Raw genomic sequence first — 106,671 nt, forward strand, 5'->3', positions numbered from 1 at the left:
TTGATCTGCCTTGGACAGGACAGGTGCTGAGGTAATGAAGGGTGCATTTCTTACCACAGGTAAGCAGTCACTACAGACACATAGTAAAAGTTCTAAAGGGTGTACTTTTACATAAAATTCTAAATGTAAGCTTAGATGAGCTTCTCATGGTGGTAACAGCTCTGAATAAGGAAAAATCCACCTGTCTTTAATATAAAAGGAACTAAGAAGAAGAAGAAGCTCATCTTTGCTATTATCCTCCTCAACAAACAATTTTTTTGCTTTCTGAAACAATAATAGACTTCAAACTACATCCACTCTAGGTCATGGAGAAATAAATACTTTCCCTTTAGAACTTACCAAGTTTGCTGGTAGGCCTGACAAAGACTACACTCCTTGTAACAATATTCTCTATTTGGACATGTCCCTGAAGAGAAATTTCATTAACACTCATCTTTTTGAAGACATACACATTTTGCCACAGTACATTGGCTGATTCTAGGGCAGCCTTCAGAGCATTCACCATGCTTGCCACAGCAGTTTGTAAAATGCAGGAGTTGAAAGGATTGTTTCCATCCACTATGTATTAATCCTTCAGCCAGGGACAATTAACAGTTGTTCCCACAACTCAGCAGACTTTGATGCAACAGGTCCTTTCAGCTACACTTCTCATGCTTTGTGCAGCAGAAGACCCAAATAATTGGTTGACTTTTCTTTTTTGTGGTCATCCAGACTCTACACAGAAAATTACACTACACAGACTCCAGACAGAAATCAGTCAGTTCTCTTACCCTGGCTGTGGATAAGCTCCTCCCTCTGCAGAACCATTCAGCAAGACCTGTATCACCCCAGAGCTGTGCTTTGCATACTGCAATAGATAACAATGCTGGTCAGATCTCACAGATTTGTCACATAACTTGGTATTTTATTGCAAACAGTAACCAAGGAAAGAATTTTACCACCAAGACTATCAGAACTGCAAAAATAATACTAGACTAGCACCCTAGCAGGTCACTGAAGTAAAAAGAACAGGAACCAAACAGGCCATGGTTTAATTCAATGATTCTTCTCAAGCTATTTTCTCACATTTATAAGTACTCTTCAGCACAAAAAGAAAGCACTTTGGCATTCTCTGTTGAGTTTGATATGTAAGTAAAGGGTTTTCAGCAAGGCTGTCAAATTAGGACCTGCAATCAGTAGACAGTCAGTGTGCTTACTGTGCTTAGTATATGGTTTTTATTAACAAAGCTAACAGAATTTTAACACATTATCTAGCTAAGGTGGATGTTAAGTTCTCCTTGCTAAAACACTTGCAGCTAGTCTAAACCAGTGTACTTCTATCAGGGGAAATAATCCAGTAAAGGTAGAGGTTGAAATCTGTCGTAAACTAGCAATGTTTTCCTGAACCACCCTGGACACACTCACAGATGTAAGAAATCAGCACTAATAAAACATTTACAGTGGCTGAGGCAATCCTCCAGAAAGAATCCACCGCATTGTTTTCACATTCCGCCATGGTAGGGCAGGATTCATAGTCCAGGCCTGTAGGAAGATGTGATTTGTGCTATTAGAGAGATGATAATGACTATAAAATTGACTTTAGCAAGCAACCAAATGTATTTGTGCATTACTCACTGAACCCATGACCTATGTTTGGCATAGCACTGAAAGCTGTTGTATTTTTTCAATTTTCCATTCTTTGTAGTTTACACAAACAGTGACATTCTCAGGATTCAGTAATTTGGCTGAAATGGTTCTAACTCTGTTCCTGGGATGCAGGGAGCTCCAGGTTCAGAAGACTGAAGAAGAGGTTTATGGCCACTGCAGGACCATTTAGATTTCACTGTGTGCTCCCCTGACTGCTGTGTTAAGTATGCACATGATACAAGAGAGAACAAGACAGTGAAGCTATCCCTGATTTTTCATGGGGCAAGAGCAAATTTAGTTTCTCCAGGACACAGCAGTTGGTCTCCATTATGGTTTTACAGACAAATGTTTAACATAGCCCTCATTGTCTTACCAGGGCTGTCTGCCTGCCCACACCAGCTCAGAAAATCTCCAAGGAAGCCAAAGAGAGTATCAGCCACAGACATGTAGCGACGTCCTCTGGCAGCTAAGCTGTTGACTAGTAGCTGATTATTTTCCCAGAAAAGAGACTAGGAAAAAAAAAACATAGAGAAGAAATGTACCAACACTTGGGTGCAGACACAGTGAGATTATGGAGTATTGAAAACAGTTGAAAACATGTTTTGGTATTTCTTTGAAAATCAAGCTAATAACCAGAAATGTTAGCTATCTCTTTAAAGGAACAAAGTTTTTTAATTTTCCAGAGGTGTAAATTCTGATCCCAAGTGACTTGAGGAACAGTAGTAGTTCGATGAGAAGGGATATAGTCCTATTTTAAATATAGTTAGGCCTAGCTTTGCCTGCCTTAGCAGACAGATTTAGGGGAAGAAGAAAAAAGGAAGATATTTATAAACCAGATATATGTCACCAGAAATCTCTCAACGTTGCTATGTTGGCTTATGGTGTGAAAAAAATCCCATATGTCTAGATGTTATTTCTGTGTTTGCAGAACTCCTCATGAATTAAGCCATGTTGACAGTAGTATTTGTTGGTTTAGCTTGTAGCATTTAGAAATGAGGAATAATTGTGTTAGAGGCGCAACACATCTTTTGCACCTCCACGGTTCTTTGCAATTACTGGCACATCAAACCCTTACTGTTCCCTGGCACAGAACAATGACCTCTCTCATTTCTGCTTTTGCTTGTTCAGTGTGTCAATGTTTAACATGGCACTGTCATAATACAGCTGTAAGGAGTAAAAGCAAAAGGTGATAGCAGGCACAGCAATTGCAGCCAGAGCACCTAGCTTAAGGAAAAGCAGAGGTGGAAGTTCAGGGACTATGGCAGAGCTCCCAGCACAACAGGAAAAAGGGGGCATCTCTGTAGTATGAAAAGAGAGACATTGCTGAGAAGTTACTGCATAAAAGAAATGGAGCCAAACACATTGAAGCATGCTATCAAGTCTGAGTCTAGTTTATAAACTACAGAGTCTAGTTTATAAACTACAGACTGGTCAAAAAGAGTGACTCACAAATCAGTTACAGAATGACTCGTCAATCTTGAACTGTGTCACGTAAAATCTGTTGTATGTCACAGGGCAATTAACATAAAAAATTATTACCTTGTTAGGTGGAATTGTGTGAAATGTGAGGTTGATAAATAATTCATAATCCTTAGGATGAATGCTGCAAGGATCCTTGTTGATAAATGCATTTTTAAATGCTTCCCATATCTGTGAACAATTCTTCTCACTGTAATAATTAAAAAAAAAAAATACCAAAATTGTTTTTTTGAAGCTGAGCCAGAAAGATACATGTTCTCAACTCCTTCAAATACCCCAATTAAGGCAGAAAACTGAACTCAGGGTGGTAAAAAACTTGTAGCTCAGGAAGAGCATAGAGATCTTGTCTTCTGAGTCATAACTGCAGCAGATAAGGAAGAAGTAGCAAGGAAAATATTAGCATTTACAGTGTGGAATTAGAAACACATTATGTATGATTCAACAAAAACCTTAGTAGGTACAGTATACACAGTGAGTTTGCTATCCAATACTGTAGAAATACTGAAGAAATAGCTTTCTTTGAAATTTTCCAGATTCAAAAAGCCATTTCAAATAAACCATAGCTAAATATACAATGCTGCTGGAATGCAACACTACTCTTAAAATGTCAGATTCAAATGGAGGACAAGTTGCTAAAAAGCTTTGATAGTAGAGTAATGATGGTGACAGATGCCTTCAGCTTCTAGGTCCTGGGACTGTGCAGTTTTCTCTTGCTGGAATGAGTACAGTGACCAGGGACTGTGTGACAGGGACACACACTGTCACTATGCAGTAGCTACAAGAAGTATGTTGTTAGCATTCAACACTTCAAGTGCTGAAATAAGATGCTAGGCTGTGCACTCCAACATTTCCCTTCTGCCAGCTCTGTTTTGGGGACAAAAACCTCCATGGAGGGACAAGACAGGCTGTCTACAGATGGAAGTGTCCTATCTCTTTGGACTTTCAGGATCTCACCTGTCACAGCTCTGAGCCTGCCTGGAGTAATTAAGAAGGGAATTTCTGTTTTCACCACTTTTCCACAGTACCTTCCCCACATAATGCTGTGACAATGTCTATGCCAGGAACACTCTGCACAACAGAATATTTACATTATGTGCATTCAGCCTTCCTAACATGAATAGCTGTCACTGCAAAGCCCTAGCTTGAACAACAGTAGTCCTGAGAAGTAAACCAAACTTTGCCACTACAGTGTTTTTGCTCGTTTAGTATCATCCATAGACAGCAAGGTTTCTGCTGGTACAGGTTCTTTAGGGAGCTGCTTTGTGACACTGAATGTCACAGAAACTTTAATGGAGACTTTGTGATGAGCTATGCAGGAAACAGATCACAGATTTTCTTACAGAAATCTTTTGTCATGCTTCCAACAACTATATAAAAATTCCCTATATCTTGTAAGCAGATATGGATCTTGACCTGAAAATTTTCAGTGATGCAATATGATCCTTGATCACTAGTTTCAAGGTTTAAACAGATTTACTTGATAAAAGAATTTGCGCCCTATTTCTGATTTCAAGCTGTTGTACTTTGGCTTCTGACAGTTGTATACTCTTAGGTCTCATTTTGTTAAAGAGCTTTCTACTCAAAGCACTTACGTTAGTACTTGTGGGTTGCCATCAACTGATCTTTTAAGATCTTTCTTGACAGGTGCATCCATCAGTAATTTTCTGGTTAACTCACATACTGCTTTTTTTTTTTTCATGACTTCTCACCCAGTTTTGAACAGCTTGTAAATCAAAAGGATTATTCTGCTCTGATACTCAAAACTTCTTAGCTGTCAAAAACACTTTTTGAAACTACAGGGTGGGGAAGGACTGCAGTTCAGGAAAATGCCTTCTAATCTTAGTAGACACTAATAAGCCAGATTAATTTCACACTATTTAGTTAAAAAAAAAATTGTTTTCAAAGCTTTCATGATATACTCAAAGTAAACAAATATGGACGAAAAGCATTATAGGAACATTTGTGTTATTTAGTGTACTCCTGTTAGGAAATGTCAAATATGATCTTAATTCAAATTCAAAATCTCACTTCTGCATGGCCACAGCATTTTGTAAAATGCCTCTTTTGATTGCCATTTTGCACATTGTGTTTTAACATCTGGGGAAGCTTTTTTTATGTTCCTATAACCATCTTTATGTTTTAACTATCTTGCAGTGCAAAGACATGTTTTGCTAGCTTCCTTTCAGTTAGCAAAGTATTTTTAGAAAATTTGTGCATGAATTCAGAAGCAAAACCTGTTCAGGTGGTCACATCTGTAAAAGCTAGCTGGGGGCAACTAAGAAACAGACAATGAACAGAAAGGGCTATTAATAATTAGAATATCTATTTTGCACCTGTGCAATATGAAATTTCCATTTTGTTTGAATTACATTATTTGCTTGTAGACCTAAGGGAAATCAAAAATCCCCACATGGTAAGAAATTAGTTGCATAACTCTTCTTTTAATAATGCCATTTTCGGTCTAAATTCAGGAAAGTAGTCTTAATGTCCTGCCTGGCTTCATGCTATCCTGAGCAAGAACACTTTGATGAACATATTCAAACTTCTCAATTTTAAAATCATGTTGTGAAAATGTAACCAGAATTCAGTAAATCACAAAGCCATCATAAACATGAGACGTATAGAAATGTTTCCCAGAATACTGCATTTACATCTCTAAAAGTCCAAATCAGTTAACAATGTGGTTCAAATTTCTGCAGTAACTATCCTTTATGTTGCTCATTTTAGCATATTCTGTATTATTATTCATGTCCTGCTTCAGATATAAATGAAGTGGCATCTGTTAAGTCCTGCAGAAGCTCTACCTATCTAGAGCCTACTGCATGACCAGATTACCTACACAACTGTAAACTAAGTTCACATATTTTACATTATGTAATATATTGTAGGAATGTAGAAATCTACACTTAAAGTTTACTTCCACTTTCCATTGTGACATGTTTATAAATTTGGCAAGCTTGAACTGTTCCACTGAAATTCATGCACTGTGTTATTTGCATTAGGATGATCTTTTTTCCTTCATAAGACTTGAAAGAAGACACTTCTAATAGGTTAAGAGTATTATTGTGCAGAAGTATATTGTTTTACCTTTGTTAAAAGCGAAAAATTTGTTTTAAGTCCTTTATCTTCCTCTTTTGCAACAGGAACTGAAAATGGGAGGTTAGGGACTGGAGGTGATATTTGCAATATCATCTAACCCTGTTTAAAGAAAGCAATTCAATGCCACTGGAATCCAGATAGGGCCCCTCTGCAAATACCTCTTCACACTTTTAGGACAACTTTTTAGTGGCAGAATAAAGGGCTGAACTCCAGGAGATTGTCCTTCTTATTTTCTTCCTTTTTACAATGCAAGGAAGACAGAAAAGTGCTCTTAGCAAAGTGTGTGATTTACCTCCAGTTCTGTATAATTAGCACAACCAATAGAAGCTCCCACTGATAATCACAACCAATAGATAATCCCAATGGAGCAGTTGATTAGTACTTGATTTTTCAGGTGGATGGGCTAAACAGGTTCCTTCAGTACCACAAGACAGCTGTAAAGTGAAGTGTTCCCTTTTGTACATGACCGGACACACAGACATGCAAGGCAAATCTGGTCTTCCCAAGACTGCTGTCAGATTTGGTCCTTCCAAAACACCATCCCTGTCATTTCTGTGTGTTGCTCTCCTTACAGAAAGAAAGGTGGGGTGCAATGGGAAAAAAAAGTGAAATAAAGAATTGAAGGATTAAAAATCTTGCCTCAATTACAGTACTTTAGTTAAAATATGACATCAAAGTAATTTTGTTGTTTCCAGACAGCTACAAGCATGTTGGCTTCAAAAGGATCACTAGCATGGCTAGAAGCATAACATCAAGCTTCTGATTAACAACCATTTTGTACAGAATATAAAAAACTAATCCAGAAACAAGCAAAACTTACCCAACAGCAGGGTTCACAAGTGTAATATACTCATAGCATCTTCCAATGACAATACTTTCCAGGTTTTGAGTAGTACCTTCACCTTTCCATTTCTTTCCCTGCGCTCCTGAGAAGCTGTTCATACACAGAACAGAGACAAATAAAAGAGGGAAAAAAAGGTTCATCATAATGAATCCTTGACAATCCAAATTCTTGACAATCCAATACTTAACAGAAAAAAAAAAAAGAAATAAAAAAGTAGAGTTCAATGACACAATTTAAATGGAAACCTGCAGTCTGAACATTTAATATTTTCAGTACTAGCTACAGCTCAGTACAGAAGACAAAGGCGGGAAAAAAAACCTTGCTGGAAACTATAACCTAACTATTTCCTGGAACGATTGCAGCACAGGGATACATCACTTCCTCGTGTCTAAACTATTCCCCGCTTCAGAAAAACGAGAAACTTTGAAGGCCACCTGGTGATAACTGAAGAGAATTGCAGTATATCTCCATAAAGGGAGGAAAAAAACCCTTGCCGCTTGAATACTTAAGATGCCTTTGGTTCGCTTAATACTCGTTGCTGTGCTACACTTTCCTAAACCACTAAAGCAAAAAAAACAAAAAACCAAAAAAATCTAAAATATGCAGTTACAGCAACGACAGTGTAAATATCCAAGTCCTCGAGTTATCTTGTATCACACACAGGGGTAACATTAGTCAGCTCTTTTTCCATCTCTCCTCTGGGCAGTGACAGTGGCTTTTTGGTGTGATATGTGCATCATGTGTTCGTGAAGAAACCCTGCCTTGCAGTCATGAATCCATCCTGATGAGAAACAGAAGGGTTACAACATGTATCCTGTGCACTGAACAAATGAACAAATGTCTTCAACTTCTGCTGTCATTCTCCTCCAGGTTCTTTCCCATAAGTACTCTGTTAGAACATCAAAAGGCACCAATCAATCTAATCTTCAGAATATTCTCTGGTACACACTGCTGCAAATACAACCACTTTGGTTTTTTTCCTTAAAAAAAAAAAATCAACCTCCAAGTATTTTGTATTCAACCTCCAAGTATTTTTGCACTCACATTTCTGAGGACCATGCTGGTTCTTCTCTTTCTTTTCTCTCTTTCTTTTCTTTCTTCTCCCTTTCTTCTCTTCTCTCTTCTCTTCTCTTCTCTTCTCTTCTCTTCTCTTCTCTTCTCTTCTCTTCTCTTCTCTTCTCTTCTCTTCTCTTCTCTCTTCTCTCTTCTCATCTTCTCTTTTCTCTTTCCCTCAGTGACTATATGACTTTATTTTTTGTGTACTTATTTATGTAGTGTCATACTTCTGTTGATGCACTGGTACTCGGCCGGTGGATTTTGCTGAGGGAAAAATCTTGCTAATCATTGAGTAAATTCCTGATGATGGATTTCTGCTATAAATATGATAAAATATAGCCAATTGGTTGCCACCTGAAGCAAAGCCTTCAGGAAAGCCAAATTTACTCAGAAATGGATGTGCAATGTTGTGCTTGATATGGTGGAGACACAGGAAATTATGTACTTTACTCCTGTTGCTTCTCTAATGCTTTTTCTTCCTATTTCTTTTCCTAACCTCTCTATGTCCATGCTGACAGGGCACCAGAACAATAATGAAATGGTTTCAAGCCAGTACTTTAAATTCAGGATTAGAGAGTGCAATAGTCATGGAAGTCACTGAACATTTTCTTTTTTATTGACTTTGCTGCAACCAAATTTTGCTCAGTAATTTCAGAATCTAACAGAAACCAGAATGTGATGTGATCTTCTATACAGAAATGTGCAGAAATTGTCACTGATTTTTGCATCAAGGCTAGAACTTTTGCTTAAAATATGCAGTATAAATTAAGAAGTCATACAGACGGATACTGAATGTTTCTCCATGTGCACACTGGGTTAGGACACAGCACCTTGGGCAAGAAGATGTGGGTTCCTTAACAAATAGACAACCTGTCCAAACATCCCAGAGAAACTGGATCCAAGAGTTGTTGGGATCCCCATTTCAACTCCTGTCAAGCTTCCTTTCCTTGCTGGCAACCTCTAGAAACACAACATCAGGCCAGAAGGGCCTTTGATCTGACTCAGCACAGCCATTTTAAATTTGTGTTCCTAGTTTTGTTCTAAATATTTCACATGAGGGCTAAATTAACAATCTCCAGGGTTCCAGTGGTTTGATAGCCTTGAGAGTAAAACCTTAGCTCTGGCTTGAACTTGTCTACTTCTAGCTTCCAGTCACTGAATCTCATGATATCTTTTTCTATTACATTAATGGAGAATCCCTCCTCAGAATCATCTCTCCATGTAAATTCTTGTAAAAAATTACAAAGTGTACTCTTAAACTAGTCCATGAAAATTCAGTATTTTAATCACTTTATCAGGTAATTTTTCTTGTAGTATTGTAATTCACTGCCACAAACTGGCTGCCCATCTTGCCTCCTGAGGTCTGGCAATTCATGGTGGATGCAGATCACTGTTCCTCCCTCTCTCTCCCTTCTCCCCTAGATGATCTTATTGCTCATGAAGAAAAGTCAGAAAATTGGCAGCATATCTGCTCTGGAGATACTGTGGTTCACAAACTGAATATTAACCCAAACAACCATGAAATTCAGCATATGTTTACATTCTGAACCCCAGAAGATGAGGAACCAACATGTTCTCTCCTGTTATTTCTATCAGGTGTGAGTGGTAAGTTCCAGCAGTAGGAAGGTGCAACAGATGGCAACGTTAATCCTCTGCTACTACTCAAGCATGAATTTCTGAATAACCTCAATTCTGTATGACCACATGCTCTAGGCCTGGAAATAGGACCTCATATTCACAAGCTCCTCTGTAAGCAATGAACTTCAAACATTGTTTCTTAAGGGTTTGTGTCTTCAGTGCCTAGGTCTACCTACAGCAGTACCACAAGGTCTCACCTGCTCCCTTGTGTGCCAGGGCACACTCTCTGAGAAAGAAACGCTCAAGCTCAAACCCAGAGCTCTGCTCACTTGCCAAACAGTAAGCACAGCTGTGTGATGGCTAGCCAGCTGTGGAACACCTGTGCTTCGCCTTCCTTTCTTCCCTCCTGTGTAACTGCTTTTTTTCCCACCCCAAAGTTGAAAGAATTTAACCTCCTGAGGTTTGTACATATTTGCAAATATGGCTAAGTAGGTCAGTGTGTTCAAAAGTCCTTCAAGGAGGAAAGAATTCATGGAAAAGGAAACGCCTAGTACTACAGGTGCTTAAGACTAATTTCCTTAGATAAAGAGATAAAAAGATTATTGTGCAGTGTCAGCTAAGTAACACTCATGAGCTCTTCTGCTTAGTTCACTATTTACTGCTTGTACCAGCATTTTATTCCCAACATACTAATGTTGAGAAATACCAGACTAAAAACTCATGTGACTTTGCTGAAAATATTTCAACATATTTACAATGAATTGCTTACACCTATGACCTCTCTAGCTCTAATACATTTAATATCTGCAACATAGACCTTGCACAGTTTTCAGTCAGAAGGTCCTGCTGCATCTATTGTGTGTTTGACAAAGTATTTTGGTGACATTTACTGAACATTGCAATGCTGGTCAACAGTTTTACAACACTACATTGTTGTAAAACAGTTACAGCTTTTGTCAAACTGATGTGCAATCTCAGCTTGGCCCAGTGTTCCTGTTTACTTTGAAATGTTGCACAAGCAGATAAGTATGACAGGCAGGTGTTTCTGGTCCATTCACCTCGGATGTTAAACAAACACACTTAACTTTACTCGTTTGGCACACATGCTGCAAAGGGTTGGGTGCAGATTCCGTGCTGCAGCATATACAAATAGCTTTCCTAGGACCTTTCTTGGTGAGGTCACACTGCAAATCCTGTGTCCAGTTCTGTGCCCCTCAGTTCAGGAAGGACACTGAGGTGCTGGAACAGGGCAACAGAGCACAAGTGTTGTGGGGAGCAGCTGGGGGAGCTGGGGGTGTTTAGCCTGGAGGAGACCAAGGTGGAGCCCACTGCTCTCTAAAACACCTGGGAGGAGCTGTAGCAGGTGGGGGACAGTCGTTTCTCCCAAGCAAATAGCAATAGGACAGGACAGTCTTAAACTGCTCCAGGGAAGGCTCTAGGTTGGACATTAGGAAGAATTTCCTCAGAGGAAGGGTGGTTAGACATGGGAATGGGCTGACTGAGTCATCGTCCCCGGAGGTGTTTAAGGGAAGACGACGTGGCGTTCAGTGCCATGGTCTGGCAGACAAGGTGCTGGGTCACGGGCTGGCGTCCATGACCTCAGAGCTCTTTTCCAACCTAACTGATTCCGTACATGTTTTTTACATCCGCAAGCTGCTACCTTGGCCTTGCCAAGGCACGGGATCTCCAGTCGTGCAGCACTGCAGCTCACTAGGATGAACCCAGGGCTGCGCTGCCGAGCAGTGCGCATCCCACACCGACACCCGCCGGGCCGCAGCCGCCCGGGCCGAGGCAGGCCCGGCTCCGCCGCTCCCGGCGGGAAGGGGCGGGGCCAGCCGCGCACGCGCGGGGCGGTGGGCGCGGTCACGCGGGGCGGGCGCACGCGCGGTGCGGATGCTCGCGCCGCCGTTCGCGCCGCCGTTCGCGGCGCGGCTCCATGGGGAGAACATGGCTCCCTTCCCCGAGGAGGTGGACGTGTTCTCCGCCCCGCACTGGCGCATGAAGCAGCTCGTGGGGCTCTACTGCGACAAGGTAGCGGACCGGGGCGGTCCCCGCGCCGCTGCCCCGGGGCGGGAAGGAGGGTTTGGGGAGTGCGCAGCTGTCGGCGCCCCGGCCCCGCCGGTAACTTCTGCCCTGCGCTGCCGCGGGGCTCCTGAGCCCCTCACGGGCGGCCGGTGCCGCTCCCCGGCCGCACACGGCGGGGGCTGCCCTCGCTGCCCTGCCGGGAGCTGTGTCCCGCTCGGCCCGGCGCGGAGGGGCGGCGGTGCCGCGCAGGGAGCGCCACCCGCCCGGGCAGCCCGGCAGAGCCGCCGCGGGCCTGGCGCTCCCTGCGCGGGCAGCGCGGCCCGCCCGTGCTTGCCGTGCTTGCACTCCGGCGGCGCACGGGACCGTGCTTGCGGGTCTGTGCAGTGTTCTGCTGGTGAGTGGCGTAAAGGTACCCTAGGTATGTGCTTTTATTTTAAATATGAGTAATTTTGCTCGTGAACAAAGGTAATTTTTATTCTTGCATCAGGGTAGTTAAGTAATCAAGGCTGGTGTGTCACCTGAAAGGCAAACTTCCCTGCAGCAGCTTTGAGTGTTGTGGGAGGGTTTTGGGCCAATACTTCACAGCCAGCACTCCTACTGCAAGAAGTTTTGCCTCCCATCTCCGGGCATAAATGGCTGTTTGGGAGAACCAGATTGGCTAGAGAGATTTAAAAGAACGGTGAAGTTACACGAGAGGCAATTACAATAGCTTACTGCTGCCAGCAGCATGGGGGAGTTCATGCTTCCCGATTTCCTCATGGCACCTTGCACTGCTCTGGGATTCACCACATCCTTTCGTGTGCCTCTTCCATTTGCTACCAGGTTAAAGAAAACCTACAGCTGTTTTTGCAGCTGGCCAGGCTGACCACAGGGTCTGAGGGAGAGGAGAAGGGGAGACCTTGTGTAGTTTCTTTCACTTTTCCTTCTATTTGAGAGTACATTTGCAATTAACTTAATCTGTGGCGGCAGAAAAATTTGTGCTATTGTAACAGAGAGGATTTTATTGGAATGGAAACAAACACCCCCACTGACTCCTGGTAGCTGTTTCAGTGTGTTTTTGACAGCAGCTGAACAGGTTTTATTTAAACATCCAGATTTTGTAGTCGTTTGGGTTTTGTTCCTAGAGAGGCATTTTTGTCACTTTTATTGAGCCTCCCACAAAGTTTTGACCAAATTTGCCATGCCTGATAAAGCTTCCTGGGGAGCAATTACTGGTTTTCCTGAGTGTTGAAAAATTTTATTAAAACTATCCAGTTTGTATTGTTCATAACCTTTTATTTTCTAAGAGTTTTTATACAGGAATTTTCTTGCTCCCCTGTTCTTTTGAGTAAGGGCAAGCATGAAGGAATGGCACTTTTTAAAAAAAGTGTTCAATTTTATGTCCTTAAACCCTGTTGCAGAACTTGGGGTATGTGCCTTGCCTGTGACTTCTTATAATGTCAGCTTTGCACCAGAAAAGCTCCCAATATTTGAATTTCTTTCTTGTGTGATCGAGGTGCTGCAATTAGGTAAATCTGTAGTTCTGCTTACATGGCAAAGGTGTAATCTCCAAAGCCATGCTCTTGATAAGTTTAGTTTGACCTTGAGGGTTCTTTAATTTTGTGAATCATGTGTTACCTGTGTTCAATGGATTCCCTGTACACTGTAATATAGTTGCTGCTAGTGTCTGAATTTAGTAAATTCCACTGGATGTTAGTGAGGGTGAAATGTGCTTCTCCATCTTTGCTTCTCAGGAGAACAATTACATTGTTTCTGATGGATGAAGTACATAGGCACTTAAATGATCCTTTAGGACAGAGATACACAGTTTATTTTGTTCTCCCAGGACTTCATGTGAGACAGAACAGTAAATTGGACATTTAAGCTGTTTAGTGGTTTAGGAAAGTTATTCTACTTTTTTAGCTGTTGCTAGCGAAGATCTCCCTGTACCTTTGCTGCATTCCTAAATGACATTTTTACCTGTGTTGTATACACTGCCCTGGACTTGGATAATATGAGTAATTAGAATTATGTTTAATAAGGAGATCCACACTGTTGCCAAATCTGTCTCCTACTCTGATGATGAGAAAATTCGTTAAGTGCTCTGAGGATGTCCCCCCTGTAGGCAGTGGAGTGCTACAGCAGACAGTCTTTATAACAGAAATGCTTGTCCTGATGCCTGACGTCATCTTTGCTACAAATAGAGCAGATTCTGTTTTCCCATCTCTAGTGAACCGTTCTCAGAAAGATCTTGTGTTGATTTGCAGTTGTAGCCCTGTCCTCCATCTTAGCTATGAGTTCTCTGGCTTAAGCAAACGGATTCATTCTCCTCCATCACGTGGGTCACGCTTGCTGTACCTCAGTGTACTTGTTGCTTTTGTCAGAACTAAGCTGCCATTCTCTAACAGTTTAAGCTGACTGCTGCTGTTATGATTGCCTGCCTCTCTGGCTCCCATCAGTGCTTGAGGTGACTCAGGCTCCAGACTGGCAGAAAACATTTTTTTTTTGAAGCAGGGTGGGTTTTCTGTTGATGTAGTGCTGCCAGCAAGCCCTGGTCAGAGCGGTACTGAAGCCAGTGGGAGGCAGAGAGTGGGACTGTGACAGCCAGCAGCTAGATTGACTGAAGCTACTGTGAAACCTCAGCCTAATTATGTCTGTGTTTTCCTGAAATCTTGTGCAGAACAGGACAGCGCTGGTGTCGAGTAGAGCAGATTTGTTGTTCTGCAGTTCTTTTTTTAACAGCAGCGTACTTGCTTTGTGCTTCTCTAATCCCATGCTTCTCTGAGGACTGATGCTCAAATTCCCTCTCATTTTTGTCATTAGGCTCCTGTCCTGTATGGAGCACTATGCACTGGTCCGAGTCAGCGTGCTCATGTCCAGTGAGGCTGTCTCTGTTGTCGCATTATGGTCTTGTCTTTTCTGCACTTGAGAATGTGCCACTTGTGTAATACCAGCTTTCCTAGCTGTGTCTGAAAGTATTGTATCTGTCACAAATGAAACAACACAGATTTCAGCTGATAATGAAAATCCCATTTTGGTCTGGCTGGAGACTGGTAGCGTGAGAGCACTGTTTGCAAGTGTTTGAGCTACCCAGTGATTTCCTGCAGGCTCAGTTACTTTGCTCTAAGGTAAAACAATACCAAAAACCTTAGAGAGATCATGATCTGTAACATGTATCATTTCTGTTTTAAGTGGTTTGGTTATCTTATCAAAAGGAAGTCAGATTCTTTTTTCTAAACAAATCTGTGCTGGCCAATTGTTAATTTTTATAGCTTCAAGATTGGGACTACTAAAGTAGCAGACTCTGGTCTACGTACAGCCTGCAATTAAATTTTGGCTAGGCCTTCCTCAGAAGCAAGACACCATGTTCTCCAGTATGGGATTTCAAGCTTCCTGCTCGCTTGTAGAGTTACTGCAGCCATAGCATGTTTTCAAATCTTTGTGATACAGAATTGCCCAGCAAGTTTAGGGTGCTTTAGGAGTAGGAAAAATGGTTACACTCTTAAGTGCTGTAATGAAGATACCGGTGATTGCTTGTTCTCACGTCCTTGTGTCTGCCTCTCAAAACTGGTGTGGGACTTCATACTGTGACTGAGTGGCTGTGATAACTGGCTGCTGCTGGAAGGGTTAATTGCTGATGATATCCTTTATGCTTGTCTGGCTTCGTGATGAGCAGCTAGTTCATCTGGGGAACTGAAGCGAAAGGCGATTCAGTAAAACTGGCTCAGTAAGAGGTCAAACAAGCTCCAGAACCAGGTTGTCAGTATGGGAGGGAACAGGGTGAACCATGGCAGGAGGGAACAGCTGCTTTAATAGCTCAGCTTTATTGTGAAACCTTTGGGTGTTTGAGCAAAAGCATCTAAGGTCCTTCTTTTGTTTGCTTGACTTCAGTCTCCTGTGATCTCATCTTTCTACAAAAGACCTCTGCAGTTATTTCTCATGGTTCAGTAATTGCTTTGGCTAGTTCTTCCTGGAAATTTAGATCAATTTTGTCATATTCTGGTGACTTGAATGCATTGAACTTGCATAAATATTTAACTAGTGTTTTTCTTTTCTAGTCTACACTTCTGACTCTTAGCTAAAAATTATTTGCCATAAATATTTTCCTGGTTAATTTTTTCATGCAGATTTGAGCAAAGAAGACATTAATTTTTTTCTGTTGTCATCTGTCTTTCCTGTTAAATAGTCAACTTAAAGTATTGCTTTTCTTCTCTTATAATCTCTGTTCTCTGTCCTCTTAATTTGAAGTCTAAATGCTGTTCTGTTCAAGTTACCTGCACTTACCTTTGGCTTCTGCTGAAGAGAATGAAATGGTTTCATATGTTAAATTTGTGATTTTCTCGTGTCATCTGTAGTATGATGAACCATTTAGAAGTGGAAAAATCCTCTGAATTGAGTGGATTTGGCATTGTAAAGCATTGGACAGGGCATTTTATGACCACATCAAGATCATACTTTTTCTGGCAGCCAGGGGGACTGAAATCTGAAAAATTGGACCAATTAACTTAGGACTTACTGTTTCAAAGTGAAATGTTTTTCCCTTGATAGCCTTGAGAGCAGAAAATGCATGTTCCAAGAAGAAAAGCGTATCTGTGTTTCTAATAAAAAAAAAGTTAGTAAAGCTTTTTTTCTCCTTTTGAAATCCCTTTTCAATATTTCAGTACACTGCCATTAATTTTCCAGTGTTGCTTCAAATAAGTGTGTGTTGGTTTAGAAATTCATAGTTTTTGGTTATTCCCAGTTAATGTGCTGTAGCATTGAGCATCTGCCTTCACCTTTGTTTGGGATGAAAGAGCTGCTTGAGATGTTTAGCTGTAGTAAGTCTGCAAACTTAGGCAGGCTGTGCTTTCACTGCAGGCAAAAGATGGAAGGAAATTCCTTCATTGATGGAAGGAAATTAAATCTCCTCATTAGCATCCAGGGATAGAGGGGCGGTTTGTTGTCTATGTCTGTTTCATCAGGAGCTATACCAGTTATCTTTTTTGAGGTTTTTCAGAGCTGTATAGCAATTTCACTTTTTTCAGGACACTTCCAGCACTTGTTGCTACCTTCTCATACTTTCTTGAATTTTGTCTATCAAAGCACCTATTTTTTCTTACTTACCAGATGCTTTTATTTCTTTTTTTTGCCAGACATGATAGCAGTTTTTTCTCCCAAGTAATTGCTTATTAACTATTTTTCCCCAGCATTAAATGAGAAAAGTTTTCTGTTCACCTTTCACACACTGCTCTGATTTTTCATCCTCTGTCCCAGTCTGTTCTGGAGAGCAGTAACAACCCACCTTTGTCCTTTTTGCAACAATTTATTCTCTCATGTTCTGTGTTACAAAAAAAAAAAAAAAAAAAAACCAAAAAAAAACTGGTGCCTTTTAAGAATCCAGGAACTTTAATTAGTGTGTATCAGTACAGGTTTTGTGCAGCTATCATAGAATATGCTCTAGCTGACTAAATACTGCAAGTTGTAATTCTTGAGACTTACTTGGCTTTTTGCTTTTGCAGTTAGTGCCCAAGGTGGATTAAGCTGGAGTGGAGAATTTTTCCAGTGTCTTTTGTGTTAGGAACTTATAGTCAGACTGATGCAGAGGTGCAAAGACTTTTTTGCTCTGGTTCTGTGAGTTACTGCAGTGGGAGATTTCACTCCTGGGGCTTCAGGTATGACCTTACAGAGGGCCAGAAGACCAGGTCTTAGTAGGAACCTGTATCCTTGAGGATATAAACCAGGAAAGAAGTCTTCCATGGCATTTAGAATAGTGGGACACAGGTAGATAAATAACAGCATGGTTGCAAGTGTTCATCATGTTTTCATTCAAGGTCCTCATAGCTCATATATTTAGTAGCTTTTTAATTGGTTTTAAATTTTTTTATTCTTTTTAGTTCTTCTCTACAGACCTGGTGGTATCTTTTTTTCTTCCAGCCTTGGTAAGCTTCTGCCTGTGGAAATCACAGGGTGAAGGAGGCTTAGCTGATCTTATCAGTGCATCTTGAGCTGTGCTTTCTACTGTGAACCCCAAGAGGATCTGACATTTGTAGCAATTGCATCACTGAAAATCTTGGTTGAGTTAGTCCCATGTTGTTATTCATATCTCATTGTGAAATGCTCTCCATGGTTCAAAACCTGATCTATAGGTGTTCATTAGAGAAAATTGACTGTGGATGTAGTACAAGACTGATATGGAATACACCAATGAAAATGGAAATACAGGAGGTTTTTTCACTGTTCTCTTATGTTTGGCATTTATCAGCTTGATCTTAGCCTTTGAAAATAGAATGTGAGGTTTCACCTTCCCTGTTACCAGTGTTCTTCGAAAACAAAATAATTCTGTAATTTTGTGTGCCTGAATCTTCTGTGCTGTTTGTTGGTTGGTTTTGGTTTGTGGGGCTTTTTGTCTGTTTTGTTTGGTTTGGGTTTTTTTTTTTTGAGTAGTTGGGTTTTTTAAAAAGCAGTTTCAAGACTTTAGTGATGCTGCAAAACAACTAGGAGATTACACAGAGGATGGGGTTGCATTGAGAAGACAACATGGGAAAAAAGGGCATTTGAAAGCCTTGGATTTCTTGTTGGGTTCTGCCACATTCTGTCCTTCCTGCTTAAATAATTGGTATTATTTGGGTTGACCCATTGCCAAGAAAAGTGCCCAGGGTAGAAAACTGATTTCGCCCCTGATTTAAGGCTTCATACACATAACCAGGTGGGAGTGTGAAGCAGTTTAGCTAATTCTCTTACTGTTCACCTCCTATATTTTACATAAAGAGCAAGCCAAGGAGAGGTAACACTGAGGACAGTCATTCTCCTGGCTTGGCTACCTCAGCACCTGAGTTCTTCCTTGGGGACAGTATCAGCTGAACTTCTTGGGCATTCCTAAGTAGGACATGGCTTGTAACTGGGTGTTAGTGGTGCTCCAGCCAGGTGAAAAATGAACCCAGTAAAAGGCAGAGCTCCTTCCTGGATTAGTACACCAGAGGGATTCATCTTGCAGCTGCATGATTGCCAGCACATCTTGCAGGGAAGCAGCAGGAATGTGCAGTTAGAGGCAGGGCTGCTCCCTCGGTGTGTTTCCTCCTCCATGCCCACGCCCTCATTTCCAGCAGATTAAGTATAACATGAAACCACATGCTCTTGCTGTTGACACAGGCACACCTTGTTATGGATTTTGTTCCTCCATTTTCTTGTGCCTGAAATTGAGATAAATGCCTTTGCAGAGTCCAGGTTTGTCCTTTGAATTTTAGTGCTACTGCAAATGCTGAGTGCTAATACCTAAGAATGTAACAGTGAAAAGATACAGCTGACTAGTAATGCCTGCTCCTTTTTTCTTCTGGTACTATTCTATTATAAAAACCAGTTGGTTTTTTTTCATAGAATTGTAGAATAGGATAATAGAATATTCTGGGTTGGAAGGGACCCATCAGAATCATTGAGTCCAATTCCTGGCCTTGTGCAAGAATCCCAACCCCAAGAGTCACACCATGTGCCTGACAGTGTTGTCCAAAAGGTTCTTGAATTCTGTCAGGTTTGGTGTTGTGACCGCTTCCTTGTGGAGCCTGTTCCAGTTCCCAGCCACCTTGTGGGTGAAAAACTTCCCTGATATTTATCCTGATATCTTTTTTCTTTTAATCAGAATCGTCTACCAGCTCCATAATGAAAAATATTTTACTATTTCTTAAATTAGTTTTAAATCTAATAAGTTAACTAGTGGTAGGAGTCTAGTCTGCATTGATTATCAGGAATATTACATCTTTTATTTCATATCCTATGGCTATCAGCTGATTGTCTTGATGTGGTTATACATAGAATATAGAGGAATGACCTCTCAAAAATTTAACTTGGGATGACACATGAGAAAGAACAACAATTGATCAAGAAGACCAGGAAGAAAAAAATGTCTTCAATTTTTTTAGATTCCAGACTGAATTTTTAAGGTTAGTGCTTGTTCAGAATTCACATGCTTATAAGGGAAAACCTCCATTTGAAATAAAGCGGCTTGTGAATTTGTACCCACATGAAACTTCTTAACCTTGAGAAATTATTCCATTTTAAATTTGTGAAATCTATAGGGAGAGTGAAAAAATAATTTTTTCTGCTCCTATTCTCCTTCCTCAATTTTTTGTTGTTTTCCAGCTTGTAGTTGGGAATAGAGATAGTTGTAACTGGGAATGTTAGCATGCAGCATAGACTTTGCTTATGGCTGTGCTAGTCTGATAAGAGCAGTGTACTTTTTCTTTATTCCTCTTTGCTGCTTTCTCCTTGTTGGTTCATAGTATGGTTGGGAGGAAGAAGCAAACATTTTTCACTTCTTAAATGTATTTTTGGCATAGTTAGTAGGAAAAAACTGTTTCAGTTTACTCACTGTAAACTAACATTGCTGGAAAATTAATTTCCTTCTTCTGAGAAGACATTTTTCCATGTATAAAACACTTCCAGAAACCAAGTTAAATACTGTGTTTTGTTTGGTTATTTAATTAGCAGTTTTGAGCTTCCTTATTTATTCACAACATTTTGGATAGAAATGTCTATGTCTTCATCAGATAGAAAGTTTAATTTTTTTTTTATGAAAGCACTAAAGCCATGAGGGAGCTGCAAGAGTTGAGGGTAGAGTTATTTCAGTTGAGTGTTGTGAACATGAAGCACTGTCTAAAGAGCAATTGCTGTTAATATTGCCAGGATTGGTATCTTGTTCTTTAAGCACAAAAATTAAACAGTGTGTTTTAGTAAGGAAAGATGTATGTTTGCTACAAGTCTGTACATTCATCTTGACTGTGTTAATTGCTCTGTTATAGTCCAATAAGGTGAACACTCACCTAAAGCTGGCATATACTTGTCTGAGCTACAAAGATTTTTCAAGTATGGCTATGCTTTAATTGCATAATTTTTTTTCTTTTAATAAAAGTTTAAATAAAGTGAATTTAAAAGCTCCTGGCTACTTCTAGATGATGGCTGCATCCGCCATAAGTCTCCGACGTGTTTCAAACAGACATTACAATACAAAGGACTGACTGTTGTTTGGACAGTTGCTCAGGCTGTTTGGGTTATGAATAATTCTTAATTTCAGGAGCCACTGAAACTGTTGCTCTTGTGGTACTGCTCCTCAATTAGAGTTTGCATTCCAAACACAAAACCAGTTGTGCTGTAATGTACAGCTGTTGAAATGTAATGTCTTCAGAAGCCCAGGAAGCGCCCAAGTTTCTTGAACACTGGTGGCTGTGGTTTAGTGCTGTGGATTTTAAGCCAGTTCAGGGTTCTCTCAGGCTTTATATTTTTGATGAGTCAAAAAAAAATCCATTATCCAGTCCATTTCTTCTTCCTTGCCATTCTCTCTCTGAATTTGGGGGTGTGGGATTTTTCTTCTGGCCCTACTAAACTCTTGCACTAGTTTTCCTTGTTAGAGCTGGTGAAAAGTGGACCTTGGAATGGAGTAGCTGCTGTCTGTTAATAGTCTTGGTCCCCTATCATGAGACTTCATCAATCCTGGTAATGAAATTACAGGTCTGACCGGGTGACTTTGTTGCTAGGCTATCTGTTCTCTGAAAAGCCAGTTGTTCTCAGCTTTGGCTGACCTTTTTAATACAGTGATTTCTGATTCAAGTATAGTTACTGAATTTCAATATCTTCTCCATAGATCCTAATCTGCTGGATATCTCTGCTGGAAGCCTCAGTAGCAGAGGTGAATATACAAGTGCTTCATGTTACAGTGGCTTCTATAACAATCCATTTCTAATGGATGTTCTTGCATGCACATTGATTATTTATTTATTCTAGATTTGTGGATGACAATAGGTAGATTCAACAGAACATTTTGAGTCTTGAAAAGGCTTTGAGTCAAGATGATGAGCAGATGCCAATTTTTTATCAGAACCATTTTCATTATTTGTTTTTAAAGCCGACAGCAGAATACAGTAGATTTGTGGAACCTTCCTGTTACCCACTTCAGCAGTCTTGTTTATATTTTTTAAGTCAATCAAAATGCTAAGCATTTGGGAGCATGTGGGATTCTTGGAGGGTAAAGGGCCTTTGGAGACTGCCTTCAGTCACTTTGTGGATCCTTATGGGTAGAATGAGCTGTATCAACACTGTCCTTGATCAAAGGAAATGCCACTTGAGAAACCCCAGTTAGTTATTGAGACGTTACCCGCAGGTTCTGGGAGGCGAGGAGGCTGTCCTGAGGAGTTGCTTCTGTGCCCTTTGCCTGTGCTGGCTCAGGCTTCTTCTTTTCAGTGTGGAAAGTCAAGCCCTCAGTTTCATGTAGTGCCACTGCTTCTAATGCTGTGTTCTCTCGGTGTAGTGGGAGATTGAAATGGCCTTTGAAGCCAAGATCTTTCCCCATTAGGAATACAGAACAACATATGCTTCAAATCCTAACGGTGTGTTACAGGCATACATTTTTTCTGACTTCTGTCAGTAGTTGGTCTAAAGTGTATTGGAAAAAAAAGAGAAAAACCAAAAACCCCTCTTAAGCCTCACTGTATTTTCTCTCACTTCTGGGGCTAAGTAACTTTGTCTTTCCATAGTGAGAGTCATTTTGCTCATATGTACAGCATGTAATGTACAGTATGCACAGCTGACTTGGAGTTGCATAAGGATTTGGCAGGTGTCCAGCATGTTTCAGTTGCATTTTGCTGGTGCCTGCCAGGAAGTGGCAATGCAATGTCACAATGAGTAAGTACATTTGGGGGTTTTTAATGAAAAAAATTTGCATATCTCAATTTGTAGTTGATTTTGATGTAAGTAATATGTATGTCTCATATTCCCATTTCTTGTAAAACTCATAGATTCCAGAGTCTTTGTAGGTAAGCCACTTGTGAATATTATGGTAGCTTGTTTTCTGAATTGGAGTCTACTTTTAGTGCTTGGTCTTGTAGCCTGCTACTGCTGTAGGCTATGATTCTTGAAGCTGTGCTTGGAATAAAGCATAAGAATGGAAAAATCTCTGGTTTTCTATGTTCACTGAAGGAAAATGCAGTTTTTAAATGTATTGTTGTTGATGATGACTGTACACATGTAAAAATGGCACTACTGTATTACCTAGAATTTTGATCTGTCTTGTTTTGTTGGGTTTTGCTCCATTGGAAACCTTCTCCAACAGCTAATGTAGTTTGTATTCACTGGTAGGACTCAATATTCCTTATGGGTAATACATCTCTAAGGATGGGCTCAGGGGCCTATGTTAATGGCTTTTTGGTATGGACAGAAATGTGGATTGGGAAAGGTCCTGTCAGTAATCTGCTGGGCTGGGGAGATTGCATTGACTTCCGCCAGGAAATCTTTCTACATTTGTTTACCTCAGTATTTCACAAGATTTAGTTTATGGTGCTTAAATACAACTTTGATTTTAATGGCTTCGTTTTGTGTTTAAAACTGATGGTGTTTACCTTTTATAAGTAAGGGAAGTGATGAATTCCTTGGAGCTGATGCCTATTCTAAGGATTTAACTTGTGTTTGACATGATTTTCATTGTTTTTTCATGAACTTCTTTTTTCTAGCTTTCCAAGACCAACTTCTCCAACAACAATGATTTTCGGGCTCTGCTGCAATCTCTTTATGCTACATTCAAGGAATTTAAGATGCACGAGCAGATTGAAAATGAGTGTATCATTGGTTTGCTTCAGCAGCGCAGCCGGACTGTGTACAACGTGCACTCGGACAACAAACTCTCAGAGATGCTTAGCCTGTTTGAGAAAGGGCTAAAGAACGTCAAGGTAAGTAGGCTGTGAGAGATTTGTGACCTGAGGAAAACATTCTGTGATTAGTTTGCCTTGGCTCTTCATATTCTTTATGAATGAAACTAATGAGGAAGAAGAAATTTTTATTTCTAGTCCAAAACACAAATTCTTTTGCCATTTACCACAATTACTGAGTTTCTAGTAAAAAAATTTCAGAGATGTGTTTTGTGACAGACAGTCTTCACTGTATAATTTGAGGTGTTTTGGAGAGATAGCAGGGAAGTTTCAAATATAAAGACTGTTCGGCTAACTGCTCAGAAGTTCCTGGCTATAGAAAAAATGGGGTTTTATTAATTAGTTAGGAAACCTTAAGGATCTTTTTTTTGGTGATTGTTGTCACAAATGGAGATGATTCCCAGACTTACAAAAAAAGCAGCATTGTTTTATTCTGTGGCTCATGTACTCCTTCCATTAATCTGTGGCTCAGCAGTCCTGTTAGTAGTCCAGTCATCAAAGAACTCTGTTATTTCTGCATCTGGCTTTTTTGATAGCGACTTAACTCGAAGTTCTTCTCCAGTAGAATTCTTCTTGAATTTTTCCATGTCTTTCTCTAAGGGTACCCAACTCAACTCCTCCTTCCTGCTCCATAAGAACTATAGTGTCCAGTTTGACATCCCACATTACATTTCTAGTATGTGTGGTACAGATTTTCAGTAAGAAAAATACTAAATATGCAATTGATTGACTCTGTTTTACCATCTGAGCCTCATTTTGGCTTGGGAACCCTACAATGATTTTTTTTTTTTTCCCTATGCATACTAAACCTTAAATTTTGCTTTGTGTCCATTAACAAATCAGGAAATGGAGGAAAGAAGGAAATTTAACACTTGGCTATGTGTTAGACCTTCTCTGATAGGATGCTGGTGTTATTCTGTTACTTGATTTCTGAAGTGTGCAAAACCAGATTTCTTTAGTGGTTAGTTTAATTTAAACTGATGGCCTAATCTTGTCTCTGTAATAGTCAGGGTTTCTTGATGTTGTAGAAGCTTAAAAAGAAAAACAGCATTCGCAGTAAGAGTTAGGAGGAACTTCAGTATGTTGCAATTACTGGGCAGATTTCAGAATCAGCTTCTTACCAGTGACTCAGAGAGTAGTCTTAACAAATTTATACATGTGGTTGGATGAACTTGAATGTTTACAAGTCAGTTAGATCTTTATTTAAGAGTTCTTTCAATTTCCAAAGTAAAAATCTGTACAGGAAGCCTGACCATAAATTTTGCTTATAATTTGGAAGTTAGAATTTTAGAATAACTAAGGTAAAATGTATTCAGTTAAAAGATCAAGTAGAGCTGTTTTATCGTAGAACACTTTACATACAAACCATACAAATACTTAAATTAGTCTGCTACTACTTTGAACTTTGTGTGAGATTGCAGATTGGCAGATTTCAGTCCTTGCTCCTAAGTAAAAATGGGATTAGAGAAATGAATTCCTATATGCTAAGACAATAAATGGGACCTTTGCTCTGCCTGTTAAAGGCCAGTACTCAGTGTCAGCGTCATTAAGTAAACACATTCTCACCATGAAGTAGGGCAAACCTGCTGCATGCATGGGAAGGGCATAATGGGCTTTCCTTTGAACCACTGCTTTATTGGACAGTTCAATCCTTGGATGACTGGATGAGATTGGGTAACCATTAAGTCTTTGCTTTCTTCTCAGAATGAATATGAACAGCTAAACTATGCGAAACAGCTGAAGGAGAGATTGGAGGCCTTTACCAGGGATTTCCTTCCTCATATGAAAGAGGAAGAGGAGGTAGGTAAAGATTTTCTTCAAATGTGATGAAGACCTTCCTTGGGGCTTGGAATAACTGAATGGGGACAAATGGCTCAGAAGTTCGTTGTTTTTTCAGTTCTCTGTTTTTATTGCTATGCTAATTTACATTCAAGACTGTGGTGTCATTGTTCAGTACTCTGACTGAAAAGTGACATGTTCTGAAACTGAGAATATAGGAAGTTTATGCTGAAATTCTAATTCTTAAAAAAATTGATAACAGAAGTCCATTGGGGCTAGGATTGTTTGCAGCAAGTAGTTTAAATGGATATGTAGCAAAACTTAAATGAGAGAAGAGATGTCCTGTAAACCAGTGCGTCATGACTCAAACTGACACTCCCAAGCAGCTTCTGACCTATATTTGAAACACAGACTAGTACTGCCAGTCTGATGATTTATGGGTATCCAAAAACTGGGAAGCATCTTCTCAAGCCTGTCCATGGGAAGTCTTTTCTCATGTTTTTCTTCCTTTTTACTTTGCCTTCCATGTGAGTACCTTGATAAGTTATATAGGTTAAGCAACTTTAATCCCTTCCTTATTCTGGTGGGGAAAACAATTAAAACAGCTTGCCTGATACTGTGCTATGTTCTGTCAGAAGGTAGGGAGTTAGAATTTAAAACTTCCATGGTCCTGTCCTTAGGTTCACTTAATGAATAACATGTTTTACTTTGAGAGAATTTGAAACAGGAAATTCTGTGTAGGTAGATCTGTGTAGCATTATTGACTATTTCTGTCAGCACCAGATTTTTTTTACCCTTTTTCCTTTGTGTTAGGTTTTTCAGCCAATGTTGATGGAATACTTCACTTATGAAGAGCTGAAAGATATTAAGAAGAAAGTAATTGCACAGCACTGCTCACAGAAAGAGGCTGCAGAATTCAGAGGTCTCAGTAAGTGGAATCAAGTAGAAGAGCTTCAGAAGGTCTTTAAGTATTCTGTGGATGAGAAGGCAGATCAAGGTGAAGTATCTAATTAAAGTAACTTTTAAACTGCAGTTTTTATCTAAAAAACACACCTAGTGATGTACCTAGTTACATATGGGCCGAAAGAGTAGTTCTTATAAAATGGGCATATCTGCAAACCAGTTTTGAAACTTCAGAAACTTAATTGTTTGATATGGGCATCTTGGCAAGTTATAAGGTAGATAGTACTTCACTATTTACCTGTTCTCAACAGTCTTCTTCTCTCTTCCCTCCCATGTTAATATTTGATACAATAAACAGATAGAAAATGTAATTAACTTTTAATTTCATGCTTCTATTGAAATTATATTTTCTATTTCCAGAGTCTGCATTTCATTCTTGGTTTGTAAGCTTTGTAAGCTTTTTCTGTTGATGTTTTAATAACACAGAATAGTTATCCAAGTGACAATATTTCAGATTAAAAGCATTCACCTTCCCAGCTCCTCTACCTAACTTTCCTGGGCCTCTCAGGAATGAGAAAGGATCTGTGAGTAATGCAAGTGAATGAATCTGTGCAGCATGTGAATAAGTCAGAGGAAATGCGTGTTCTGAAAGTGGGTACTTACTTTGCATTTATCTCCAATTACCTTTTCTGGTGAAACTTAGAATAAATAACTACTAAAGTAGACTTCAGGCTCATTTTATGACTCCTGAATCAGCCTAAGTTGTCAGTATTTAGAGTTTTCTCTCTTAACAAAAAAGAATTGATGCTTCAAGGAAGGGGAGTTAATGTACCAAAAGTGTAAGGCTGGTGTGAGTCTTATACATGGAGTGAGCTCTCAAGGACTGAGTTTGTGATGTTGATAAAATGTGCTGCTCTCATTAGAGAAACTTGACTAATTACTCTGTATCAGATTTTCTTGATAAAACTTGACTTCTCTGAACTACTCAACTGGTCGTTTTCTGCCCTCCAGGTGAAGCCTTCAGAAAAGATCATGGTCCATTCTGTGAAATACTATTGAGTCTTAACAGATGAATGTGACAGACCTAGCTTTGTGGCATTACTTGCTTTAAATCTAGCTGGAATAGCCGTTTTTGGGACAATAGTAATTCTGCAATCATTGTGTTTCAGGCTTTGGGAGAGGAGAATATGTATTTTTCGTTATTTTTTAAGAAAGGGAAGAAAGTAAAATAGCTTGCAGTCCTGTGCAAGCTTAACTGCATTTTCCTGCAAAATTCTCTAATTCATGCAGCAACATGCTAGTTGTACAAATAAATACATTGATTCATAACTGAAACTGTATTTAATTATATTTTTTGAAGTAGCAATAGCTTATGACGTGATAAAGTTTACATTATGCTCACTTTTGAAGCTTCTTTGCAAAACAAAAATCTAATGCTTCTTTCTCTGTAAAAGTTCTAGGCACTTTAGAAGTAAAACCCCACTATTAGTAAAGCCTGCTGTTTCGAAGGACTCCTAAAAACTCCTTTAGGAGTTTTTCAAGCAAATTTTTCTGAAAATAGCCATTAAAAAACTCTTAAAACAGCCAAAGGCCTCACTAACCAAAGCTCTGAATTTGTTATTTTATATAGTGTGCAGCTTTCTTTGCAGTATGGTGATCAGGGAGAGCTGTTGGAAATAGTTCCTACTGCTGTCCATTGAAGTATTAATTACAGTGGTCAAATTTTCGTCTCTCACCTAATACTTAGCATTATCTCATCTTAGTACTTAGTATTTATTATTTTACAGCCTGAATGGCTCATCATCATTCAGAAGTTAAAATTGTCAATGCTAGCTGCTAAAGCTAGAAATAAAGTTCAAGACAGGTGCCAAGAGTTGAGCATGAACTTTTCTGTGTCCCAGTCAAGAGGCTGAGTGCTTCCAGCGAGAGTGGTCCCAGCTGGTAGGTTCTGCGTGCTAGTACTGTTTCCTGGGAATGTGGCAGACCAGGTACAGATACCACCTGCAACAGAAGGCATTTTTCTTAAAGCATTTCATTTATAGCAGGTATGGCTTTCATCTTTCTGTGGTTGAGTAGCATTAATTTACTTTTTTTTTTGAATGAGTGAGCCAGATGAGAAAGTGGCAAACAAAAAACTGAGCTGGTTTGTTGTTGTTCAAGGTGTTTCATTACAGTGAAAGCTTTTTAAAGCCAAACCAATACCTATCTTTAACAGTTGTTAAAAATTTTTCAGACATTTTTTGATTTTTCAAGTCAAAATGTGAGTTTCACTGCTGTTATTAAGGCTGTGAGACTGTGCTTCAATTAACACATGCTTTCTGTATTTCAGAAACCGAAGTAACAGGGCACACCACAAATATTACTAATCTCCCTCCTGAAGTAATGGTGACCATTTTCAGTTACCTTAACCCCCAAGAGTTATGTCAGTGTAGTCAAGTAAGCACTGAATGGTCACAGTTGGCTAAAACTGGATCTCTGTGGAAACATCTTTACCCTGTTCGCTGGGCCAGAGGTAAGTTCCATTTAACTCCTTTGAAAGCGCATCCGTTATCAGAATCTTTGGGCCTGTAAAAAAGAGCATTTTAGTACAGGCTGACAGCTGAGCATGTGAGGTGGTTCTTTCTGACAAGGATAGTGTCCTGAAACTTGATTGAATGTTAAAAATCCCCAAAACATACATCAATCTTGTAGAATTAAGAAACTAGAAGTTGTCTTGGTTAAAACTCCTGAGCACATTTCATATCTAGCTTACCTAGTTTTATTGAGGTAAAATCCCCCTTTTTTGCTTGTATGAGTGCTAATAATATGTTCACTAATACAACATCTGAATTATTAAATAATCAAAGGAGTTTTGAATTATAAATGCTGCTGTTACACTTATATCAGTAAAATTATTTTCTTAGGTTACTAGGTAGAAATGAAATGCATAACTGCTGAAAGGAAGTTCAAAATAAGTGGAGTTCTAATGTTTCCTCGCAATTTAGTTAAGCTTCAAAGAAAACTGCATGAATGTTTAATTTTAGTATTGATTCTTTAGGTGTATTATTTCAGTAATTTCTACTGCAGTAAGTGTTTTTTTTTAAATTTTCCCCTCAAACTCTTCTGTTAATTAGAATTTACTATTGAGAAGTGTGACCTTTGCAAAAGTACCTGTTCAAATAGACAAAATACTCTGTATTCCAGTGAGGCCAGTTACAAGTCATCAGAATGTCTTTGTAGCCTTATGTCCATATTTATGTGAGTATTAAAGAATCACTGGAGTATGGAACTGCAGGCTTCACAGTGCTGTCACGTCAGTGTAGTTCAGTAAAAGGAGAAAGTCTGTGCTGCTTAATAAGTCTTTTGTATGCCTTTGAGATTTTAAGAGAAAAAGTTATGTTTATATAACTTAGCTTTAGAGATACATAAAAAGTAAATTCTTTATGGCTTCTAAAATTTGTACAAGGCAGAGAGGAACTAAATAACTTCTTGGTCTGAATTTTTCTTTCTTTCTTTTTTTTTGGGGGGGGGGGCGGGTGGTAAATCTTCCTGAAAGCAATAGTTTGTTTCATGAGCTTCCAAGGACTGAGTAGAGAGGCTCCAAAATTCAAATTCTTAAGTTTGCTTTTGAAGTATAGTTGTCTTGATAATTCAGTGCTGCACACACACACAACAAAAAAAAGATAATAGGCAACTGGTAAAGTGAGCGCTTCTAAACCTGGCTTGGCGCAACAGGAAGCTGCTCTCGTGATGTACTGTTTGTACTACTACAGTTGTTTGTACACAAGTGCTCTAACTGGGTGGAAGCTTCTCAGATGGGATTTACTGCCACAGGGAAGGGAAAAGAATTGTATTTTTATGTAGGCTTAGTCAAATTTTTTACTTTTTTTCCCCTCCTAGTACACAGAAGGCCTCTGAGGCTTCTTATGCAATATGAAGATAGGTGGATTAAAGATGATGAGAAATGTTACCAAAACTTCATGGTTGACAGTCAATTAGGATTTCATTGTCATCGTGTTATTCATAGAAGAAACATTGTTCTTTTAGCTATGACTCAACAGGAGTTGCTCTTGCTTTAGGAAGAGTAGGGTTCCCCCCTGTGAGACAGTTCAATAAGGTGGTTTGTTTTTCAGTATGTGTACATTGAGGGAGGCAGCAGAGCTGCTTATCCTGAGCCCAGCGCTGCCATATGTCCAAACCTGAAGTAAATTAATGCCTGTGCAGTAACCTCAAGAGGGAAGGGGTGCTCCACCAGCTAAAACAGCAGAGCTGTTGCTGATCTTCATGTTCATCCAGATGTTCTAAAAATGACTGTGTATTGATTTGAGTCATATGAATGTTACAAATATTCTGTAGCTGTTTTAAGTAGGATACTTTCTGAATTTGTTTTTTTGTGATCTTGGAGTTCTCACGTGCGGGGACTAAAACCAGGCTGGTTAACTGTATATTTGTGATATTTCAGAGGAAAAGAGAGATCTCTTCAACCAAGTGTTAAACTAAAAGCTGATGAATAATTTATATACCAGAAGGAACTTGAGCACCTACACAGTCCAAATATTACATGATTGTTTCTCTTATTTTTGTGATCATATTTGTCCCTACTAAGCAAGTGAGGATAGCAGGCGTGTGTGTCTCAGACAGGCAGAATAAGCTGTGAGTTCCGGGATGGTACTGAAACTGTTCTAAGAATCTTTTGAAGATTGAACTGTTGAATCTTTTGAAGAATCTTTTGAAGCTTAAGGATAAAGATCAAACAAAGAATTATTTTAAGGTTTAGTCCAGTCTTAGTTGAGATGAATTCGAAATTCATTTATGTCTCTTAAATCAGGTCACAGTATACTGAAAAGCTTTCAGTGCCGATTTATGCTGCAGTGAGAAATTTTTACTAACTTTTTTTTCCTTCTTTTTGGGGGGTGGTGGTGAATAGGTGATTGGTACAGTGGTCCTGCAGCAGATACTGAGACTGAACCTGATGAGGAATGGGTGAAAAACAGAAAAGATGAAAGTCGTGCTTTCCAGGAATGGGATGAAGATGCTGACATAGATGAATCTGGTAGGTAAAATTGATTTTGGTGAAGATGACATAGCTGTAAGAAACAAGCTGAGTGGAAAAAAAGGGGAAATGGAGGTTGGTAGGAGAGAAGCAGGCATCTGATTTTAATGACTGGAATTAATTTGTCTAGGAAAGAACAAACATGAGAGGAGGTAGAAGAGTTATGGGGATGTGTCTGAAGGTACAGGCTAGGCTTCATCTCTTCAGAAAATTTGAATGAATCATCTTGCATCCTGATGCACTCTAGGCTTGATTTAAAATTTGTCCTAAGCTGTTAAATTACAGCTATAGATAAATCTATCTATCTAGATAGATGAAATGCCCTGTGAGATAGTATTTTGATATCTAAAGCAAGTTGTTGGAAATAGCTGCCCTGAGCAGTACATAACCTGTAGTAAATATTTCTCCAAGTCCTTTAATGATTTTAATTCTTTCTCTCTGGGTTTATTTTGCAGAAGAAGCAGCTGAAGATTCACTTGCCATTAATATAGCACAAATGGAAAAACGTTTACTTCATGGCCTAATTCATCATGTCCTCCCGCTTGTAGGCTCCTCAGTGAAGACACTGGTATTGGCCTACAGTTCTGCAGTGTCCAGCAAAATGGTGTGTGATTTGAAACTTTAAATTGTGCAACAATAATAATTGTGGCTATGCAGTCTTTAATTAATAACTGACGTGCTTGGGGAGTGTAAGTGGGTTGCAGTCCAAAACAATGCTGATTTGTAAGCTGTCTCCAGACACTGTGTGCAGCCTTAGTGGCTTGTATCTTTACTGATTATTTTCCTTTCTTTTTTCAGGTTAGACAGATCTTGGAGCTTTGCCCCAACTTGGAATATTTGGATCTCACTCAAACCGATATTTCTGACTCTGTATTCGAAAGGTTAGATAATTGTTTCCTTTAAAAAAAACTTATAATCCAGGTTTTTGAATGTGGGGCAGAAACATTCAAACATTTCTTAGTCCATTGCCAAGAATGAATTAAATAAAGAGAAATCAAATTAGTAACTCCCATGTGACTTGTGACTAAGAGCTAAAACAGGGTTAACAAATCACTAAAATACCAAGTAAAACATCTAACTTTGTAGTGGCCATTTAAAATTCTGTCTTCACTACTGGATGCTTTTTACCTGTGTACCTAGCCATAATAATAGTTGTGGTTTTGCTCTAGTATTTAGAACTTGTCCATAGATTTTTATGGAGTTGCTCAGTTAAGGAAGTTCTCTTGGCCTGCTACAGCTGCTAGGGTGTGGAATACTGCTATTTCAGACACTCCAGTCAAATGATAGGCAAAGCTCTAAGGCTTAGGTGTATTGTCTGTGGATTCCTGAGTGTTACTGAGGTTTGCAGAAATGTCATTGTCAGTGGGATGGCGTATGGATGCAGAACCTCCACCAGTGGTCTTACTGTGGTATTGACACTTATCAGGTATTTGTGTTCTGCATTTACATCATGTAATGCTCTCAGGTTGTGTGAACACCACACAAAATCTTACCAGCATGGGAACAACACCCTGCAGCTTGTATAAGAAGTTTTATTTGAAATAAAAGCTTCATAGAAGTTTCAGGGCTCATTTCCTGCCCTTGGTCACAACCACCCCAGGCAGTGCTACAGGCTGGAGCAGAGTGGCTGGAAAGCAGCCTGGTAGGAAAGGACCTGGGGTGCTGTTTGACTTCAGGGCTCAGAAGTCAATATTTAGTGAAATTTACCTTATTTGTCACTCATCATATATCTGTATTTACAACACTCCAGTTTGTAACTCAGAAAATGAGTTTGGCTTGCTCTAAATATAAATAATCACTTACAGAAATAAATTTAGAGTAAAATCAGATAAATTAAATTATTTATATAAATGAAAATTGAATATAAATTTACCTATACTTAAATGTATACTTATATATACTTAAAGAAGTAAATGATAGTAACATTAACTATAGATAGGTAAAGGTCAGTTAAATCACTTTCATACAATTATAGCTAATAATGTAAAATATTACTGTAGATAAAATTTCTATTCCACTTGAAAAAGGTAAGATTAAGGGAGTAAGCTTTTGTTAAAATGAAAAAGTCTGATTTTTAATTAATGATGGAATAATTAGAAGCACAGGTTCAGTTTCAGGAATCCATCTAGTATTCCTAGGAGAAATGGGAAAGGACAGGAGGACGTATGATCTGAGTACACTGGCATTTCAGCCAAGCTTGAGAAACTCAAAATTCTAGAAATTACAGCTGTTACAATACTGCAAACTGAGTATGGAATCTCAGATGTATTTTTGGGGGGTGAAATTTTGGGGATGAAATTTGCTAGCTCAGTATTTTCAGCCTTTTGAGAAGTTACTTTGACGTTTAGTAACTCAGATGTCTCTTGGTAGCTTCTGGTGAGTATAATGCCCTTGTTTTTCGAAATTGTTATTGTGTGTATTTGGTGCTTGCAGTCTGATCTATTATTCAAACATTCATTCAGTATATAGCAACTTTGGTCTTCTTTAAAGTCTCAGTACATGGAGAAATACAAGTTGTTACTGATTCATGAATGATTTCATGTTTCTCTAGACATAATTTTTCTAGGCATATACAGAGCACTTAGAGTATCAAATCTAATCTGTCTGGGGTAGCTTCTTTGTATATTATGATGTGAATATATATATATATAATCTGAATTAATAGAAGTACTTTACTTGTGAAGTGTTTTTTCATACTTTTAGCCTTAACAGCTATTTCTAAGCAAAACTTCAAAAAACTCAACCACCACTCAACCAAATCACTTCTTTTTTTCCCCCCTCGATTTCAGTTGGTCTTCAGTTGGGTATTGTCAAAACCTACGCCACCTTGATCTGTCTGGATGTGAAAAAATTACAGATGTGGCTGTAGAGAGGATTTCCAGAGCACTGGGTATCATATCAACTCATCATACCAGAGGTATTCTGAAAAGCTGCAGGAGCAGGAACGCTAAGGCTTTGTGGAAAAACCGAGAGATTACTTTGCAGTCCAACCAGAAGTATAATGGTTTGCATGAAATCAGCAATGAAAATCTCATTCAGGGAGGAAATGGTGAGCAGCACTGGACTAAACCTGACAGCTCAGAAAACTTCAGTTCTGCTTATGTGTGGATGCTAGATGCAGATGATTTAGCTGACATTGAAGATGCTGCAGAGTGGAGACACAGGAATGTTGAAGGATTTTGTCTTATGGAACCAACATCCCATATTAATTGTTCTGCATTGTGCTACAATAGAGACATTTATGGGTTAAGGACTAGAGGGTGGCAGCAGCACTGTGCTTCTACTGACTTGATTTACTGCGGTCACTCGTTTTGTTGTGCTGGGACAGCACTAAGAACTATTCGAGCACTTCCAGAGTCCTCTGCACTGTGTAGAAAACCAATAAGGACTAAGCAGTCAGAGAAAAAAGACTCTGCATACTCTGGGAGTGAAAAAGCAGAGGAAGAGACTGCACGAGTTCTTCAGTTTCTCAGTCTGTCAGGCTGTTACCAGATAACAGACCGTGCTCTCAGGTGAGGAGATGTTGTCAAACTATTTTGCTGCAGGATATTTTTTCTGATTTTATTTGTTGGGCTATTCTGGGATGAATCTGCATCATTTCAGTAGAAACATTTTTATTGAAGAAACTGGTAAGTTTTAAGTGGTCTTTCCCTCTTAAATAGTTACAGTACTGGGCTTGAAAACTTTTTCCAGCTTTTCTTTTGGAGATAACAGTAAAATCTTTTATATCTGTTTTCCGAAGTCAAGTATTTTTGTGAATTTGTTGTTCTAGACAGTATTAATGCTTTTAGATTTGTTAGTTGCTTTATTGTTTAGAAATTGTGTTGATTCACTAATTTTTTCATTATGCCTGCAGTATGCTTGAAATTCTGTAAAACTGGAGGAAGATGTCGGTTAACCTGTCTGGATAACAATATAGTTTAGGGACAGGCTGAATCAATGGGCTGAGGCCAGTTGTTTGTTAAATGAGATGAAGTACCAGGTCCTGCCCTTGGTCACAAGCACCCCAGGCAGTGCTACAGGCTGGAGCAGAGTGGCTGGAAAGCAGCCTGGTAGGAAAGGAGCTGGGGTGCTGTTTGACAGTGAGTGAACACCAGTTAGCTGTGCCCAGGTGGCACCTGGCCTGTATCAGCAATAGTGTGCCCAGGACCAGGGCAGTGACTCTTTGTTCTTGGCACTGGAGAGGCCACACCTCAGATCCTGTGCTCACTTTTGGGCCCCTCACTGCAAGGAAGGCATTGAGGGGCTGGACTATACCCAGAGAAGGGCAATGGAGCTGGGGAAGGGTCTGGAACATAGGTCTGCTAAGGAGTGGCTGGGGGGGCTCAGCCTGGAGGAAAAGAGACTCAGGGGTGATCTTCCTGTTCTTCACAACCACCTGAAAGGAGGCTGTAGCCAGGTGGGGTCTCTTCTCTCAAGTAGCAAGAGAAAATGGCCTCAAGTTGCACCAGAGGATGTTTAGATTGGCCATTAGGAAAAAAATTCTTCACTGAAAGGGTTTTCAGGCATTGGAAGAGGCTGCCATGGGAAGTGGCGTACCTGGAGGTATTCAAAGGCTGTGACACTTGGTGCTGTTAGTGGTGGATTTGGCAGTGCTGGGTTAACAGTTGGATGTGATTATCCCAAGAGTCTTTTCCAACCCAAATGATTCTATGATAATTCTGTATGTGCAGAACAACATGTTCAATACAGCCTCATATAACAGTTAAAGTAGGAGAAAAAATGTTTGACTTGAACATGGAGATGGCTTCATGAGTTACAGAATTTTCTCTTTGCTATTACCACTGATAGTTTGTATTGTCAGGAAAATGTAGTTACTGCTTTGTAGTGAAAATGGGATTAGGCTGGGGTACTTGCAGCCTCCTGCTCAGGTGTGCTGCAGCACTTAGGGCTAATTAAAGCTTCTTGAAGTGGGAAGAATTCATGTATTTCTGTGCTGTTTGCTCTAGTAAACTGAGGAGTAGTGTGAGGTGCTGCTGGCATCAATTTGTCTCTCCTGAGATTTTGTCCCCATTTGATGTTCACAAGTACCAGCTATTCAGATGTCTCCTGTGATTCTTCTAACACTCACTCAGCAGAGTTACCCTTCCTCAGGGTATGCTTCAGATATCTGGGCTTTGTGTTGGAGCTTGTTTCTCTTCAAGTGTTGCAGTGGACTTGTCCTGACAAATTTTGTTAGGTGCTGATTAGGTTGTGCTGCGTGTATTTTACAGATTACTGGTCTGGTTTTTCATGACTCAGTAGTGTGGGAGCAAAGGGAGATTTGGTCACTGAGTCACAACAAGGGTTTAATTGCTTTGCTGGTTTCCCATTGGTGCTTTTTGGGTAAAAGTATTTAGGAGCAGAGAGTGTGTTGCAACAAGTGCTTCTTGTAGTCACAAGAGTACTTGGAGTTCCTGGGGGAAGAGAGTGAAACCCCCTAATACAAACACATGCCAGTCTATTTACTTCATGTAAGTTGTTACCTGATAGCTGCTTTTGTGGCCTGCAGTTCTACTTCTCCCTGCTGACAGGAGAAGCTTGTACAGCAATGCTCTGAAGGCATCTTCAGTTTTAAATCCTGGCTTGAATCTGCAGTTTGGTGATTCAAGCCTGGTGGTTTTTTTTCCAGGTGAGTGAGCTTGTTTCTGCTTGAGCTTGGGCTGTCTGCTCTGTGGGCTCGCAGAGAGCAGGTTCACATGGAGTGATTGCTCAGGTGTGGTACATCTATGTGCCTGTTGAATCAGCAGCCAAATTCTCTTGCACTCAGAGAAAGCTAGAGAATTACGTTTGAACAATAAGATGGATGGTGTGTTGGCAGAGAGAGGCTCTGCTGTCAGTCTTAGGAAAACACAAATTGGGATTCCAAAATAAGTTTAACAAAAAAGAGGGTCAAACTTTGGGAAGCATAATGCACCAAACTTGGGAGTGTCATGTTTTAGTGTGAGATGAGGAGTATACATCACCTTGGAAGAGCTGACAAAATAATTGGTATTTTGAAGAAGAATGGCTTTGTAGTTCTTTGAAATAGTCGGTCATGTCTGGTGTCATCCATGAAAAAAGTGGTTTCCCACTAAACTCTTGCTTCTGTAGAAATCTGCTCAGGTCTGTTGTGTGGCTCAGGGGTGATCTCCCTTTAAAAAAGAGTACAGAAGTGCCAGGTTTGAAGCTCAGTGGTTCCTTAGGGGTGTGTCTGCTGCAGGAGGTGCAGCAGCTCTGTGATGGTGCAATGGGGCCTTGTCAGTGCTTTCGGGCGGGCTCCTAACGCTCTCTTGTGTGTGCCCGCAGGGCGCTGACTCTGGGAGGAGGACTGCCGCATCTGGAGCACCTGAACCTCTCGGGCTGTCTCACTGTAACGGGGGCAGGCCTGCAGGAGCTGGTTTCTGCATGCCCCTCTCTGAAAGATGAACACTTTTACTACTGTGACAACATTAACGGTAATGTCTTTCTAGGAAGATGTGATGCTTTTCTGGGGAGCGATGCTTGGTGTAGGGACTTTTAAAAAGAAAAAGAACCACCAAAACTGATCTGTTTTTAATGTCTGTGTAGCTCTGGGTTTTACAGATTAATTACAAAATTATGACTGTTAAATCAGTTTTGCCTTTTTGTTTGTTTGTTTGGTTTTTTTTGGTAACACTAGTACAGTTCTGTATTACATAGGAAAGCATTTTTAGTGCCTGTATCTCTTAACTTACTTTCTACCCCTATTAGTCATGTCTAAGTCTCTTTATAGCTGTATTACACACTTACCCTGTCCATATTTCCACTGTAAACCATGCAATTGTATGTTTTCTGTATGGTCATAACCTCAGACAGAAGCTTCATTAGGTTGGTACCAAAGCAGAGATTTTTAGGAAACCAATGATGTGTGTTTTGCCATGCAAACCTCTGCTATTGCCCTAGTTTTGGTATAGGATATTGCTGATTCTACCATCACATATCCTTATGGAAAAGGTAATTCAGTTTTTTCTCTGGTTTTGCTTGAGTCAGTAACTTAGGGATGGATCTAAACTGGAGAAGGATCTGTATAAATGCATAAAGTCTGTTCATGGTGCAAGTCTTTTCAGTGTTTACCACACTGGAATTCAGTCTATTAAGTCCAGTAACATTCCTAGCATTAGAGGTGGGAGCCATGGTGTGACTGGTATTCCGTGTGTGAATTTAAAACAGGTAAGTGCAACAGAAAGCAAGGGAAAAAGATGATAACCGGGTTCAAAGGCCTGTACATCTAATTGTGTGTAAACCAAAATTGTATTACCTGGTAGTTCATGGTGTCCAGCTCAATAATTTGCATCTGGATTGAGATGCAGTCCCAGCCTGGATATCAGATGTCAGAACTTTGGTATTGCAAGTAAATCTGTACTGATATTTAGGTATTCAATCCATTGAAATCAATACAAGATGATGCACTTGAATTGGATTGTAATATTAGAAGTGAAAGTATTAAACTTACCTTGTTTCCATAATTTTTGCCCATTATGCACTTTTTCAACACTGCTTTTTTTTTTTTTTTGAGACACTTGCTTTTTGTTACTTCCTTGCATTCTGTCTAGACTACAGCATTTAAAAATCTATTTTCTGTTGTCTTTCATTTCCACCTGAAAATTTCAAGGTTCTTTTTGTAAAAATCCTTCACTGACTCTCTTTCCTGCATTATGTTGAGTTTAAAGATGTCTTCAAAGACCAGTTAGAATCCTGTTCCCTTTACATCTGATTGCTTGCTACTTTTCCTCTCTTTATACTTCTGTCAGTAAGACCAGACATAATTTGTCCTCAGAAATTTGTGGTTTTCATCTTGTCCCTATAAAATACACCATAACATCTTTGTATTAGTTTACAATGCCCAAATCTGTGTGTGAGTCCACCACTTTATTAAAGCTTGGCTGTTTCATAGTATCCTCAAGAAATTATTTAAATTTAAACAATATTTTTGGATCATTCTGTAAAGTTGTCTGATCCTCTTCCTGTTTATTTCCTTCTTTTTATTGCCTGCTGGAATCTGTGAGCCTATAAGCTCTGCTTAGTTCTCTGAAGCATCATTGCATGCCTTTGGGTCAGCAGTTATTCCTGTAAAGAGGAGTGCACAGGGGCAGTGAGGCTGTGAGGGTCTGACTTCTTACATCTGAGATGACGTTATTTCTCAACAGAAGTTTATGGCTTTATGGAAAGTAGCCTTTATAAATGAATTCCCTGCAGTTTTGTCTGGGTTTTGTTCCTTGCATTTTCAATCAAACTTCATTGTGATAGGGCTGTTCAGTGTGAAACTGATGGGTTATTCCATTCTGTGGGCAGCAGGATTCCTACTGCAGCTGTTTCTGTATCATTTGGCATTTCTAAAGTAACTAGGGAAAGCAGTAGCTGTTGCATTTAAATCAATCCATACCTGAAGCTGTTTATCTGCACATTTACAGACTGTATTACTAACTGCTGCACAAAGTTTACTGATCTGTAAGCGTGTTCAGAATAATTTCATAATTTTCTTTGCCCACCAGCTTTTCAGTGATTGTTTTTGGGGAGGGCGTTGTACTCTGGGCTCAGAGATTGGAAAACCTGTCGGGGAAAAAAAAATGGAGCCAACAGCATGGAATTTAGCCATCTATGAATAATAAAGATACAACTTTGTCATCTGCTGATGAATAAGGGCTTTACTTTTACCTGCAGCTTATATTCAGATATTTTTTTTCCTATCAACACTAAGCCTAATGGGACCCCTTAGACACAACCCAGCTTCATTGGAATGTCTTTGTGGAGGGCTTGTTTGGTAGGCACATTGGTTGCAATTTTTGTATTTTCAGCAGGTGCTGTTCTATCTTTTTAGTAGAGCAAGACTAGAAAAGTAGAGCAGCTATGGTGAAGTAGTTGGGTAGTTGGGTTTAAGTCTGACTGCTGTTGCACACCAGTAACATGGTACAGTTTTTATGACCAGAAACCATGAATTTGCATATACTTCCAGATCTATTTTGTGTTTGTTTACTGTTAGCTTCACTTCAGTTTTTGGTTTGCATACTAATGTTTAGGATCTCTTATGTTTTTCACAGTGCTGGAAACCTCAGCTGCAGCTGAAAACAAATCTGTCAATGTACATCCCTTCTAATGGCTGATTTCATTTGTCTAAAACAAATTTGGTTGTGAATCACACTGAACTCAGCAAGAAGAGTTTAATGTTTGAGTTACATCTTGCCACTAAGTTCTTATTGTCCTAAGGCTGTTTTGTCCAGCTGTGTCCATTCTTCTGACTCGTTTCTCCATTTCAACGCCTGGAGTCCTGGAGTGCTTTCAGCTTTGGCATTAGAAAAATGGGGCTCCCTAATTTCTGCAGCAGTAGCTCTTTGCAGCATTTAAGTATGATTCAGTTTCTAGAGTTTTTTTTTTTAATTATGTAGTCCTCAGGTTCTGTAATTAAAGAAATAGGGCATTAATGAAATAAAGTTTGATTCTAATTAGTCACTCTTCCAGCATTTAAAAGTCACTGGTCATAGTTGTTCTGTCTTTCAGCAGTCAAGCCAAGACTTTGCAAGTTCTTTTAAGGTTCATGGACCACTGTGTGCAGACTTCTGTGGGAACTCAGTGTTCCAAGTGTAGGTCTCAGTCTAAATTCTACAGATTACCAGTGTACTCACAAATCTCTGGAAGGCTATTATATGCTGGTGGCAGCCAGTTGCCCTGGCAGGAGAAGTTCTTTTACTGTGGTCTTGGTCTGTGCTGTCATGTGTTCTTGGTGGAATGGTAAACTTCATTCTAGGGAATTCTGACTAATTTTTGTTCTACTAGTACATGTAACAAAATGGAGTAATCAAATAGCTCTGCTCATCTCCTACATTACCAAACCTCTTTATATGTTTATATGTTCACCACAAGTAAACAGCCCTCACCTCTATTCTGAGTCCCCTAAGCATCTGAGTAATCAGATGTGCTTGTAAAGAGCATTACAGTAATCCAGTTTAGAAGTAGCTAAACCAGTAACATAGACTGTGGCAGGTTAGATGAGAATCTGATTAACTTTGCTTTCCCAGGTGAACCCAAAACACATTTAATTTAGCACTTCTCTGCTAGCACTTGCTAAGCTTTCACAGAGGGACCCTTTACAGAGGGAAATACCCTTCTCCTTATGATCCACTGCATTACTGTTCCTTCTCCACACTTACATCACATGTTGTTTTATAAGACTGCATTTTGGGCTCCTTGTTAAGTCCAGCAGTGCATATGGTATCTGGCTCATCCCTGTCAAGATGTTTTATTACATGAGCCAGAACCTGACAGTGCAAACACCCAGTGGTTGCTTGCTATACCTGGCCATCAAAACTGTCAAAGTTCATTCAGATCATCAGCTGGTCCTCAAAGTGTGCAGTGTGTGAAATTGCTGTATGGAGCAGTGTTCTCCTAGATACTCAGTGCATTGCTAACTGGGCTGTACTGAAAGCAATAATGGGCAAATGAAGATGGGAGATAGTGGAACAGGTTGCCCAGAAAGGTGGTGCAAGACTCATCCCTGGACACATTTGGGGTTAGGCTGAAAGGGGTTTCTGAGCAACCTTATCTAGTTGAAGGTGTGCCTGATTATTGCAAGGTGGTTGGAACTAGATGACTTTTAAAGGTCCCTTCCAACCCACACTATCCTGTGATTCTGTAGAAGTGATTCATCTCCACTGTTAGGTTGAAATGACCATCACGCTGGACAATATGAAAGGAATATATGCAGGAATATATATTTTATATATATATATATATATAATATATAATATTACCATATTGCCTAACCTAATGCATCAGTGAGGTGAGAGGAGTTGGAGACCTCATATACAGAGTCCAGAGGAAACAGAAGAGACAGTGTTATTATGGCAAGATTAAAGAGACCATTTGAATTTAAACAGAGAGAATGCTGAAACAAAGTCTAGTCCAAATGAGGTCAGTAGCAAAGACTGGGGAAGTCAGAGGTTACAAAGCCAAAGAGATGTAGCCAAAGGTCAATGGTAGTAAATAAAGCCAGGGAAACAAACCCAGTGTCTGTGGCTATTAAAAGTAAAGGCATTTGAATTTTGCTCTCTGTACCAAATGTAAAAAGGAGCAAACTAAGCACTAGGGATTTTATAGAGGAGGTAAATGACTTATGATGATCAATTGACATGTCAAACCATAAATAACTCAAACCCAGATAGGCTTACTGTTAAAACAACCATTAAAGATACTTACTACCTTGTTATAACAAGAACATAGAATACCCTCCAAGTGATGGGAATTGCCCATGTATGATAAGAAAGAGTACAGGGAGGGCAGATTTCAGAAGATGTGGTTGGACCCTGAGTGTTTCATTTTATCTGAATTTTTTATTACAGGCTATAAAGGAAAGTTAGGGGTGGTATGAGGATTAGACATGGGGCAAGAAACGTAGTGTGGGGAGAAGGGTGAAATTTCACTGTGATATGCTTAATGTAATTTGTAAGTCATTGCCTAATAAATTGGGAAATGAACATAAAAGCATTTCAGATGGTCCAATGTACTTAGAAGTATCCAAGTTTTTCAGATCTTAAGTTGCTGCTAGAGTGGCTTAAATTTAAAAACTGAAAGCTAACTAAAGGATAGGAAGAAAGGGCTTAATGGTCACTGTTCAGGAGAGGAACCTGGGAGGTGACAACTTTCTCCCTGTTCCCCTCCCAAGAGTTCTGTGCTGAGATCAGTCTTACTCAGCATTTCCCTTGTGTTGTGGTGTAAGAAATGCACACAGCAATTTCCATGTTTTTGAGTGGTGCTCTGTGGTCTTCAAGTAATGATACTGATGACTTCTGGAAGGTTCACTGTAGGTGTATGTGTGGTTGAAGGTCTGGGTGGCTGGGAATAATCAAACTGTGATTGCATGAAAGAGAATTCAGAGCTGGCAGGTGCAGTGTGGAGATAATGATTTCAGAGAGCTGTTGGTGCTAATTCTGAGATCTTTCCTATTTGCAGCAGCAGCCAAAAAGCCACCAATGTTACCATCGTCAGGGTGGTGAGAACAAGATAGAGGGTGCTGTGCATGGTCCTGGAAGCCTTGGGGCACTCACATGTGGAGCACTGCATGATGGGCTTGGTCTCCCCATCCTGAGGAGAGGGAGTATACACTGGAGTTACAGAAGATACAGAAGAGGCCTTCTAAAAAGTTAGGGAACTGAACACTCAAAAAGCTGAATGTTTCAATCTGGGAATGAGGTGGCTGAAAAGGGAGCATGACTGTTACAGAACTGGGAAAGCAGTAGATGAGGTGAATGTGCAGTGGTAGTTCTCCAAATTTTGCAGTGTTAGAGCTCAGGGGCACTGGGTGAATTTTACACAGATGCACAATGTAGTGAACTTTGGAACTTGGTCCTGTGGAGAATTGTGGAAGGAGGTTTAAAAAGAGGTTAAAAACCTGCATGCACAACTGAGCCATAAACAAGTACTGAAGGAAATGGACTTCAGTGTCCCTGATGCAACAGTTAGGGTTGCTGGAAAAGCACAAAAGGTGTGCATGATAGGCTTATATCATGTCCCTAGACACCATTTGCTCTTGCCAGTGGTGGAGGTAGTGTTAGATGCAGCATGTTTCAATTAGGAGCATGAGGAATAACAAAACGAGCAGAAAAGGATGGAAAACAATATTAAATTATACTTAGAATTCCCTTCCTTGGGATGTTGTGGGTCTGTATGTTTTATCAACAAGCATTTTGCTAGAAATGTGACAGCTGCTTCAGAATCCCTGCTGTGCTGTGCAGCTGTGGCAGTGCTGGGGAAGGTCAGCCATGGCTTGGAAAATGCTGCTGCACAGAACATGCTCTGCCAAAGCGGCTGCTCAGGAGCACCGAGTCTTCTTTCTGAAGGACTTAAGAAGAAGCTTTCAAACTCTAGCTCGTAAGTGACATGGAGGATCAAAATTTAGTTCAGGTGAATAAAAAGATTTGAAAAGGAAAATGAGTTTATTGACCAGTGAAAAGTTCACTATACTGTAACTGTAGTTTTTCATTACAGTTTCAGGTTTTATTCAGTCCCATGTATCTTAACTTATTTACAGTATAGAGTATTGCTTATTGGTCTGTGGCATAAAGTAGGAAGATGGTTTCAAGATCCCAGATTCTTGGAAATTAATTGAATTACGGCTTTGCTGTTGAAGGAGGTAAAAAAAAGCCAGATATGGCATAGTGCCCTAGTTCATTAAAATATTTTATTAGAATTTCTAAATGCATTTAAAACACCTGAAATATTTGTTGATTTGTTTCTCATACAAATGGGGAAAATTTGTTTTGTCCTGGTCAGGTCTTCACCAGCTTGTTTGAGTTGGCTCAGCAACCCACTTCCAGTGTTTGTTGGTTGCCAGAGTTCAGGCAGCCTGAGTGTAAATGGGTCTCAAAGCAGGCATATGGCTGCAGGAAATAAAACCCTGTTTGAATAAATAGAGTAATTTCTTATCTCATGGTCACTTTAACATTTTACCTGAAAGGAGTAAGTGAAGGTAAGTGGAGGTGGGTAGAGTTACAATGTTGGTTTGTGCTTTCTGTGCTTGCAACTCATTCTTTTTTCTGAATGGGTCATTTTTAGCCTTATGGCTTCTGATGACTGCAGCAATGCTAAGGTGATTCTCTTTATAGTTTTTGAATTTCCAGTCAAGAGTATGTGAGAGTCTGGCCAACCATGAAGTGTTCATGGAGAAAAAAAAAATACTTCCAGGCTAAAAAACAGTTTCCATTACCACAGACATAGTTTTGGAGGTTATGGTTTCTTTGGTAATGATCATCTGAATTCGAAAAATGGGAATTAGAAATACGTTGTCAAAACCACTCAGTTCTGATGCTGTGGCAGCTTGCGTGAAGTTGCTCATTGAGTGTTGCTTATGGTACTTCTGTGTAATTTGGGATGTGTTATCTTCATCGGACTAAGCTATGGAGCAAAAATCTCTTGAAAAATACCTGTTCCAGGTGAGGTTTTTACACTGTGATTGTACCGGCAGTGTTCCAGACTTCACAGCACTGACTAAAGTGTAGTGCATTGTAAAAAATGAGATGTTTTCTGAATCACCAGTTCATGAGAGTAATGAATCTAAATGAGTGGCCTTTCCTTCTTTTCACGTTTCTGTTGTTTTTGTGCAGGTCCTCATGCTGAAACCGCCAGTGGATGCCAGAATTTGCAGTGTGGTTTTCGGGCCTGCTGCCGCTCTGGCGAGTGACCGCTGACGTCTGATCCTCTACTCCATTTAGCTGAGCAGGCTTCCTCTCATGCACTTTACTTACAGCTCGCATCTTGTGTTAACAATCCTTGGAGTGAGACTTGTTATACTAGCCTGACCCTGCCCACAACTTCAGAACCTTAATTATGAGTGTACTGTACAGTGTTGTAACAATCTCACAACCTCATTTGGCTTGAAGGGTGTTGGGTTTTATTTTACATAATTTGGGGAAGATGGGAAAATCTTCAGGTTTTTTTTTAATGCCACTTTATTCCAGTTTTGGCACTTAACTGTACTTTACTGAATTATTTTGTGTTAGGTGACTTTCTTTTTTTAATTTTGAATCCGTAAGTACAATATAAACCTCCGCAGAGAATTTGAATTTTACTGTTTGCATTTGGGTAACAATTATACATCTTTAGGAGCCTGGTTTCTTCCCCTTTCCTTTCATCCTGAAGTTGTTCTTTTTATTGCAAAATTAGGGAAATTGCCACCTTCCTTTTGCATTTGGTTTTGTATTTGGGCTTGAAAGACATAAATAAAACATTCCCACCAATAAAAAAGTGTGTGCAGCTGTTGAATATCTGTGCTTTTAGAGTGCCATGCCAGAAGGCTGCAGAGGTTGGGCAGGTGAGTGGATATTGTCACGGCTGTCAACTGTACAGTATGTATGGGGGTTTTTGGTTTGGTTTTATGGTTCCCATGACTCTGCTAAGTTGCATTTTTGAAACAGCTTCCAAGGAAGTAAATTTTCATTAATCTGAACTCTGTGAAAGACAGCAATGCATTTTCCCCCTTGCTTCAACAGTTAAAAAGATTCCTCTCTGGACAGTAGAGACTGTCAGGGAGCAGAAATTCTGCTGTGATTAGTGAAATGTGTGCTAGGAAGAGATGAGTAATAGATGAGTGTGTCCTGTGCTGGTATGAGGGAAAGCCCACTGTGTGAGGGATGAGTACTGTAGCCCATGGCAAGTTGTAAACTTCAATGGCCACCTGCTCATAGTTGACACAGTTGCAGGCTGGTTTTTTTCTACAGCAGAGGAGAGGCAGGTGTCTGCTTTGGTAGAAGGCAAACAGGTTGTTTTCTTTCTCCTATCCTGCCTAATTTTTAGGACTGAAAATACAAGCTAGTAATTTTTACCTGTTTTCCTAATTGGATAAATTCTTTTGAGTAGTATTTATTTAGAACACCAGTCATGGTGACATAGAAGCTTTCAAGATACCAGGGAAAAGTGTCTGGGAGGTTGGTGTGCAGGCAGAACCGGAGGTTACTGGAGGAAACTGCAAGTTTCCATCTTGGTCACACTAAAGAGTAAGGTAAGAAAAACACTAGTGAGTGTAAGCACAGCTGAGGACAGAATGAGCTGCAGATACACCGTGGAATAAAGCTGGGAGATGCCATCAGTGTTCAGCACAGCATCTTGTGATGACAGTGTACTTTCTAGAGGGGCCTGCAGAAGGGTGCCAACAGACTCTGAGCTGGTCCATGACTGTTGAGAGAGCTGGCAGACACTGAAGTGATGCCACTCATGATCATCTTTGAAAGGTCATGGAGATCAGGAGAGGTGGCTGAGGACTGCAGGAAAGCAAATGTCACCCTGGTCTTCAAAAAGGACAAGGAGGACCCAAGAACTACTGTCTAGTCAGCATGACCTCTGTTCCTGGAAAGGTAATGGAGTGTCTCATTCTGGAGGCCATCTCTTCTCATGAATGACTGGAAGGTGATTAGCAATAGTCAGCATGGATTCACTGTTTCACCAACCCACTTTCTCTCTATGATGAAACAACTCCCTGGCTGGCTGAAGGGAGAGCAGTGGACTGTGAACTCTGACTTCAGCAAGACTTTCAATGCTGTCTCCCACAACCTCCTCATAGGGTCAGGAACTGGACTGGATGAGTGGACAGTGAGCTGAATTGGGACCTGGCTGAAGAGAAGATCCCAGAGGTTTGTAATCAGTGGTACAGGATCTAGTTGGAGGCCTGCCACTGGTGGTGTCCCCCAAGGTTCAATACTGGGCTAACTTATTCATCAGTGACTAGAATGAAGGTCTAGATGCCTCCTTGGCAGGTTCACTGACAACACAAAGCTGGGAAGAGCTTTGGGCTGGTTCCCCTGAGTGCTCCACAGCCCTTCAGAAGGCCCTGGGCAGGTTGGAGAGATGGGCAGAAAGGAACCATCTGGAATTCAACAAAGGCAAGTTCAGGGTCCTGCTGAACTCTCTTCCTAAGCTCAGCCCACTGTCATTTTTACTTGAAGAGTTTGATTAGCAAGACAACAGCAGGAAAAGGATATGTATATCAGTATTAACAGCACAACTACTTACATACTAGTAAGTGAATTTGGTTTTTATTAACTAATCTTTTGATAATCTTCTACTTGCAAGTTTGCTAACTTGCAGACAAGGATTTCATACTCCTAAGTAATTTAATCAAATTCTTGTATAAAAGGAATGAGCTTCTGCTTAAGGTTTAGTAAAAATATTTATTAAATCCTTCAGATTTAAATTCTTAAGAAAATGTCTTCTACCTTCAAATGGTGCTGGCATTATACCGATATAAAATATGGAGCAGGATATGAAGCAGCCTCTCAAAAATTGAAGTATGGTCTCTTCACTAATGGCTCTTAGGTATATGAAATTTATTCATAGCTAAAAATTCAGGAACTGAGATACAGGAAATTTTTTTACTTACAAGTGTCTTTTGAAGAGGAACATAATCTGACTAGCTACAGGGATACCAAGGAAACATTTTACTCTGCACTCTCACTTATGTGGAGATGTGTAATGCTTAAAGAGTGTGAGGTTCCACAGGGAGCTATAAAAGACTATATAAAAATCACCTATTAGTACTGGAAATTTATGCTGTCAGTCTCTTCCTTAGCAGTAATTAGTGGTTTTAGGTCAAATAAAGCTACTAAAAATCATGTTGTCATTTGATTTTTAAAATACTTGAAATAATTCAGCAGTGACAGAAATCATATTTAGACCTTTATAAGCAAATTTCTTGCAGTATTCAGACTGGTCTATACTACCTATTTCGCACAAGTGAAGCAACATAAATCCATATAGAGAGAACATTTTGTGGATAAGCATGAATATACACAGCCAGAGCAAATTCAACATTGGCAACATCAATGGTGTGAACTCTTGTGCTGTGTACAGCTTCTATTAGAGGTCTCACTTCAGAATATGGCATATGAATAGGAAATCCAGAGACCTGGAAAAAGAAAGAAAAGAAAACATGTAAGAAGAAAAGATAAAGGCATCTGAATAAATTCATAGCTAAAAAATTTACATGCTGAATAAATCAAATTCTATTCTCTATTGCCAGGCTGAGGGGATGCACAGAAGAACCTTTGTAATTTGGTAACACCTCCCTTTTTCACTTACTCCAGGCAAGCTTCTGCCATTTTTCCTCTCTAATTTGGTTTAAGTTCAAAGTGAAGTTCATTAGAATCCACTAGAATGAAGTTATATTAATGAACACGTATAGTAGAGCTTCATTGCTTTTTAGCCTTGTGGCTGGCTTTAAATCACTCTGTTCTCCTGGCTTGGGATTTGAGTGCAAATGTCTCCTGCTCAACAGGAACTGAAGCCTCAACTCATTTTGGAGCTGGCCAGAGCTGCCAACTGTCACGGGTGTTCCATGTGGAAAGCAGAAGGCCCTTCCAACAGCCTGGAGGAATAATGCACAGGCACACCTGTAGCTGCAGTGAACACATCCATTTTCTTCTGTCTTTAGAGAGTGAAGCAAAGACTAGAAAACTGCAGAAGAGCATGTTGTGTGGGCTCCTGCACCTGTAAATACACTGTGTGTAGCACTACTCAGCAGCAGGTTCCTTCTGACCCTGAGAGCAGCTGCACCGAGCAGCTGGTGCTGGGAGGCTGCACTGGTGTTGATGTACTGGCTGTAGTTGCTGTTGTGCAGCAACACATGTTTCTGCTGAACATAAGAATATAAAGTTAATTGGGTGCATTGTTGTTTTATCTTCAACATTACAAATGAAATAAACCAGATCATCACTCCTTCCCTCTATGAAATGATGATCTCTTTGGTATAAAATCTCTTGTGAATTTTGGCAGTAGAAGAAATAACTAGCCTAGGACACTCTTCTATACCACAGAGTGGCAATACTAGGGATTTCTTGCTTCTATGCACAGGGCATTTATGTTCACAGTGTACCCTGTAATCTCCCAGCTGTTTTTGCAGCTCTGCCTGGTGGTCATCTTCTACATCTTTGCCTTGATTTTGTTCCAGCAGCGGCAAAAAGTTGCGCAGGGTGGAGGTGCAGTATCTGTTCCAACGTGTTGGGCGTGTTGGTCTCCATTCCATAATCTTATCCTTTAATATTTTTTCAATCCTGCAGTAAGATAGACTGATTATTACAGTTCTAGTATTGCACATTTGAACTGATCTCCCTTGGCAGACAGTACAGATTCTGAGAACCACACATGACCTCAGTTAAACTTACTGCTCACTACAAGAGCAGAAAAGCCAACACAGTTGTGTAGTAATGACTGTCAGTGTCTGCATGGAAAGCCATGGAATTACAACCCCTTTTAGTTTACACCCTCTCCTCTCATCCCCCCACAGCATTTTGTTCTTGGTGAAATGGTAGAGCAATGACTGATCAGTTCTTTCTACCTGGCAATCTCTATTGAAGAAGAGAATTTTAAAAAGCCCTGAAACAATAGCTTCTAATTTTTTAGGCCATTCTCCTGGCACTGAAAGCAGATTTTTAGGAGCTAGGCATGAATACCTAGGAATGTTCTGGTATTAGCACTGATGGCACTTGTTCTGGAGGAAGCATTACCTGCTCTGCAGTTCCAGTGCAGCAGCCTTATCTGAATGCTCATACGTTAGTTCTTCAGGCTAGTGATAAAAAAAATAAATATTAAAACGTGCAATCTCTTCTAAAACATCTAACATTGTAACTCCAGGAGTTTCTGCCTTGATAATGCTCAGAGAAATTTACAATTATGCAAAAAGAAACTATTCTTTAAGAGAGACATGATAAAAATTTAACTAGATATTTGTGTGTAATTCTGGGGTTTTTTTCCCCCAGTAAATTTCAACTGCTTACACCTTTCATAACTGTACAGAAATTTCTGGCTTTTTACTAGTGATGTTCATACAACTTGAAAAAATGCCTTAGCCATGAGACAAAAGTTGACTTTTTCTTTATAATACTGAACTACTACTTTAGATATATTTGTGTTAAAGATTTATTCCATTTACTTCACTGTTGCCCTGAGATCTTAGCTAGAGGGCAAAAACATTAAATCTGTACAAAGTCAACTTTTTTCAGTATTCCTGCTTTCATTTTTTTAAGGAGTAACTAGGAAATCTTTTTAAAAACCAATGCTATTACATAGATGTACTTAACCAAAGAAGTCCAAAGAACTTAATATGTGCTTCTTTATACCAAGTCTGTGATGTCTCAGTCCCTCTTTTGGAGCTGGCAATAGATCCATCAATACCTGAATGCTGCGGAGACCAGGGAATGGCAAACTTCTTGAAAAAAAAGGTTTCCAAAGTTTTGGTTTGCTGATATCAAAATACATCCTTCCTGGGGAATCATATTCTTGCATATTAAACCAAATCTGCAAGAAAGCAAATTTGGTTTAGCTTTTAGCATATAATCAACACCTGTGGAACACATTCCACTTACATAGCAGTAAAATACTATATAATGTTGACCTCCTGTAGCAATTTTTTCTGCTGTTCTGAGCTGCATTTCCACCCCTCTGGACTGCTGTACAATTCTTTCTGAATTCTGATTAAATTCCTCCAAGAGCCCACCCCAGTGCTGCTGGGGCTGTGATGCCTGGTAGCTGCTGCACCCAACAGTACTGCTTTTTTAAGTGTACCTTGCAGAATACAAGCAGAGACTGCAGACACACAAGTCACAGCTTCTGTGCACATTTTGTCAGCAAGTGGAACCCATGTCTTGCACTCCCTTTCTTTACAGACATTAATTCTGGCCTCTGTGCCTGGTCTGGAGCATGCAGGCACTGTAGGATTCTTGTTCTAACAACCTTTAAATAACTCTTTCATATATAGAAATGTGACTGGGCACACTTACATTATCACAGCTGATCAGACAGTACACATTTTGTAAGGGGCAGAAAGTATCATACTGCCCATAAAAACATCCAGTACTGGGGTTCCAAATTACATACTGACTTTGTTCCAAAGTTAATACATATGCAGTTGGTCCCTAGGAAGAAAAAAAAAAAAGGTATGAGAAAGATGTTTGAAAACTGGCTACAAGTAGGCTTTGTATTCCTAGTAATACTAATTTTTTACTATTGAGGTTGATAATGCTTTTTAGGGCAAACTGCTTGGAAGAATTGACAGGTTCATTACAGTTCTTATAATAACACTTATATAATAATGTGGGAGAGAAATGTCAGACATGCAGAGCTCCAAGCCACTTTTTACATATAGAATCTGAAAGCTCTTGTCTCAGGAACCAACAGATGTGAAATTCCACATACAGGAATGTTTACCAGATGCCACTTCAGTATCAAGACATCCTGCTTGGCTACTGCCCCAGCCCTCATCCATGGACAACCTCTGAGCTGAAGGACTCCCATCCAGGCAGCACACTCTGTGTCAGCCATCAGCCTCCTCTCAGGCATGTAAGGAATTTCCCAGCTCTCTTTATATTCTCTATCAGGAATACCTAAGCTGCTCTTCTATGTTCTTGTCATCCATTATATTTCCCAGGTATCTTGAAATACATGGAAAAAATTCCCTCCTTACAAAATGTTTTATTATTGACTAGCATTTCCATCAGATTTTGAGGGGAGGGAATGTATCTGAGTACCTATTCCTGTCACTGCAGTATCTCAGAATGTGCTTAAGAAACCAGCTTAGACAGAAATTTTTACCAAACCTTTCATATGTATGTAGAAATTTGCAATATAAACAGTTACCACCTTTTTGGAAAGAGCAGTATTGGTTAGTTGGAAATCTGAGTGCTTCCCTGAGAACAAAGGCATCTCCCAAGCAGCAAAACAAGCTCAGTGTCTCAGTTCTGGGCCAGTCTGAGCCCAGCTGCTGCCACAGTGGCTCCCAGCAGCCCAAGGCAGAGCAGACACCTCACCTGTCTGCATTACAGTGGGCAGAGGGAGAGGTCCTTGTCCAGCCTGAGCCAATCATCTTTGCTATTGCTGCAGCTCTGCCATCAGCCTGAGAGAGAATCAGCAGATGTGTGTGACCACTAAGAATCCCTGGCATGCCCCTAGCCCTCACCTATCACCTCTGAACTGTACCAAATCCCACACAAACTCAGACTCTGTGTATCCATGACTGAGATGCTGTCAAGGGACTGTGTCCATCAGATACACCATTTATACAAGCTAACGACAAATCAAGGGTTACAGATGCTTGGTACTGTATTGGGATGACAACTACTACCAGTTTAAGCATGGAAATTGAGGCCCAGGAAAAAAACTCCAGACATATATTAAGATGTACTTTCAATTTTTTTATTTACTTCTCTGAAAAGAATCGGTGCCCAGCACCAATCTTTAGATAATATCCTGGAAAAACATCCCATCAAGAAACAATTATCCATTGTTGGGGGCCAAAGACTCCACAAAATAAAAGTTAATACTTAGGCCAAATGAAAGAATCCTCTTACCTCAGGAATGGCATTTCCAATGATGAGCCAGGCTTTTTTCCCCATTCCAAGAAAATAATTACACAAGAGCACGGCGTGTTCTTCCTCATCTCCCGCCAGAAGATAAAGAAATTGCTAATTGAGATATTAAAAAAAAAAAAAAGAATGTTTTTCTAGGCAGTTATCAACTTAGAATATTTGATAATGTTTCTTAACACATCTGAAGCAAGGAGTCCTTTCAGATCTTTGCAACTGATCTTTACTGTTTACTGGTCACTGCTTTAACACACAGGATGAAGAGTGAATGGTGTGAGAATACATGAGGTCTGAGATCCTATCACAACAACCAGGGTGTTTTTTTTTTAGAAAGACCCTTTTTCAGAAAAGTTCTGAGATGATAAAAACTTCATCTATGATAAACAATGTCTGCTGTTATTCTCTAAATTACAGGATTTGTGTGACAGAATACTAAATATCTCATTATTGCTTACACTACATGCAATGTCTTTCCTGTAGTTCCTTGGAATGACAATGATCCATTTTAAGTCTAGTTGTAAAGTCTCCATCAGTAAGCATCCTTTCACTTGTGCATGTGTGTGACATTATGGACTGGTTTATAACTGAGAAAAAAAAGAGATGCTTTGAAGCCCTAACATATTCTTAGCTTACTGCAACCTATTAAAGATAAAACTTTTGGCTCAGATCAGAATAAGCAACTTCTTTCAAGCTTTGGTCCTTATCCTTTAAAATAAATGGCTTAAATAAAATTATTCCTCACAATAACAGAATCACAGAATAATTTAGGTTTGAAGGGACCTCAAGAGCTAATCTAGTACAACCTCCCTCCAAAACCATGGCCACTAGGATGTTCTTTCACATTCAAGAGGATGAAGAACTTCTTTTTAATGCATTGCTTACATCTGATGTACTCCATAAATCACAAATTCCAGCAAATGACACACTATCTGGCAAAAAAGGAATCAAAGCAACATATCGAGCCACCAGTTCCTGCAAGAAAACAAAGCAGAGCAGGTCACCCCTTTAATTCAAAATGCTCTAATGTTATCATACCAGATGCGAAGAACAATGCTGGTTCCACTCAATGACAAAACACTGAGTAACCTCAGCACAGTAGCAGCTAGCTCATCTTAGAATTTCTATCAAAGACTGATATGATTTACTGCCATTGAGGTTTGACATAATTCTTTGTCTTTTAAAGGACAATACTCATTAATACACTTATTTTTTTCCCCAGAAAAAACAAACATTATTTTACAGTATCATTATAGTTGGACTTACTGTGTATTACACATAGTCATTACTACTTTTATTTTGTATCTGTAGTTTTTCCTCTGCAAAAGGTGCAGCTGTACAGCAGAGACACAAAAGCTTATGTGCATCTGCATGTGCACATGCATCCTGACATCTGTATCAAATATCTTGCAATCTGTATTCCAGAGACTTCACCATCTTTTCTAAGTACTTACTGCTGCTGTTTGAGATCTATTTGGGACAGCATCAAGAAGCTCCTGTGGTGGATTCAGAGGTTTGATATATCTGGTAATAAAAACTGTTTTTCCATCAAGGTCAATTACAGTTGTTAGGCACTGGCGGCTTGGAAACTTTGATGTACATTCAGCTTCATATTTTTCTGCTGCCTGGAGCAGTTTCTCATCTTCTTGGGTATCAAACTTCAAAAGACAGTAGAATTTATACTAAATCAGTTTTATTTATAGTTTGGACTTAAGTCTTTACTATATTTGGCCATATTTCACCATTTGGAGGACAATTAAAAGATTGTTAAATTCTTTTCTAATAGCACTTTGAACTTGCTTTGTAGTACAAAGTTTTGCTTACAGACATAAAAGGAAGGTCAAGGCAATGGAAAATCAGGTAATTTGCACTTACTTATGAATGCCCATAATGATCTATACATATAAGCTGGCTTTATTGAAGCACTGAAGAATGTAGTGAAAGTTATGGCCAAGTAACACTGGGAGCATGAGGATGTAACACCACATATTAAGTAAAAAATAAGCAATTATAGTTAGGTACTAATCCTATGAGCTATTCCCACAGCACTCCATTAAAACCACAATTGACATTAAGCATAAAATCTCAGCGATTTTTATATAAAGAATACTGCAACAACACTGCTCAATGCCAAAATATTTGCAGAGAAAGTTCAAGTGATTTTTAGATGAATCCTTATAATTCAGAGGTGTTTAAAATTTCCACATTTTAAATGTGATTTTTCAGAAGAAAATGTAGGACTCAAAAGCACATATCAATTATATAACAATGACAATTATTTCATGATGCTACCAAAGATGTCATCTTTTAAAGGTATTAAGATTGGTCAAAATTATCTATTTAGAATTCCTTATATACTCCTAGTGGTGGTGAGAATTAAAGTTCATCCTTCATAGTATTTTTGTTTAAAATGAGCCACTTTTGTCATTTGTTAATCTTTAACCTGAGGTGGAACAGCTTGGGCTAGAGCTCCAAGTTAGAAGAGAAGGCACACAGTGGTGATTCTTCTCAACCTTATTTAAGAGCAGAAAAGTAGAGCCTCTGGCATGTTGTAAAAGTAAATGTAGCAATTTACTGCAAATATTACTGGCAAATAAACAATTACTATGTCACAATCGAGTAACACAAACTGCAAAGAGGTTGCTGAATGGCACAAACCCGAGCTAAGTCTTAAACTGGGAACAACAGGAGTATCTCAACTGATTTATTAATGTTGTACCTTCTTAAGCATTTCATTCATCTAATAGAGGTTCAGGAAGGACAGCAGGAAAGAGAGGAAAAATAAGTAAAGAAACAAAAAAGGTATCATAAAATTAAACTAAAATTATGCTTAGCATCCTAAAGCACTACACAAGCATTTCAAATTAAGTGCAGGTTAGGAAGAGGAAGAAAGTATGGCAAATTATTTTGGTTTTTTTTCCCATAATATGCCAAACTCTTTCTATAATAGGTGTATGTGTTGCAGCTGGAGAGTTGCAGCAAAGAATTGTAATGACTATTGTTGTTAGTCTAAGGCACTTCTGGTTTACTAATGAAACTGAAAAAAACAGCAGCTGCTGCTTAGGAATTATTATCTTCAAAAGCTCGAGGCATGCACGAAGCCATAAATAATAAATGCTCATTTGAACAGTATAAACACAGAAGCAAGAAAATACTCTTTGCACCTGCCACCACCTTTTTGTCCACTAAATCCTTTTGTTCACAAATACTCACACAACGCTTTATTGTTTACACAAGTACATGGAAAGACTACATGCTCACAGATAGGAATGCCAATTTACTTTCCCTGAGGACTAAAATTAGATACCTGGGCAAAGTTATTTCTCATGTATTAAATGCACACCTCACTTAATGGTGCATCTAATTAAACTGAACAGATAAAAAATTTGAAATAAAACACTCCAAATTTGTATGAATGTCCTTCTGTACTTGTTCATGTCCTTTGGTACACTAAGGAGAGCTATTAATATGCATCTCAAGAACTGCACCACTGGAAACAAAGAGCAAGAGAATGATGAATTAGTGATTAGTTACCTTCTCTCTGACAGACTCTCCAGGGATGAGCTGTGGTTCAATGGTAATGAACAGAGTTATATATGAGCCCTCACTCAGATTTCTCACAGAATCAAAACCTCTCTCCATGCCCACGCTCTTTTCTTTGCTGTAGCCAAGGAGGACTGGAGGAATATTGACCTTAAATGTACCATCAATCTACAACAGATACAGAGAAATACTTCTCATTAAAAGCAAAAAAGCAAAAGTTCCCTCTCACATAAATTTGCTACTTGAGTCTGCATATTTTTTTCTTTTGGTTATTAAAGTTACAAAACAACAAAATGAGAGAATATGACATTTATATTGATTAACTGTGGGGAAAACATGAGGTATCTCATTGTTAAATATATTAATCACAACTTGATTTCAACCTCTCTTGCATATTATGAACGCTAACATTTAATGAAATGGAAATCATATACACTAGTTCACAGAGAAAGAAAGAGTGCTGGCCTTTCACTACTTTTCCTTCAAACACCAAACTCTACATGGCTCTGCTTATCTGGAAAAAATAAAAAATGGCAAAATACAGGTTGCATGACTATGCTTCTCAAGGCAGCAGCAGACCAACAGGCCTTTGCCTATGAGTGCTGTGGGAAGGATGGTCCAGCATTCAGATGGACCCTCTTCCATGCACAACCTACTGATGCTTCTTGGGTGGAACTGGAACTGGGCCTTTTATCCAGCTTCTATATGGAAGTGCTCTGCCAGACCCACCAGCCCTGGCAGCTCCCCCTGCTAGCACAAACAGAGAACAAGGTCTTTCTGAAGGGCAGGCTGAGACAAGAGATGGCAGGCTCACTTGCTTGGGCAGGTTTCAATAGTGGAAGTAGCCAGCTTTAAAAGAAAAGCAAAAGCAGTAAACTCCAGATTTGGAGACAATTGAGGTGACTGCCACCAGAAAGGGTACCTTCAGTGGATGAGGGAAATGAACAGATGACTCACTGGCATGGCTCATCAAACATTTAAGAACAAAATTAAGTTTTGATGAGGAGAAAACTAAAGATATCACTCAAAATTTCTGCTCCAGTGTATTAGAACAGGATTATGAAATGCCTCATTTGCTAGTGAAATTTAGTTGCTAGATCCACCTTGATATAACCACTGTGCTGATCAGGCTTTTTCAAATTCCACACAAAATCCTACTCAAATGCAAAGAATATCTACTGCTGGGAAGATCTCTACAAGCACTCACACTCTGCTTAGGCAATCACAAACTCTAACACCTCCTCAAAGACAGTCAGCAGTGTATCTGACAGGAATTCTGGAGCTACTCTGGTTCTACAGCAGAAAGACCAAGAAGCTGAGGAACAGAGGTTCACAGTATGGGAAATCCTTAAAGATGGATTATGGATGGTGGCTGTATTGGTAAGCAGTCTGTTAAAATGTCAAGTCTGCCCATTAGGTCTCTCTGTGAGCAGACACACTTCTCAGGTGGATTTCATTCATTCAACATAGAACAATTCCCTAAAAATGAGCACTGAGTCATGTTGTTTCCTGTTTGCTGACCTACAGCAATGGTGATCACATTATGTGACATTTTCTGCACAGCATGGCCAAAGACTCATGAAAAGAAGGTCAGATCTTCTTACTACTTACATCTTCTTTAAAATCAGTGAAAACTTCATGGTACAGGGCACCACAGCTCTCAAAGAGAAAAATTAACTGATTAACCTCCCAAGTTGAAGAGCACATATTATTAATGATCTAGCAGAAACAAGTGGACTAAGCCTGGTTAGACATATGCTGTCCAAGATTTCTCAGCAATGAAAAGTGCTTTCATGCTTTCCTGAATCCCATGACAATCACATCCTGTTATGCTTTGCAGACAGCCCAGGAAAACAACTTTGATCATCAAGCACTGCACTCAAATCTAATGAGACTCCTACAGACTTTCCCTCCACCTAAAGGATCTGGGAGGCTCAGAGTATGGCTTGAAGTCCTTAAGGTTCTGAAAAGTGCCCCATAGGACCAGAGAATAGCAAATGAATGTGTCATTAGGAATGCAACTGATTTCTCAGTTTCTTGCTTCATGAAGATTCTGACTTTTGTGATCAGATATCTTGATCTACACCAAAAAGCAACTGCCATGCAGAAGAAGTCCTACAGCTGTGTTACAATATAATAGGACTATCAATGGAAAGAAGCAGTTTCCTTAAACTAAGTCCAGGATGAGTGGCTGGACAAAAAAAAAATATTTCCTCTGAAGAAGAGCATGTTTTACTATTACTCCCATGACTAACTGTGGCTATTTCTTGAAGAAAGCTTCTCTTGAAAAGTTCTAGAAATGGAAGAAAGAAGGGATTAGGAGAGGCAAAGATCAAAATCTTGTGATTCATGGAAAGTGTGAAAAAAAAGTTCAAATTTCCTCTTGTATCTGGGTGATTCTATTCCTAGTTCATCTATCCAGGCTGTGCAACACCACAGCCCTCAAAAGCCACTGAGAAAATCACCTAAAAAAATCTGTGCTTTTAATGTTGCTACTGAAGGAAGTCAGGCTGCATTGTCACTATTGAGTATATTTTATCTCTTCTCCCTTCAAAACCTTGAACTTACTGGGAAATACCAGATCTGTCAAAAAAATCCCAGTGGTTTCAAAGACATCTTCAAACAATTCCATAGAAATAAACTAACAATTACAAAGAATATAATTAAATCTGACATTCCATTTCCAGCCCTTTTCCATTCTCAGTTCTGTATTTTACTTCAAATAAAATCACTCACCCTTGCTTGAAAATATATGGTAGTAAATGGAATCTTAACACATCCCAGCCAGTGTCTCTCAATACGAGTGTGGATTCCACTTCCTCTCTCACGATCATCCTATTAAAAAGTTGCCCAACACAACACTTTGTAAGACAGCTTCATTTCCTTTAATTCAATCAACAACTGAATCAAGGCATTAATAAAAAATTCTGTATGAATTTTCTGTAAGTATCAGCTCCAATACTTGTGCAGCAGTAATTATTCTGCACAACTTTCAAGCACACCAGATGCTGAAAACATAGAAGAACATTGCAGTCCATGATACAATGTGCTTGCACTTTAGGGTTTAAGTCCTGTATAACCTGTAATGGAGAACTTAAAGCTTTGACAAGGTGTCCACAACACTCTTCTCAGTAATGAAGCAAATGAAAGCTCTAGTTTGAAAAGCTTTTTGAAGTAAAAAAAAATTGTAGGAAAATCTAAGTAAACCCTGTGAAATGCAAAAACTGTTTTCATGTGCACTGCCTATCAGATTTCCAAATCTTTCATGATCAGCCTAGAATTATTTTTAAAAAAACCTCTGCCATGACATCCAAGTTTCAAGTGTGTAGCTTTCTTCCTTATGCTTCATCAAGTATCATTTCAGTTTGAGGACAGAATTCTGTTCCCAGTGAAGTGTGTGCATTATTTATTTCTGGGCTATGTTTTCAAGAATGTTGAGTGCTGCTATTTTTGTGTCTGCTGAATTGACTAGGAAAGCTTTCACTGGATTCAACAGGGGAAGGACTTATGCCAACACTGAGAGCTTACAAAAATTTCTTGTTACTAGTACTTGCAATTCTTGTCTCATTCAAAAAAGTTAATGCAAACAACCAGTAGATGGTTTGGGCTTTTTTTTATTATTTCACCAAAGAGCTTGTAAAACAAGACGAGACAAAGCATAACAAGATAGTTAGCAAAAAATACAAGAACTGGGATCACTCATCTGGAATGAAATAAAAAGCTTTGATTAAGGTTAAGAACAGAAGTCAGATTCTGTTGTTGATGCCTCTCAATTTTAGGATCTTCAACTTCATTAAGTATCAGTAAAACACATTACACACATGTGATGTGTTCAACTCTAGCAGCATTTTACATGGCACAAGCTGAATCTGTACAAATGTTAACACTGTAAAGATTGCTCCCTCTGATAACCTTGCAGTATTGACCAGATAAAATCATAAGGAATGACAAAATAGAGAAAAGAGAGGCACAGGATGGGGGAAATTATTACATGGAAAAGTCTTGTTCTGACAACTTCAAAAAGCTCACTATGTTCTCTAGTGTACAATGTCCTTCAATTTTGAACTCACCTCTACAGCATCATGAAGTACTTCATCAAAAACATTAATGAAGACTTCATCTTTTACTGACTGCAAACTGTGGGTGCTGTAGTCACCATTAGGAGCTCTGAAGAGGTTAAATAAATCAAAAAAGTGATTTGAACAATACAGGAAAATGAGGATAAATTTGCATGCTCAAACTATTACTTTGCAGAAATAATTTGGTTTCATTTTGGCACACCTAAATGGAAGCTCAAGTTCCTCATTCCAGCAGGGGCTTGGACCTTCTGCTGTTGTTGTCCTGCAGACTGTTCGCTGAAAAGAAACTTCTACAAAAGGACGGACCAAAACCTATAAATAGATATCAAAACAAAGGAAACACACCTCTGTGGAAATTCACTAGAGCACATTAAATTACACATTTCAAGCATTTAGAAAAACATATGTTGTGGCAATCAGGCTGGTTCTGCCCAGATATAACTTTAATACACCTTAAATATTGCACTTCATGGCTTTCTAAGCATTTATGAAGAATTCATAAATTCAAGAATTCATATTCTTTTAAGAATATTTTATACACTAGCATTTCCAAAAATGTATGTGTATTCCAAATACTTGTTGTATTTATATACACTGGAAAAACCACATTTTCTCCTGAGAGTGGAAAAGGTACAGGCTACCTAATCAAGGAAAGTAACTGAAACAGAACATGTGATCCAGACACCAGGGAAAGAAGTGCACTTGTATCCTCTTATCTGTAATCCAAGAAGCCTACAGCTACAATCCCAGTTGTCCCTGAAACTGGCTCCTATGACAGATAAACAACTTCATCTAGACAAAACAACCCCCTAAATGTGATTAAAAATGCCTTATTTAACATTCAAATGCATATGGCAGAAGCTTTTCTACATTTCAAAAAGCTGTAATTTTCTAAGAAAATCACAAGGAAACCAGTAAAAACCCTGAAGGTCTTTCATCTTCATTCAGAAGGATGCTGAATTTAGTTTTAAATAGCAAGAAATTGAAATTTCAGTGTCAGCCATAAGAATGGCTGTGCTGGTTTAGACTAGGAGTGTACTGGACCCAAAGTGCAGCCTGTGAAAACAGCCAGCAGCCAACACACACAAAAAAGTAAGAACTGAGCAGGCATAGATGGTATTTTCTCCTATTACTCTTCCAGACTTCAAACATTTTCAGATGAAAGACTTTCCTAAGTCTGTAATGATTTTTCTATTAAGTAACTCCCAATGGATCACTCTTCACATACTTGTCCAATACCCACTTCAGCACAAACCAACCTCTTTCATCCACAATACATGCAAGCAACTTCTCTGGCCACTGGCCAACTGCTGAATGCAGAATCACAACTTTCTTTTGAACCTAACTCCTACCAGCTTCATTTGCCCATCACTCACATTTGTACTTCCAGTGCCAGGAAACAGTCAATCCTTATCCAGTGTCTATGATTCATGATTTTGTGCCTTTCTACCATATTCCTCCTCCTCAGCTTGCAGTTATGGGTGCTCTGGCTCAAAGTCCCACCATTTTTCACTGGGCAGGAGGCATTCTGTATATTCTTCTCTGAACCTTCTGCAGCTTTACTCTCCTTTTGGAGATCAAGGAGTGGGCAAGGAAACCTTGCCAATAAAGTATCTTTCTGAGGGTGAATGCTACTGTCTGTGCAAAATGCTCACAGCTTCCCAGAAGACGTCACTTTTGTACCATACCTGGTTGAATGCCCAGTCTGGGCTGTTGGGTGGGCTCTGAGCTGATGGAGAGGCTGCAAACATCTCGTTGAAGGACCTTGAAGATTTCGATGGCTGCTGAAGTTTGCTACAAGAGGAAACAGACAACAACAACCAGGGAAGACAGAGAATTCATTACAAAGTGTGAATCCCTCACATTGTCTATTAGCCATATAGAATTCTGGAAATAATGATGGTTTTGTTACATTATAACCTTGGGAAGATATTTATTAGATCAAATAACACAAATAAAATGCCAGAAAGGGGTATTGAGTGTATACTTCCTACAAGCCTCACTGCAAGAGAGCCTGGAGGCTCTCTTTTCTGAAGGGTTTATTAACTGCAGACTTTTTTGTTGCCTACTCCACACAATCTCTTTGAGCTACAAGCTTTTAAGTTCAAGTACTTGAATCCCTGCAGAATTCATGAGCAGTGTAGATCTCATGGCATTCAGGCAAGGCAAAAAATAATTCATATGAATATTACAGATTTGTCAACCCATGAGTGAAGTAAAAGACAATATATATATGTTAAACATTTATTTTTACAGCACTTCCACATAACTTTTTTTTGTGGTAAGACCACATTATAGACCATAAAAGAGTAACTATTCACATATAAACAGCTCAAAATAAGATATCATATAATGCACAAAGACTGGATAGGGTTTTAATTATTTCTGTAATTCTGGTAATGAATTTTCCATCTTCTTTTTCCTGTCAATGAATTGCTTTTCTCTGTATCTATTCACAGATTGCAGCAGAACTTCTAATACAGCAAGAGAAAGAACAGCTGAAAATGTTAAATTCTGTAACTGGCCAGCTTGGAAATACCTCTGAGTTAAATGCAAGGTGTATTAATTTTGTGTGGGGGAGAGAGAGAGAGAGTGAACACTACATTAATACATTGCTTCTGGAGCTGAAGCACACTGTTCAGTGTCTCTACATGACACACCATCATGCAGTGCAGGCATTGTGTTAATGTGCCTGAGTGTAAAGGTCACCTTTAGAATTAGAGCCACATTAGGCTCAGTCTATTAACTTAAATGGTTCATCAAGGAGAAGATCAACATGCTGCACTCAGGAGACAAATAGTATCCCACAGTGAAGAACTGGGTTTTTTAATATTTGGTTTTGGTATTTAATTAAGATATTATGAATTAAAATTTCCCTGAGAATTATCAAGAGGCTTCCTTAAGGGATAATTCATCTGGCATTACCAGAGTTATAATGCTGTCAAAGCTGTAACTGATCTTTCTGACAGTTTCTGGTAAAACGTGTCTTGAATTTCACAGCTACTAAAAATTATTTTATTAATCTACAAACTTACAAAATATCAGTCCTTTATCATCATTTGTAAAAAGAGAAATGTATATATGTATGTTTTTATCATGAGAATCAAAACAACACACATGGCTGAATTGTAACATCTGTTGCTTCATCTGTCCTCAAAACAGAAGAAGCCAGAAAATCAATCTGTACTGGAAACAAGCTTTTAAACATACCTCATCACTGGTTTTCTCACTGGAATATCATAGGCTCTGATGATGTTCACTAACAGTTTTATGTCTCCATCTGATAAATTCTGTGCTGTGACCTTCTTCCTTTCTTTTCTTCTTGGCCTTAATGGTCGTTTTGGCTCTGCCAGTTTAAAGAGGCCAAGTCCCAAAATGCTAATAATCATAAACCAGGTATTTAGTCAGTTTTGCACAGAATCCAACATTCCAGTGTTACCATGACACTCATGAAAATTATGCACTAACACAAAAAGGAAATATTTGCTCCTGCTAGTGCCAAACAAAACTCTCTGAATTGTCAAAATGTTGCAATTGTTAGTGCTGCACCAATCCGGTTCTGTCTTATATTTCAGGAATTACAACTTTAATGTGCAAAAAAGTTTCATTGCTTGGGGTTTTCATCCCAAAACTATGCTAGGTGCAAAAAAGACAATTACACATCTTCAAGACAGATCTAAACTACAGTGCTATAAACAAGGGATCTAGCAGATGATGAGAAGCACTGTACAGAAGAGACAAAGCATCTGTCTACACAGCTATGTACACTGAATAACAGGCTACAGGGAGGAAGCAGAATCAATACACCACAACATACCCTGGACCCTCAGAACTTATAACCCAAGGCAAAGCAGAAGCAAAGGAAAAAAAAAAACAGGAAAACAATAAAATGAAAATGTGTGTTTCATTTATGCAGATGTATGTAATCTTTACATCATTGCTATCTACTGCAGACATTCAAAAACACATTTAAAAACTGATAGCTAATGGCATTTCTTCCTTAAATAAATCCCCCACAGAAATTACTGCTAAAATAACACAAAATCATGAGTTACTGAAATATCTCACTAAGTGAATATTAAACAAGCCACGGTGTATTTTAAATTCAGTAACCATAAATCTTTGCAAATAGAATACAATATGAATAGGATGCATGATGGGAAAACATAAATGAAGCATTTGATTCTCAACAAAAAGCTAATTGTAGTCTTGTTCAGATGTTTCTCTACTGTGAAAGCATCACCTAATACCATACTTGAAGTCTTTTGTAAGAGAGCAAGTCTCTGTGTCTCCAGCAGATGGGACTGTTTAGATTTATACAGCTGGTTGAAAAACACTTAGACTGTATAAGGGTGCTGTGTTTAGAGTGAACAGAAGCAACTTCTATATGAAAGAAAAAGTAAGTTTTGCAACTTGTTTACTTACACAGATTTTAAGTGAACAACACTAAGAGCCATCTATGCTGGGATGGCTGATATATGTTAAAATTGATAGGTATGTGATTTGAAACAAAAATCTAAAGAAAGTGCTCAAGTAATAAAAGAAACAATTATCTTAGAAGAGAAAAGCAGTCATTTCCAAACTCAGTATATTTTTTGAACATAAACAGCATATGACAACATTCAGCATTAGAAATGCATGTGAAGTAAAACAAAGAAAATTACAGTTAAAAATCTACTGCACATTATTTACAGGGCATAGACACTGACTCTAAGGAAGTATCACCCAGAGAACCAGTCAGTAATAGAGTTACTAACGCTGATATTTGCCTGAAAATTGGAAATATTCAATCTGGCACCAGCTGGACTATGCTCAGCTCATCAGAAATGCATCATATCCTGTTATATCTTATTTATACACTGTCACTTTATTTCTGTCAAAACCAAACTTTTTCTTAAAAAAGTTTTTACTACACTTTGTTTAACAATACACTGTACTGGCAGAGGTGTACGCAGAGCTGTTTATCAATTAACTGTACTGGCAGAGGTATACACAGTGATTGCAAGTTAATCTATTATACTAAACACAAAGTCACATCAGTTAGCCACATCAACACACTTGTAAAATAGAAATAAAAAGAGCAGGTGGTTTTACCTTAAGTTTTTTATTTGGAACAAATAAAGATAGCTCTCTTACCCCAGGCCTGGAATCTCCTCTTCATTGACAAGGTCAGAGAGAATGAAATGGTGCTTTGCTATGAGGAATCGCTTGATTACTGATTCTCGAACCTGTGAACAGGGAGGGAGAAGGGACAGAAGTGCATTTCTAATCCAAACCCACTGCCAATATTTGCATTCTAATTATTAACATCCATAATTAAAACATCCACATACATATTCTTCATTTTTTCCAAATTTTATGAGGGTCAGAGTTGAAAGAAAAATTTCTTTCCTCCAGCTATTTCTTTAGAACGTAGGAGCAGCTCATTTTACCAATACAATGCTTCTCTAGAAACAGACTGGCTAGATTGATAGAAGAATATATGAAAACATACAATCAAAAATAATGTCTTTATCTGCTTACAGCTCACCATCAGAAACAATTAAAAAAAACAAATGACACCAACAGACATCTATTTTCCACATCTAAATGAAGTTGCAAAAAAAGGCTGTAGAGAAATCTTTATGGCACCACTTATGTGGATCAAAAGAAATACTTTGGGCTATAGAACTGGTGAAGCCTGTATTAAAATCCTGTGATTTCAAATAAATGTTTAAATTTCTTAGTTCCTTACATATCTTTGCTGAGGTCATAGAGTGAAGCACAGAGATAAAAGTCTTCCCTCATCTCCTAACAACTATGTGGAAGCAGTCTGAAAGGATATTGCCTTTGTCCTTTTTTCTTAGCACTAATGCTAGTCGTGGCTTTATACTCTGTGCTAGTACAACATCAGAAGTGATACACATATAAAGATCACATTTCAGAGTGAACTGAATTTCAGTTCTGATACAAGAAATCAAATTTTCTAGCCCATCTGACAATTTACAGAAGTGTAAAGAATCCAAGTACCATTTTAAAAAAGGCTACTTGTATTTAATCTGAGACAAACAAAGGTACAATAATGAATGCTGTTCTGTACTACTCCATTACTATTCAGTGTGCTGCAAAACCCATATGTTCAATGCCATGCAAAACATATGGGGCTGACACAGACATGACAGCTTTGTCAAAAATAATTTTTATACTCACGTTGAATCTGGACTTTGGCACTTGCCTGGAAGATTCAAACACTTTTTTCTCTATGCTTCTTTCATGAAGCATTCTTCCTAACCAATAATTTATTTTGTCCTACTTTAATTCAACCTTATCATCATATTTCATGTTTTGCTGGCAGGCTAGGATTTGATACACTTTTTGATATTTACACAACTGGTAAGAAACTGGTAGCCATGTTTCACACTTGCTTTTTTGCCAGTCTAAAATTGTAAACTTTTCTTGTGTTTACCTTCTTTTTCCCTAAGGATTAAAGAAAATGTCATCTTAATATAATGAAAACTAGAAAAATTAATTAAATCAATATAAGGGGAATATGTTACTGTAATACCACAATGAAGTAAATGTGACAGAAGATACGCCCTCTGCCTCAGGCTGCAGAACAAGACACTGTGTATTACATTAAATGATTATTAGAAGTGATTAGGGCCACTTTCATGGAGCTAATTAAGTTCTTAGCATCACAGCCTACAACAAGGAAAACAGGAAGGAGGAAATCACTGAATTCCTGTGACTCAACAGTACAAAACTCTGGGGAACTAGAGCAAAGAAGAATTTACAGAACTGACAGAAATATCCAGAATGGCCTGCCATTTTGTATATTGCATCATTCTCAATAGCATTAAATAACACAGACCTCCATTGGTTCAATTACACCAGTTTCAGGCCTAACGTGGAATTTTAAAGATGTCTGTAGGTCACATTTAGAGATGAACCAGGTTTTAGTATCCAAGGAAATAAAGCAACATACAGCCTACAAGAATATGGTGAAGCACATATTTAGCATCTTACCTTCTGCAGATAGTTGGCAACAACTGCTCTGTGTGCATCTAGGTAGTTTTTGCTGTCAATCACATCCCTCTCTTTCACTCTCTTCTCATAGTCCTAAAGATATTTATTACAGTTTGTGCTTCAATATATATTCAGTACTCTATCACATATAAGAAAAAATGCTAAGTATTTCATTAATAATGATGTACAGGCCACAGTAAACTCCAGCAGATGTGAGAAGTTTGTAAAGTTATTTTTAATGCTAGTATAGACAATATATTCTAAACTTTCATGAATAGAGACAAGAATACCATTCAGTTACAAGATTCATGTGGTTTAAATTACAATGAATAACTTGACAATTTCCCCTCTTCTTTGAAAGCTGAACTTTGACCTGCTGTTATAAACTGAAATTCCATTTGAACTGGAAGTGGCTTCACTTATTGCAGCTTTAACAGGAAGAGTTAGCAGAAATGATGTAGTCTTCTTGGAAAATGGTCAAAAATCTGAACTGTGCTTTAATACTAGTAAATACCTTTCTAAATAATTTGTAATTACTTTTCATAGGGTGTAAAACTCACTTGGTGAGTAGAACTGCACTTGGTTCTTCGGGAGAAGTATGTTGATGGGATATCTCTCAGGGCTGTGAGAGATAGATGGACTACAGTGAAAGCTCTACTGAGAGATGCAACTTCTATTCACAAGTTTAGGAAACTGTCTCATAAATTAAGAAAAGGCTAGAGCTAACACTCAGCCTTCAAGCAAAAGCCAGAGCTTACAAGTCAAGAGGCTGTGCCAGGATCTGAGAATCACACTGGCTTCAGAACCACAGCTAAAAGTACTCAGTAAAATTAAGCTTCAGGTCTGAGTTCTAACAGTAAGGACAAACAGCTCAACATCTGATTAGTGTCCTCTAAAAAGCAAAGGGAAGGGCCCCTGGGATTGATTATATTCAGTTTCTTCACAAGTGACCTGGATGAGGAAACTCAATGCACTGATAGCAATTTAGCTAAGGATACTTGATTATAGGAAGAGTGGTTAATATGAGTGACTGAACCATAGTTCAGAGGGCTCTTTATGACTTAAAACTTTGACAACTGAAGCCTCAATTATAAAAAGGGAAAATTCTGTATTGAGGGTCAAGAAATTTCATGCACTGGCACAGACTGGAAATCAACCAGAAGAATAACAGCCATATTGAAATAAGTGTGGGTTTAATGCCAACCAGTGACATGTTCTTTTGGCAAAAGGCAAACCACAGGATAGATAAGGACAAAGAGAAACTGCCACCCTCTCCAGCCTGACACTGCAGGGGGCATGCCTGAAATACTGCAGCCAGTTTGCAGCTGCCAATTCAAGAGGCATGTGGAGACAATGGATGGGATCCACTGAAGGGCTACTAACACAGCAAGAGGCCCACAGGACATGACCTACAAGAAGAGGTCAGAATCTTAGAAAAATGTAGATTTGAAGAGACTTCTGGTGGCCATCTGATCCAAACTCTCAGAAACAGAACAACTCCAATCACAATGCTCAGGGCCTTGGAAAGCTGAATTTTCAGTATCTCCAGAGATGGCAGTTTTACAAATTTGATGGACAATGCGTTCAAGAACTTGAACATGTTCTTTGTGAAAAATGTTTTCATTATGATTAACTGCAATGTCTCTAGGAGTAACTTGTGTCTATCATCATCTCACCTCCAAGATGAGTCTCTCTCTGTTTTCTCTGCACCACTGGGTACCTGAAGGATGCAGTAAGAAACCCTCTCAAGCCTTGCCTGCTTAGGCAAAAACAACCTTAGTCCTTTCTGCCTCTCCTTGGAGGTCATGGCTTCAGCACTGCACATACTCTGGTAGCTCTCTACTGGACTTACTCCAGTATTTCAGAGTCTTTCTTGCACTGGGCAAGGTGCTCAAATTCATCAGCCTGGTGAGGAAGAGATTAATGAGCAATGCAGTATCTGCTCACAACTCTTTGAGGGGCAAAAGGACAGGGTGCCAAAATCATCTCTCTAGCTCCAGACAGTACAACAAGGGAAAGCAGCCATTAAACACAACCTGGAAGGCTCAGGTTGGACGTGACTTTTTTCTTTCTTTGTTTTTGAACAATCTCTGGAAGGACAGTGAAGCACTGGAACAGGTTATCCTAAAAGGCAGTGGAGTCTCCCATTTAGAGGTTTTCAAGACTTGGCTAGACAAATAAACAGCTGACCTCATCTAGTGCTGGCAACAGTACCACCACTTCAGTGGAAAGCAGGACCAGATGATCTCCAGAGAATATTTTACAAATAGTATTTCCATGATTCTACGAACTTCCAGACCTTTTTGCCAAACAGCTAGTAAATCAACTGGGAACAAATCACTTGAAACTTAGTTTTGAAGTTCACAGCATATAAAATAAACTTGGAATGGGCAATCATGGGTTTATCCAATTTATCTTAATGGAAAAAACCAACAACCCTCCATCAAAATAATTCTTAAACTATGGTTTTCAAATTTTGAATGATTACATAAAATGAATGAAAATAGCCCATAAAATGAACTGGACCAAAAAGGTGCAGCAAACATGTGGTACATCTTTAAATAAAAGATACAGAACTAATCTAAACTTACAGAAGACAGTAATATTTATTGCAAAGAGATATGTCTGAATTAATAAATATCTTTTAAAAATATTATCATCCAATAGAAAGGAAAAAAAGAATTTTTCAAGTAAATCTATGTTAGAAGTAGGGATAAAACAGCATTTGCCAGAATCTGAGATGACTCTGACCCTCCTAAGCCAATGAACATACTAAAATGTTCCTTAGCTACATGAATTGCTAAGAACAAAAAAAAAAATGCATGACTTAACACTAATAACAGAGTTGAGATAAAAATAATTGAAGTATAACCCAAATGAAAAGAATTGCACACATTGCATTTCAATAAGGTAATTAACAGACAGGCAAGGGCAAGGTAATCTAATTGGAGCAATGTACTAAAACAGAAATATCTGTAACACAGGCTCTAATAAAACAAAAAAAGGTTTTAATTCTTGTAAGAGTGATTGCTTCTAACAGTCGTCCCCCCCCCCAAAAAAAAAAGGGCTCAAAAGCTAATAGGCCTAAACCTGAATTATCTCTGAATTACCTTTTTATATCTGAAATCACTTTTTAAAAAAGTATCTCAACTTTAACAAAAACTAATAACTTATAACATTTTTGCCTACAGCAGTTTTTCTGTTTTATTTAACTCTGACCAAAGTATGGCTGTGGAAATATTGCCTTGGAAGGAAGCTAGTTTAATTAGATGAAAATACCATTAGAAAAGACTGAAGGAATAAAATTCTTTTTTTTTTTCATGTCAGCATAGCTTTACATTCTTTAAAGAACCACTTGACTTGACTGCAAGTCAAACATTATAAGCATTTAAACTAGAAAAGAAGTATTTCAGAAAACATTCTACCTGGAAGATTTTCTCACTGATTTCTCGTTCATGTAAAGGGACCTGCTTGTAGTTTCTGAACTCTGCCACCTCCTCATTTCTGAGCTGCAACAGTCGGAATCTCTTTGATCTATTAAACTCCTCATCAGAAACAAAATTAAATTCTTGCTGCAACTGTTCCAATCTGAAGAAATCAGGAACGTGTGCCTCTCCGCTTGTAGTAGTCTAAATTAGTAACAAAAATATGAACTTTTTCATACAAAGTGACAAAAATCTATAAAATAGCTTTTATAAGTTTTACATGCATATTGCAAAGATGTTCATTTTAAGCAAAAGCAATAAAGATGGATCACACAGACCAAACACCAAGTATTTTATAGCAGTGTTTTGCTGAGCAAAGCATATGAGATTATAAGTAACAGAATATAATAAAATTCTATTTCCTTGTATCATAAACAAAAGATCAGAGAGTATGAAAACTACAACATGTCAGAGTAATCTAGGAAACTACAGTAAAGGAGAGCCATTTACAGAACTTCAGCTTTGTAAATAGCTATGTAAATAAACAGCCATGTAAATTAAATAGCTATGTAAACAGCTCCTCAATTTGTTGTTTAGAAAAGCTGAAGCCTCTACAACACCCGAGATCTCTGTGCAATCCTCATTAATGAGCAGCTTCTTATCTAGTACCATACAAGTACATTGGAAATTCCCTTGTACTTTAAGGAAACAACAAACTCAAAAGCCATATTTTGTTTTTGATTTATTAACTGATCTGTATGCACATTCCCTTCCACCGTTTTTTGCCACTACTGAATGGATTAATAAATCATATTCATTAATATGTAAACAAGCCACCACTAAATGCATTAATCATATTTTAGTAGATATAAATGCTGCTACCTCCCTGGCAAGCATGAAGATTGCCTGGGGAGGTTCTGGTGACCAGGCATCCCACCACTCCAGCAGCCCTTCAGCTCTGAAAGTACCACTTACCATGATCAGCTGCATCAGAGCTGCATTGTTTGGGTCATTTGGATCAAGTTTTGCTTCAGCTGCCCACTTAGCTAGTTTCTTCATATCAGTTAGGCCTGATGTCCCAATGGATGCAATAGCATCAATAGTTTTTAAAGCACTAAAAAGACAGAATTGATACAACTTACACCTAAAGCACATTTGATTTAGCAATATAAAAAAAACATTTAAAACGATCTTAGAAAAACCCAAAAAGCTCCCCACAACCAGAATAGTAAATTCCAGTTCACAGCTCTTAGTTGTAACTATGGAACTGAGGGAATGATCAATCACAAAGCAAAGTAAATGGGAAATATGAAGGAAAAGGTGGAAGACAACTTTTATACAGCTAATAAGGTGCTTTTTGATATATTCCTGATATACCTATGCTACTCCATGTTGCTACAAGTAAGAAGATAAATTGCCTCTCACTGTGAAAGGTAACATGTAAGTTTTGACAATGTCTCAGACATAGAGTCCTTGCTTGTGTTGTATCTTAGCTCCTGTCTCTGACCTCTCCTCCTGGATGGTGCTTTCAGCCCTGCATTGTAGCCCTCATCTCTGCCCCCTCCTTGCTGTTTCTGCATAGACCCTGGGGCCTGAATCATCCCCAAGTCTTTATCCTCTGGGTGCTCCTACTCATGTTCTTGTATTCAAGGAAGGATGGTGGGTAGTCTGGAGGCATTTGTACACTGCCCTGCTTGCCATCTGCATCTTCTCACAGGAGCCACCTCTGAAGGCCCACTGCTACTCAAACCTTGACACATAAGGCCAATACACCAGGACATGTGTGTTATTTATTAGCCAAATACCACTGGAGTGGATGCTGCCCCTTCTCATATTAGGGGTGCTAGTTTCAGGTTTTGATCTCTACTTAGTTGAGTATTTTCAGGAAAACTTTAAAACTTACAGGTCTGTCTTGTGCTTGGTTAGAATCAGCCAAATATCCAGCAATTACTGGAGCAGCAGATAAAGCAGGAACATCAAGTTTATCTTTAGGCATCAGTCTTGAACAAATGCCAACTGAATCACAATTGTGCTAAAAGGCTCATGGGCAGCAAAAGCTAACATTAGTCATGAAAATCCTGTCACTGACCTTCCCAACAGACAATGGAAAGTCACAGAGAGCTGTTCATTTCCACAAGGTGTTTCAAAGAAGAGTGTTTCACAGAAAACTTCCTTCTGAAATTCTTCAGTTTTCCATTTATTACAGTGATTAGTCTCCTGAGTTAAATTTAGCTGTTGGGAATCCATCTGTACATTTTAACCTCATCTATTCTGCCTTCACTGAAGGCAGCAGAGTACTGATACGTTGATCAGCAAGGTACTTGAATGGCTGCAGCTTGCTTAACAATAGTAACAGAATGATTTGTAATCCAATGTCTAGCTTCTAATTAAATAAAAACCTGACAAATGAATCAGCTGGAAAAAGTATTCATGCTTGCTCAGTATTAACAACTATGGGAAAACTTTTTAAGGGTTTATAGTGAAGGTGCCTAAAGAGGTTACAAAAGCAGCCTTTATGTATCATCTCTTCGACTTCATGGAATTAAATAAAAGCAACAGAATGGACAAATAATCTACAATAACCAACTTGCAGCCTGAGGGCAAATTAGACATAGCCTGTCCAAATGCACTTCAGACAAGAAAGAACTGGAGTTTCTGCTCTTAGCAAAATAATTACAGGAAGATTCCTTGACAATATATTCACTCTCTATTAGAAAATGATAAAATTGAATTAATTAGCTTGAATTTTCTAGAAATACTATGCTAAAAAGTATAATTTCTAAGTAAAATACATTTACCAAATACATGTACCCTAAGATATCTGCAGAGGGTTACAGCACAAAGTAAAATACCTAAATATGAGGAAAAAGATTATGAGAAGTCTTGATTATGAAATATTTTTTTTTAAATACTAGTACAATCAGTTTCCCATGAATCACTGAAAATTTTGTCTTATTACCTTGGAATGCCTGTGTTTTGCTGAGATACTGGAGGAATTAAGGGGATTCCTTTTTCTCCAACTGCCCAAGAGACACTACTGGATACTTTCCCAGAGGTCATGAAAGTCATTTTGTTGCTACCATCAGCTTCAAATGAAAAGGACACACCTATCGAAGGGGAAAAATCCAAAGCAGTGTATTTATGCATTTAAACACAATATCTTAACATTTTTAAAAAGACTTCCAGAAAATGAGTAGTCAAATAACCTGTGCCTTTATCTAAAAAGGTTAATGTGAAACCATGAGTCTGCTGTGTGCTGTGGGGAAGAACTCTGTTCTACAATAATGAGTGAAAGATTCCATTACAGCTACCGAGAAGGCCTTTCATTTGAGCTGGAAGGAAAGGCTATGCCAAAGGCTCATTTTTTTCCTCCACAGATGCACACCTTTTAATATTTCTGGTGCTTTTCAGATTCAGCATACTGATATTAACAAAACAGAAATTCAGAGTCAAAAGAATTATGTATGACTGAAAAGTTAGTCCTAAAGCTTTTGACACACAATTGTACATATGGTCATCATAGTCAGTGACATTTACTGTAATGATTTTTTTTACCCTATTTTTTCCTCCTCATTTTTTAATCTATTCTGCTCCAGCTTTACCTGTATTTATATATGGCAAATTTATGCAAGTCAGTCATCTCACAATGCTGTTCAAATTCTTTATACACACTTGCAAGTTCCATATGCTGCTACGTATTCTTTGTTTCCCCTTTTCCTATCTCTCCTTTGTTTTATCTTCAGCCTAAAGCCCCAAGGAAAAGGTGTGTGCAGGTTGCCAACAAAGTAAATAGGGGGACAAAAAATTACTCTGCATATACACTTCTACAAACAGTTTTTCAGTGGTTTAAAACATAAAAATCACTGGAGCTATAATGATTAGTATCTGCTTGCTCTGCAGTGTCAGAGGCCTGATTACTCAAATGCTCAAAAAATCCCAAACATCTTCTATAGCTTGTAAAGCTCCACTAATACAATACAACAAATAATAAACACACATTTTTATTATGCATAGCTTAAAATTAGTAAGAGAGAAAAATTCCACAGCAAACTTCAGTAATAAGAATCATGACAATTATGGAAGACTCAGTTACAGAAGCTGTGAAGGCTGTTAGCAGGGTTTATTCTGAAACCCACTCCAGCCTCTTACTGCTACATGGCTCCAGCAAAAAAAGTAACACTGAGCTAAGGAAAACAAGAGTCCTCACCACTCCCAACTCCTTCATGATCCAGCATCACACGCTGATCGCTGCTGAACTCTATTTCCTCCAGAGGAGCACTGCCTGTCAGAACTGCAGTCTCAGGAACAGGTAAGAACACTTCAGCTAACAAGGTGGTACTGCTGATACCTGTAGTTTCATAAATCTAGGAAAAATATATGATAGGGGACAGAAGAAAAAATTTACATGTGCATTCTTGAGAAGCTGAAAACATATTTCAACTTAGAGAAAAGGTTTCACCTTAGAGAAAAGGTTTTACTATGGCTTAAGCATGAAATAAATAATTTAAGGCAACTGTATTAATTCACTTTCTAAAATATCCAATTAGCAGACATTTCAGCAGCTATCAGTAGCTTAACTTGATGTGAATTCTTCCTACAAGTCCATCTTCTTCACTTTTCTAATGCACCTGAGACAAGTGTGACAAATCCAGACTTTTAAGAGCATCACTGTACAATATGCAACAATATGCTTGTGACATTCCCTTGGATCAGCTGAAGATTCTGGAGGGATTCTGCCTGACTAATTCTCCCTTGACATGAAAGGCAGGGCATGGCACACGGTCCCCATTCTGGCAGCACTGCAGGTGGCTCCTCTCTTTCCCAGCCAGCTGCAGGCTCAGAGTGATGTCAGTGCTTTCTCCATTCAATTGTTTTGAATCCAGGAAAATGGTCTTCCTTCTCTTTTTCAATTTATACATTAAATAAATAAGGAGACAAGGGTTTTTTACATCTTTCCCTGAACTACCTGTTTTACCTAACCAGAGGAGTCTTCTAAAGGGAGAAGTAGGATCCTGATCCTGTTTCATATTAACTCTGAAAAGTACTCATGCTAACCATTTATTAATTCATACTTGGAATTGGGGGTGGTAGTACCTTGATTTAACTGCACTGTTGATCAAGTCAAGTGCAATTATAGACATTACTAAAAATTATTTTTTTTCTTATTCCCCTGCAGTAAACATTATGAGGATTTTACTATGTGGAAAATAACGTTTTAAGATGACCATGTTAGCAATTTGATCTGCAACACAAGTAAGTTTTTCCAAAATCAAGAGGCCAATCCACTAACATATTTAATCACAAGTCCCAATTATTTAATTTCTCCCATCCAAACTATAGCTTTTTTCTATATATTTCTAGAAAGCATAAGCATCAAAAACATAGAAGTAAAGTTAAAAGTTAAAGACTGGAGAAGCAAGGAAGGAGGGTAAGATTGATGATTTACAAAAGGTCTTTCATAGGTTTTTCAGTCTTTATGACACTATCACAGAGCAAAACATAAGCACTGCAGGACTAATTACATGTTATATCATCCTTTAAAAGTTAGTGCAATAAATCAACATCTACCTGTAGTTTCAAACTCTCTGGCCAATTGATTATTTGTAAATTGAAAATCTGTCCAAAGTGAACTCTAAAATCGGAACTTATTGGTCGGGTAACAGTCCTTGACACTTCCTTGGAGTTGAAAAGGACTTTAATAAATGCTGAGCGTTTCTTCACATCCTCTCGTCGCAAAACTTCTGCTCTGTAAATATGTCAAACAAGCTATCATATAATTTTTAATAACATTTTTATTATTTATTTTTAATGAAAATCCGCTTTCTCATGGGGGGACAGAACCCACCTAAAAACAGGTGTTATTCCTCCAAAAATGTCACTATACAGGGATGACTTTAGAACTCTTCCTTAACAGGTGTTTTATCTTCTTGTGAATATAAAATGATTTTAAAATGATTAAGTCAAATTTTGTATCCACAAAAGCTAACTCAATATAAAAGAAGTTATCTAGGAAAAAAAATTCTCTTCCACCCTCTTCCTCCAAAGCACAAAAATGATATTGAGTTAAAATTTTGAAGTTTTCAGTCATTGGGAGTACAACAGCCAAGCAGCATTCCCTGATGAGGCTATTTGTGAACCAAGTACAAAACAAAGCAGTGTTTAAATTACTGAAATATAGCAGATGTATGTTAAATTGTGTGTGAAAATATGGAAAGTAATAGAAAACAAGCACATTTATTTCTTTTATCCACAGTGCAATCTCTGGTTTAGTACACAATTTCTTTCTTTTGGCTTTGTTGAATACAGCACAGACCCTGTGCAAAGGACTAGCTAGTGAGAGTGGTACTGCCAGCAGTGAGACCAGCTTCTTTGTATCTGCACTCTGCTCTGTGCAGATGCTCAAGGAATAGCAGAGGGTTCAAAGGGATTGTGCAGACATGCATTTTTTAAGTGCACTATGTACAAGGTTATATGTGACTTGAAAATGAATTAAGTTATATCACCTTTAAAAGCAGAGGTTTCATCACTAGGCTAAACAGAATGGTGAGCTCATGCATATGAAGTTGTATAAACAAGCAATTAATAAATTATAGAAATTCACAAATAAGGTAATTTGCTGGCCCACATTTATCTTATCGTTAATAAATTATAGAAATTCACAAATAAGGTAATTTGCTGGCCCACATTTATCTTACCGAGGACACTGCTCAGTTGGAGTTATGCTTCCTGAGAGGGTCAGCTCAGGAACTAGAATAGGCTCTCCAGGTTTCCTTCTGCAGCTGTCAGCTTTTTCTCTCACTTGCTGCTCTATTTCCAGGCTATTGGCCATTTTAGGTGGGATGGGTTTTATACGCTCCTCACCAAAATCATGATCTTCTGATTCTTCATCTACAAGAGTATCTTTTTTCTTTTTCTTCTTGGACTTCTGCATATAAAAACAATAACATTCTTTCTGAATGTGTTTCAATCTCTGCAATTTTTTCTCTTGTTCTCTTGATTCACATGTGCTAAACACAGATGGTGTATGTACAGTAAAATGACAGTATAATTTTAGTATTACACACAAACACATAAAAGATTTCTCTCATTGTAAAGGACTGCATCAGTTTCAGAATTCAGCAATACATTCCATTCATATGCTTCAAAATAATAATGTGCTCCAAGCAAAACATTTACTTAATCTTCTCTACCAACTTTCAAAATCAGCATGTTGCTTGAACATTCTGGCTAGATGCTGTCTTCTCATTTGCCTGAGCTACCACATACATTCTGTTAGGATTGAAGGGAGCTTACTCAGCCAGTAGACACAGTTGTTTGAGATACACTGACTGCACATACACTGACAAAACAAATGCACATGTGCCACAAACTCTGGAGTACAAGTGGTTTTGGCTTAGCAGAGTATCTTTAGCATGAGCAGAATGATCCTTTCCCTTCCTTGTGCCAAACAAGAATAAAAAAACAGAACAGCACAGGCCTTTCAGCATCTCCTGAACTACAAAACTCCAGTGTTTACATGCATGCCCAACTTTAAACAGCTGCAAAACAATTCCTCCTTCCACAGACTTCTAGATTACTTGGAAGTACAGCCTGCTTGGAAGCACTGCTTCACAACTTAACACATCATAAGCAAAAGAAGAGGAAGGAGAGCAAACAGATTCTGCTCAGTAACTAAAATAGTAAGCCAAACAACTTGTTCACATATTGTTCTTAAAAAATATTCTTTCTTTGCAGAATTTTGTGTTATCCTTCTTGCTCCTGTATTTGCTTTTACATTTATTTAGTCCCACCTAGCTCTAGTGTTTGATTCATGTGTCTTTAGTTTGATTCATCTAATCTGTACTAGTAAGAAACCAAAAGGAGTGATTAAGTTAAAAAGTACTTTGAGTAAAATAAAATAAAGCACCTCTGGGTAAGACAGAAAGGTAATTTCATTCTAAAAGGAAAGAACCACAATTCTCTCAGTCTCAAGATAGTTTGTGACTAGCACAATAAAAAGATGCCACAATGGTATTTGTGAAGGCATGGATGAATTTCCATTAGGAAAAATCCTAATTTCCATTAGGATCAATGTTCATGATGATCTGCCTTTACTTCAAGGTTTACACTTATCCATTTTATCCCACAAGTGAACCTTCATGATGCTAATGAGTCATGTGCCCACTTGTGTTCTGATAACAGGAATTTCCAATTCCTGCATATTGGCTTCTTCTTAAATATTTTAAATGCCTTCCAGAGGCTGCATGTACATGAAAAGACTCTCCATAAAAGTATCAAAAGACACACTAGATTCTTGAAAACAGTATTTGAAGCATTGTCTTAAGCTTTATTTTTCTTTGGTATTCAAAAACCCAGGGTGTTCAAGCTGGGCAATAATTATATTAAAGTATAATAACCATCACCCCAAGGAATCCAGTATACTGCCACCTAACTGTGAAAGCAAACCTGATTTTGCCACAGCTGAGTTCAAAGATCATCTTGCTGCAGGGTGTTGCTGCAGCACCTGTACCTCTCAATATCCCTTTGAAGCACAACTGAGACCTTAACTACAGCACAGACTGTTAGCAATAAAGCTTTGCAGAGGTGAAAGGTTAGAATATTAATTAAATCTTTCAGTCAGACATTCCTAAACATAGTGAGACATTCCCAAATATATATTTACATGAGATGATATCAACTGCTAGCTCATTAGAAACGCCCTTAATTATTCTGCTTCATCACTCATAGGCACAAAGTTCATCCATGTTTTTTCTTTGCAAGAAAGAAATTAATTTAACAGGAATGCTGCAAAATTACCAAACTGAAAGAAAGAATTGAAGTGCTGAAAATCAGTACCAGAAAAACAATGCCTCACAAAAACCTAATACATTCTAATTTTTTAATTAACAACTACCTAACAAATTCTAAGTAGACAAAATGTATCTGAACATAAAACATATACATAACTCTGAAATTTTTTTCTGTATTAGGAGAAGTTTTGACACATTTACTAGTAATTTTTTTTCTGTGAAATTGAATGATTTAAACAAACCTGTGTCTTCTTCCAGGATTTCCAGTCATGTAGCTCAGTTTTATACTCCTCCATTTTCTTTTCATATTCTTCCATACATTCTTCTAGCAATTCCTTTATCTCAGCCTGAATTTCTGCTTCATATGCTTTTTCATCTGATTTCTGATCAACCTCTTCCCTTCAAAACAATTTTATGTAACAGCATGTTACATAAAATTACATAAGCATTACAATTAAGTCTGTAACATATAACAGAAATCTACTTCTCCATGAATTAACTTCATTATATCAAAAGTATGCTTTATTCAAAAAGACTAGCACAGATACTCTTTAAGTGTTGATAGCAGATAATTACATTAATTCCAGATAGTAGCTTTCATTACTCATTAGTCTGTGGACATTCCTTTCTGCTACAGTTACTACAGCTCTTATTTAAACCTTCCCTCTTCCCCAAACTCAAAAGTAATAGTGGCAGGGTCAAAGTGCCAGCACTGCTCAAAGTCTTACTTCTGCATATTAAAATTCTAAGTTTCTAAATTAACTAATCTTATTACAACTCCACTGCTAGCAAATCAAGTACAAAAAGTGTTATGAAGACATACTTCCTCAAATAAAGTTTCATGGGTGTGTTAGTAAACTTCTGAAAGTCCCGGAGGGATTTAATTTGTTTCCAAACTTTGATAATGGTCTTAAGCAACGTTCTGTCTTTTTCTTGTTCAGCATCACGAAGTCTTCTGGTTTGTCTAGAAATACACATACACAGCACAAGATCAATCAGAATTGTCTCACTCAGTGGAACAGACTGAAAACTTGGGATACCAAAAGCCAAGTGACAGGGGTTTCAGGCTGATTGATGGCTGCAGTGCTTTAAATCCAAGGAACATAAACCCTCGACTTGAAGATTGCAGGATTTGATTTCCTCCTATATTCCAGTCTCTTTCATTTCGAACAATCTGACTTCAATTAAGTCTGCTCTTTAGAGATCTCACAGTTTTCGGAAATGTTTATTACAGCTGTACATAATTAAAAACATTTTAAAGTAAATTCATGTAAACAACAGCCCAGAAAACCTACACTGCTGCTATGAAGTAATTTTCATTACACGTGTACATTACAAAAGATGTTTTAACCTTCATATGCTTCTAGCTCCAGTAAAAAGGACCTGAAGAGATGAAGTAATGTAGTAAGTCCTTTGACAGACATACAGGATTCTTAATATAAACAAAATCAACACAGTCTTTTTTGTGTCTCAGAATTGATATTTCACATTTCAACCCTCTAATTTGTTTGTAAAAGAGCTATTCATTATCACTTTTAATGACCATCACACACTTCCAATGTAAATGTCCATACAGCACAAGCACAGGCTGTTTCACTATTACCCTGGCACAAAACCAAGTCTGTGATTAAAAAAACCCAATGTAAACTAACCCATTGCTACTTGTAATATTCAGAAAATGTGGAAAACAGAGACAGAGTTAGAGCTGAGAGAAGAAAGACATCATACATCATTTAACAGCATAAGCCAATTTAGGGAAAACAATGAACAAAGAAGAAATGCAGACTGCAGAAAGCAATATGAATAACTTGTCCACTTCATTAGCTAGCAGTTTGCATATCACTTAACCATGTAGCAACCTTTTCTTTTTTGTCTACCAGATGATGCCAGAAGATGAAACATGAGGAACACAGAGATCAGTAACCACACTTATCTAATGTATGGGATTTGGAAGCAGGACCTTTCAGCAGAGAATCATCTCTGCTAAAATATATTACCCACAAGAACCTGAATCATAATATTCACAGCATATGTTGGCTTCCTACTTCAGGAAGTGAAGATGAATTTCCTAACTGCAAAAGTTTTCTGTATTCAGATGACATTTCTTCCTCAAGCCAATGGAAAATTATAGCTTTGGTCTTCAGAAAGCAAAGGGTATATATCTGTTATGTATTGCAGGGTGGAGGAAACTATTAGATTATTTTCCATGCTATATGTCTGTAACTTCTCACGAGTGTTCTACATTGACCATCAGGGAAATGCAATATTAAAAGAGAGACAAGGCAGGTCAGATGATTTTACCAATATAAGTGGTCCAAGTTAGTACTGAATACCATGACAGCAAAAATTCCTGAGCCCATCTGAGCTTCATATGTGTAACAACTTCCAATAACAGAGCTGTAGCCAGAATGAATTACAGATATGAAAAGTTCTAGAATAATCCCAGCCAAACTCATCTCATGTTACTTGAGCAACACTGATCTCACTGATTTCAGCTGAGTTTCTTCAGATTCATAATAGCATGAAACTAAACTAAAGCACTTAAGATATAGAAAAACACATCAGATACACAGAAGATGTATTCTTTCCTACTGGAGTTCACCATCAAGCAAGCCTCAGGTGTCAAAACCCAAGAATCTAATTCCCACAGTGACTCTTCCCATCCCCATTCTCATGCTTTCCCTAGTGAGAGCTCCTGTCTCCAAGGTACAGTATGGTAACTGCACACCTCCTGCTCCTTGTCCTCTAGCAGATATGTTAATAAGATACTGATAAAAGCTATTCCATTTTCAATTGAAGGAATTATTTTTCCTTCAGTATAAAATAATAAATTATAGACTGGTTTATGTTCTGTCTAAGAGGAGTGTGTGGATGCGTAAGTTTAGCAGATGTAAATTTCAAGGCTGAAAGTAGAATTGTTATTAAAAACATTTTTCCTCTTCATATTGTGTGTGTATAATGTGACCCATTACATCACTTTATAGTTCTGTTTCTTTAACTGAATACATTACTGCCTACTCTTAGATTGTGAAAAACTTTCAGACTTTTGTTATCTGCTAGTTAAAAGGCTGTTCAGCATAGATATCCAAAATAACTTCTTTTTTATCATACTGCTAACACTTACAGTTCATCACTGTCCATCTGCCAAAAATAATACAAACTGTCACTACCAAGCCAAAAACTGTAGCACATTTTTATAACTCAGCTTTTCTCCAAGAACAATAACTGTGATCTTGTAAAATAAAATTCTACCACTTTATTTGTATTAACCCATGGCAAAAACATGGCCAAAATACCTTAGAATGGGAAGGAAATCAAGAACATTTGTGTAATGAGGAAGAGAACGGAAAAAACTAGGAGTTTTGTCTGTTAAACAAATTACCTTATTGCGTTGCAAAAGCTTTGTGCATCCAGCTGAAGTGTACTGAAACTGTTATTGAAGTTAATTATACAAAACATACCAGTAAATAGCTACTAAGAAATTAATAAACATAATCAAATTAGACCACTTTTGAATGAAAATTTCAGCCTAAACTGTATTTTCTTCATAATGTTTTATGCAACTTATCAGTGAGAACTCTTAAATCCTCAAAATTCTTCTAGAGCTATTTAGAGTAGAATATAAAAGTCTGACATGAATAATATTCTGTACCAACTTGAAAAGGAAAAAAGGACTACAATTTTAAAAGCCAACAATGCAATGAATTCATACCCACCTGATCTCCATTTTGTATTCAGGTATGCTTTGCTGAGCCACAGGAACACCATCACCACCAGCACCTTCCATACTGTACTGCACAGCACTCCTCAAAGCATGCAGCTTGAACAAACAAAAAAGGCAATTAACAGATGGCTTAACAAGGTATGCACTGTGCTGCACTTTGAAAGGAAAGAGCTAATTACTAATGACACAAAACCCTGAACTATCCTGATTCTGCATTTACAGGGTTTTGCCATGTCTGTGAGGTGATTCCTCAGCATGACATTTTCATTAGGATCCCTGGATAAAGGAGGGAGATTTACTAACTTTTCTCACTGCAGCAGATCTAATCAAAGGGAAGACTGATCTAGGGAGCATCTGAAAGCTCAGGAATCAAAGGTGCAAGTGAAAAAAGACCTCAAGTCAGTAAAAATCCCCAAGTTTCACAAAAGCCTTTCTTGGGACTAGGAAGGGCTACTAAAGGTAATCCTTAGTGGATTAGAAAATCCCAGAATCATAGAATAGAATCACAGAATCATTAAGGTTGAAAAAGACCTCCCAGATATAAACAAACCACAGCACTAAGTGCCACATCCAGTCATTTCTTGAACATTTCCAGGGATAGTGACTCCACTTCTTCCCTGGCCAGTGAGTTCCAATATCTAATCACCATTTCAATGAAGGAACTCTTCCAAATGTACAACTTAACCTTCCCTGGCCCAGCTTCCGGGCAGTCAATCCTCCTGACTTGTCTCTGGTTGTCTGGGGTAAGAGACTGATCCCCCCCACCTGGCTACAGCCTCCTTTCAGGCAGTTGTAGAGAACAATAGGGGTCCCCCATGAGCATCTGCAGGTTAAACCATCCCTGAAAGGAGGCTGTAGACAGATGTTGGTCTCTCCTGCCAAGAAACAAATGACAGGACAAGAGGAAAAATATTGGGAAAAATATTTCTTTACTGAAAACTTTGCCAAGCACTGGAACAGGCTGTGCAGGGACAGTCACCATCCCTGGAGGTATTTAAAAGATGTGCAGACTGGCACTTGGGGGTTAGTGATGGATTTAGATTTGGTGGAAGTGCTGGGTTAATGGCTGAACTTGATTAGAGATCTTTTCCAACCTTAATGATTCTATGGCTTTATAGGTTCCTGTAATGAAGACATGGATAACCCAAATGTTCTGTTTCAGACAGCACTAAGGCAAATCCTTCTCAAGTACTAACAGAACAAAGTATACCAAGGAATTATTTTGAGATACTGTATGAAATGTCTGTCCATCATTAGAACTATAACCAAATGCTTTATATAAAAATTCAGAAATATCTGTACACCACCTACTGACCCTCATTACACTAATATAAAAATGAGCTTGTATACAATGACTATTCTCCCCTTATAACAGCTCTTTATTGTAGAAAATCACGGCCTTTAGTTCATGGAAATCTGAATGTATATGTACTTAATAATCCAGCTAATTTTTGACAGACAAGTGTTCTTGTGAGCCCTGATGACACCAGAATTGTGTTGACAATGCCTAATGTTCATGTACACACTTAGACCAGAGAAGACCACTGCCATTACTTCCAATGTACAGAGAGAGGAAGAGTGGTGGTACACAGGGGATGAGCAGCCCTGTCAAGCTCACCCAGCAAGTCAGCAACAGAGCCAGAAACAGAGGAGTTTACATCCAGCCTTGGGTTCTGCCATGTCACAAGAGTCCCACAGTAAATGTGGCAGCAGTGTGCATTTAAAACACAGCATCTGTCACAGACAAATACCTGGAAATGGGTTCCACTTTTGTACAATCTGGTGAAATTAAACTGCTTCCTTTTACTTTGATTTGATAACTGAAACTAAACTTCACTAACTTCCCTCCATCATTGAATAATGTCTTTTGCTGTCTCCCTGTCAGAGCTGTTGTACACAATCCTGTAATGTCTAATCTGTCACTCACTGGGAAACATTTTGGGTACTCTAAGGAATACTATGCAAATTTTATTGTATTCCTTTTACTTCAGAATTAATTCAAAGATCACAGAAATTCCTAATCTTAAAAATGCAATTCTGCACTGAACACACAGCAACTCAGTCAAATATTTAGGGTTTTAACTTCTGACAAGTTTGGCTTTTACCTTAAACTGTCATGTCATTGTCTCAACAAAGTATGGAGACAGAGCAGAAATACCTTGTCTGTGAGAAGTTTGGTAAGATTCTTCTGTTTTCTTGCTAAATACTGATCATATAACTGAGCCAGTTTAGCTGCCAACACATGCTCACGGCTAAAACAGGGATGATGGGTGAATATCAGCCCAGAAATATCAATATCCAATTGAAACATTCCCTGAAAATCTCCAGGTCCAACAAAATACTGATTGGTAGATGTCATTTTTATTGCCTGAAAGAAAAAAAAGAATAAATTGGATTTACAGATTCTTACAACAGTATCTTTCAAGGATTTTCTTTGTCAGAAAATGACCCATTTAGCATTACCTACATTTAAATGCTGAGTCCTAAACTGTGTTAACCTCTTGCTTTATTGACAAGTGAGTGGTACAAAAACACCATGGATATTCTACACAACAGAATTTTTATAGCCCACGTGAGGCTGACATAAGAAGTCATCTTCCTCTACTGAAGGTTTTGCTGAGCAATGAAGAAAATGACACTGGATTAGAAAAAGCAGAGCCTGCTAGTTCTCTTTTGACACATTTGTTTATATTGTTTTGTTTCCTCTTAGAACTGAGCTCTAGGATAGAGCCCAGCTCTCAGAATAGCTCTCCTTGTAGATTAGGAAGACAAGGAGCTCTCCTTGTAAATTGTGTAGATTAGGAAATACATTATATTTCCTAATATTTTATATATTGCTTCCCCATTCAAACACCAGGGAAATTCAGACCAACAAAGGCAAATGAAACTTTTCAGCAACAAAGCTTAAAAAAACTACTTCAATCCACTGGACAGAAAGACATCCATGCCTTACATCCTCAAGTTAATGAAATCAGAAGAGAATTAACACTGCTTCCAGCCTGACCAGTCCTGCTCCCTCATTAGGATCCTCCAGAAGACATGCACCAGAGGTATTAAGGTGCTGTAAAAGATTGTTAGTTATGTGGTGTTTGTTGTAGTCCCTTCCTGAGAACAGGAAAAAGAAGGATTTGGAGGGAAATTTAGCTGTTGCATAGGACTTATTTAGCTCTTTTATAGGACATATAAATGGCCATGAAACACCCTGGAGTCCACCTGACCCTTCCACATTCAGTTTCTCATCAAAAGATACCATGTGTCATAAAAATTACAACTTTGAATTCTTTATGCTTTAACAATTTTTCTGCCCATAAAGGACCCTTAAGCTCAGTGTCTTACCACTGTGACTTAGATACTTCTATGTCACTGTTCATGTCAACATGGTGTTCCTGAAACATGAGCTCCTTTGGCCTATCTTTACATGATCTAAACAGGAAATTTTTCCTGCCTGCAGAAGCACCCTGCACAGATCAGTGCTACTGGATGCAGCCTGTGGGTTGCATATTTATCACCAGCATCAACTGAAGGGCCACATTTAAATCTCTATCAACAACAACAGTCAGAATCACTTATGTGTCCCAAATGAGCACTCTATTTTATTAAAAGTCAGCTTTCCAAAGGGTAATAGAGTTCTAGCAAGCAGAAGAAGTAAAGCTTCCTTCAAGATTGCTGAATGATTTTAATTGAAACTTATTTTGATTTGTACTGATTGCACATTGAGACTGCTGTTTACCAGGGCAGGAATGCTGTGACTAGAAAAAAACAACCACAAAAACCCCTGCAAACAAAACAAAACAAAACAAGCATAAAAAACAACAAAGAAAAAACTCCACAACCTCCCCAAAATATCTGAATTGATACTACATAACTCAAAATTAGTCACTGTCTACATGAGCAAACTCTATATATACACTAATATAGGAACTACTCTACTTTGGCATGAGAATATCCAAGGGAGCCTCCCAATGATCTCAATGGCTCACAGATTTTAAGGTGTTTGTCATGAGCTGACACTTTACTACTTCAACCAGCACTCCTAAACTCTTGATCCTTTTGTATGCATTTTTAAAGGAAAAAACAGATATATACTTAATAAAGTAGAACTGATTTAAAGAACAGATATGAAATCACAAAAACTTATCAACAGTCATGGTTCTTAGCACAAAACCCTTCAGGATTTCTGGTGCAGAAGAACTGGGACACTGAGTCTCAGCAATCTCATATATGAAATATGCTTACCTTTCTATACACTGTTTCAAGTTCTGGTGCAATGCCTTCTTCCAGTGAGGATACTGGAGGCCTAGTACAAGACTGTTTAATTGGATTAGGCAATGCTAAGATTTTGCCATCATCACCAAACCATTCTTTCCCCTACAAAGGAAAACAAAATGATATATTGTTTCTTACTTTGTAAAGGAATTACTTGCAAAATCATAATTCTTGTAAAAAATACAGAATAAAAGGTAACTCTGGATTGTTTGTGACCGAAATAACCAAAAGCTTCCTAATACACCAAAATGAAATCTTCAAATATACCAGAGGTAAGTTTTGAAATTAAAAGACCAAGATGTCGCTCAAACTTTGATCATACTGATTTATTTTTCCATCAACATTCAGTGTGATAGATTTGAAAGAAAAAAAAATCAACATGTCACTTATTTGTTATTTTCTTAAATCACTAAAATGGAAAGAATTCTAAATCTTGTTTTACACAAGAGCTAAATAGCAGCTCAGATGATTTATCAAAGCACCTCTCAAATCTTCTAGTCCAAAACCTGAACTACTTAAACAGCATCTATGAAAGCAGACCAGGTAAGTATTTTACACAGAAATTGCTATCCATGTTTTCACAAGGATAATTCATCCTTCTGTTCTCATTACCTGGATTCAAATACAGCTTAAACCAGTGCAGCTGTCCAAGGATGCTGTCCTACCCTGTTAGTTCCATTCCCATTCTATATACCTTCTATTTATATTTATTATTATTTTCAATACCTGACAATTGAGCCAAATGCTGATGTGGTAACACCATGAAGTCAAGCAGAAAACCAACCGGGCTCAAACTGCCCATTCAAAAATTTCAGATCTAGATGTTCCCAATCTGATTAGCAAAAGCACAAGAAGAACACACAGAATCACAAAAAAAAATATAAAGGGCAGCTACTGCTCAGGAGTTTAAGTCTATACTGAATACACACCTCACCATGTATAGGATGATAATATAGGAGGACAAAATATATCCAAGCTACTTTCCCAAGTCTTCAAGACATACTTAAAAATCTGAAAGGATTCTAAAACCTCTCTGATAATCTATACCAATATTTAATTGGCCTTACAGTCTGATCAGTGGTCTGTTCCCCAGCAGGCTACAAGCAGAGCCAAGAAAAGACATCAGTTTTGTAAGAGCCAGTCTGATGTTCTGACAGTGGGGTTACACTAAAAACAGGCTCCTACAAAAATATCTATTTCCCAATATCTGATGCTGCTAAACATTTTGAAGATGAAAGCCCTATATTGGCAAGACCATCCACTTACTTAACTATAACAAAAATAAGATACTAATAAAGATAAATAAAATACTGATAAAAGTTACAACTAAAATGGTAGCAGTGACTTACTTGGTCCTGTCTGAGTATTCTGTTTTCTAAAATATTTTGATTAGACTGTGTTACAAAGGGCCTTTCTCCAGTGTAAAGACCTTCATCCTCAAGGTACCTGGGCTGCATATTTCTAGGCATCTTCTCAGAAGCAGGCACTAATGAGACATTAAGAAGAAAATAATGTAAAATATCTTGTAATTGTAGTTTTAGTTTGTTAATTCTTAAAATGATTGGCATTGTATATTAAGTATGCTGTCAGAAGTATTTTACTACAAAGGTAAAAAAGAAATATAGAATTAAACCAGGTCCTTATCTTAATCAAGACAGATATCTCATACTAGTACCACAAAGCATCACAATTCTAATAAACCAATAACTAAAAATTTCCTTACCAAAAATTACTTCCAAGTTACTTAGTGGCAGTAAGTGTTAATGGCTGCTTGCAGAACAGTGTAAAAAACCTGGAGCAGCAACTGACTAGGGAAGCATTTCTAAGTCTTTCCAATGGAAAATGAAACATTCAGACTAATCAGACCTTCAGTTAATAAATAGTTTGCTTAAGTTAGTCTCATACAAAATACAAAACATGCATAAAAGAGTTATGTTAGCCAAATAACAGCAGGTGGAATTTGAAGACCTGCCTGCAAGGCTCTTTCACTGTGTGTATGGATTCAGTATTTTTCAAGAAGCAATCTCAAAACAGGGAAGGATTGTACTGAGGGTTACAACAAAAGTTCTCCCTTAAATCAGAACACATGGATCACACAAGAAGTAGTCAGAACTAATTTACAAGACACGAAAAAACAGAGGCACACAATGTCAAACATTATGACATTGCACTGCAAGCTGCACTGGTACCATTCCAGTACATACTGGGAGACTTGCTTCTATTTCTTCCAGTTCAAATATCAAATAGCAAGTGATACTATAAAGCAATTTTTTAGGACTTTGAAGCTCTGTGGGAATAAAGCAAAAAAGTCAGAGATGTGATCAACGCTGCATCCATTAAATAACAGCAGAAGAGGGGCTAGCACCTTGCATTTCCTACAGACAGCAGTGAGGAAATTACCCCCAAGCAACTGAGGTGTCCTGAGTTCACCTGCCAGTGCAGCAGGTGATGGCCTGCTGAGGTGTGCATGCTCCCAGCTGATCCATCTGCCAGACATTTCACACTGGATGAGCAGTGTCAGAGAGCTGCAATGAAACATCTCTCTCTGCTCCCAGAGACGGTCAGTACAAGATTTATTCAGCAGATCAGAGGGTGCCATGCTATGCACAAATCCAGGAACTAAATGGATAACCACTATCTTCATACCTGCTAACATGCTGGGAATGAAGAGAAATTCTTTTTCCCTTTTCAGTTGCTCAGTGTAGCTTTCACAATCAACAGGTTTCACTACTACAAGGTCTTCATCTGTCTGCCCTATGAATAAATCATCATCTTTCACCAGACGTACTTCTTCATCCTATTGGTTAAGTGCAAACATCTCTGTTAGTTTGTCTGTTTCTTAACAGTTTCTTGAGAAAGTACACTTCGAGAATTCTTAAGGAAACCAAAGATGTTGTTTTATATAGATTAATAATATTAACAGAATTCTGAATAAAAAATATTAACATTTATCCTATAGTTCTCACCATTTCATCCTCTTCTTGTTCATCTTCATGAGTTTCAACATAATCCTCTTCCACCTCTTCCTCTTCACTTAATCCATTCTTTTTCCTGGCTCCAGCTTTCATTTTCTCTGCTACAGCATCAAAATTGAAGGTAAAGAAATTATATGCTTCTTCCTCAGAAGGAAAATCATTCTGGAACTAGAAAAAGAAGACAAACATACTTTATTATGGTATTCTTAAGAAAATAAGGGCAAGTGAATAAATTGAATAAATCTTCCCATTAATAATATGAAACAGCAGCAAGATAATTATTATTTTATCTCAAACAGAACTCACTCAAATGCTGAAGCTATCTGAAATTGTAAACGATTCATGAAACTTTCTCTATTTCTATATATTCATTCAATATTTCTTGCAAAGTTTTTGTTTAAAAAGTTACCTGGTCTAATTGTAACACTCTTATTGTTTTAAATATAAATCATTTGTGAATCAGAACACCGAAGTTTAAGTTCTGGCCATACTGCAGATACCCAGGTGAATTATATGAAGAGAAATTTCTAATGACCTTTTGCCTTTGAAGGATGCAGGACCCTTTAGATTTAGGATCACTTCTCTAAGAAAAGAATTAACATTAGTACTTTGTGGCTAATAAATACCAATATACTAGTCTGTAAAATGCTTTAACTGCCAACTGGTGGCATTCAATAAAAAGGATTTAAAGAGAAGACACATTTTTCCTGCAAACTCCAGTAGTGTCCAGATGGATTTACTAGAGCTTTTTGGGTTTTTTAATCAAATGACCCAAAGCCATTCTTTTATTTGATGAAGGTTCCTTTTATATACTTCAATTGTTGGCATATACTGCTTATGAATTTTTAAATTAAATAAAATCTTTGCCACTGCTTAAGACTGAATTCTGTCTCCTTCTTCAAACAGAATCATGAAGCCATATAAAGGTTAAATTAAATTAATATTCATTATTAAAAAGGAGGAATCAGTACTTACTGTTGACTTTTGCTTAAGCTTTTTTACAGAATCACGAAACTTTACTTTTGATGGTAAGTGGGAGTCACCCTCTGGCATCTCCCCGAATTTATCATTGCCAGACTGCATAAAAACATATATATAAGTTTTAGCATACATTTACTGAACCATAAAAAATACAAACAATTGATTACTGTTATTAGATATTGCATTTTTACAAAAATAACAACAAAAGAGAAACATCACCACTGTGGTAACAAAGGGATTGCATATTTATTTTACAAGGGTACATTGAACTGTTAGTTAATTTCTTTGGGTCAAGAAATAGTCTGTAGAGCCTGAAGAAATGGTTCATTGCCTACATGACAGTGGCTTTCTTCCCTGCTGATGGGATCATTGTTCCTGCACTCCTGAACACAAGCAATCACAGGCTGCTGTCCAAAGGGAGAGCAGGGAGGCAGCAATGGCTGCCCCTGGGCAGACAGCCCCAGCAGGGCAGCAGGGCCAGGGCTGCTGCTGGCAGGGGCTGCAGCCCAGGGAAGGGATCAGGGCTCCTCTCAGACAGCCCCTGCTGCAATCAGGAAAACCCTCTCTGGTGTTGTTTAAAAAAGGTGGTGTTCATTGCTTGGTTGCTGAAATACACACTTGATTATTTATTTTATTCTCTCAAACATTATTGCTAGGCTAGGCTCTAACTCCATTGGTGACACACCCCTGCCTTTTCTTGAAAAGAGGTATCATGTTTATCCACCTGCAATCAAGATCACTGTAAAGGTCACTGGTTCTGAGGTTGCTTCAGCAACTTCATTTAACTGCTTCAAAGTGATTTTCATCAGGCTTAACCAACAAAAACACACCTACCATTCTATCTGTTCTTCCATTTTATCTGTTCTTCTTTGTGGCCTAATTGTTAGATTAAAGGAAGACAATTCTTAAGTTTACCTCTATTACACCTATACTTCAAAATAGTATCAAAAAGAAAATCTCAGACTCTGTCAATCTGATGGCCACTTGTTTAGCAGCAAAACAATACCTTGTGCATAAATAAGTACAAGAAAGAAAACCAACATGTAGAAGGCTTCACATATAGTTGATATAAAATGTAATAAACAACTCTAATAAGGATATCACTTCTGCATTTTCCTAATACAAATATATTAAAACAGTACTACTTAACTGAAAGCTGCAATAATTACTTATTATAAGATAACATTGCCAAGAATCTTCCCAAAACATACATGAAATGGCAATTCTCCCCTAGCCAAGTAATTTAGCCAGGCTAAGTCCTATTGTTTGGAATTCCATATAAAGGTATTACTGCTATATGCTGTTATTTCCTGGGCATAACACATTCTTTGGAACACGTTTTCTACAGGCAATTCTTTTTGTGAATTCTGAAGAATATGAGTGCCAGTTCTGCACAGGCAAAGCCTTTGTTGTTCTTTTTAATAAAAAATTCATTTTCTAACAAAGAACATGCTTATACAAAGAAACCTCAATATAAAATGGTAACAAGGAAATACAATAAAATACAATGACAAAGTTAATATCCAGCATTTAGCAATTGCACTGTTCAAATTTATATAAAGCTCTATTAGAGTAGAAGCTTTATTTATATAAAGCTCCTGTTATAGTAAATTTTTAATACTTCAAGGCATCTTAAGCAACAGAAGTCAAGAACCTCTAAATGACACAAGTTTCACATTATGTCCATACTACAATGTAAGCAATTTATTACTGTTAAATATATACAATAAAAACAATAACCAGAATGGTTCCTTTCTGGTTACTAATTCAAACAGCAGCATAATTCTGTTAAATGAAATTGATCTTCAAGAGTGTGCAGACTTTGATTTTCTTCATGTTTCACACTCACTTTCTTATGATAAGAACAGCAAGACAGAATGCACATTTTTACCCTTTTATCCAGTCCTGATTTTCTTTCTCTGATGCCTTTCAAGTGCCTTGGTTGTGGACTGGGGTCTTCTTGTGATAAAGTAATTTCAGCTTTTGTCTAAGCAAACAAATGAAAAAAATGTTTAGCTGTAATAGAAACAGAAACAGATCAAAGCTACAATGATTCCCAGGAACTCAGCACTTACTTATATTTGTGTTATGGACAGAATCTATAATTATAAAATCAGCTTAAGTGGTTTTCCAGATCCATATATTAATGGACGTTATTAAATTGTACAGCAAACATACGTAGAAATTCATTGCTTTCAAAATAGTGTAAGAAATTTTTTTGGCAAAGAACACAGAATGATTGTAATGATTGTATCATCTGAATTACAAAACAATGACACCTTTTATGTTACTATCAACAAATTAAATTTTAATCGTAGAAAAGAAAATAGCAGTACAGAATGTAACTGTACTGATGAACTGAGTACTCTTTCAGCTTCAGAAATAAAAAAGCAGATATCCCAACTCAAATCCACATAGCACAAAGCCAGCAAAATGAACTGGGTGTTCCTTATGGGACTGAGGTCAATCAAACAGGACTTCTGAAGGATTCTCACCCTTGCTGCTTTTAGTTTCTCTCTCATTCGCTGCCTAACAGAAAGCTCTGCAGAGCTTGTCCTTGATGCAGAAGGAACAGGTGGCAACTCTGAAACAGAGAAAATGGAAATGTGTTTAAATTAAGTATTTTCTGAAAGAAATGTATGGAAAAAAAACATTTATACCAGAGTCCCACGTTCCAACAGAAAGAACTTGCATGAGAAAATATAAATGAATGAAACATTGTTTGCAATCCATTCCTTACAAAGTATAATTTAAATGTCTTTAAACTACAGCAGATCTACCTCTCATTATATACTATGAACCACTGTAAGAAATGCTTAAGCACACTTTTAGTCCACCAACATTTAGAAAAGAAAAATATTTAAAGATAAACCTTAATACTACTATCACTACTACTCAGAATCATCAAGAGATTTGGGAGAATTCCAATATTTCCAAATTACACAGTTTACTGCAAAAGAAACATTAATTACATTTGGAAACTTTCAAAAGAATGAACAAGTTGCAAGGTGCTAACCCCCTATTTTGCAGGAATTTTCAGCATCTGCCCTTCCTCAATCTAACAACTTTAAAAGATTTATTAATTATTTGAATGGTGCAATAGTGTTTATCTGTGTACAGAAAACACAAGTAAGAATTCACAGAAGTCCCATTTTCTCACACATGGCCTTTGAAAAGTTTTTGGAATTAAGAAAAAACTTCAGCAATTTTTAAAACTTCAGGCTTATGAAAGATTGCAGCACACAGAAAAAAGGCTCTGTCTGCTGGAGATGGAAATGATGAACTTTAATTGCAGTTTGAAAGGTGGCTACACACTGGAAAAAATATAACTTTTTATTCTAGCACTGGAACTGAGTCCCTTAAACAGTTATAGAACCTTCACTAGTGCAAGCTTTTAAGTTAAAAAACAAAACCAAACCAACAGATAAACCCCAACCCTCAAAGAAACTCAGTCAACCAAAAAACCCCACCAAACCCAGGTATCAAGACTTAGAAAAAAATATTTCAAGGAAGAAGCTGGTCTAGAATTACCTTTAGATTTTCCTCTTGTGAGTTTTTCCTACTATTTTATTCTCTTCAGTTAGCATGCAAAAACATATTCTATTTCATGGCAGCAAATGTGTCATTCAATTCCATTCTGATAAATGCAAACTAGAAAGCAACAGATTAGATGATCTGAAACCCTTTACAATTGTCTGTAAACATTTCCAGACAAGCTAGGTGAACAGTGTAAACATGCAAAATTAGGGCAAAAAAAATCTGCTGCTACTTTAAGCACTCATAAAGCATCAGAACTTACACTCTGTATGCAGAATTCTTTATTAATTCATCTTTTCCTTGAGACAACAGGGTCATTATCTTTTCTATATCTAATGAAAACCATTTTAAGGCTTTGATAGTTGCATGAAATACTGTGAGATACTGCAGCTTTTTGAAGAAATGGCCACATTAAAAAATGGTTTTGTTACTTTATTTCTCTGGACATACACTTTTGCTCTGCTTATGTGAATGGGCTCTACAGCCAACTAAGTTGTGCTCAACTTCAAAATATATCTTTGAAGTGAAGAAAATAAAACTGATATCCATGAACACATTACTTTGCAGGATCACCTTTAGAAGGCTTAAAAATATCCCCACCATGTTTTACACTGGAAGTGTAATTATCCTACAGTGGCTCTGTATTTTATGTCAGGCAGATCTAACAAGTTTGCTGGATAGTCAAACTGAAATTAAACCTGAGAACCTGAAAATGTCATGTAGTGTTTTCCTTTGATTTCATCTGCACTCAGAGGGGGCCAAAGCCATTGGATCTCAGTGTGGCTTCAAAGCTCTCTGCACTGACACTGATTCAGAACTTCTGCAAGTATCTCAAAGGATGCAGAAACCAGGCACAAGACAGATGCTAATGCTGTGACCAAGCATGAGTTACCTGAATGAAAACAAGGAATGGTAACTTCCAGCACAGATCCTAGAAAAACTGCTGTATTTTTCATGGATACAACAACTGCTTAAATGTAGTAAGACACAAACCCAACAATGAAGAAAAATTTACAGCAACACTGCAGTTGTGCTGGCTTCACAAGGCAGTAACTACCAGACACAGGCTTTTTATTTTAAGCAATTCTTCTTTTGAAACTCTTATTTACTAGTCTGACTAGTGGACTGACATATAACCATGTCATTCCATTTAAGGAAGATATAAAGGCATTAAGTGCACATATAATTGGATTAGAGTAAATACTGAATTTCTGCAAACAGATTGCTTTAAAAAACAGTAGAGACTGACTGAATGTTTGAAAGACTAGTACAGAGATTATGCTGAATATTAAGTGAAGAAATAGCTGATGGACATGTTTCAAGAAAAGCTTGCCATAGTGGGCCAAGAATGATAATCATTCCATGCTAGAAGAAAATAAACCACCTATTTGAGGGATGTGACAAATTGATGATTCCAGAAAAATTATCTACTTCCCACTTGTTTTAAAATATAGTTCCCTTTTCCTGAAAAAAGCAGTGTGGAGGTGTATATATTTTTAACACTACAGATTTAACATAATATGATGACAACTATGACAAACTAAAAAGGCCTCAGAACAGAGGTGATGTATTATTACAGCATTGCATTAAAGTAAAAGCAAAACCAGAGAGTGGAGCAAACAGACAATGTAGAACTTTTCAATGGCACCTGGAAAACTGCAGGGGGAAATTATTATTATTTTTTAAATAGTTAGCTATCAGTTGGCAAGAAAACGATAATCAGAAATTCATACACAGATCATCACTCTAAGAAAGGAATGAGAAACTCAAATCTACTCCTCCTTGATAACTAGGCAAAACAATAGCTAACAGCAGCTGTCAGCATATTCAAAACCATAACATATAGAACATGGAAATTTAAATTATTTATAACTCTGTGAAACTGAATTCTGGAGAGGTGAGGGGAGCTGAATTAAGTTTTGAATAGATACATGAAGGCTTCAGCTCAAGATGTAGTCTTTCTCAAAATGTGAGATGCAACTTCAAAAAACCCAATCAAATAGATGGATAAATTATACTACAGTTAAAAACCAATGGTATGATGTATCCAGAATACCACATCCTGTACTTTTCACTTAATCATACAAAGTTTGTAAAATTACAGGTATTTTGGAAGCAGAAGTAACAGAGCAAAATACTTAGGAAAAGAAAATTTATCACATATGGAAACTAGTGACTAGTTTTCTTCTGAAGAGTACTGCTGAGCTATTCTGTTCATTCTTGGAAAATAAGCTTCTGTAAAAGAAAATAACCATCACTAGAGGGTGCCTCAATTTTTCATGCAATCAACTCTGAAAATTGTTTGGACTCTATCTGTCAACAGCACAGCACTTCCTAGTGCAAGCTGGTACAGTGAGACTCAAAAAACTTACAGAAGAAATGCATGAAGACACTGAAGAGCTGGAAACATGCCTAAATTGTAAATTAGGTAAATTAAATTGTAAATTGTCTTAAAAAATTGTCTGTACCATATTTTGTTAAAATGTGCTTAAGGACAGGACATAAATTTTATTTTGGTAAAACTTGAGCTGATGAAAAACCAAGTATGTTTATACTTCACTAGATTTTCATTCTACTGAATTTTTAATATTCTGCTCTTAATTAGATCTTTTATGCATCCTATTTAGGTAAACCATAAACCCATGGTTTACCAGAAGGATTAGACATCTAGTTCTAGCAGTTTCCCACCACATCACTCTCTTACACTCTCCTATGTTGTAGGAGTGTTTAATGTGTGACATTAAAATAGCATGCCAATAAATCTATACATCTTCATACCCATGAGAAACACTTCAAGCACAAATTATGAGGTTTACAGTACCATTAGGGCTGGGAGGCACCTCTGGAGAGCATCCATCCAACCCCTAGGCAGTCACCTAGAACAGCTTACAGAGGCATGTGTCCTAGTGGGTTTTGAATACCTCCAGACTGGGAAACTTCATGACCTCCCTAGGCAGCATTTTCCAGTGTTCTGCCACCCTCTATGTAAAAATATTCCTTCTCATGTTGAAGTGAAACTTTTAAGTTTATGACTGTGGCTCTGTGTCCTGTCGCTAGGCACCACTGAAAAGCCTGGCACCCTTCTCTTGGCCCCTGCATTAATGAGATCCCTTCTCAGTCCTCTCCAGACTAAACAGGCACAGCTCCCACACTCTTTTCATAAGAGAAATAGGCCAGACCTCTCAGCATCTTCATGGCCCTCCACAGGACCCTCTTCAGTAGCTCCATGTCCTTCTTAGTCCTGAGGAGCCCACAGCTGGACACAGCTCTCCAGCAGAGGCCTCACTAGGGCTGCGTAGAGGGAGATCACCCCCCTGGACCTGTTGCCCACACTACCCTGATGGACCCCAGGGTACCACTGGCCCTCCTGGCACAAGGATGGTTTGTCATCCACCAAGACTCCCAGGCCCTTTTCAGCAGAGCTGCTCTTTAGTAGGTCAGTCCCCAGCCTGTGCTGGTACTTGGGCCATTCCTCCCCACACTTGCCCTTGTTGAACCTCACTGAGTTTCCCTCTGCCCAACTCCAGCCCATCAAGGTCCCACTGCATGGCAGCACAGCCCTCAGGTGCAGCAGCCACTCCCCAGTCTGTACCACCAGGAAACTTGCTGAGGGCACATTCTATCCCATTGTCCAGGTTGTTGATAAACAAATTGATAAGACTGGACTCACTATTGATTCCCAGGGAATGCCACAGACCAGAGCCTCCACTCTGCTGACTACAACCCTCTGAGCTCTGCCATTCAGCCAGCTCCTGATCCACCTCACTGTCCATTCACCTAAACCACATTTCCTGAGCTTACCTGCAAGGATATCATGGGAGACAGTGCAAAAACCTTTATGAAGTCAAGACAGACAACACCCATTGCTGTCCCCTCATTGATCCATCCTGCCATGCCATGACAGGCAGCTATCAGACTGATTTCCCCATGGCAGAGCCAGGCTGACTACTCCAGGTGACTTTATTCTACACGCTTGGTGATGACCTCTGGAATGATCTGCTCCGTCGCCTTCCCAGGGATGAAGACAAGGCTGACTGGCCAGTTCAGGTCCAGTTACATAAATGCCGCACATCTACACAGATATATCTGAAAAACGAAGGGCTTTTCATAATCTAACCCTATTTAAACGCCATAGGAGCACGTCGTTGGAGTGCGGCGCTGCCTGTCTGCTCGAAGCCGGAGCTGACCCGGGGGTGACAAGCACAGACCTCGGATGCCAGCAGGGAGCCCTGCGAGGAGCAGCTCGGGAGCGCCCCACGCTCCTCCCGCAGCAGCGCTGCCGTCTGTGCCCGCGGGGACCCCCGGAGCGGGGCCGGGTGCCGAGGAACAGCGCCGGGACTGACACCAGAGCCCGCCGGAGCCGCGCCCGCCGCTGGGAGTCACTCACCGCGCACTGCCCCTGCCTCGGCGGCGTCGCTGGGCCGTGCTGCCGACATGGTGCCGCTGCGCTCCGCCCGCGGCCCGGCGGGACCCGCAGCCCCCGGCGGCGGCAGCGGGGAGGGAAAGGCGATGGCGGCAGCGGCGGCGCGGCGCGGCCCGGGAGCGGGGCCCGAGCGGGGCCCGGAGCGGGACCCGACCCGGCCCGGGGCAGAGCGAGCGCGCCTGCGCGGGGCTGCGCCTGCGCGGGGCCGGGAGCGCGCGGCAGGGACCCGGCCGGGACAGACGGACAGGGGGACCGACGGACGCCCCTCCGCACTGACTTCGCACCAATATATTTTATATATACAGTTATAGACATCTGCTTTATCTTTACAGTTAATCTCCTCATACCACAGGGGTTTGGGCATTCCTTTCTCCTCCTGACATTTTACCGTTTAAACATAATCACCTCAAAAACTGCTCTGAAGTGAGAAAACGGAATAACTTGGTTTTGTGACCTACGCAAGGCTAAATATATTCAACAATATGAACATAATTTAATCCGCACTTTTCACAGAGTGTGGATCAATACGAAATAGAATTTTAAAAAAACCACAAATCCAAAACACATCAAGGGTGCCTACTTCCAGCAGTGATACTCAGAGTTGCAGTGTGTTTGCACAGAAATTAGTAATGAGATCTGAAAGAACTAGAATGGTACTGACAGGTGAGAAGAACTTAAAAGAGAGTCTTGGCTTACTTATTTCACTTTTCACATCTATATATATAAAAGATTTCTATTATTCTCAGTGAAAAATGATCATAAAACATATTTGTCTCTATGATCTGGACACTAACCTCCATGATTACCATGGGGATTCTTCTGCGGTTCACCTGGGCAATCACAAACAACACAGGAATTACTCATTACAGATATGCTTCAATATGTGCATAATGATCATTAGAGACATTCCACCTGATGTTTTTCCCCCAAACACTTAAATTACACTATTTAACATACAGGCTTAGTATGTTAAAAGAGCTTTATTTTTTTCATAAAGGAATGATTAAAAATAAATGTATCCATTTCCACGTAATAGTGAATTCCATATAATAGTGAATAATGTGAGCCAGTACCTGCTATATGAACACTTTAGGGTTTTGTTTTGTTTTGGTTTTTTGTTTTGTTTTTGTTTGTTCTTTTTTTTACATAACCCATCTTTGATCCATAAAGCCCACTGCAATATTCAGATCACAGGGATGTGTTCAATCCCCTTTCTCCCTACTTTCAGCCTTGGGCTAAAATCACTTCCTCCCTCCCCCAAATTACTTTGGTTTTGTCTGCACTAGAAAGTGGCTGTATTTGGTTACAAGCATTGGGGAAACTTTTACATTTATATCTACACAACTCAATTTGTTGCTTCTCTTCGTGCAGGCTCCTGTCCTACTTTGCCTTTCCCAGATGGAAAACCAGCCATGGCTGTAACTTGTTCCTGGCACAAAGCTTGTGCCAGCCTGGCTGCAGCTGTGCTAAACCCAAGGGCTGATGTGCTGTGCTCACAGATGAAGTAAATCACAAGAGCATTGTTTATTCGGGATTTTAAAATCCCCATAAAACAACTTGTGGGAGTGAAATGTGGGGCCTCTTTGTGTACCTGCCTAAATCTTCTTTGGCAAGAGGGGTAACTGAGGCTGACACAGGTCACCTGTGGTTTCCTTCTCACTTCTTTGTACTGAGTGTGTACAGGCTCATGCATACTTGCTTCAGAAAGCACTTCCAGCCCAGCCTAGAAGGTGCAGAGTGATCTTCATATCCCTCCTTATCTCTTGGGAGGTACCAAATGAAAAAGGAGAAGTTATCTCCTGCTTGAGGCTTAGCTTTAGCAACTACTGGCCTCAAGTATGATCAGATTTCTTGATATGTCTCAACTAGCACAGGGAGCTGAAGTCACCCTAAGCAAGTGGCTTTTCTAGACAAATGTAACTCCCTCCCAAAGCACCTGTGCATTTGCCTCAGCACCACTTCCCTCGGTATCTCTCACCAGGCTAAGGGCTATGTACCTAAAAATGGCTGCATTTCCTTGCTGCTGGCAAGGCTCATTAAATCCCCTCTTCACAGCACAAAAAGTACAGCACTGCAAGGAGCAGCAGCCTCTTTATCACTTGGCACATAAATCTTCATATCAAGCTTTATGTATCAAATTTGAACAGTCTTTCCTAAAGGCACATGTAAATGTAGAACACTGACAACATTGAAGAAGTGCTTTATGGCAGCTTTCTTTAACATTTTGGTAGCATTTCTTGAAGTTAAGTACTATAACAGACACTTTAAAATGTAATAAACAACTGGATGCAAGAACTATAAAGCTCTCCACTAGCTCAGAGGTGGTTTCCAAGCACTGAAAACTAACAACAGAAACACAGAGAAGTTTCTTACACTGCTCTTTAAAAAAATTATTGCATCAGAAGTACCTAGAAAATGGTTTTGAGGATTTTGTGTTACTTAGACCTGTCTCACTCCTGAAAGTACACTAAATGCAGTGACACTGAAATAGAGCTTAAGGAGAATGTTTGCTTCCTACCTGGGTTTTCTTGTACAGCAGCTCTTGGATCACACACAAGAGCCAAACACCACACTGCCCCTAAAAGCAGCACCCCAGCTGTGCTTTTAAAGAGAAAGAGTCAGATTTCCTGCTTAAACCACTAAAACACTTTGGCAAACTTCTTTTTGTGAACAATTTCATCTACGGTAAAAGGGAAAACATGAATAAAATATGGAGAGGATGCAGCTCCAGCAGAGCTTTTCAGTTACTGCAGTGATTTTAAAAAGCAAATACCCACAGTATATTTTTACAGGGTCAAGGATGGTTATTTCAGGCTGAAATACAATAAAATAGTCACTCATCCTAACCTTGAGTATCTAACTGTTAAATTATCTGACTCAATTTCTGTGGACTGCTTCTAAAGTAAGTGCAAGAAGTAAGGGCACAGACCTTCCTGGGATTTGTATGAACCAGAGCAGTGATTCCTAAATACCAAACATTTATGGAAGAGACTAGTTCACTCTGTTGACTAAAGAGAGGTGTTAAACCTCTAATTCAGACTATATGACAACATTCCAGCAAGTAAATATTTTTTTAGGTTCATTTAGAAACCTTTAATTTCACTCTGAAAAAAATCCCTGGAAACTTCATGTAAGGATAAATCCTTGAAGTGATGATTAGTAGCCACTTGTTTTCCTGGTGCTCACTGTGTTCCAATGCATTGAAGTACTTGGAGTAACTACTGGAGATGCATCAAGGGAACAAGGCTGCATTATTCTTTACAGGGGACCTTTACAAATCAGCATCAGCCTCAGCAAACTTCTTAGCTTGTCATTTGGGGGAAAAATTCCAGGAAACATAGCAGAGTTCAAAAAGATATCATCTCTCAGAAGCTGTTATTGGCTAACAGGCTTTTTGCCACCCCAGGATTAAAACAATTATTAGTAAATGCTCAGAGTAAGAAGACAAATCATAACTTCCTAGACTTATCAATATACTTTAATATTTCTGTAGCAGAAAAAAAAAGGATATGAAGTCTGTGATAGTTGTTTTAGAGCCTGCTTAAAGGGAATCACACTCATGAAGCCCTTGTTGGAGAAACAGAGGACAGATAATTTATCTGCTTCTTAAATGCTCACAACCAGCTTATGTTGATACTAGGAATGGCAAAAATGTCAGCACTGTGAGATGGTTTGTAGAAATGTGGATTGTCTTATATACCATCCCTAATTTTTGTAGCTACAAAGGGATTTATAACTTTCCTGTCAAGTCTGGAGGGGAGTATTTTCTGCTGCACTGAATTATTAACAAAATAATTTCTTATGTTGACGTGTGTATTAATATCTCTAGTATGATCAGAGTAAACAAGACTGAGAATACTAAATGGAGTTACTAGACCTATTTATAATTGTCTGTGTATAAACAGTCCCTATAACATCTGAAGGTCTATTACTGCAAAGTTTTAGTAGTTGGAATCACATGAAAAGAGATGGATAAATTGCTTCTCCTTTCTGAGTACTATACTAAGAAGGAAACCATGGGAAGAAGTAAACATAGTAGTTAAAAGAGATTAGGAGTATACATTTTTACTTGTGGAAAGAGGAACTCTCATAGCTAGAAACATCTGATATGACAAAAGCTTTCAGGAAAGGGAAAGATATGTAATAAGGGGACAGGTCTCTTAGAGTAACATGCATAGCACACATCTCTTTTATCTGCTAAGAATCACTGCATGTGGGACTGTGGAAATGATTCAGTGGGTGAAACTTCATACAAAATTTTGGCAAAAACTCAGGTTCAAGATCTTGTTTTGCTAATAAGTCTGTGTCCCAACAATATACTCCAGTATCAGAAACAGTTGTACAAACAGTTTAAATTATGGACAAATATGAAGAGCATTTATGTAAGGAACATTACTATGAGACCCTAAAGGAGTAGTCAGTCCTTTGCTTAACAGGATGGAAAGCTGCTTAAAAACACATGTCAGTACAATGACTCTGCTCACAGGAGACATCCACAATCTGAACCACAGGTGTTTCCTGGGATGGAGAACAAGTCATTTATCTTGGTCAGCTTTATGAAAAATGGCCAGCCCAATGCCATTGATCACACTGGGCAGCAGAATGAGTGCTGCACATGAGGTGGTGGTGTGAGCTCTTAGGTGTGACGCTGGCACACTTGGCCATTTATTGCTGTTTTGTCAATGATGGTTAAGGCTGGCTTTTAGAACAGGCAGACTACATTTGCAGCTTGGAGTGCCCATGGTGCAGGATGCCCCAGAGTGGGCACTGGCATCATAGGCCCCAAGTTCAGAGTTAAAACATTTTAAAACTCAGCAGGGACAGTGAGCAATGGAGTTATTTCTCTGGCTTTGAGGACAATCTAAGGTTTGTTTTGCCATATACACCTCTTATTGCCTGCCTAGAATCAAAGTCAAAATTTGTAAAATCAGCAGAAGGGAAACAGCAAATGTTACCAGCCACACAGAGCATTTACAGAATAAGAGTACATGTTGCTGTGTTCTTAGAGTAGGAATTTAGGTATTGTGTGCAACCCTACAGTGATCCCAGTTTCAGGGAGGTTACAAACAAGAAAGAACAAACTCTGATCATCTTAATTATTTTTAAACTGATCACACCTTACTCCAACACAACAGAAATCTCAAAAACCATTTTTTGTAATTTGTCACATGCAGTTTAGAAGTCTGTGTTCACACATCTTTTCCCTTAGGTAGCAACTTTCATGAATTGATCTGATGTATACAACTAGGACAAAACCAGGTATCAGTAACCAAGGATTTTGTGACAGTATTTTGAAATTTCTTCCTGTGGATGTGAGAAAGAATTATGCCTCTGAAATTCAGAAATGCTGATATAATCTCAGTTGGAAGTGTTGACCTAAGGAGTTACAGAAAAACGTATATGACCTCTAAATGCTCCCTGAGCTGAAGTCTAGATAGTTTATGCTGAAAGGACTAATTTGCTTCTTGAAAACATTACTCATTGGTAAAGACAGTGGTGTATTGCTTTTTCAACTCTATTTTTTCCTCTTTACTTTCATGTTTTATTTCTTGGGCGGGGCTCATCAGCTTCTGAATGACATATCCAAAGCAAGCTCCATTTCCACATACAACTGAAGTTCTTGCTGACCAAACTGCTTAGTGCAGCATTAGTATAATTATTCTGAATATGAATTACCTGCCAATGGGTAAATAAATCAATAAATAAACCAATCAGTGAACACTAATTTGTTCAGTAAATATCTTGGTGGATGAACAGAACCTAGTGGGTGAGCTGTGGAAGGTAAATAGAGTGCTAAATGAAGGGTAACAATTAATGTAACATACTTGGTAGGAAATGAAATAAATTGCTTTCAGTTTTGTATATTTTTGCATATCCTAATAGTACTTAAATGGTGTTAGGTAGATTTAAAAAGATTTGAAGAATGTAGATAATGTTCTCAGCACTGATGCCCATTAGTAATTATTTCCTCTATATTGTCTCAGCATTGTAAAACATTGAGAACCTATTGCTCCTGAAGAATTTGTATAACAGCCTAACCATATGAACAGGAATACCAGTAGTCAAAAAAGTGAAAGTATTTATTCTATGTGACATACTCATAAAAATTTGAAAATGTAGATAAATGTTTAAATAATTATCTAGGCTAAAAATATTCAGCAGTGGAACATGTGACTAACTTCTTCCTTAATGTCACTCCACCAAGTATAAAGAAAGTCTGAAAGAGTAGAAGACTGTGGAGAGCTGTTTTGTTTCAAATAATGTTATTTTTAGTTATTTATCTTTACATATATGTATCCCAAGTAAATATATATATATACACTTTTACCTAAGAATCTCAGGAATACTGATGTTCTTAATATTGTTTGATGGTTTCCTGGTGGTTTGAGGCTTGTACAAGTTCTTGCAGCCATGATCAGGAAGCCCAAGAGTTGGTAATGCAGTAAAGGCATGCTTCCTCCTGGCAGTTCCTCCTGGTGACACTTATTTCTCTCTGTGGACTGTAGGCAGAGACTAGATGACTAATTTGGTCTGGATGCCTAATTTTATATGTCATTATGGCATGTGTAGAATGACCAATATATTGTGTAGAAAGCATTGAATAATTTCAAATTTGATAATCAAGAAATTTTGCTCTTTTGCTCCTACAATGTTTTGAAACCAACCAGACCTCCCCATGTATTGGTGTGAATTGTGAGAAAACATCAGCCCAAGATCTTTTCCATATAAATTCAAATTTAGACAGATAAATACCCCAAATGCAACATCATGTCATCAAAATTGATATATTTTCAAAAAATATACTAGCAATAGCAATGATTTGCTTCAGGATAATGTCTTGAGACCCTTAATGGGGGCAAGAACACATGGTACTTGTATACATATGTCATCCATATGTGTAGTAGAAGTATTCTTCTTGCCAAAACCTATAGAAATAATCCAACAGAATGACTTATTTTTAACTCTTCATGCCAAAATATTAAACTGTTCAAAAAAGTGTAGAATCCAAATGGGAAAACTTTGGGAAATTAATGTTGCTTTTCTAT

The 106,671-nt window shown here is 38.5% G+C and overlaps 3 protein-coding genes across 4 annotated transcripts in view; 1 reads left to right on the top strand and 2 right to left on the bottom strand.

Annotated features, from left to right (window-relative positions):
* LOC136555688 (ADP-ribosyl cyclase/cyclic ADP-ribose hydrolase 2-like) overlaps nucleotides 1-7,176 on the bottom strand; it is a 15,180-nt gene extending 8,004 nt beyond the window's left edge. Inside the window, exons 1-5 of the mRNA XM_066548603.1 lie at nucleotides 7,025-7,176; nucleotides 3,166-3,295; nucleotides 2,000-2,135; nucleotides 1,439-1,521; nucleotides 771-847 (exon numbers count right to left, since the gene is read on the bottom strand). Of these exons, the coding sequence (XP_066404700.1) occupies nucleotides 771-847; nucleotides 1,439-1,521; nucleotides 2,000-2,135; nucleotides 3,166-3,295; nucleotides 7,025-7,146 (548 nt within the window). The 5' untranslated portion in view covers nucleotides 7,147-7,176. The remainder of the gene's footprint in view (nucleotides 1-770; nucleotides 848-1,438; nucleotides 1,522-1,999; nucleotides 2,136-3,165; nucleotides 3,296-7,024) is intronic.
* A 4,401-nt stretch (nucleotides 7,177-11,577) lies between these two features.
* FBXL5 (F-box and leucine rich repeat protein 5) lies at nucleotides 11,578-45,796 on the top strand. The gene is made up of 11 exons (XM_066548604.1): nucleotides 11,578-11,713; nucleotides 23,158-23,373; nucleotides 25,057-25,152; nucleotides 25,945-26,128; nucleotides 28,364-28,546; nucleotides 30,941-31,066; nucleotides 31,522-31,670; nucleotides 31,865-31,947; nucleotides 33,856-34,578; nucleotides 37,334-37,482; nucleotides 45,139-45,796. Exons 1-11 carry the CDS (start codon nucleotides 11,630-11,632, stop codon nucleotides 45,213-45,215), a joined length of 2,070 nt encoding a protein of 689 aa, XP_066404701.1. The 5' UTR covers nucleotides 11,578-11,629; the 3' UTR covers nucleotides 45,216-45,796.
* Nucleotides 45,797-47,677: 1,881 nt separating this feature from the next.
* On the bottom strand, nucleotides 47,678-99,681 carry CC2D2A (coiled-coil and C2 domain containing 2A). 2 transcript variants are annotated; one of them, XM_066548605.1, is made up of 35 exons: nucleotides 99,590-99,681; nucleotides 94,161-94,249; nucleotides 93,557-93,652; nucleotides 91,660-91,761; nucleotides 90,676-90,852; nucleotides 90,356-90,506; nucleotides 89,059-89,195; nucleotides 87,680-87,811; nucleotides 85,602-85,811; nucleotides 83,436-83,539; nucleotides 80,543-80,683; nucleotides 79,962-80,118; nucleotides 77,626-77,855; nucleotides 76,499-76,676; nucleotides 75,138-75,294; nucleotides 73,890-74,037; nucleotides 71,906-72,044; nucleotides 70,931-71,134; nucleotides 67,506-67,598; nucleotides 65,637-65,728; nucleotides 63,711-63,878; nucleotides 62,189-62,294; nucleotides 60,703-60,812; nucleotides 60,492-60,588; nucleotides 59,158-59,256; nucleotides 56,413-56,589; nucleotides 55,598-55,618; nucleotides 54,333-54,536; nucleotides 53,764-53,853; nucleotides 52,867-52,980; nucleotides 51,301-51,435; nucleotides 50,696-50,818; nucleotides 50,029-50,087; nucleotides 49,398-49,575; nucleotides 47,678-48,431 (listed from the first exon to the last, which is right to left on the bottom strand). In XM_066548605.1, the coding sequence occupies exons 1-35, from the start codon at nucleotides 99,636-99,638 to the stop codon at nucleotides 48,243-48,245; spliced, it is 4,656 nt and encodes a 1,551-aa protein (XP_066404702.1). In that variant the 5' UTR covers nucleotides 99,639-99,681; the 3' UTR covers nucleotides 47,678-48,242. The 2 variants fall into 2 exon arrangements, with proteins under 2 accessions (XP_066404702.1, XP_066404703.1); XM_066548606.1 differs by lacking the exon at nucleotides 55,598-55,618.
* Between the last annotated feature and the right edge of the window lie 6,990 nt (nucleotides 99,682-106,671).

The sequence above is a fragment of the Molothrus aeneus genome, chromosome 4, assembly GCF_037042795.1.
Source record: "Molothrus aeneus isolate 106 chromosome 4, BPBGC_Maene_1.0, whole genome shotgun sequence".
Taxonomy (NCBI): Eukaryota; Metazoa; Chordata; class Aves; order Passeriformes; family Icteridae; genus Molothrus; species Molothrus aeneus.

Coding starts and splice junctions, on each gene's coding strand:
- FBXL5 (XM_066548604.1), top strand. CDS start 11,630: ATGGCTCCCTTCCCCGAGGAGGTGGACGTGTTCTCCGCCCCGCACTGG. Junction 28,547..30,940: donor CCCTGTTCGCTGGGCCAGAG/GTAAGTTCCATT, acceptor GGTGGTGAATAG/GTGATTGGTACAGTGGTCCT. Junction 31,948..33,855: donor TCTGACTCTGTATTCGAAAG/GTTAGATAATTG, acceptor CCTCGATTTCAG/TTGGTCTTCAGTTGGGTATT.
- CC2D2A (XM_066548605.1), bottom strand. CDS start 99,638: ATGTCGGCAGCACGGCCCAGCGACGCCGCCGAGGCAGGGGCAGTGCGC. Junction 74,038..75,137: donor TCATGAAGGAGTTGGGAGTG/GTGAGGACTCTT, acceptor CCCCTTCGATAG/GTGTGTCCTTTTCATTTGAA. Junction 50,088..50,695: donor CTGGTCTCCGCAGCATTCAG/GTATTGATGGAT, acceptor TTTTATCACTAG/CCTGAAGAACTAACGTATGA.